The sequence below is a fragment of the Peromyscus leucopus genome, chromosome 3 (genome assembly GCF_004664715.2).
Source record: "Peromyscus leucopus breed LL Stock chromosome 3, UCI_PerLeu_2.1, whole genome shotgun sequence".
Taxonomy (NCBI): domain Eukaryota; kingdom Metazoa; phylum Chordata; class Mammalia; order Rodentia; family Cricetidae; genus Peromyscus; species Peromyscus leucopus.
The window spans coordinates 98,498,763-98,642,941 of NC_051065.1; the positions used below are offsets into that span (position 1 = coordinate 98,498,763).

A 144,179-nucleotide genomic window follows, 5' to 3' on the forward strand; every position below is an offset into this window, starting at 1 on the left:
AAACCTCCAAATCCTCTGAACAGATTATACAAGAAACAATACATAGAAGGGCTAGGAGTGTGGCTCGGTGATTAGCATGTTTGCCAGGCATGCAGGAAGCCCTGAGTTCCATCCCTAGCACAGCATTAAACAGATATGGTGGTGAAGCCTGTAATCCCAGCACGCAGGAGGGGTGGTGGCAGGAAAATCAGCAATTCAAGTATGTTTCTCAGCTACAAAGTGAGCTCAAGGCCTGTCTGGCTACATGAGACACTATCTTAAAAATAGATGATACAAAGATAGATGTATAGATAGATGGATGGATGGTTGGATAGATAGATGATAGGTAGGTAGGTAGATAGATAGATAGATAGATAGATAGATAGATAGATAGATAGATAGATAGATAGATAGAGATGCATACATACTCACATAGACAGACAGACAAGAAACAATCCACCAGAAATTGGACAACCTAGGTGTCCATAAATGGATGAATGGATAAAGAAAATGTGACACATTTACATAACAGAATATTACTCAGCCACTAAAAAAAAAAATGAAATTTGGCAGATCTCTGTGAGTTCAAGGCCAGCCTGGTCTGCAGAGTGAGTTCCAGGACAGCCAGGATTGTTTTACAGAGAAACACTGTCTAGAAAAAAAAAATGAAATTCACAGGTAAATGGACGGAGTTAGAAAAAAAAAAAAATAATCCTGAGTGAGGTAACCCAAAACCTTAAAGGCAAAAATGGTATGTATTCACTTATATGTGGATGTTAACTGTTAAGACATTGATAAGCAAGTTATAATTCATATAACCACAGAGGCTTAGACATTGAGTAAGGGACTAGGGATGAGGGATGGATCTCCCTAAGAAGAGAAAATAATATAGATAGTTATGAATGGGGGGGTACTGTAATAGAAGGATCAAATGCAGGGGGAGAGGGAAGAGGAGGGGAGGAAGAGAATACAAAGAGGGAGAGCTAAAACTAAGGGCCATTGAGAGGCTGTATGGAAACCTAATACAATAGACGTGTCCTAAAATATATACACATATGAAGTTGATCTAAATGAAATCACCAAATAATGGGAAAGACAGAGCACCAGCAGGACATCTCTCATCACCAAATGAAGTTTTCAGTACTGACAGTGGTTTATATTCTAATCAGGTGTTGGCCAAAGGGGTCCCATGGGGACCCCCAAACAACCCAGACTATTGCCAAGACTATAGGGTGATCTCCACAAACTGACGGCAAGGCCCTATTGCTGAAAACAACACCTACACAACTCATTGAACATGAAGAAGTCAGGCTGGTGCCTCCCTAGAGCCTGCACCCCTACACTGAATAGTGTTCAGGGTCCTGGAAGGTACTTTGCCTGCTACCAAAGGAGAAAGGTAAACATCAACCCAGGCACAAACTTTTAGATGTAGAGTGACCTGCCTACAAAACATGCTGATGCAGTAGTGGCACAGAGCTAATGGGAACAGCCAACCAAGATCTGATTTGATTTTTTAGGGGGGGCAGGTTTCTTTTTTGGTTTTTCAAGACAGGGTTTCTCTGTATAGCTTTGGAGCCTTTCCTGGAACTCTGTAGCCCAGGCTGGCCTCGAACTCAGAGATTCACCTGCCTCTGCCTCCTGAGTGCTGGGATTAAAGGCATGTGCTGCCACCCCCGCCGCCGCCACCCAACAGATCTGATCTGATTTGAGGCCCACTCCGTAAGATCGAACCCATACCTGACACCAACCTGAGGCTAGATAGGTCACAGATCTGGAGGAAAATCAAATACTACTGTTCTGCTAAAGGAATGTAGCAGTAAAATGACTCTTACAACATTCTGCTGTACTCATAGATCAGTGCCTTGCTCCGCCATCATCAGAAAAGCTTCCTCCTGCAGTAGATAGGAACAAATACAGAAACCCACAGCCAGACAATGTGCAGAGAGTAAGAGAACTTGGAACACTCAGCCCTAAATGGGATGTCTCCATTAACTTCTTCCCTCAGGGCTGTAGGGAAACCTGCAGAAGGGGAGACAGAAAGATTTTTGAGAGCCAGAGGGGATAGAGGGTATCAAGAAAGGCCTTCTACATACAGCAGGACCGACACATATGTGAACTAACAGAGATAGAAGCAGCATGCACGGGTCTGCATTGGATGGGGTCCTAAAGCTGAGAGAAGAAGTGGATACAAGCCTCACCCCTAATCCAGCAGGTAGCTCCAATTGATAACCATTTGCAAATAAAAACTTTGTTTTCACAGGTAATGCCTGGGGGGTGCTCACCAACCTAAGACAGAGCACCTGTGTAGCCTGGGCAGGCGTCTCCATGATGGGTAAGGTGACCTGCTGATGTCCCACGCAACCTAAGTCAGAAGCTCATTTTTTAGTAAAAGGGGGACCTGTAGGGCCCTGGCACCTGTTTTGGGTAACTGTTGCCTTGCTTGCTGACCTTGACCTTGATATCCTCCCTAGGCTAATTCCCTGCCAGGTTCCACCCTCCTGAATGCCTAAGGGAAGTGCCTTGTCTGTGTATCCTGCATAATGGGCGTTATCAGCTTAGATGCAAGATTGTAAAACATTGGTAGCGAACTTCTGCCCTCCTGGGTTCTCCCATTGTGCTGTAAGCCTGTATTTAAGACCTCTTCCCTCTTTCAATAAACAGCATTCAGCATTAAAAAAAAAAAAGACAAAAAGATCTGCTATGACAAATGTATGGAAGGTGTACCCAGCTGCAGATGGCCGATCAACATCTCTGAAGCAGCTGCTTTGAGTGACAATTAAAAACAATGCCCAGGTCCTTCCTGTTCATCACGTACTGGAAAACATGCAGCAGCATGAAGTGTTTTATTCAGTTTATAAACACCAGGGGCTGTAATAAAATATAAAATACAAAAAAAAAATTGTTTTCTCCAAAGGAGTCTCACTGGGGAAACAAACCATCTAAAGTGTAGACCCATGACCATCCGTAGATGCCAACACAAAAGGAACTCAATGGCATCCTTGGAGGTTCTTTGTTGCATAATGCTGTATCAGAGCATTCTTTCTTTTCAACCTAACAGGCCCTTTGTGTCTATATAATGGCTTCAGTTTTTCATGTTTTCACAGTATTCCTGTGTGTACAAACCTGTGTGTCTCTGCATCTATGCATTTCTCCTGCCTTTTCTTTGACTCCTTTCCTGTTTGTCTTGTCCTATTCCAACTTGTTTGTTTTTGTTTTTATCTTGTTTTATTCTATTTATTTTATTATTATTCCTTAGATGTCTGCTTGGTTTTGTTTATTGTTGTTGTTGTTGTTGTTTTGGTTTTTTTCTAACGAGAGACAGAAACAGTGTGGATCTGGATGGGAGGGGAAAAAACTGGGTGGGTTGGGAGAGGGGAAACTAGAATATATTGTATGGAAAAAAAAAACTATTTTCAATCAGATAAAAAAGCCAAGACTTAAGACATTCTTGGCCTAGTGGTGCTGAGCAAACCAAGCTGACGGGAGCAGTGTCTTGAGGGGACACTGGGGAGGGCTGTGCATCTCTCCTGTTTGCTAGGGAAGTTAGACATGAAGGCCAAAGGCTTCCCTTCTGTTATTGCAGCAGGTTTTCTTCTTATTTCAAATCTGAAAGCCGAGTAGCCACCACACTTCTCTCTGCAGTCCTCGATGGTCTCCAAAAGGTTTCTCAGTCTAATTTTATCAGAAGCATCTTCTTTGTCTTTTGGGTTTAAAGTTTTTATCAAGAGGAAATGATAGCCAGCATGAGATACATAAGAAGACAGACAGGTCAACAGAATAACACAGGTTATTGTGGTATTAGAATTAGTGCCCTGAGAGTGGATAGAATCAGAAAAAAATCATCCTGAGTGAGGCAACCCAGACCCAGAGAGACAAACATGTATGTACTCACTTATAAGCAGATAGTAGCTCTTGAGCAAATGATAACCATGCTACAATCCAGTCTGAGAAAGGCTAAGTAACAAGGAGGGCTCTCCTTAGGAAGGTGAAATAGAATAGATTTTGCAGATTGACTGAAGGCAGATGGGGATGGGAACAGGAGGGATCAGTGGGGGACAGGGATGGAGGGAGAGAGTACAGAGAGAGAGAACCAGAATTGGAGGGCATTTGAGCGGTGATGTGGAAACATAGTGCAGTAGAAACTCCCAGGAGGGCTGGAGAGATGGCTCAGAGGTTAAGAGCACTGACTATTCTTCCAGAGGTCCTGAGTTCAATTCCCAGCACCCACATGGTGGCTCACAACCATCTGTAATGAGATCTGGCACCCTTGTCTGTGTACGTAATAAATAAAAAAAAAAAAAAAAAAGAAAAAAGAAACTCCCAAGAATCTCCAAGGATGACCTAGTCATGGATTCCTAGTCATAGAGGATACAAGATCTGAACCGGCCATCTTCTGTAACCAGGCAAGGCTTCCAGTGTTGGGACCAGGACACCAACACAGCCACAAAACCTTCGACCTACAATCTACCCAGTCTGCAAGATGAGCTCCAGTAATGGAGGCTCAGAACTTGTAGGAGAGACCAACCAATGACTATCCTTACTAGAGGTCCAAGCCATGAGAGGGAGCCCCTGCCAGACCTGCCCAGATGAGCAGGAACCTGAGGCTGGGTAGCCCAGAGACCTACAATAGAGGGGGGAAAGATCAATAAAATGGTTCCTAATGATATTCTGCTGTATCGGTGCCTAGCCCAATCCTCATCAGAGAGGTCTATCCCAGCAGCCGATGAGAGCAGATGTAGAGAACCACAGGCAAACACTGGGGATCTCCAAAACTGGAGATCTCCATTGGTCACTTCCCTTGGAGTTTGGGAAAGCCTGTGGAAAAGAGGGCAGAAGAATTGTCACCAGAAAAACAAGACCCACAGAATCAGCTAAGCTGGGCTCATAGAGGTTCACAGAGACTGAAGCAGCAATCACAGAGCCCGCATGGGTCTGTGCTAGGTCCTCTACATTTATGTTATGGTTGTTAGCTTGCTGTTTTTTTTTCTTTTGTGGGACTCCTAACAGGTGAAATTGGGAGGGGAGCAGGGTGGGGGTGGGGGGGGTGGGCATGTCTCTGTCTCTGACTCTTTTGCCTACTCTTGGGACCCTTTTCCTCCTACTGGGTTGCCTTGTCTAGCCTTGACATGAGAGTTTATGCCTACTCTTACTGTATCTTGTTATGCCATGTTTGGCTGATATCCCTAGGAGAAAGATTCTAGGAAAAGAAATGGTAAAGATAGTTAGGCTTCCCATAGGAAATTGTCAGAAGCAGCCGTTGGGGAAGAGGGGATGGAAATGTTTGGCTAAGCTGTGTAAAACCGGCTGCATTCCTCTGTGAGGTTGGTTTCTTTTCCTCCCCAGTTGTGAGAATTGAATTTAGGGCTTCACACTAGACAAATGTTTTCCTACTAAGCTGTGTTCCCAACCCTCATCTATGATTTTTGACCTTAGTTCAAGTAAATATATCCTATTGCATGTTTCAAAACCAATTGGGAAAATAAATGAAAAACAAAAACAAATATTTTTATGTAATAAATGCTTATTCATCTATTTTTTAAAGAACGAAATAGTTTATAGGAATGAACTCTAAGGGGAAAGAGGGACCTGAAGGATAGGAAATTTACTTTCCATCTTATTACTTTTTACATATCTTTAATAATGTCATGTATTACTTTTATACCAAAACTAAATCTACTTAATACATTTTAAGATCTGAGGGAGATTTAAGCACATCAAGTTCAAAAGAATTCACTGACATAATAGTTAATTACAATGCCACAAAGTTACAAAGCATATTAGACGGAATGATTTCATTCACAAGAGCAACTAAAGGAATAAAATTCAAGACACAGGCGAAATCTACAAGAAGCAAACTTGAAAATTCTACTGAGGAACATAAAAGAATAATTGGATAAGTGGAAGAGCAGACCCCATTCTTGAGAAACTCAATAATTTTAAATTGTTGATTCTCCCTAAATTAAACTATAAATTTAAGGCTGTCTCAATAAAAATGACAACAGAGCAGAGGGATGTGACACACTGTTCCTAAAGCCCATACAAAAAAAGAATGAGAGCTAGAAAAGGCTTTGTGTAAATATGCATGGGCGTGTGTGCTTCTGTGGGTGTGCACACATGTGACAGAGGCTGGGAGTGACCTCAGGGGTCTTCCTCAATCACTTTTCCTCGTTTTTAAGATGGGGTCTTTAACTGAACCTGGAGCTCATCCATTCAGCTGGACTGGCTGGCCACCACACTCTAGGGAAATAGTTGCCTCGGCATCCCCTGGCTGGGGTTACAAATGTGTGCTGTTGCTCCTGGATCTTGATGTGGGTGCTGGGGATCCCAACTCAGGTCCTTGCTTGCACTTTACCCACTGAATCATGTCCCTAGCCCTAGGAAAACTTTTCACCCACTAGAGAGCAGCACTTTCATGCCACATGCCCTGGCTGGCCTCGAACTCACAGAGGTCTGCTTGCTTCTGCCTCCCCAGTGCTGCGATCAAATGCACGTGCCACCACATCTGGCTGACAGCTCACTCTATTTTATCTATTTGCTGAGGTACTTAGAGTCCCTGCAGTAGGCCGGGGCTGTAGGTCATCTGAGACGGCTCTCCTAACATACAAGAAGGCCTGGTTTCAATCCCCAGCACTGCCTAGAACCAGGTGTGGCGGCACACACACATAACTCCAGCATTCCAGAGTGAGAACAGGATCAGATGTCGAAGTCCATCCTCAGCTACATATCAATTTCAAGGCCAGCCTGGAAAAATAAAATAAAATAAAGCAAAGTTCCTACAGTAATCATGGACTCAAATGCTACTCATTTAAATGATTTTTTTTCTGTGTGTGTGTGTGTGTGTGTGTGTGTGTGTGTGTGTGTGTATGTGTGTGTGTGTTCCTAGAGTGCACAGAAGCCAGGGTATCACCTTGCTAGTTGTTCCTTTAGTTTTTAAGATTTATTTGCATTCTTTGTAATCATGTACATTCATATGTTTCTGTGTGTGGGTTTGCACCCATGAGTGCAGGTGCCTGTGGAGACCGGAAGTAGGTATTGGATCGACTGGAACTGGCGTTACAAGCAACTGGGCCATTCAACATAAAGGCTGAGAGTGGAACTTGGGTCCTTGGCTAGAGTAGTCTGTGCTCTTAACCACTGAGTCAGCTCTCAGCCCCACACCACCCCTTTCTGAGATAGTCTCTCATTGGCCTGGAGCTAGCCAAGCAGGCTAAGTAAGCCCCAGGAATCCTCCTGTCTCCAACTCCCCAGCTCTGGGATTGCAAGTGAGAGCCACCATGCCTAGCTTTTTCATGTGGGTTCTGGGGATCAAACTCAAGACCCCACTCTTTTAAAACAAGCACCTTACTTACTAAGCCTCAGTCCATTTATATATATATATATATATTGCAGTTTCTAAACTAACCCTCTACTTGTCTCACACCAGACCTTAAGGGGAACCCCAATGCTAGAATCACAAAACAGACAGACCCATTGCTACCCTCATGAAAACAGCTGTGTGAAGAGAGACACACATCGTTGCACAAAAAGATGTGAATCAGCGAGGGGAAGGGGAGCCCTATGATAAGGAGACACACAGACATGGGGGCCCACGATACAGCCACCCTGCTCAGACGGAAGGCAGAGAGCGGCTCTGTGTGTCAGACTTGGGCTTGAGCAGAAGCAAGGGGCAGGTGGGGGAGGGAAGGAACACACACCAGGCAGAGGAGGTGCCTTCTGGCTGGAGCAGGACACTCTCAAGGAAAGAGTGGCTGGAGCGAGACGGGGCCGGGGGGTGGATTAGCATGAACGGAGGACTAGATCTCCTCCAACACCTGGACAGTCTTACTGGGCAATTTCAGTACAAGCTGAGTCTGAGAGCAGCCACAGGACATCAAGCAAAGAGGGCTTTCAACTTGTCCTTTAGAATAATCAATCAGTCACCAGCGCGTTCTCCAGATTACATTCAGTCTTCTGCAACTGCCAAATCCTCTTTTTATCTTTTAGAACAGTTGGTAATGTGGTTCTGGGGATCGGTGAAGGAGGACCATCCTTCCATCTGTCCCCAGCTTTTGACGGCTGGCTCTCTCAATAGATGTATGCCCACTACCCTCACCCCCAAAGCAGAGTATCTGCTATTTTTCTAAATTGCTAATCAAAACTATGAGAATCAGCAAGGCATGGTGGTGCACACCTTACATGTCAGCAAAGAGGCAGAGACGGGCAGAGCTCTGTGAATCCAAGGTCAGCCTAGCCCACATGTTGAGTTCCAGGCTAGCCAGGGCTACACAGTGAGAACCTATCTCAAACAAACTAGAAGAATCAAATGCTAGAGAAGTGCAGTCCCTTCAAAAAGTGGGGCGCAGGAGTGGGCAAACAGCACCGTCAGTACAGTGTTCACCACACAAGTGTAAAAATCTGAGTTCAATCCCAAAAACCCACATGAAAAGCCAGCACGATGCCTCTAATCCCAGAGCTGGGAGGCAGAGACAGGAGGGTGGCTGTGGCTCCCTGGTCTCCAGTCCCAGGCCAATGAGAGATCTGGTCTCAAAAAGCAAGCTCTTGAGGAATGACACCTAAGGTTGTCCTTTGGCCTCCACATGTGTCTCACACATGCGCGCGCACACACACACACACACACACACACACACACACAAGCACACACAAAGCATGCATGCACATGTGTACACACACATATATACAAAGTTTTACTTAAGAGTATTGGTGAAATTATTAAGGCCACTCCACATAGTTAAAAGGGAGGTTTATTTCATGGGGTAACTTACAAGTGAAGGGATAGGCTACAGGGTCTGGGAAAGGAGTAGCACAGTCCAGCGGTGTTCTCTGGAGAACTCTGCTCGGTCTACCTCCAGCATAAAGGGTCCAGGAACCAAGAGAGCTGGCCTATCATATCTTGGGTCTTCAGCATCCTCTCTCAGCCCCGCCTTGTAGGCGTGACAGTTACCGAAGCCTCAATGGGGATTGGAACTTCCAGATCAAAGCTGGAATGGCTACCCACTACATCTCCCCCTTTTGTCTAAATAAGAAGGTTCTAACCTAATACAAGACTATATACAAAGAATGGTTATCAAATACTGTCCAGGAGTAATGAGGGATAATGACCTAGATAAGATGGAACTACAATCAATGTGAATAATATCAAGCAAGAAACACATACTAAAATCCAGAGAAGTCTAGAGCACAGGTAAATGGCATGTTACAAAGATCATTCCAGAAGGTGTCCTATTCTAAAGAACCTGAATCTAATACTTAATATGTTCTATCTAAGATATTATATATATATATATATATATATATATATATATATATATATATATATATATATAATAAGTTGTAACTATAACTGCTAGTCTTCAATCCCATCAAAGACCTGAGGAGGAATATAATGGTACCTGAGAAATGAGGTACCATTATATACATAAGAGCCCTTGTCAGATTCTACTAGGACTGGTCTATTGAGATATTCCAGGTTCTGCTGGGCCATGAGTGCATATGACCGTCAGAATCCACTGGGCCTTGCTGCACACAGGTACTGATTTTCTCTCACCTGCTGACATGATTGCTTTCTTGGTCCTGTCCCCAATGTCACCCCAGTGGAGGGCTGCTTCCTGCCTTGTGTCCAATTACCTCTATTTTTAAGACAGTCTCTTTCCCTCCCTCCCTCCCTCCCTCCCTCCCTCCCTCCTCCCTCCTCTCTCTCCTCTCTCCCTCCTCCCTGCCTCCTTCCCTCCCTCACCCCCTCTAGCACTCCCTCTTCCCTCAACTTTTTACTTTCACAGACCACTTGATGAAATCACTGTTTTACATCTCCAGTCATTAAGAGTGACCTTAAGGAAAAAGCTAATTTTGTATCTCTCTTTTGGCATGCAACCTTGTCCTAACAGTGCAAAAAGGAAGAATCCAGAAATAAGCCTTCCACACCTAGCCAGCATCCCCCTAGTATTTTATTATTCCAAAGCACCAAAGACAGAGTCTCTCAGAGCAGGTGAGAGGAGTCAGCAATGCTGTCAGCAGCCTATTGTTTGGAAATAATTTTTCAGAATAATTTTCACTTGTCTTGCAGTGATGTGCATTTCCTGAAAACACCTTGAGCATCTTTAGAGAATTCATTATAGTGACTTGGGCTGTCTGAAAGGCTGGATGTTGACCTCTGCTTTATGACATGTGGGTATGACAACCCTCAGATGAGGATGGCGAGCCCTGCAGCTCCCTGGTCAGTTTCTATTTATCTTCTCTAATGAGGTAGAGATGTGTTCATTACCAGCTCATTGGAAATATGCTATGAGCTGACCAACCACAGATGTCTTTTTAAAAACCAAGTCTTTCTCTGTGACACTCGACTCTATTAGGAACAGGAGTGTAAGGGACATGCTGTCTGTCTTAGGTAAAAGCTCTCCAGTTGTCTAAAAGAGGCCCTTCAGGGTGGCATTAATAATCTCTGCAAGTGTGTTTCAGGCTAAGAAACCGGAGGTTATTAGCACATCAAAATGAGCCTTTTCTCAGAAAGGAGCACTCATTAGCTGACTCGGTGTCTGATGTGCCAACAAGCCATCGTTTGTGAATCTCCCTCCCTTCTGAGAGTTAGAAATCACCCTCATTTCTTATGTAGAGCTTCTTTACCACAGGCAATCCACATTCACACCAGGAGAGTCCAAAATACTCAGTGAATTAAGAAAAGACCACGGTAACAAAAACCCCATGACAGTGCTGCATTTGCTTCTGTCCTAACAAATAAATAGTCATGATGTATTTCCTCTCTATTCCAAAATACACCATGCTATTCTACAGTCACTCCATTGCTTGGTTGGTTGATTGGTTGTTTGTTTGTTTGTTTGTTTGTTTGGTTGGTTGGTTGGTTGGTTGGTTCATCTACTTGCCTGAAACCCAGGCTAGCCCCCAGCTTGTTATGTAGCTGAGGGTAACTTTAAACTCCTGATCATGCAGCTTCCACCTACTCGGTACAAGGACTACAGGCTTGCCCCACCACGTCCGGTTTGATGCAGGGCCAGTAGTGAAGGCCAGGGCTCCACACATGCTAGGCAAGCACATGACCCAGTGAACTCCATCCCCAGCCCTCCACGACCTTTTGAAGTGTGTGGCCCTGCAATCTGTTAGACTCATTTCATTACTGAAGTAGAATATTTCATTAATTAGCATGAAGCTGCAGGGAGGGAATTACTCACTTTTTAAAATAGGCGTTAGAGAAAAGAGACCATGTTGCATATCGTACACTCCCCTCAACCAAACCCATTTCGTTTCCACAGATCAACATGCATTATTTAATTTATATGTTTGTTTTGAAACAGGGTCTCATGTAGTCCAGGTTGGTCTCAAACTCACTATGTAGCCTAGGCTGGCCTAGAATTCCTACTTCTCCAACCTCTACCTTCCAAGTACTGGGATGCCAGGTGTGTACCACCGGGAGGCAACGAGCTCTGTTTCTTGAAGAGCTGTATGAGCTTCAACACTTGGCTGGCCACTTGCATGAACAGATAACTCTGCTCTCAGAAGCCATAGGTCATTAAACAAAAATCCCAGTGCCAGGTGTGGGATACCTGCCCATGAGTGTTAGTCAGGGAGACCTCAGAGGCTTTCAAAACAATGGAAGTGGCAGGGCGTGATGACTCACGCTTTTAATCCCAGAACTCAGGAGGCAGAGGCAGGTGGATCTCTGTAAGCTAGACGCCAGCCTGGTCTATAGAGTGAGTTTCAGAACAAATAAGGTTACATAGCCAAAATAAAAAATAAATTTAAAAAACAAGTAAAAACGAAAGCTATTGCCATTGCTCTTGATCACCCACCAGAACTAAATAAAAAGACCCCCACTGCTAAAGACACCACGTACTCTGGAAACACACCGATAAATCAAATTGGAGCGGCAGCTTCCTCCCCTCTGGCTAGCATTCCTAGTGCTGGAAGGTGTTACGCAGACTGCTGTGGGAGAAAAGGCATTATTAACAGCCTTACCCAGATGTGGACCCTGGATACTAACAACACTGACAGGCCAGACAAGCTGTTCCCACGGGTGCAGTAGTGGTATGGTGTCTGGGGGACAGCCAACTCCATGAGGCCCTTTCCCTGGACATGAATATATACCCCGGACTATAAACTGTTTGAAAGTCCATGGCAGGAGGAGGCCATAGACCCTAAGGGAGAACTTACTATGTTAAGTGGACAGGCAGCCGCACTGCTTTCTACTTCTCGGCCAGAAAAGCTTCCTTCTGCGATGGAAGACAACTAATGCAGAGACTTGACTGCTCAAAGGACAGAATAGGGGACTACTGAGTGCTCAGTCCGATTTAGGACATTTGTTTGCATCACTCCTCCCAGGGCCCAGGAGACAACACAGAAGTGGTGATGGGGGGATTCTAAGGCCTGGAGAGTAGGAAAGAGTGCTGTGAAATACTGTCTCCCAAATAAAACATGGCCAGCGTAGTCACGGACACAGAGCAAATGTGGCTGACTGCACAAAAAAGAGCCAGGCAGTGGTGGCTCATGCCTTTAATCCAGTGGTTTCTCAACCTTCCTAATGCTGTGGCCCTTGAATACAGTTCTTCATGTTGTGGTAATCCCTTGTCTTAGTTAGGGTTTCTATTGCTGTGAAGAGATACCATGACCACAGTAAGTCTTAAAAAGGAAAACATTTGCTGGGCGGTGGTGGCACACACCTTTAATCCGAGCACTTGGGAGGCAGAGCCAGGTGGATCTCTGTGAGTTCGAGGCCAGCCTGGTATCCAAATCGAGTTCCAGGAAAGGCTCAAAGCTACACAGAGAAACCCTGTCTCAGAAAAAAAAAAAAGAAAAGAAAAGAAAAGAAAGAGAGAGAGAGAGAGAGAGAGAGAGAGAGAGAGAGAGAGAGAGAGAAAGAAAGAAAGAAAGAAAGAAAGAAAGAAAGAAAGAAAGAAAGAAAGAAAGAAAGAAAGAAAGAAAGAAAGAAAGAAAGAAAGAAAGAAAGAAAAGAAAACATTTACTCGGGACTGGTTTAGTTTCAGAGGTTTACTCCAATATTGTCATGGTGGGAAACATGGTGGTATGTGAGAGGATGGGCTGCTCCTAGACCCAGACAATTAAGAGCCACATAAAAAAATGAATTCCAGACATTTCCTGCCATAACCTAAAGGATATGATAGATTATATACCACAGCTCAGAGGGAGCAAGTTTCCTGCAGACAAGAAATGGGGTGTCTAATTGTCAGAGAAAATGGATCTGCCGGTGATATAAATGCATGACATAAACTGCTAGAGGATACGGCATTTTCCTTGCAGCTGCAACACTCCAATCAGCTCAAACCAAGCGTCTCCAACCTGGAGTAGGCACCAATCCTGAGCTTGTGACTCTACAGAGTTGGAATTCCCCTAGACCCCCACCCCTAACCACTATAAAAATCCTATCCTGTTCCTGCTTGGGGTCCCTCTCACTCCACTGCTGTGGTGATGGACAAGGGGCCCGGGTTTGAACTCATGAATTAAAAAGACTCTTTGCTTTTGCACTTGGATCAGTCTCGTGGTAGTCTTTGGGGACATCGGACTTTGGGTGCTACAGTATGCAGACAGACATGGTACTGGAAAAGAAGCTGAATGTTCTACATCTTGATCCTCATGCAGCATGAGAGGCTGTGTCCCACATTGGGCATAGTTTGAGCATATGAAACCTCAAAGCCCACCCCCACAGAGACATGCTTCCTCCAACAAAGCTACAGCTACTCCAACAAGGCCACACCTCCTAATAGTGCCATGTCTTACGAGCCCAGCATTCAAACACATGATTCTACAGGGGCCATACCTATTCAAACCACCACACCCCCAACCATAAAATTATTTTCGTTGCTACTTCATAACTGTAATTATGCTACTGTTGTGAAAAATAATGTAAACATCTGATATGCAGATGGTCTTAGATGACCCTCTGAGGGATCAAGACCCACAGGTTGAGAACCACTGCTTTAATCCCAGCAGAGGCAGGTGAGTTCAAGGCCAAGGCCAGCCTGGTCTACAGAGCAAGTTCCAGGGCCACACAGAGAAACCCTGGCTCAAAAAACAAAACAAATAAAAAAAATAAACAAGACATGGAAATGGGCGAGGGATTACTTGGGAAAAGGGGGAGCTTCAGGGGTGGGTGGAGAAGAGAGGATAATGGGTATGAGCATGTATATTGTATACATGAATGAAACTGTCCACAATTAAATTCTTTCAAAGTTTAAAACTTTAAAAATTGTAAAATGTTTAAATGACTAAGACTGACTAAACTTGCTTTGTAGTTGTGATCATCTTTACCACGTGAAAGGCCACAGAGATGCTAACAAATCTTGTCCTGGTTAACCTTGATTGGAACTTGGCACAATCTAGAGTCATCTGAGAAGAAAGCCTCTGTTGAGAAACTGCCAGGAGCAGATTGGAGATTACTTTGACGATTAACTGCTATGGGGGTTCAGCCCACTGTGGGCGGTGCCATCCTTAGGCAGGTAGCCCTGGGCAGGTTAAGAAAACTAGCTAAGCGTGAGCCCTAAGCAAGCCTGCAAGCACCTGACGTCCCTTTATGATTGACTGTGACCTGGAGACACAAGATGAAATAAACCCTTTCCTCCTCGAATTGCTTGTGGTCCGTGTTTTATCACAGCAACGGAAAGCAAACTGGAATTGACCTAGAGAAGTATTTGCCTCTTTAAAAAGATAGAATTCTCCTAATACCATTTCAAATTCAAAACAAAAGTATTACAACTAACAAAATTAAGAAAATGAAACAAAAAGACCTCCCCAAGAAAAACAAGTTTTATAAGAAAGGAGAGAAGAAATATAAAACCCAGGATGAGATAGAAAACATTCTGGCCGGGCGTTGGTGGCGCACGCCTTTAATCCCAGCACTCGGGAGGCAGAGCCAGGCGGATCTCTGTGAGTTCGAGGCCAGCCTGGGCTACCAAGTGAGCTCCAGGAAAGGCGCAAAACTACACAGAGAAACCCTGTCTCGAAAAAACAAAAAAAAAAAAAAAAAAAGAAAGGCCTTTTCTCCCATGTTTTGAATTTGACATCCTTTTATCCTTGGTCAGGAGAAAGCTCTACCTATATACATACATACATACATGATTTATTTATTTTATGTATGTAAGTGCACTATCTGCATGTATGACTTTATGCCAGAAGAGGGCATCAGATCCCACTACAGATGGTTGTGAGCCACCATGTGGTTGCTAGAATTTGAGCTCAGGACCTCTGGAAGAACAGCCAGCGCTCTTACCACTGAGCCATCTCTCCAGCACCCCCGAAAGCACTGCTTTTAAGGGAATATGTAATTATTGGAGCATGCTGAGGCAGCCCAGGATAACCAACTTTAATGTTAATTGACTAGTCAACCTAAATTCTATCTACATCTTGGTTTTTTGGTTTTTGATTGTTCTTTTGTTTTTTTGAGTTTTTGCTTGTAATATGACATCACAGTCATGTCACCGGGGGAAAAGAAGTCTAAAGAGCAGGAAGTTTGACACGTGGTAGTCTACACACATTTTACACCACAACCTAGCACCCAAAAGTAGAAACAAAAATCAAAATATCTAACTGTAACATGAATCTTAAAAGTCTTATTAATAAAATCAAACCTGAGGCCAGTTATTGGGGTGAACGCTGGAAGATCAAAGAAGCAGAACAAGCCACAGCCACCTCATCTCACCAGTTCCTCAGCTGATCCTGTTTCCTCAGACTGAGTCCTCATCCAAATGGATCTCAGCTGATCTGCTTCTCGAAAGCTTAACCAGCTCTAGTTCCTGGTTTTCATGCCTTGTATACCTTTCTGCTTTCTGCCATCACTTCCTGGGATTAAAGGCTCACTTCCTGGGATGAAAGGCGTGAGTCACCATGCCTGGCTGTTTCCAGTGTGGCTTTAAACTCACGGAGATCCAGACAGATCTTTGCCTCTGGATTGCTAGGATTAAAGGTGTGTGTGCCACCATTTTCTGGCCTCTATATCTAGTGGCTGTTCTGTCCTCTGACCCCAAATAAGTTTATTAGGGTGCACGATATATTGAGGAATACATTATCACCACAATCTAACTGAACTCAATACTAACTTTCTTTTCTTTTGGGACAGTGTCTCACTATGTAGACCAGGCTGGCCTCACACTCAAGAGATCCACCTGCCTCTGTCTCATGAATGCTGGGAATAAAGGGATGTGCCACCATGCCTGGCTCAATACTACTACCTTTTTAAATCATGTGCACTGCTTTTGTAACTTATTTTATGTGTATGAGTGCTTTGCCTGTTTGTGTGTATACACACACCATGAGAGTGCCTGGTACCTACAGAGGTCATAAGAGCATGTCAGATTCCCTAGAACTAAAGTTAAGGATGGTTGTGAGTCACTAATTGGGTACTGGGAAGTGGGAACCAACCCAGGTCCTCTGTTCAAGCAACAAGTGTTCTTAACCACTGAGCCAACTCTCTAGTCCAATATGAGATGGTTTCATCTACCTAATCTTTATCTATTTATTTTGAGACAGGGTTTCTATGTGTAGCCTGGGCTATCCTGGAACTGTAGAGCAGGCTGGCTTCGAACTCAAGAGATCCACCTGCCTCTGCCTCCTGAATGCTGGATCAAAGGCATGCATCTCTGTGCCCAGAAAATTTTCAAATGTATTAACTCATATTTTTCTAGTGACAGCATCTAATATCCTTTCTGTTTATATTTTTTAAAAGTACACCAACATTAAGGAATTTTTATATTTCAAGAATGTGGCCAAAGTAGATGGTTCAACAGGTAAAAGTATTTGCTACATCAACACAAGAAGCTGAGTTCAGATACCTGGCATCCATGTAAATGCTGGGTGAGCATAGCAACCCACCAATAATCCCAACACAGAGGCAATAAACCCACCATAGCAAGCTGGCTAGATTTACCAAACTAGCAAGCTGAGTTTAGAGACCCTGCCTCAATAAAGTAGGACAACTGAGGAAAACAACCAGCATCGAACTCTGGCTTACACACATATGTGAACATACATGCACGCCACACACACAAACTAAAATAAACACAAACATTAACCTTGTCATATAAAGAAATGCTGATAACATACACTGATTGATCTCTCCCTATTGGCCAAAGCCTGTAATTTTAACTTCCTCTTGAAAAAAAGTGTGTACATTCAAATATGTGTAATAACAGGCCTTATTGGTGGGTCTATGTAACACTCAAAATTATATTCAGTTACAGGTGTAACTAGTCACAGAAAAAATGCAAACCAGGGTGGGAAGAGGCTACAGGGTACTTGGCCAGCATTAGTCAAGGCTGCCAACATAATCAAAAACAGGGAAAGGGCCAGCAAGACGGCTCAACAAGAAACCACACCTGCTGCAGGAGCCATGGAGCTGGCCTGGCCCAGCTGCCTTGAGAGGCATTCGTCACAGGTTTTCAGGTTAGGGTCGATGGCTCCTGGGGCACCTGTGTGCCTTCCAGCTCCTGAGAGGCTGGCACACTCCCTCGGGCAGTGAAGCGTTCCCTCAGAAGTCAAGGAAATATGGAGGCTCGACAGGACAACTGGTCTCAGACATTAATGTGGTGTACCCTGTATAGCTTGCCAATTTCATTGTGTTCTGGCAATACAACTGTATTGATCCTGGCAACTGCCATTATATTCTGTTTCTGATAAAGGTATAAAAAGTCTGATTACTCTCAATAAAATTGTCACAGCCTCAGTTGTGCTGTGGTCCCTCCAAACAGGCTCATTAAATTTCTCAAAACCATATCAGGTGACCTTGGTAAATAAACACTGGCACTTACAATCTGCTCCTGTGCCATGGCGCCCATAGGCACAAGCATACACACTCACAATTAAAAAAGAGACAGACAGACAGACAAGGAAATAGAGCTGGCAAGATGGACCGGCAGGTAGTCACTCGCTACCCAACAATTAGGGCCTGATGACCCGAGTTTGATCCCCGAAACCCACATAAAAGCAGATCCCTGCATGTGCAACCACACACAAATGAAAAACAAAACTAAGAAACTTGAGGAAAGACTGGGGAGACACAGGAAACAAGAATAATTTAGTACTCTGGATTAACTCTCAAAACAAAGGATATTAATAGAAAAAAAACAGTGAAATTCAAATAAAAACTTGAACTCAACAAACAGCAACCCATTAATGTCAGTCAGTTCCTGTTAACACTGAAATGTTAGCCATGGGGGACCCATAAGTAGGATCCAAAAACACTTTTCTATAAATCTAGTGTTTTTCTGAAAGTTTATTTTGAACATGTTACAAGATTGAGTTTACTATTCTGAAAAAACATCCTGCAGACTTTATATCTTAAGAGATCTACACTGCAGAACACTATAAGAAGCCCTGGCCAAGGCTTTCTGTTGCCTTCCTGAACATTCTAAGTTCTCCAAACACACTGCCCACACCTTCTCACAAAAACACAAGAAAATGAATTTAGCCAGGCACTGGAGGAGTAAGGGAAAGGAAGTTACTGTCCCATGCTGTTGCAGGCTGAGAACATTACCCAAAGTTCTGGAGGTCAATGATGGTGATGGTTGTGCAACACTTTGAAAATATTCACTGCCACTGAGCAACACACTGAAAAGCGGTTAAAATGGGAAACTTTATATTATGTGTATTTCACAACTTAGGGGTACAAATACATATCACAGCACAGATAAAATTTAAATAACATTATTGAAATTTTGTCATACACAAAAGATTCATGTCAATCTGTTCGCAGGAAAATGTTCAAAATCTTGCTACACATACCTATGAATATCTCAAAAAAAAAATCCCACTGAATTTTACAGTTTAAATTGTTTATGACAAATGAACCATACTTCAATAAAACTGCTAGGACATCGCTTTGACTCCTAAGGAAAAGTGGAATCCCATAAATTATAGACCCACATTCCAATGACACGCTGAGAAAGAACAAAGTTAATAAAAAGGTGACTCAGGATGGTTGGTGGAAAGTCTGGGCCTGACCACCTGGTTCTCCAGTCACAGGGCAAGAGCAAAGGCAGGACTCGAAAACATGGAACGAAGCTGAGCAGAGACCTTCACTCTGGTCTTCCTGCTCAGTGAGCCACTGTGTAGAGTCCTTCCGTCCAGCAGCAGCTATATCCAGGCCTGAAGTGGAAGACAGACTCGAGTAATGGAAGACTTGGTTGGTGGAGAATGCTCTCAGAGAGCTCTGCTTCGTGCAGCTTGAGGAAGTAGAAGACGACGACTGTGTAACTGGCAGACTCCGAAGTTGAGGCTTGCACAGGAAAAGAGGAAGGTGCAGCAAAGGCTCACACAATCATCCAGCTCCGCAATCAATCCAAAGTGCCTAAAAACACAAAGGGCAATGTGTAAAGCAAGCAAGGTGTCTCAGTCTGGGGGCGTGTCCCAAACGGGGCAGTTAAAGCACATGGGGTGTTGCTGGTAACAGCAGTTCCAATCTGAGGAACATCTATCCAAAAGTCCCAGGGGGAGAATTTAAGCCTACCAATGCACAGAATTGGAACTAGAGCTGGAAAAGAGCTAAAGAATCGATACATTACTCAATGAACATTAAAAATAATAAAGGCTCCCTGAGCAAAGCATTTATAATTTTAAAAATGATTCCCTTCTAATTACATGTATCTTTGTATGTAAATGTGTATATACAATGCCCAGAGACGCCAGAAGACGGCATCAAGATCCCTTGGAGCTAGAGTTCCAGAGGTTGTGAGCCACCTAATGTGGGTGCTGAAACTGAACGGGGGTCCTCTGCTATCCTACAGTCTTAACTGCTGAGCCATCTCTCGGGCCCCTCGAATCTTTTCTCAGAGTCCCAGTTTATGGTGGCACCTGAGCACACAAGTTTGCATACTCCCCAAGATTCTAGTCAAAAGAGAAGAAGCTTTTAAAAAGACATAAATCCACAATACAGAACAAAGATCCACTAGCAGTTGGGCAATTCCAAGAACAGAAAAAGAATGAATCACCAACATCTCACTGAAGCATATTTATAAATAGAGCAAAAAAGACGGGAGCCTAATAGAGGGGATGCAAGAGAAGAGGTGCTATCCCCACCCCAGAACCAGCAGAAGTCATGACCCCTCAGCAAATCTCTATCTCCAAATATATTTAATTACCACTCATAACAGTACAAAGTTACAGTTATGAAGGGGTCAGCACCACATGAGGAACTGTATTAAAGGGTCGCAACATTAGGAAGGTTGAGAACCACTGCGCTAGACCTAGTTACCAGGACTGACAGGGCAGGAAGTGAGAGGAAAGGAGCTGATGCTCTACATGACACAGGCTCGCCTCCCCACATGCCTCAAACAACCCTCCCTATATGCAGAAGCCAGGGACTTAAACAAACATGGAGAAGAAGAAGAAAAAAAATCACAGGAGTTTCTTCAAAATAACCAAGTGATCTGGCTATCCAGGGAAACTAAAGCAGCCTCGGCAACCACACGCCCAGTTAGCATTCTGCATTCTGGCCTGTGGGGCCTCAGTGTGACATCTGCTCCCACACCTGTTTACCCCAAAGTGAAGGTACAAAGCACCAACCATACCACTTTACAGACACACGGCTTCCCAGCCTCATCATCTCTCATGTTTGCAAAGAACAGCACTGGACTGAAGGAGCCTACACAGTACAAGGAGAAGCCAAAGGCATTTTTTAATCCTGTAATAAGGCATAATTCAGGGGACTAGACATTAGAAAAATCAAACCAGAGAGACACTTGGAACTAAAAACTCGTAACTTTCTTTGGTGTTTTGTACTGTTGTTTAACTGTTGTTTAAGGAAGTATGTCACTGGTCAGGCTGGAATGGAGCTCCTTTTGTAGCAGAGGCTAACCGCAAACTTAAAATCCTCCTGCCTCAGTGCCCTAAGGACTGCGATTTACAGGCATGAGGCATCATGACTGCCAACTTGGGCAAATCTCTGTTGAGAACAAGGAATAAAGATAAGCTTATTATAAAAATAAAATTTCTCAATAACTGAAAATGAATCAAGAGGCAAATTTACAACCCAGAGAGGGCAAAGTCACAAATTAAGGCCAGCCTCCACAGCTATGGTGGCCCAAAGGCATCTGCCAGCCTTTGAGAGGGGCTGTTTGGCAGGCTGAGGGAAGCAATAGTCAAACCTCTGTCTATCCAAATGGGAGGGTGGAATAACCCCCTTTAAGCGGGAGTCTCAAAATCACAACCAGAAATAACAAGTCAATCTATCAATTAAATACTACAGGCTGTCACAAACAATATAATATTAAACTTTTACATACCTAACCATATGGTCTTACAGAATAAACAGAATCAGAATCATAAGTGAAAATAACCTGCAGCTATGATTGGAGAATTTAACAGGCAATTCTTACCTGGTAACTGATAAAAATGAGTAAAGAAAACGGGAAATCTGCACTGCGTTCCTTGACTTTGCACCAGCAACTAGAACACTCTCTCTTCAAGCACACACAGAACACTGCCAAGGGTGACCATACACTCGGCTATAAGCCAGGCGGAAAGACAAAGATCTACAACTTAAAGAGAATACCCAAAAACCTAGACTTGAAGCAGATATTAGGAAGGCATCTTTCAAAAATAACATATAAAGAGTGCCAGGACATAGGCTGACAGAGAGAGGCAGAACAGAGTAAAAAGAGTAAGCGAAGATTATATTAATATTATTATTATTTTCATTATTATATTATTTACTGGCACTTGGAAGATGATGCAGGAAGAAAAGGAATTCAAGGTCACTCTCAGCTACCTAATGAATTCAAGGTGCTTAGCTACATGAGACCCTGTCTTTAAAAGTTAGGAACCAAGGGTAGAGAGATCACTCGGTGATTAAGAGTGCTTGCTGCTCTTCCAGAGGACCTGAGTTCAGTTCACAGCACCCAGTTTAGTAGCTCACAACCACCTGTAACTCCAGCTCCAGGGGACTGGATGCCCTCTTCTAGCCCGTGGGTATCTGCACACATGTGGTATATCATATACTCACACAAAAACACATACACATAAATAAAAATTAATCTCTAAAAACATTTACAAATTGTTTCTAATTCCTAACATCATGATATCTGGGATGGAGATTTAAGTAAGAGTCAAACTGTAAACCCAACTAACTCTACCAGTGTTTTTTATACTCCCTCCTTCTCCTTTAAAGCTAGCAATTTCCCAGTAGAAACTCTAATTCCCAAGAACAGAAAATGTTTCTTTTTTTCATAAAGATAGGAACCAGGGAGAACTGTTCCCATGTGCACAGAGGAGAACCAGGCGTGTGTTTTTGTAAGGTTTGAACTCCTGTCACCTGCAGGGAAATGATTTATGCAGCCGGTGACCTCACCTTCTAGAAAAGCGAATTCATCCACAGCTTCTATAGCATTATCTGAAACACAAGGAAAAGGGGTACTTGATTAGTTCTTGTCATTTAGACGTCAGACCCAAAACTGCACGGTCCACATAGTACCAAGGCACGGGATTGTATGCAAATAACATCATTTATAAAATAAATATCCCTTAATATCGTAAGATCTATTTTTACACTATTAATTCTTACGTATTAACTGCCTTTCTATAAAAGTCCACGTAAACGCTGTTCAGTAAGACCTCCTACAGTCCTGTTTAGAATCTAAATTCACTTTTCTCTCAGCTCTAAGGTTACTAGAAAGGAGTCTGGCAGCACAGAAGGGGGTGACAGATACAGTCTGTAAAGGCTCACACATGTGCAAGCGTTACCAGCTGGATGAAGAAACCGCAAACCAAACCTGCCCTTGCCTCAGTGATGCCTTGAGAACCAGCTATAAGAAAGCCTGGGGGGTGGAGGGGGAAGCCTTTAATCCTTGCAGCACTGTGAGTTCCAGGCCAGCCTGATCCACAGATCGAGTTCTAGCTAGACGTTATTACACATCTCGAAAAACCAAAATGAAGGAAAGAAGGAAGGAAGGAAGGAAGGAAGAAAGGAACGAAAGAAAGAAAGAAAGAGAGAGAGAGAGAGAGAGAGAGAGAGAAAGAAAGAAAGAAAGAAAGAAAGAAAGAAAGAAAGAAAGAAAGAAAGAAAGAAAGAAAGAAAGAAAGAAAGCCAGCCTAGCCCACGGTTCCCTTGTCCACCCTGAGGTACCACAGTGACTCTACCCAAATCTCTCCTCTGGAGGGTTTTCCTTTTTCCTTGTTGAGCACAGCAGTAGGCATCTTTTGCAATAGTCTCCACGAACAGTTCCTGCAAAGCAAACAAGCACAGGAAAGATTAGCTGATTCTAGTCCACTGAGGTGGGGGCGATCCTGTGTATTAGTGGAGCAAGAAGGGTGAGGGGAACTCTATCACACAGGAAAGTTCTAGAAGCTAAGGTTGCCCTAAGCTTCATGAAGATACTTCTGCTATTCCTTTCCCCATAGGCTAGCTCATCATCCCCCTGCGGATACTTATAAATCCACCCCACTCATTCCCGAGGGACCCCTTCAAGTCCTGTGTGAGCCACCGGAGCTGCACACTAAAGTGGCGTGGGCCCTCGGGAAGGGGCGAGCGGCCAACAAACTCAAAGCGCCCCGCAGAAGCCTTCCCAGGCCTCTTGGTAAGTCAGGTCAGCACACCTGGGCCCGCCACGCCACGCCCCTCGCGCCCGACGCGCCACGCCCCCCTCGGATGCCACGCCCCCCCGACCCCGGCGCCCTTGCTTTCCCGTCGCACCGCGGCACGCGCCAGGATAAAGATGGCTTCCTGTCCCGCGAGCGTTACGTCAGGGTCCGCCTTCACCAAAGCCTTTACTCTCGCCAGAGGCAGCCGCGAGAGCCGAGCCCCGGGTGCACTCGTCGGGGCCTGGGCCTGAGGGGCTGCTGCCTCCCCTCCGGAAGCCTCCTCCTCTCTGGGCGTCCCGCTCCCAGCCGCCGCCGCCGCCGCCGCCGCCGCCATCCCCCCCTGACCGTGCTGCGCGCGATCGCCGGCTGAGCGCGCACACGCCGCGCCGGCCCCTTTCCCGCGCCGGCTGGAGGCCACGCCCTCCGGTGTGGGCGTGGCTACTCCCTCCCAAGGCGGGGCGGGCCGGAAACGCCCTCTCGGGCTCGAGTGTCTGGTGTTGCCTTCCGGGCGGCTTCCTCCTGGAAGCGGCCGGGTGTGGCCAAGCTGAGCCGGAAGTCCGGATGCATCACCCGAGACTCGGTCGGCGCTGAGAGTTTAACTCTAGGCTGGCCTAGGGGCACCACGGGACGCTGCACCCGGGCCAGCGTCGTTGGTGAACGTGTTTTAGGTGGAATGGGACGTTTGAGGGGAAGGAATGGAAGAAGTCAGGCCAGGGTGAGGTAACCACTACAAAAAGGCGTGCGGACTTGGAGAGCAAGTTGTGGTGTCTATGGTTGTTCAAACATGGATTGCATCAGAACACCAATGTCCTTACTCCTTAAAAAAAAAAAAAAAAAAAAAAAAATTGAGCCCGGTGGCGGTGGTGGCGCACGCCTTTAATCCCAGCACTCGGGAGGCAGAGCCAGGCGGATCTGTGAGTTTGAGGCCAGCCTGGGCTACAGAGCGAGATCCAGGACAGGCGCAAAGCTACACAGAGAAACCCTCTCGGAAAAAAAAAATGTGGCCGAATGAGCTTGTGTTTCTGTGGGATATATCAACATTAGTTGCATTGGGTTTATGTCTTAAAATACATGGCAAGTAACTTCAAAAATAAAAATTTGAGAAGAAAACTAATGTCTCTTTTAGAAAACAGTTGGATCGTCTAGCTGCTTCTGAACATTAGTACTATCCGGTTTTGCATAGTTATGGACAATCCCACCACACCTTGAGAGAAGAGAATAACCTCTGGGTATTAAGAAAATACTTTGGTGGGGTGCGGTGGTGCACACCTTAAATCCAGGCACTCAAGTAACAGAAGCAGAACAATCTCTGTGAGTTCAAGGCCAGCCTGCTCTACCGGGAGGAGTTCCAGCTAGGACTACATAGGAAGACCCTATTTTAAGACAGAAAATAGCTTTGACCTCAAGAAATAATCTCCAAGAAGCCCCTTCGTCCCCCTTCCCCATGGGTTCTCACACCACACTGAGGTCTGGGATGGAGGAGCAGTTAATACTTGCAATAGGCAGTAGAGTGCCTGCTATATACATCAAGGACTGAAGCTCAGAGCACAAGAACACAAGTAAAAGGCCAGGGTGACAGCTAACTCCTGTAACCTCTGCACCGCGGGAGTGGGGCTGCTGCAGCTGGCTAGCCTAACCAAACAGTAGGCTTCTGGTTCTGTGTCAGACGCTGTCTCGAAAAATAGCAAATACATCCAATGCGCACACACCACACACAGAATTTTTAATATATCATAATAATAAAAACTCACTTTTAAAACTCTGTGTGCCTAGTTGAATGCTATGTATACCATTAACGATTAGTCATAATACCTGTACTATTGAGGCAGGTAGGTAATTTTATTTACAACTAAGATTGAGCCACAGAGTGCTCAATAGTGCTCCTGTGGAAGAATGGGAAACCGCAGTCACACTGCATTGGGTAATAACCTGAAATCATTCGCTTCCAAATTTAAGTAATAAACTTTGGCCACATCTACACACAGGCCCCACTAGAGCAGAATGAATCTTGGCCGGAATTAAAAGCTCCAGGGAAGGAGAGATGAATCATGGTACCAGAGCTTTCCTTAGGACCTTTGTCTTGAATCCTCCCTAATTTGTACTTGAGAAAAGAGAAACAAACACACCAAGGAGCTTCATTCTCGTTGATTGATTGTTCATAGAAATTGCCTAGATTTCTGATCGTTTCACCCCAACTTAAGTGCTATGACTCCAGTGTAACCTACAATGATGTCTGCAGCTGGGCTCCTGCCAACCTCCCCTCCATTTTGTAACACCCTCTCTGCACCTGGACCATGCAGACTGTATCTCTAGTTCTTCTGTTCTGACCCAAAGCCTTTCCCAACTTCAAATCCCAGCCTCTCTTCCTTGTGGAAACTTCTTTCTTTCTGCCCCGTGGTTCCACAGTTGAAGTGAAATCACTCATACCACTAAACACCTGTCTTTCAGAGCACTGGGCCAAGTAGCATCCGGCCTCTCCCTGTTGGGTTCTTTTTTTTTTTTTTTTAATCAGTATTCAACCCTGCTGGCCCCACCTTCCCCAGATTGAAAACCCCTGAAGGAAGATATCCCTATCTGGTTTTGTTCATTGAGTCTCCAGACTGTGATAAAGTGCCTGACACTTAGTAGTCATTCAATAAGAATTTATGGAGGCAATGACTTGTTAATAATAGCTCATCTGAAATTGACATCTCCTTGGAAGGCGTGTTAGAATCTGAAGGCAAAAGTCATTATTTGAAAATGCCTGCTAAGGGTTTCTGGTCATTTCTTCAATCACTGTCTTGGGCTATCAACCCACTCCACCCACCCAGCCCCGCCCACCCGCCCGCCCACCAGGTGTTTTGAGACTGTAGCCCAGGCTGGCAACTGGTGACAATCCTCCTGCTTCAGCTTCCCAAGTGCTGGGGTGACCAGCCCAAGCCTTCACATTCAGCTTCAAGCAATCAACTTGACATTTGCTTATGTAATTTGTTTAACAAAAGGCAAATACAACTTTAAAAACCTGAGAATCAGTTAGAGAGTGTAACTCCTTTGAATCATACCCTCCCTCTGTCCAGCCTCTAAACAGCATCACACAGCAGCAGTGCTCAGAAGTCAGCATTCAGCTTGTCCCGCGCTCTCTTCTGTGGGATCTGGCTGCCCTTGGCATGGTTTATGAGCCTTTCTGAGCAGCAATCACGAAGGACCGACGGCTATCCTAACTCATTCCCAGCAGATTCCTTTTCAGTTCAGTGGTCTGGGATATTAGATTTTCTTATTCTCAAGAAATAATGTGAAGAATTGGAACTGTGTATAGTCTATAAGAAGAGAGGAGAGGAGAGCCTGAGGTTCGAGGCCTTGCCATAGATAACTCAGAGGTTCATTCACATAGTGATCATAAATTAAAGTGATACATAGAGCTGAGTTTGGTGGTGCACACCTCTACTCCCAGCACTCAGAAGGCACAGGCGAGCAGATGGCCACAGCTTTGAGTCTAGCTTGATCTACATGCACACTGAATTCCAAAGCAACCAGTGCTATATAGTGAGAAATGGCCTCAAACAAAATAAAACCTAATGTTCGGAATTATTTACCAAATAAGCATACAGTTAGGAATCACTTATGTTGGGCAGTGATGAGACACGCCTTTAATCCCAGCATTTGGGAGGCAGAGGCAGGAGGATCTCTGTGAGTTCCAGGCCAGCCTGGTCTCCAAAGCAAGTTCCAGGATAGATAGGGTTGCTACACAAAGAAACTCTCTCTCAAAAAAATCCAAAGGGGAAAAAAAGATCATTTATTAGTCTTTCACTACTTGTAATAAAAATATCTTCATTAATTCTTTGGAAATTCCATACAACATATTTTGCGTATATTCACCCAAATCCTCCCCTCAACTCTTCCCAGCTCAACCCCCCTTCCTTATGTCCCAATTTCCTGTCCTCTTTTATTTTTGAACCATTTTTAATTCTAGGTTTAATTCCTAGAGAATATGTAGGTTGTTATGGGTTTGGGTTTTTTGTTTTTGGGGTTTTTTTTTCCAGTGTTAATTTTGTGTGTGTGTGTGGGTGGGTGTGTGTGTGTGTGTGTGTGTGTGTACCTAAGAAGTCAGAGGATTGGATCCCCTTAGAACCATCCACCCAGTATGGATTCTGGGATTGAACCTGGGTCTTCTGGGGTAACCGCTGAGTCATCTCTCCAGTCCCCTATTTTTTTTGTTTTGTTTTTTTTTGTTTGTTTGTTTGTTTGTTTTTTGTTTTTCCGAGACAGGGTTTCTCTGTGTAGCTTTGCGCCTTTCCTGGAACTCACTCTGTAGCTCAGGTTGGCCTCCAACTCACAGAGATCCGCCTAGCTCTGCCTCCCAAGTGCTGGGATTAAAGGCGTGCACCACCACCGCCCGGCTCCAGTCCCCTCTTATGAGTATTTTTCATCAAGATTAGTTTTAACAGTGTTCTCTTTTATGTTGTTTTGTTTTCATTTTTGACACAGAGTTGGCCTAGAACTAGTGGCAGTCCTTCTGTCTCAACCTTCTAAATACTGAGATTATAATCCTATAACCCATGGGTGTTGTAATCCTATAACCCATGGGTGTTGTAATCCGATAACCTATAGGTATGCAGCATAACACCCAGCTGAGACTTCACGTTGTTTCACACATTTTGGACTTGCTGTCTAGGTTGAGACAGAATATGAAATTCAGGGTCCCATGAGCCATGACTGCCTTGGCCAGCATGGGAAGTCCCCAGACAGGCTGAGATGAAGCTGGTAGCAAGCATCATCAGTTTTCATAACTGTCATTCTGCTCACTTGGGGAAGAGCAATAAGAAGCTTTACCACTTTGAAGAAGCAGAATTTCCACCCAACTGTCAACATCACACAGATTTTGGTGAAGCAAAGAAGATCACTGCTGTTCAAATAGTGCTAGCAGCCATCACTGATGACAGCAAATTGCCAAACACTGCAGGGTGAAAAGACTCCGGAGGCAGCCAACCATCATGCAGGCCAAATACTCAGCAATAGACCTAAGAAGGAGATGAAGAATATGGAACAGCCAGTCTCTTGGGGACCAAATGGAGTAGGATTATTGAACACTGTGTTTGCAGAAAGAAAAGGTGGTAGAGACTTCTAGAAGAAAGGAGAGAAGGATGGAAAATATAAGCAGCAGCAAATCCACACCTGTTCTGAGTAAGCTTGACATTGCTTTACTTCAGAAGTTGGTTTGGTTGATCATGTTGAATTTTCTACAGTGTCAGGAAACCCAGTTCAAATCAGTCTTTCTCCTGATTCAGGCTAGTAAGAAGTCATTCTCATGCAGGAAAGCATAGTAAATAACTTAACCTGGGACTCCACTTGACTTGGACTATTCACATATACCTCTAACAATGCATCTAGCAACCTAGGATTCCAACCTGCATGTACACTCCACCTCAAAACATAGAATAAGTTACCCCTTTCTAACAGCTTGGTGATGACTTCCACTTTATTGCTGGTGTCTTAGTTATTTATTTTCTTTTTGTTTTTTGTTTTATTTTTCCCCTTGTCTTATTTTTTCTATTGCTGTGAAGTGAAATGATGACCAAGGAAACTTATAGAGGGAAAAGGTTTATTTGGGACTTGCTCACAATTTCAGACGGTCAGTCCATGACCAGCATGGTGGGGAGCGTGGCGGCAGCAGGCAGACTTGGTGCTAGAACAGTAGCTAAGAGCTTACATGTTGAGACAACAACCATGAGGAAGAAAGAGAGCCAACAGGAATGATGTGGACTTTTGAAACCTCAAAGCCCCAGTGCCGAGAATGGGTTTCATCTAATCAAGTTGCTGGACAAAGGGCCCCCGATGGAAACTCCCAAACAACCAAGGCTATCACCAAGGCTATTAGTTGCCTTCCACAAACAGATAGCAAGGCCCTGTTGCTGAAGACAACACCTACTTAACTCACTGCACATAGTGTCTACTTGGAACCTTCATTCCCACTTAGTATTATTCATGGTACTGGAGGGTACTCTGCACGCTACCGGAGGAAAAGGGTAACCGCCAATCCGGCTACAAACTATTCCATCTACATCAGTGACCTGCCAGCGAGACACACTGATGCAACAGTGGCATGAAAGTTGTGGGCGTAACCAACCACTGTCTGACTGGAATTAAGGCCTAATCCCTGAGATGGAGCCCATGCCCAACACTGCTCAGATAGGCCTCAGACCTGGAGAGAAAGCAAACACTCCTGTTCTGCTAAAGGAACAGAGCAATAAAATGACTACTATTAATATTCTTCTACACTCATAGATCATACACTCTTCCTCAGCCATCATCAGAGAAGCTTCCTCCTGCAGTAACTGGGAACTAACACAGAGACCCACCACTAAACACTGTGCAGAGAGTGAGAGACTTTGAAACACTCAGTCCTGAATGGGAGGTCTCCACCAAATCTCTTCCCTCTGGGCTCTGGGAACTCTAAGGAAGAGGGGTGGGAAGACTGTGAGAACCAACGAAGCAAGGCCCTTTAGACACAATGGGACGGATGCGTGTGTGAATTCACAAAGACAGTGGCAGTGTGTGCAGTGGCTGCACAGAACTAAGCCAGATGGGTCCCAGTGCTGAGAGAGGACGTGGACACAAGCCCCCATCCCCGACGCAGAAGCTATCTCCCATGGACAACTGCTCAAAAAGGAAAGTTAATTCTCTCCAAGAGAGTCACATTGTGTACACAGACCACACTTAAGGGCAGGCCCCACGGCAGCAGTAGATGGCCAACACAAAATGAACTCATTGTATTTTTGGAGGTTTTTTGTCTCATAATGTTTTATTTGGGTGTTTGTTTTTCCTTACAGGTCCTTTGCTTATATATTACGGTTTCTGGCTTTGTTTTTGTGTTTTCTGTGTATGTGAATATGTCTGCACTGTGTGTATTTCTAATGCTTTTTCTTTGGCTCTTGTTTTCTGTTTGTTTGTTTGTTTGCTTGTTTGTTTGTATCTTATCTTATCTTCATTTTTGTAGATACCTGTCTTAGTCAGTGGTTTATTGCCGTGAAGAGACACCATGGGCCGGGCAGTGGTGGCTCACACCTTTAATCCCAGCACTTGGGAGGCAGAGGCAGGTGGATCTCTGTGAGTTCAAGGCTAGCCTGGTCTACAAAGCAAGTTCCCAGGAAAGGTGCAAAGCTACACAGAGAAACCCTGTCTTGAAAAAATGGAAAAAAAAAAAGAGAGAGAGAGAGAGAAAGAGACACCATGATCACAGCAACTCTTATAAAAGGAAGTATTTAATTGGGGCTTGCTTACATTCGGAGGTGTAGTCCATTATTGTCGTGGCAGGAAGCAGCATGCTGACAGACATGGTGCTGGAGAAGGAGCTGAGAGTTCTACATCCAGATCAGCAGGCAGCAGGAAGAGAGAGACACTGAACCTGGCTTGAGCGTTTGAAACTCTAAAGCCCACCCTTAATGACACACTTCCTCTAGCAAAGCCACACCTACCCCACCAAGGCCACACCTCCTAATCTCTCCCAAGCAGCACTACTCCCCGAGAGCAAGCATTCAAACACTTGAGCCTGTGGGGGCTATTCCTATTCAAACCACCACAATGTCTATTTGTTCTCTAATGATGGAGGGAAAGGGGTGTGGATTTGGGTAGGTGGGGAGGATCTGGGAGGAGTGGGGGGAGGGGAACCATAATCAAAATATATTGTCTGAAAAAAAATCTGTTTTCAATAAAGAAAAGAAAGAAATCTCTACACCCACTCCAGTGGCACACCAGCAAAGCCATACATACCTCCTGATATTTCCCAAACAGTTCCACCAAGTATGCACTAAGCCTTAAAACTTATGAGCCTATAGGGGACATTCTCATCCAAACTGCCACAGTTGTTTTTTATTCAGACATTCAGTAACTAGAGGAAAGGAGGTAAGGAGCCTAAACCACTTTGGAGAGCATGGACAGTAAGATAAACTGTTCTCTGACCTTTTCAGGAAAAATCCCTATCTACTATCATATGTCTATGCAAAATTATGAATGCATAGGAGTAAAAGCAGATGCATCATAGAAAATGGCCTGCATAATGAAGAAAAGCTTACCTAACTTAAGCCTGTCAATCGTAGCAGAAAACCACACATACGCTGCCTCTGGCACCTAACTCCTCCTTTTGGATCCTATAAAAGGATTCCATAAAACCCAGACAGTAACATACTGCTCCTGTGCACTCCAGCTTGGGTAGCCTGCTGCTCCTTTGTAGTGTATCCTGTACTCTCTCTTTAAATGAAACCTCTTTCTTGACATCTACATGCACTTTGTCAGTTCTTTTAAAGTCATAGGAACAGGAAGCAAAAATTTTCCTAGTGAGTCACTAGGGGGGTGATAATGAGTGGAACTATTCCCTTTTCCACCCTTGATTCCTGGACCTGTGGATACTGGCTATGGAAGAAAACATACCATATATTGGATGCTGATGCAAAGCCTTCTGGAGAACCCTGACCCAGCCCTCCAGGCTGCTGCCACCTATTTGGCATTGTAACTGTGTCTTCAAAAGGCCAGCTGCTTCAGGATGGTAGGGAACATGGTAAGACCAGCGGATTCCATGATTGTGGGCCCGCTCTCACATTTCTCTGGCTGTGAAATGAGTTCCTTGGTCAAAATCAATACTATTTGGAATATAATGATAATGAATAAGGCATTCTGTAAGTCCTTGTATGGTAGACTTGCATGCAAAAAGACAAATCTATAACCAGAATAAGTATCTACTCCTGTAAGAACAAATCAATGTCCTTTCCACAAAGGAAGTGGGCCAATGTAGTCAGCCTGCTACCAGATCGCTAGCTGGTCACCCTGGGGAAGGATGCCCTATTTGGGACTGTGTCGGACTCAGCAGCAGCTGTAGCCAGGTCAGCCTTGGTGAGTGGAAGCCTGTGTTGTTGAGCCCATGCATAACCCCCATCTCTGGCACCACAGTCACTTTGTTCACGGACCCTTTGGGCAATGACAGGGATGGCGGAGGGAAGAAGCTTACTATCTACAGAACAGTGATCCTATCTACTTGATTATTGAACTCCTCCTCAGCGGAAGTCACCTTTTTATGAGCATTGACATGGGACACAAGGATCTTCACATCTTTTGCCCATTTGGAGAGATCTGTCCTCAAACTTCTTCCCCAGATATCTTTCTCACCAATTTTCCAATCATGCTCTTACCAAGTCCCGGACCATCCAGCCAATCCATTGGCTACAGCCCATGAATCAATGAACAATCACACATCTGACCATTTCTCCTTCCAAACAAAACATATGATCATGTGTAATGCCTGAAGTTCTACCCACTATGAAGATCTCCCTTCTCTGGTGTCCTTCAGGGTTGTCCCAGAAAGGGGTTGTAATGCTGCAGTTGTCAGTTGTCTACTTCTGGGTTGTTCCTGTGTAACACAGAGAACCATCAGTAAACCAGGCCCTATCTTCTCTTCCTCAGTCAACCAGTCAAAGGGTACGAGGCTATAGGTGCATCCTTGGCAGTAGACAGCATGGCAATGGGAGTAGAAACCACAGGCATTTAGGCAGCTTCTTCATATAACTTACTTGTGCCTTTGGGACCTGCTTAGGCCCAATCATGTGCATACTACTTCCATTGATAATGCATTGATGCTGTGCACTTTCTGCTTTATGACTTGGTGGGTCAGATCACACCCAGCTCCTGATGGGCAGCTCAGGTAGCATGGTAACCTGGTGGCCCATTGTCGAATGTTCAGTTTCCACTAGGGCCAAATAACAGTTCTAGAACTGACTCTCAGAAAGAGAATAGTTGTCTGCAGAAGATGGTAGAGCCTTGCTCCAAAATCCCAAAGATCTCTTCTGTGATTCACCTATTGGGGCCTGCCAAAGGCTCCTAACAGCACGTTTATACACATGTATGCAGACACACTCCTATGTATGTGCATGCAAAGGTCAGTGAAGAGTGTCTCCCTCAATCACTCTCCACCTTATTTTATTTATTTATTTTTTTATTTATTTAATGCTAAATGCAGTTTATTGAAGGAGGGAGGAGATCTTAAATAGAGGCTTACAGCACAATGGGAGAACCCAGGAGGGCAGAAGTTCACTACTGATGTTTTACAATCTTGCATCTAAGCTGTTAACGCCCATTATGCAGGATACACAGGCAAGGATCTTCCCTTAAGCATTCAGGAGGGTGGAACCTGGCAGGGAATTAGCCTAGGGAGGATATCAAGGTCAAGGTCAGCAAGCAAGGCAACAGTTACCCAAAACAGGGGCCAGGGCCCTACAGGTCCCCCTTTTACTAAAAAATGAGTTTCTGACTTAGGTTGCATGGGACATCAGCAGGTCACCTTACCCGTCATGGAGACGCCTGCCCAGGCCACACAGGCGCTCTGTCTTAGGTTGGGCTCCATCTTATTTTTTGAGATAGGGTCTCAGCAAAACTTTCTTTGAGCTGAACTAGCTTACCAACAAGCCTATGGGATTCCCCTGTCTGCACTTCTCGGCTCTGGGTACTCACTGTGATGTGTGGCTTTTATGTATGTGGGTTCTGGACATGTGAACTGAGGTCCTAATGCTTATACAGCAAGTACATCACCCACTGAGCCATCACCCCAATGGAGGGAAAGTGGTGGGGACTGAACTTATCTGAGGCCCCCAAGAGCATAGGGCACAGATGTTAATAGAAAGTTCTGGAATTTAGACATGAGATTGGGGCTACAGATGTACAAACCACCACCTGTGGCCAGGGGCTGAAGGCCTGAGTGTGGATGAGGGGTGATGAAAGTTAGAGAGGAACCCCATCACAGTAGTCTCTACTCTCAGGGACAGACAACTGTCCTACAAGAGCTGAGTCCACAGTCCCAGGTGGCAGGAAATTGCCTCCTGTAGTGACTTTCCTAGGTTCTGTGAGACACAGCATGATTTGGTTTCTTCAAATCTTCAACTGGTGAAATCGGGTTGTTTTAATTACTGGTTGCCTGTTACTCCAGGCAGCTTCTCGAGCAGCCATGCAGAACAACTATGCTAAATATTCAAATATGCAGAAGACACATTGCTAACATTAAAGATTCAGTTGAAAGCTTAAAAAAAAAAAAAGACAGTAAGGTTCAGTTCAAGCTTGAATAGGATTAGAAAGTCAAGGGTAGATGTACAAAGGCCCTGAAGGTGACACATGGAAATGTCGGGGATAGAGGGCTTGGAGTGTGGGTTGAAGGTTTGAAGGGCCGAGTGTGCTTACCCAGCATGTGTGAAATCCCAACGCACTGCCTGAGCCACATACAGTGGCTCATGCCTGCAATCCCAGCACTCAGAAGGTTGAGACAGGGGTGTGAGAAAATCAAGGTCATCCTTGACCGCATAGTGAATAATGAGCTAGCCTGAGCTACATAATACCCAAATTTTAGAAAAAAAGAAGGAAAAAAATGGTGACTGTGAGCTGACCTGTGGTTTCCATTTCTTCTTTCTGCACCCCAGATTCCTACACCATAAAATACTAATAGAGCTGAAGGGTTTTTTTTTTCCCTTCCCCGAAGCCTTGAGTAGAACCTTACAGTGCTTCCAACTCTGGGAAGGAAAGCCTGATGGTTACTGTTACTGTGAGGGACATGGTAACAATAAAAAATGGTTTTGTCAGGCTATCCTAGTTCAATGCCCTCAAGCATTTTCACATCCTGGATCCCTTCCTTTGGACCCCACATTCCCTAAGTGGCTCTCTCCCATTTGCCTTCCTTGCAGGTCTGTCCTTAGTGGAAGAATGTGAGAGCCCAGACAAGTATTCCAGACACACACAGTCCCAGTGCTCTTAGAAATCAATAGATTGGCATGCTGGTTTCATGAATCAGCTCTCATAGCTTAATTAATTAAAGATAAAGCTACAGATGGATCTGCACTCAGTGTGCTGACAGACTCAATTCCTAAACTCAGAGACCCAGACCCTGAGCAGAGGCAGTGTGACTCCGTGAGGTCTCTCAGAGGAGCCAAATACTCACTGTGTGATGCCTTTGGCAATAAGGCTCCTCTAAGTTTTCTATCTGAGAGTGTTATAATAATAGAGGTGGAATGATGTGGACAGGAAAATCCCTGATCCTGACTAGAGAGAAGGAAAAGCCATAAATCCGGGGAAGCAGCTCTCCACTGGCTAGATTGCCACCTCTTTGTTTAGTCTGTGCTGAGGATAGTATTTGGTCCTGGTCCACTTTCAATTATCTCTGATCCTGGAAATGCCATTTGTGTCCCAGGCTGATTAAGCACGTGTTCATAGCTGTCTGTCTTGCCCACTTCACAGTGAATGTAATAGTCCCTACTCTGCCGTTGACTTCCCAATCACTCTTTTTGTTAGCAGATAATGACTGGACACCTGCCACGTGAGAGCCACCAAGACAGGCACAGTGGTACCTGGGGACACAAAAATAAAGGGCTTGTGCCTTTCAATGGGGAAAACAAAATTTAAATCAATTGCACGAGTGTATTTTGCCACTTCGACAAAATGTCACCGATTGGGAAGTGTCAGCAATAGTTCTGGAGGCCAGCAAGTCTAGAGTCAAGAGGCGAGCTGGTTCGTTCAAAGTGAGGACCTCTTCCTGCGTCTTTTCTGACTTTACCTTCACAGGAGCCTTTCTTTATGCTTTCCCAGAGAGAATGAGAGCGACAGAGATAGAGAGGGCTCTTGTTCTCCCTTCATAGAAGGCCACTAATCCTGCAGGACTGAGGTCCTACCCACACAACGCCCCATCTAACCTGAATTACTGAAGTGTAGAACTTATCACCCAGTATGGTCACATTGGGGGTGGCAGTTCAACACCAGAACTGGAATGAGAGGGTGCACAGGCTGCAGGGGCGGCAGGTAATTCATTAACACCCTACAAGGTGCTCCGAGCTGCAAAGGAGACAAAGGACACTCTTTCGGGTTGGCTTCTGTGCGATTTCCTCCACGTTTTCTGCCCACTGTAGTTACTTGTGGGGTCCATTTTCAAAGTTCGGGCGTGGCGCAGAACAGTCTCCCACCAACTTGCTTAATTTGTTCTTCTGAACTTTCTATTCTTCCCCATGAACCTAATTCTCAGACACACCTGGGAAGCATAGCTCCCCGTTGGGATAAAAAAATTGATCCCAGCGGCTCCTGCAGTGTGAGCATCCGGTGGAGAAGCCCGTGAACTTCTCATTTGAGAACCCACGGGCCTCCGCTGTGTCCCAGCTGGCCCCTGAAAAGAGTTACCAGGGCAACCATGGTCACTGGAGCCTGCGCACCTGCCACTCTTGCTGCCGCCGGAAGCCAGCAAGGTACTGCTCTTTTGGTGACAACTCAGTTTGTTTGGTTGGTGTTTTGTTTTGTTTTTGATTGCCTTCCTTGTTTGGGGAACTCAGAATAAATCCACTCGAGTCCTGGACTGGAAAAAGTGCAGCTTCATTCTACTCAATGGGAGTTGTTTATCCATTCAGAAGACGTTTCCGTTGTGGGTGTTAGGGGCCTCTGTCCTCTCTCCTAGCTTCTCTGCAATAGTAATCCAAGGGATTGTGGACTGAATTGTGTCTCCCCTCCCCCAGAAAATATTCAGACTGAAGTTTATGTAGGAAGCATGTAATTTGCTTTTTTTTTTTTTTTTTTTTTTTTTTAATCTTACAGCGGGCTACAGTTAAGACATTGCCTGGCATCTCAGAAGAGACTTCAGGGCCATTTTCATTCAAACCACCATAGCAGTCCATCCTCCTTACTTTATCTCCAAGGCCAACATTCTTGTCTAAGCCATCACTGACTCTCTTTTGGAGCACTCCAATAGCGTCCTTATTGGGGTTCCTACCTCATCTAGAGTCAGTCTAAGTAGAGCAACTGGAACAGTCCTCTCAAGATATGAATAGAGGGCTGAGGAAAGGCTCGCCGATTAAGTGTTTGCCACGCAAGAATGAAGACCTACATTTGGACCCCCAGAACCTACTTGAATGCCAGGTGGGTGTGACAGCCCAGCTGCAATTCCAGCCTTGGAAGGCAGAGACAAGGGATCCTGGAGTAAGCTGGCTAATGAGACAAGCCATATCAGTGAGCTCTGGGTTTGATTGGAAGACCCTGCCTCAGTAAGTAAGGTGGACGAGCAAAGAGGACGATTCCAGACATTACCCTTGGGCCTTCACATTCGAATACGCCCACATGTGTTTCCTACTCGCACACATTTTTCCACACTCATGCAAAAAACAAACACCATGCACAATGAAAATACAAACAGTAAGATACAAATATAAACCTTTAATCTCTCAATGCGCCTCTCCCCAACACACACACACTTCACACAAAATAAAATCCAGGCTCCTGTAACTGCCTGATACAGTTTCCAACCACTTCTAACATCATCTCGGATGTTCCTCTTTGTTTGCCGTACCCCAGCCTCGCTGCCTTCTCCTTCCTTAGACTTGTCACTCATTGTCTACCCTCAGAGACCTTGTTTAGCAACCTCTTCCTGAAATGGTGTCCCACCATCCTCTTTTCAGGTCATAGGCAAAAGCAGCTTTAGAATATGTCCTCATATTCCTGGGATTTATCTTATCAAAAGGCATCGACTAGCTCCTCTCCCCTTGATGATAGCCTGTCTTGAGTAACTTCACAAATAAAATGCTGGGTGATTTCTAAGACTAAAAGGTGCTATGTGGTTTCTATCTGGCTCTCTCTTGGAAGACCCATGCCTACAACTCAGCCTCCATGCTGTGACACAGACACAAAGCTGCCTGCAGGTGTCTCAGCTGACACTCTCTACCTGAGACCCTGTCAACCGGCCACCACCAATGTCAGAGCCAGCCGACAGTCAGCTGGGCAGCTGGGTAGAGGCGTGCGGATTGAAGAGACAATGAAGAAGACAGAAAAGAGTCCAGAGGTCTGCCGGTCAATGTCGGGCAGCGCCGACATTTATTTCACAGCCAGCTTATGTACAGTCTTGAAGGACAGAGGTAGAACAATGCACAGTGCAGGCATTCAACCAATATCTATCCTGTCCTTCCTTTTGTCAAGGAGCAGGGAGTTTCATTTTCTAGCTCAATGTACCTCTAGCTGGATCAGCAGCCTGCATCTAGCTAGATAGTATGTTCCTTTCCATGTGCGAATCAGGACTTTCTCACAGCCCTGGAGCAAACAAGCTTGAACTCTATTGACTCAGAATAGACTTCAGATTCAAACTGGGAAACTGAGTCAGTTGTGGGCTCCCACACACCAGCTACTAAACGTACAAGGGGAAAGCCCTCAGATGTTCCCCGTTGCCCCTTCAGTTGACTCTGGAGTGACCAGAGACACTTTGTCTCCATTCTCCCTGCCTGAGTTGAAAATCCATGGAGGAAATAACCACCACGGTCAAATGAAGTCGTTAAGTTTGGGGGCGGTTTGCTACATCGCAATAAATACCTGGAACACAGCCAATGAGTCCCCACCTCAGAACTGCCCCCCACCCCGACACCATCCTATCTAATTACCCCCTGGCTTCAGCTACAACCTACTGTCTCTGTTAACCTCAGCACTCAGCCTGCTGCCTGGCAAACAGGAAGCACTCGATGAATATTTGTAGACTGGCTGCACAAATGAATGAATCCTCTTGTCACATTAGCATCATTAATAGGCTGGGGGTTTGTTTAATGATGCAGCAGTAGCAGGCACCAGTTCAAGCCAGATACGGAAGCGCCTGCCTGTAATCTAACACCTGGGAGGGAGAGGCAGGAGGGTCAGGAATCCAACAGCACCCCTGGTTACATGGCAAGTGTGATGCCAGCCAGGTGACATGAGACCCCGTCTCAAAGAAACAGAACAGAGGGGGCTAGAGAGATGGTTTGGCGCTTTAGAACACATGCTGCTCTTGCAAAGCACCCCACTTCAGTTCCTAGCACCCATGTCCAGTGGCTTACAACCCCCTGTAACTCCAGCCCCTGAGGATCCTCTTCTGGCCTCCTCAGAAACATACACACAGATACGCACATACATGTAAAATGAAAATAATGATAATACTATAAAAAAAAAAAAGAAACAAAACAGAGAGGAGAGAGAGAGAGAGGGAGGGAGAGAGAGAAGGTGGAGAGAGAGAGAGAGAGTACCAATTTTGAGAAAAAGAAGGGTAATGAGTAATTATGAAACAAGCTTCCTGGTTATTGATACCCAGGGATGTTGGGAAGACTCAGTGAGCTCTGGTTAGAGGCCAGATGACCAGAAGACGCTGGGGCCTGGGTTGGTATCCTCTAAGGATGCTAGTCCCAGGCCCACACAGCAGTCAGCCTGTCTTATTTGTTGGGAAGTAAGCAAGGACTCTTCCTGCTGTTGGTCATGCCTGCCAGAACATGTCTTTCCGAGGTGAGCAGATTTTCAGTGTGGGAAGCTGAAGACTGCAAGGGATTGGCCCAGAGAAGTTTCAGAGAATTGTTCCTTCTACACTTGGGCCCAGTTGCTAATGACAGACTTGTCAGGCAGCTGAGTTTCTAGCTGGTTCCTGGGGCCCCTTTTCACTGATGCGTGGTTTCCTTGGTGACCGGATAACTGCTGTACACACAGCAGCTTTTTTGGAGACACTTGACTGGTTCTGATGCTAACTAGCCCTGACAGCTGTGATTGGAATAAAAAGACAAAGGGTCTCTACTGACTTTCTCAAATTAAACATTCCTTCCATGCTCCTATACACTGTTTCAGACTGGGGAACTGTCCTGGGCGAGGATTTCCTTTACCTTGGAAACTGATGTGCTGGAGATTCCAGCAACATTTCTGAGACTGGGCTCCTTGAAACATCCCATGAGGGAAGCTGCACCCTGGCATGATTCTCAGGTCATGCCTTCAGGAGCATGTATCGGTCTTAGGTCTACTGGTTCATCAGGAGTAGCTAGGAAAACAAGAATGACCTAGCTTTCTTCAAGAAAAAGGATTTAATCTAGGCTATTGGTTGAGCAGGCACTGGAAAGGCAAAGGGGGAAATCAAGATAAACAAAGGCCTGGGTAGATGCTCATCTGGTAAAGCACTTTCCTTACAAGCATGAGAATCTAAGTTAGAAGCCCAGAACCCACAGGAAAAGGGGGGGCAGCACCCACAGAGGGCCTCTCCCACAACAGAGACTCCATCTGCCACACCACATGTTCTGGACGGCCATAACAGAGCAGGCACTCCAATCTTCCAGAAAGACTACAGACTGCAGGCAAGGCTGTGGGGGAAGCCAAGAGCTGAGGACAGCAGAGGTGACAGGTTCACGGAGGTGACAGGTTCACGGAGGTGACACAAAGGTCAGAAGGTCATCAGGCAGCCTTGGACACTGTGAGAAGACCATGTATGATCAGATACAAAGACTTCCTGGGTGTGTGACCTGTACCATCACACAGGCTCTCAGCACCAGGAAATCGTGTGTGTGTGTGTGTGTGTGTGTGTGTGTGTGTGTGTGTGTGTGTGTGTTATGTGTGTTCACGTGCACACATGTGCAAACACATGACTATGTGACTATGGATGCCAGAGATCAACCTCAGGTGTTCCCTGGTTACTTGCTGCCTTGGTTTTTGTTTGTTTGTTTGTTTTTTGTTGTTGTTTTTGTTTGTTTTATAATCTTTCTTTACATTTATTTCTTGTGTGCACATGTGCTCAGAGGTCAGAGGACAACTTGCAGGAGTCTGTTCTCTCCTTCGACCATGGGGGTTCTGGGAATAGAACTCAGGTTGTCAGGCTTGGTGGCAACACCTGCTGAACCATTCCCATGGCCTCACTTTGCTTTTTGAAACAGAGTCTCTCGCTGGCTTAGGGAACACCATTGGCTAGAAAGGCTAGCCTGGGAGAGCGCAAGATTTACCTGTCTCCACCTCCAGGGTGCTGGGATGACAAGCGTGTGTCACTGCAACAGGATGGGAATTCTGGAACTTTTTTTAAAAAATTCTTTTAGGGCTGGAGAGATGAGTCAGCAGTTAAGAGCACTTGCTGTTCTTCCAAGGACTTGGGTTCAATTCCCAGTGACCACATGGCAGATCACATCTCTAACTCTAGTTCCAGGCCCTCTTCTGGCCTCTGTGTGTACTACATGCACGTGGTTGGTACACAAATGTACATTCACACATACAAGCAAATCACTCATACACAAAAAATTTAAAAAAATCTTTTTAAAAGGTGTGTGTGTGTGTGTGTGTGTGTGTGTGTGTGTGTGTGTGTAGTTCCTGACAGAATTCAGAAGGTGTCAGGTCCCTGGAGTTGGAGTTACAGGTGGTTATAACCCAGGGTGGGTGCTGGAAAGTGAACTTAGGTCTTGTGCAAGAGACCTAAGTGCCCTTAACCACAGAGCCATCTCTCCAGCTCAAAAATTTTTAATGTTTCAATCAAGGTCCTTGAGCGTTAGTTTCACGCTGGTCTCTGTCCTGGCACCACCTGTCCACCATGAGTTCCTGAAGGTTTCCTGGACGTGCCAAGAGAGGGCAGAGCCAGTTGACCAAGAGATTGAGGGCTAGTAAGGAAGGGCATGTGTATTTTCCCACAGTTGTCCGCTGAGATTTAGCTACCTCTTAAAGGGGCCTACCTCTTAAAGGGGCCTACCTCTTAAAGGGGCCTGCGGGTGGCAGCACCGCCCCCCCTCCCCAATCCCTCTCCTGACAACATGTTTATCCAACACCCACAGACATGCCTGCACATACACACCCCGCACACACAAGCACACACAGAAATCAATGGATTTTTGAAATAGTGTGACCTTGTTCACAAGCACAAACACACACAGAAATCAGTGGATTTTTGTAATAGTGTGACCTTGTTCACAAGCATAGGGAACACTATTAGGGAATCTAGAGTAGAGACTTGAGACCTTGTAGTGCTGGGTACTTGATACCCACTTTATTTATTTTGAGACAGAGTCCCTCTATGTATCCCTGGCTGGCCTAGAACTCACTATTTAGACCAGGTGGAACTCAAACTCACAGAGACTCCCCTGTCTTTGCCTCCCAAGTGCTGGAATTAAAGGCTCACCACTCCCGACTATTTTTTCCTCCTCCTCCTCCTTCTTCTTCTTCTTCTTTTTTTTTTTTTTTTTTTTTTTGAAACAATGTCTTATGGAGTCGGGCTGTCCTTGAACTCAGTATATAGCCAGATAAGGTTACTTTGAATTCCCAATTCTCCTGCCTCCACTTTCCAAAGGCTGGAGTTGCAGACATGTACTCCACACCCTGCAGCATCCACTATTATTTTATTCCTCTAAGTGGGTCAAGGAGATAAGAAATTATCAGTTTTACCGAGAGACAGTACAGCCTAAGTCACGTACTTGCCACCTTCAGAGCAGGCAGGCATCAAGTTCCCACCAGATTCTAGATAGGTTAAAGCCAAATCAGCCAGGGGCTACGACAGTGCCCTCCTGCAGGACAGAGGGGGCCAACCAGCAGTTAGGCAAGCCCGACCAGAGGCAAGCCGCTGTTGATCAGAAGTGACCTGATGCAGAAGAGGCTAGAGTTGAGGGCAAGAATACAAAGCCAGACGGTGGTGGTACACTCCTTTAATCCCAGCACTCAGGACGACCTTAGGAACACATCCTCCGGTCATACAGCCTGGCCCTCTTCCAGCCCGATTTCTATTTCCTGTCTGCCACAAAATGAACGGAGCAGTCTCAGCGGCGGGTTCCTGTAACCATGGAGCCGCCTGCTGCCTATGCCTACCCCTCCATGATGAATCCTGCCCTAGTTAGCTTTAACTGTCAACTTGATGCAGCCTAGAGTCACTTGAGAAGGGGTCTGAATCGAGTGATCAAAAGGCCTAGAACAAATTGGCCTGTGGGCATGTCTGTGGGGTCATCTCAATGGTTAGTTGATATGGGGGGGGGCAGCCCACTGTGGACAGCACCATTCCCTGAGAGGTGGTGCTGGGCTGTACTAAAAAGCTAGCTGAGCCAGAGCCCATGAGTAAGCTGGCAAGCAGTTCCTGCCCTGACCCTCCTCCCTGAAGATGCTTCTCATCGGGGATTTGACCACACACAGCAAGAGCAACAAAAAAGTAACTAATGCCCTAGCTTACCTGGTATTTCCACCAGTGTGTTTGAAAGCTGCCTCGATTTGTGACTTTCTTTGCTCTGTGGCTATAAAAACTTAATGAAGCCTTTTCCACTTGGGAGGACATTATTTGGGAAAACCCGAATCCATGTTCTTAAGCCATGGTCATTCCTACTTGGCTCAAGAATAAACCATCGCTTATTCCCTGTGAGGTGAGAGCTGTATCTTTGCTCAACAAGCCTGTGGTAGGGTGGTGGTGGTAGGAGTCACTTTAGATCCACCATAGCGGGTTTGGGCTTCTGGAGTAGTTTGTGGCATTCCCGGGGGAGGTTGAGGGGAGGAGAGTTATGTGGGATGAGATCAGGGGAGAAAGCTCAGCATTCGCTGTGAGGTGGCTCAGTGCTTGCACGCAAGAAGCCCTGGGTTCAATCCACATAAACCAGACGTGGTTATACCTGTCTATAATCCTGGGACTCAAGAGGTAGCAGAAGGAGGATCAGGAGTTCAAGGTTAACCTCAGCTATACTGTAAGTTTAAGGCCAGAGTGGTCTACATGAGATACTATGTGGGGAAAAAATAGCTCAATCTGAGGATGCCTATGCTGTAAGAAAGAAGCCTCTGGGCTTCCTGCTCATGCTAAGCAGGGCAAGGCGCTGGCCCCAATGGTCTGAGGCCTGGGTTCAACTGTTTGGACTGGCCACTGCCCAAATATGGGTGCCTGCCAGGACAGTCAGGGGGCTGGAGAACTCTTTTTTGGCTTCAAAAGGTGGTTTTGATCTCTGACCTCATTCACCTGGAGAGACGGTACCAGGGGAGATATACCATCCCAGACTGTGGTGAGTGGTTGCTCCTTGTCTTCTGGCAAGCCTTTCTCATCCAGTTTACAGCCAGGAGTCAGCCCTGAACCATAGGCAAGAACACCTATTCCTGAGGACACGAGAAATGAGTCACATCAGAAAACAGCAGAGCTCAGAAGCCCCTGCCACTGGCAGGATGCCAGGCCCAGCCAGCAAAGCCCCTGAGCATCCCAGGAGAGGGCTGAGGTGCACAGGCACATCTTTCCTCCCAGCCTGACCTCTTCCCATGCAGGGCTCAGACAAGCAGTCAGTGACTGCTTCACAGTGAGCCTAAAGGACAGCATCTTTCCCTCCAGAGAGACAACTTACACTCGGGGACGGCTGGCCATCTTTTTAGACCTTGAGCTCCCTCTAGAGGTAGATTGGAACTTTGTCTGTGTGTGTTCACATGTGGACACATCGTGTTCGCGGCCAGAGACTGATATCAAGTATCCTCAATTGAGCTCCACCTGGTTTGTTTGTAGACAAAGTCTTCCATTGACCTGAAGCTCACTGGTTGATATGGACCCTCCTATCTCCACATCTCCAGTGCTAGGAATACAGGTTCGAATTACCTGGCTTTTTGTATGGGTGACCCGAACTCTGGTCCTCAAGCTTGTGCGACAGACACTTTACCCACTTTACCTAAGCTCAGCCATCTTCCTAGCCAGTAGATTTGGGGCTTTCTAGGGTCATCTATGGGGAAGTGTGAGAGATACAGGGAAGAGGCAGCAAGAAAGAGGCTGCGGTGGAAAATGGCGTTCCTTCATAGCAGCTGAACTCTTTAGCTGGGATACAACCTCCCTGAGCTCGTCCACCTTCCTGAAGCAACCGAGGAGAGGGAGTGACAGGAACAGGGAGGAGGGACTTGAGAAAGAAAAAGGGGGGATCCAAGGAGAGGAGAGTCCAGGGGCCCTGTGAAAGACCAGCCTGGAGTCCACTGGGTGATCTGCCTGCTCTCGAGACGCCAAGCTTCCCAACGGGGTGTTTCTGCTCTTCGCTTTTGGCCCCGTTAAATGCCTGCTTTCACCTTTCTGAGCCTTTGAGGGTTTTGTCACTGGGAGTTCAATTCTTTGTTTGACTTTGGGAACCACCCCGAGACCTGAACAGCAGGCACACAGCATGAGCAGTCCCGTTACATAACGTGACAGGAGAGCCCAACAGGTGGGGGTGGACTGGACACACCCACCAACACACTGCTTCCTGCCTCTCCCTCTAAAAAAAACGTTCTCAACCTGGGTGCCGAGACCCCACTGGGGTTCAACCACCCTTTCACAGGAGTCACCTAAGACCATGGGAAAACACAGATATTTACATTACGATTCATAATAGTAAAAAAAAAAAAAAAAAAAAAAAAAAAAAAAAAAAAAAAAAAGTTTTGAAGTAGCAACGAAAATAATTTTGTGGTTGGGAGACGGGGGTCACCACAACGTGAGGAACTGTATTAAAGGGTGGCAGCATAAAGCTTGAGAACCGCTGCTCTAAAAGGGCAAGTCAGCTCTCTTACAACTTGTATCTCTCCTCTCCTGCCTTGTCCGTGTCCCGACGTCCCCACCCCACTTCCATTCCTAGTTTCAGTTTTTCTTCCCTCCACTTCCCTCTTTTCCATCCCTCTTCCCTTCAAACATTGTCTAACCTTAGGAAACACGCATGGCTTTAAACCAGTCTATTTGTTTTAGGAATCTAAATGAAAAAACGATCTCGTAGTATACAAAACTAGGGCGGCCTCCTGCCTTCCAGTGACTCAGCAACAGGGGTTGCCAGGGACCAGGGACAATGATGCAGTGCCCACCAGACGCCACTGGAGGGAGCCTCTGAGACAGAGCTACTGAGGGTCACAGCGATGACACTGTGACGCCACTTGCCGCCTGCAGAGGCGCCATCTCTCCACATCTCTGGGCCAAGGGTTGCAGATGGGGTGGGTACTAACTCCTGATAAGATCCGAGAGGATGGGGCACTCAGGCTGGCAGGGCTTGGAAAGTGGTGGGGCCCCAATAGGCTCTGGACTGGAGCCCATATCTCAATTGCCTCCGGCCCATGTCATTCCCTGGGGGTTCCTGCTCCATCAGGAATAATGTGTGGGTAAGGGCTCAAAACTAGATTTAACCGGATCTCTTCACTGCCGCATTCCTTGCATCCGATTGCGCAGCAACCATATACTCACCTCCTGTGTAATATATACAAACTGAATAAAACATGCGCACTTTCTCAATATTTTCACTCTATGGCCCGTGAGCAAATGCCCTCCAGGCAGCATTGGGGCTTAGAAACGTGTAGACCACTGCCAAGAAAGGAGACAGCTGGTGCTGCCGGAAGTAGATTGCAGAGCTGGTCTCCTAGAACGACTCTGCAGCCTCAGGGTACAGCCATTTCGAGCACCACTCAGCAGTGGGGAAATACCTATTCAGAAGCCCCAAGTGCCCGCCGCCTTCCCAGTCCCCAGGGTTAGCAGGAAGTTGCAAATAGTTCTGGCATTCCCTAGTACTTATTAAGATGGAAAACATTTGATAAAACACAGTAGAGGTTTATCCCTCAGAGGACCCAAGGTCCAGGAGCCGCTGGGGAATCAAAATTTCTATTTATTTCAATGCGCTGATTGTGTTTCTTGCCCAATTGCCCTGGATAAGGGCGCTCAGCCTGGAAGACTGAGCTTGGAGTGAGAACTGTGGTTATTGCTGACCCGGGAGAGGCCAAGTCAGCTCCTGAGCACCCAACAGGGAAAGTCTCAATCCCTACTTGCTCAGGCTTGGGCAGCACCACACACTGCATCTGAAGCAGCCTTTGTCTCCCAGCAGCTGGACCACATCCCAGAATTCCCCAATCTTCAGGTAAATACTCACACAGCAGATGGGGCTTACAAATCGCAGAAGAGGAGCTCAAACACCCTTGTTTTTATAGCTCAGGACGGCAGACTTGGAAGATGCTTTGGAGATGGTTAATGGTCATGTGTTAGAAGCTTGGTCCCCAATGAAACGACACAGAAAAAATGGAGGAGTTTCAAGAGTGAGGGGGATTAGGTCATTAGGGAAGTACCCCAGAAAGGACTAGTACCCTCCGGGCTGGACTGGCAGAAAAGAAGATACTCAGCTCCTCCCTGCCTCTTACTCCCTCTTTCTCCATCTGATCTTTTGTACATGCTTCTACTGTATGATGGCATCGCCAAGCTGTGACCCAGCGGAGCCCTTTGGCAGGTGTGGTCACTCAATCTGTCTGCCAGAACTGTTTGCGAAATAAGCTTTTTCTCTATATGAGGTTTCCAGACTCTGGTATTCCATTACAACAGCAGCCACCAAGGTGATCTTCAATGGTGAATGTTAGCCCTGGTCCAAATCATCCCTCTTTCAAAATCTCGGAGATAGTTCTCAAAAATGTTTGCAAACGTAGATAAATGAAGTTCAGGGAGATGGCCCAGTGGGTAAAGTGTATGCTGTGTAAACATGAGAACCTGAGTTCAAATCTCCAAAGCCCTTATAAAAGCCAGGTACTGTAACCCCAGTGTTGGGGAGTGGAGCCAGGAGGATCCCTGGAGCTGGTCAGCCAGTTTAGCTGAACCAGTGAACTTCAGGTTCACAGAGAAACCCTATCTCAAAAAAAAAAAAAAAAGATACCCCAACATCAAGCCAGGGCCTCCACAGTGTCTGTTCAAACACCCTAGCACATGCATACACCATGTGCACACATGTGAACACACTCACAGACACACCACACACCAAAATGTGCAACAAAAACACTACTGCCATCAAAAAAAGAATATAGTAAGTTTTTAATCTTATTATATTTTATTTTGTTATATTTTATTAGTGCCTCTTAGAAGCCTATTCTTCCCTGATGACAGAAAGGGAGCCATTCCAGATGGGAGGAGAGGGAGAGAAGATTTGGGGGGACTAGAGGTGGGGAAATGGCAACCAGGATATATAATGTGAGAAAAGAATCTATTTTCAATAAATGGAAAAATGTAGCTTGAGTTTTTCTGCCTTGCCCACAGTCAGGACAAATCTCTGCCACCCGCCAGTCCCACAGCTGCTCAGACCCAACCAAGTAAACACAGAGACTTATATTGCTTACAAACTGTATGGCCGTGGCAGGCTTCTTGCTAACTGTGCTTATATCTTAAAGTAACGCATTTCTATAAATCTATATCTTAAAGTAATCCATTTCTACAAATCTATACCTCGCCACGTGGCTGGTGGCTTATCAGCGTCTTCACATGCTGCGGGCCATGGCGGCAGCTGCAGCGTCTCTGGTCATGGGTCTGAGCGGCTGTGGGACTGGCGGGTGACAGAGATTTGTCCTGACTGTGGGCAAGGCAGGAAAAACTCTAGCTACAAAAAAATATAATAAATTACCTGAAATTCCACCATTAAAAAAAACTCAGAACTAGTTTGCTAATACTCCAGAATATAGCCACAGTCACTCTGCCTCAGGGCTTGTCCCTTCCACTCTCTTTAACTCAGTGCCAGGATGGTCTATAAGTGCACACAGCAGGACTACAACAGACCCGGACATCGCTCAGCAGTTACAGAGAGCTCAGCAGTTACGGGCACTGGCTGCTCTTTCAGAGGACCCGACTCTGGGTCCCAGGACCACTGTGGGCAGGTCACAATTGTTCCTAACAGTTCCAGAGGATCAAATGGCCTCTTTTGGACTCTACAGGTCCAAAAAAGTCCACTCTATGCAGGTGTGGCACACATACAGACATGCACACAAACACATACATAAATAAAAAATCAATCTTTCAGGAGTGGATCGCAATGCATTCTATGTACCAAGCTACGAAGGAGCACCTGATCAGTTAGTTCCCAGAGGTCAATGTGGGTTGTTTCCTTGGAACAAATGCATAGCAAACAGCTAGTTAATAGAACATACTGTTGGAAATAAAACGAGAGAGTAGTAAATCTAAGAAAAATAGTAATGAAGACAAAGAAGGAGGATGAGACAACATGCCAGAAATCATGTTTAGACAACATAGCGGAAATCATGTTTAGAGCAGCCACAAAATGTGTATTTCATAAATAGGTGTGAATCAGAATTGCTAGACCTTAGAAAGCAGCAAGGATCCAGACATTTGTAATTTCAGAGATAGCACACACACACACACACACACAATTAATAATAAATATTAAAGAATCCTGCTTGGTGGGTGTAGGCAAGGAGAGGCTTTTAGCTAACTGTCTTGTACATTTTTCAAGCATCGCAAGGGGCCCAGGGCCTACAGTTTAGTGGTAGAGCAAATGCCTAGCGTTTGCAAGACCCTACCTTTCGTCCATATCATTAGAAAAAAGAAATAAAGAAAACCAGAGACTGCGCAACACAATGAGGCATCATCCAGACGCGAAAAAAATAAGGTGGCGTCAAGCAGCAAAGACTGGCAATTGGGAGGGAAGAACAAGAAAGGAGAGACTCAAAAGGGAGTAAGAAAACAGACAAGCGAGAAGGCTTTGTGCAAAGACTAGAAAATTCTCTGAGCAGGGGGAGTGCCTGTATTTCAGCCTTCTGCACCTGGGGCCCAGATAAAGAAAACAAAACAACAAAGAGAGACAGAAGGAGGCTGGGTAGGAGCAGTCAGAGGCTGGGAAAGCTACTTCCAAGCTGTGAGCTGCTCGAGCAGGGACCACCTGCTTGCTTGAAGGAGTCATTTTTCCTTGGGTGGTATGAAGGATGTGGGACTGGGCAGGGAGGCAGCCTGGGGAAGGGATGAGCATGTGCTAGCTGGGACATTGAGAGCCTCACAGCATGGAAATGTACTGTTAATTACACTAAAAAAATAAAAGCTCCCCACTCATCCGGTGTCAGGATCTGTGGGGAGCTGTCTGTGCCCACCCTGGAGCTTCCTCCAACCCCCATGGGAAGTAACAAGTGTAGCTTTTCCCTCATGCTGCCAGAGAGGCCACAGTGACCTGGGGAGAAAGGTGCCCACACTGTGAGGAGCAGTATGGCTGATTACAGACAGGACCAAGCCAGCTGCAACACCTAGAAGCCCAGAGTGGAGACTCTGCTCTGGAAAGCCAAACAAGCTCATGAGTTGGGATGGTGGCACGTGCACGGAATTGCTGCACTGGAGAAGCAGAGGCAGGGGATCAGTTCAAGGTCATCCTCAACTCCTGAAGTTTGGGGTGTACTTTACCAAACAAGGCTGGAAGGAAGGGAAAACAGGATCTATGCATCAACAACCTAACTCTGTGCTACCTAGATTTGGGACTCAGATTCAGTGTAGGATACAAATTCCCCCTCCACCTGTCTGTGTGTGTGTGTGTGTGTGTGTGTATGTGTGTGTGTGTGTTTGTGTGTGTGTGTGTGTGTGTAGATCAGAGGACAGTTTGTGAGAGTTAGTTCTCTTCTATAGTGGGCTCTATCTAGTCTTGCCTATCAAGCTCTAAGATTTATTTATGTGTGAGTAATCTGTCTGCTTATATGCCTGCCTGCACACCAGGAGAGGGCACCAGATCCCATTATGCAGGGTTGTTACCCACCATGTGGTTGGTGGGCTTGAACTCGGGACCTCTGGAAGAGCAGACATTTTAACCACTAGGCCATCTCTTCTTTCCACTGAACTATCTTGTCAACCTTACTACATTTTTAAGGCAATGTAAAGCTAGAAACACACACGTACACACACACACACACACACACACACACACACACACACACACACACAGGATCTTAGCTGTCTTTCCTCAGCTGTCCACCTTGTTTTCTGAGGCAGGGTCTCTCAGTGGCCTGGAACTTGCTGAGTAAGCTAAGCCTGCTGGCCAGTGGACTCCAGGGATCCATCCCTGTCTGCCTCCCCAGCCCTGGGATCACAAGTGCAGAGCACCTCATCAGTCTCCCCATTGCTCGGCTCCTCAGCTCTCCTGTCACCTGTCTAATCCGGGTGATTATAGTGGCTCACACCTGCGCTCCAAGTTCTTGGTAGGATAAGCAGGATTGCCACAGGTTCATTGTCAGCCTGGTCTACACAGCAGGGTGCAGGTCATCCTGGGGTACATAGTGAAAGCCTGTCTCAAAAAGAAAGGAGGTCTACACAGGCACCTATTCAGGAGGTTGAGGCTGCAAGATCCAAAGCCTGCTTGGGCTAGAGGGAATCAAGGCTACATTGACCAAGTCTCAAGCATAAAAAGACCGGGGCCAACTATGGTGGCACATATGTGTACTCCCAGCACTTGGGAGGCTAAAACAGGACCAGGAGTTCAGGGCCAGCCTGGGCTACATGAAATCCTATCCCAAAGAGGGGTTGGGAGAACAAGAGATGTAGCTAAGTGACAGGGTTGCTTGGGTGGCCCTGGGTTCAAGTGCTGGGGCACTTCAAATATGTATAAATTTGAAATATTCTAGAAAAAAATTAAATTTTCACCAAGCACGTATAGTATATAGTGTATAGTAGTCTCTGAACACCAGTGTAGGAACCACTTACCCAGCCCTTATAGCAGCGTGAGGTACCTGGAACCAAAGGATGTATGTAAATTACATGCTAATATGAATTATTTTGTTTTATGTAAGTGATTTGTGATGTTTTGAATGAAATGTGGCCCATAATCTCAGGCATTTCAATACTTGGTTTCCATCCAGTGGTACTATTTGGAGGGGTTTAGGAACTGTGTCCTTATTGGAGGAAGTGTGTCTGTCACTGGGGGCAGGCAGAAGGGGTTTAGGAACTGTGTCCTTATTGGAGGAAGTGTGTCTGTCACTGGGGGCAGGTTTCAAGAGTTTAAGGACTGACATCATATCTAGTCCTTACTTTCTGCTTCCAGCCTGAGGCTCAGCTTCTGCCCTCAGCATCGGGTTCCTGCTGCTTGTTCACGGTGTCTTATCACAGCAATAGAAAGTTAACACAGTATCCGACCACCTACAGGCTTTAGTACTCCAGAACCCATCTCCACCCATCCCGAAAGACAACACTACACTTCAAACGTATTGATCCCTTCAATGATCGATCAGACTGACCAGGAAGTGCTAACATGTCCCAAAGATGACCATACTTTTAAAATGCCCATTTTTAAAGATCCAATCACACACTGAATATTTTGAAAAAAAAAAAAAGTTAAAATTTATTAATCATATTTAACATCACATGGTTAATTCAACTAGTTCTCTACTGTACACGGTGACAACACATTCACTAGACTGAGTGTCCGGAGATCTGCGATGAGCCAAAGGTTCATTGAGTATCACACAAAGCAGCATTAGCAGAGGGCTGCTGTCTGGGGGCAGTCAGCCTCGTGTAGGAACACAGCATACTGCCTCACGCTCTGGATTCAAAGCCAGCACTTCCTTAAAAGCTAGTCACACACACACACACACACACACATACATCTCCACCTAAAAAGTGTCCTCTCATAGATGGTGTCTGATTTTAAAGTTTTAAGATTCAAAAATGTAGTCAAAATCCATCTGCACTCCGGGGCTACCCTCCCGTGGTTGAACACATCTATGGGGCTTTGACTTTCAGGTATGGGGATCAAGGGTGCTACACCACACAGGCAGGGCTAGCCTGGATCAAATCAAGATCCAGCCTTCCCTCTGGGCATCCCAGGAGGACCCGGGGCAGTTTTCATTTCTTCCTACCCCACCTGGTTCAGCTCTACCCAGGCTCTGCTCTGCCCAAACGAAAAATGTACAAAATTTGGGTGCGATGATGGTGAGTTTCTCTTGGTGCATCCTATTTATTAGTGTTACAAGGCTGTCCCCTCTTTTTTATGCCATAGCCAGGTTTAATGTTGACGGTCAATTTAATATTTTTAGGGCAGAAGCGAACTTTTGGATTCAGAGTGAACCGTATGCTCGGAGAGCAGAGGTCAGGGCTTCCGTGACCCCCCTGTTCCTCGAACAGTCTGAAATAAATAGCATGTATAAAAAAAAAAAAAAAAAGTGAGTCACAGCTCAATGCAGTTCAGTCCAGGGAAGCAGAGAGACAGACAGCGCCTCTTTAAAACACAAGACAAGCCCGGGGTGGAATCTACCAAGAGGGCAGAGGTTCGACGTCCCTGAGGTTTGGTTTGCTTGCTTCATTTGCTGCTTCATTTGGTTTGTTTTGAAAAATCGGAGACAGTTTCAAAAACAGTTTTTCGTGGCTTCCTTTAGCTTGCCGAACCGTTCTATAACACTGACTGACCTGCAAACAGTTTTCTAAGCAGTGAGCATTTGAACAAGTCCTTCAGTATCCTTTGGCTAGCATCCAAGGCGACATCACTCAGGAAAGCGGACAGAGCGGCCAGCTGCTGTGGTTTCCTCCATCCAGGGGGCCGGCCTGTCTCCATCCCTGTCCCCCCTGCCCCCACTCCTCAGACCGCGGAGGAAGGAGAAGCCTGGAGGCTGGTGCTCTGCCGTTCACCCAACACACCTCTCCTCTTCCTGTAGGTGAATGAGGTGTTTCTAGGAGCCAGTCAGTGTCTCCACCTCACATCCTGAACTATAGCAATCTACTAATGAGGCCGAGTCACGAGAGCCTGGCCAGCTATGTACAAAACAAGGGGACATATAAATACATTAATTACAATTAACCATTACACAATGAAGGAGAGGAGCTGCTTCACAAACTAAATAAATTTCAAAACATAAATTAAAAAACAAAACAAACAAACAAAAAAAGTGTTTCCACTTCTGCAGCGGGAGGAAAAAACATTAAAAAGCTACCAAAAGCCACCACCCCACCCGACCCCCGGCCAAGGTCTGTTGTTCATGGATGATGCCATGTGAGGTAAAGCCACAAACACCTGAAGGAGGTGTCAACTCTTGGCTTTGGTTTGGCTTCTCTATTCCAGGACAGCAAGTGTTAGAACTGGCAGGGAGATGTTTATGGTTGAGTTGAAGAAGGGGCAGACTTCCGGCCACCCGGGTGATGTCCCTGTCCTCCTCCTCCTTCTCCTCCTCCCCAATGTCAGAGGCAAACATCCTCTCAGGGAGATGTTCTCCACCTACAAATGTCACATTCAGACCCAAAACGAGGCAACCAGGACTCTCTCCATCCCATAGGATTGTACAGGAAGTAAAATGGAGGAGGGATGAACAGTTCCGTAATTCTGATTCTCGGGAAGGTCAAGGATTGGGCGTCAAACTCTACGGTGAACATAAAGAGACAAAAATCTCAGTCTCACAGGGTCCTCTGCTGAGGAAATGCCAAGGGTTCATCCTCGTCATTTAAACTAAAGCGGGGAAGTGGCCGTGAAGCAGAAGTCCTTGTCTGGTCTCCGGCTCTACCTCTGCCCGGCCTCACGGATGCGGCAGGCCACTGCAGTGATCAGAGCCGCGCCCTTCCCACTGCCGTCCTCAGATTCCAGGAAGGACACGTCACATTTGGGAGCCAGATCTTTCACTGTCTCGTGCATGACTTTGGCAAAGCTGGAAAGAGAGAGAGAAGAGGTGTGACTGGTTTGTGTCTTCAAGTGAAGCTGGAAACAAGGATGAAGATGAGAAGCGTGATACCTACAAGATAGCAAACGTTTACTATGTACTGGGTACCAGAAAACCGAGGTTTGAAGGGGCGGGGACCACACCCAAGTGCCCAATCAAGACAGTGGAAGGCTCAAGTTTGGCACAAGGCTGGTGAGCTTTCTTCAAAATAAATCAGTTGGTCCTGGGATATAGCACAATTGCTAGCGTTTACCTAGCAACACAAGTGAGGCCCTTGGGTTTCATCCCCAGTATCAATGAGCGTGGAGGCCCATGTCCATAATCCCAGCAAACAGGAAGCAGAGGCAAGAGCTCAAGGCTATCCTTGGCTACATACATAGAAAGTTGGAGGCAGGTCTGGAATACAAGAGACTAGCTTAAAAAAATAAAACCAAGGACAGGGTAGGTGGCTTAGCACTGAGGAGTGTACACAACTCTTGCAGAGGGCCAGGGTCAAAGTTCCACGTGGTGGAACTTTGTGGTGGTCTACAATGGCCTGTAACTCCGGCTCCAAAGGATTCAATGCCATCTTCTGACCTCTGTAGGCACTGTACCCATCTATACAATTTCCCCACACTTCCCACCTCCACCTCATACACAAGTTATTAAAATAATTCTCAAGGTAAATTATGGGTTAGAGAGACGGCTCTGTGGTTAGAGCATCTATTGCTCTTTCAAGAGACAAATTCAACTGCCAGCATTGTGTCGGGCTACTCATAACTGCCTGTAACTCCAGTTCCAGGGAATCAATCAGACTCCAAGGTCACCTCCACTCTTGTGTACATACCCCCCCCACACACATAGACACATTCACATACATGCTTCAGTGTTGTGGGTTATGTGTCCTCACATGACTGCTCTGCCATCTGGGCATGAATAAAGCCTGTCAGTACATAAACGTGGGCATGGATGTGCTCCCACAAAACCTTTATCAACACAAGACTGAGTGGCTCCTGTGTGGGTAATCCCTGGATAACAGGAAAAACCTTGCTTGAATTGTACAGTAAGCCTACCAGAATATTCCCAGCAGCACTGTTTATAACAGTCAAAATGATTAAACAACATAATGTAGAAATAGCGGAGATGTGATCACTGGAAAATACAATCTCCTCCCTAGCCAGGTGTGGTGGGGCATACCTGTCTCCCCACCTCCGGTGGTGGAAGACGAGGATTAGGAGATAGAGGCCAGCCTCAGCTACATAATGCGGTCAAGGCCAACCTGGATTACACAAGTCCCTGCCTCAAAAGACAAGAAAGTTGCTCTCCAGCTTTGAAAATTAGCAAGCTACAGCCACACAAAGACCCTCGAGCCAGTAAAAGGCCCTTGATCATTCATCTCCAAACTACGCGTTAAACACACTCTTCGGAGCCGCCAAGAGTAGAAATGCTCCAGAAGAAGGAAGACAGGGGAAGGCCTCCAGGGTCAGGTACTCACTGAGGATGGAGCTTGTAGAGAGTCCCGTCCACACCCACAGTCACTTTGAGGTTCTCCAGTCCTCGGTTTTCTCTTATCTTGTCCACCACGGCAGCCATGCCTGCACCACAGAGCTGGGCCGCACGCCGGGCGACCACGGTGCACACCTCCTTCACGATGATGCTGTCGTCACAGGTGCTCTCCAGCCCCAGGTGGCGCAGGATGGCCCGGACCTGCAGCAGGGCCAGGCAGTCACTGCATGGGAGGGAGACAATGACCGGTCAGGTGTGCACAGGAGGAGCCGGTGACCTCCCCACAGCCTACCTGGTTCCATCCAGGCAGGTTCTATCCAGGGCGGTGTGTGTGGGGGGTGTGTGTGTGTGTGTGTGTGTGTGTGTGTGTCTGGCTCTTGAGCAGTACACATTCGCCTGCTTGTCCCACAGGTGACAGAGCCATGAACAAAAATGGCCTCTCATTCTATTTGACACCCAAGGTAGGGCACAGTCGTGGTGAGTCATGCCTGTAATCCTAGCCTTCAGGAGGCTGAAGCAGGAGGATTGCCACAAGTTCAAGGGCAACCGTGGTTACATAGTGAGACCTGTCTCAAGACAACCAAAACTAAACTAAACCAATAACAAGGAAATTCACACCCGACAAGCATACTAGCCCTGATATTTGGTCTAAAACCCATGAAAACCATTTTTCATGGTCTTTTTCCATGTTTAGCATGGTTCTTTTGGGGAGTGTCAGTCAGGAATGGGTAACTCACTGAAGAAGACTTCAGTGAGCTACATCCTGACCTACGGAAACCTGTTCACTTGTCTACTCGTAAAGGGAAGAATGAGGACACGGTCCCACCTTCTTCCCAAGCCCCCATCCTTACCTCTCGATCTGAGACAGGAACTTTGTCTCAAAGATCCCCCTTGTCTTGAGGCGCTCAGAGATGCGGCCACGGAAGAGCAGCCCTCTCTTAGTGAAATCGATGAGGATGTTGCGCACAATCTCGCCCAAGTACATGCCGCTGATCATCTTCTCAAATCTGCAATGCGACAGAGTCCAGGGAGGTTAGAAGGGGAAGTGTCCAGGCAGAAAGGAAGCCAAGGGGTGACAAACGCCCCCTTCGGGAAAAGAAGGGCTCCTGAGTCACGTGGGTAAATCCAGAAATCTCAAACATTCACCACCTGATGACTAACAGTTCCTCAGGAAGAAACACACTCACAAACCCAATACCAATTCCAGGAGCAGGGGAGGATGGCTGAGCCTTCATCTTTAATTCCACTCACTGGGCAGCTGGGCAGCTTACATACTTCCTCTTGGACCTCAAGGAACTGGCGTCAACAACAGGACCCCCCCACCCAACACTCACTCACACTCACACACACATATACTTCTGGAACCAACCATGACTATGACATGGCTTGAGGGTCTTCAGACTATACACAATGCCTTTTTTGAAAAGCTAAGGGCCCAAGGATCATTGAAGACACTACCTGCATTTTGTAGCCTGCTTCCTTCATTAAGGTACCTGCTGCCTGGCTTGCAGAGGTATTTTAGTCTAAGACCTCTAATTTAGACTAATCATTTGCAAAGTGTGTTCTAAAGGACCAAGGTCTTGGACTAATTCAGTCTGGGGACACTGTAGCTGGCATCTTCCCACTGGGAAGAGTGGCAGCTCTTAGGTCTTAGCCTGGCTCTAAGCCTGCGCACTGCATGAGGCTCTGTAACAGTGAGGAGGCTCGTCCATTCTGACAATAGAGAAGCTGGATGCTGAGTGAGGAACCGGAGAGGCTTCCCCTCCTGTCAGGGCCACACCAACACTACCTCTCCACCCTGGGAGCTCTCAGTGTTTCCAGTTCCCACCTGGCTTCCCTCAGAGTCAGACCTAGCTTCTAATGCACTCACTCTCCCAGACCTTGTCGGTGTGTTTGAGAAGAACCTCTCTGAAGGAGAAACCCTCAAGACAGCAGGGGTCTGGGAAAACGCCATGGTGGAGAAAGCCCAGTCAACAGAGATCTCATTCAGGGATGTAAGCCCTAAACACAGGGGAGTGCTTACCTCTGTTTGCCAGGGTTGAGAGAGAGCTCATCCACAGCGACATCAAACTCTGTGCGGAAGTCATCCAGGCAGCCGTTGTCCCCGAAGGCCCCCCACTCCATGTTGACACACATCCGCCCCTCCTCTCCATCCACCAGCTCCACATTCCGCATCTCTTCCATGTAGCAGGCATTGCTCCCAGTACCTGCCAATCAGAGGGCACCAACCCTCACTCAGCACCAGTCTTCCTTCCACCCACCCGAGGCCATGCATCCCCATTTGGAAAGGATGATTGGTGTCCTTACCAACGATGAGGCCGACTTCACAGTGAGGGTCTTCATAGCCACAAGTCATCATAGTCCCAACTGTGTCATTCACCACAGCGACTACATCCAGGTCAAACTCCTGATGGCAGGGCAGAAGCAGACAGATGTCTAGTCCACAAGTTCCAATATCCTCTGTTTAGTAGACACTTCAGGACAGACAGACAGACAGACAGGCGCGCGCGCGCGCGCGCGCGCGCACACACACACACACACACACACACACACACACACACACACACACACACTTTTCCTCAAAGCCCTACAGCAGCACCTGCCACTGGATCATGGGCTTCTGTTTACAGAGTAAGACTGCTGTAGCCAGCCCTGAGTCCCCATGCACTGTAGCTAATCAACCACTGCTGAGTGATGAATTTCCCTCCAACAGAGCAATACCATGTGATATCACCCTGACTCTGAATTCAGTGACCACCTTGGGCACCGGGGGACCAGTGCACCAGGACCTGTACTATGTCTCTCCCACCTCTCGCCGGTGAATGGCCTCTTTCAGCAAGGTGACCACATCCTCGCCCTCACAGCCAGATGCCTTGAAGCCCTTTGTCCACTTGAGGAGGATGCTCTGGAAAAAAAATAAATAAACAAATGTCGTACAGGTACACAGTGGAGGGACATCACAGTGGATCCTGGCCATTCCTGGAGCCCCATTTTGCAAACAGATTACACACAGATGATCCTGAGCTTGCATCGAAGGCAGTGACTTCGCTGCAGCAGTGAATTCTCACCACTACTTGTGTGTGTGCCTTAATTTCCAGACTTCACTGGACAGTGAGCTGGGAACAACCTCCAGAGAGAAGTCATCAAGCTCCTCAAGAGTCTTCTATAGACGCTTAGACAGAGAGGAAGGGAGGGTGGAGGCAACGAAGTGTTTCTGTTCATGTCTGTGTGCATACAGTTGTGCAGGCCAGAGGCTGACATCAGATGTCTTCCCTGTTTGCTGTCCACCTTACGTTTAATGATGGATCTGTCATTAAAGTGGGTACTCACTAATTCAATTAGATTGGCTAGCCAGGGAGCCCCCAGATCTGTCTGGCTCTGCTTCGCCATTGCTGGGGTTCCAGGCACATTATTATACCCAGCTTTTTGTTTTGTTTTCTTGTTTTTGTTTTTGTTTTTCAAGACAGGGTTTCTCTGTGTAGCTTTGCGCCTTTCCTGGAACTTTGGAGACCAGGCTGGCCTCGAACTCAGAGATCTGCCTGCCTCTGCCTCCCAAGTGCTGGGATTAAAGGGGTGCATCACCACCACCCGGCTGTACCCAGCTTTTATATGGGCGCTGTAGAGCTGAACTCAGATCCTCGTTCTTACAAGGCTGACTTTACTGGTCAAGCCATCTCCCAGCTGCTTAGAGCGCCCTCTAGTGTGCCCTTCATTGATGCCCATGGCCTCTGCACGTGGGAGAAAGGTTTGCTCCCTTACTGCTCTTGATACTGTAGCAGCCAGCACAAACCAGCACCCTCAAACCCCTTTCCCAAAAGGCTAGAACCATGGCCACCCACATACCTAGTGTCTCCAAGCCTCCTGCTCATGAGATGTGCCCATCAGTTACCCATCTATAAAACCTGGATGTGTCATGCTGTGATCAGATCCCAAGAGATTCAGAACAAAACAGCCCTGTGGAGCCCTGGCTTATACATCCACACACAGACAAAGGCAGGCTTGTCTCCTCTACCCATCTCCCATCTCTCATCTCCATGTGAGCTTTGTGCCTCTGGCAAGTGTTGGTAACCTCATTTCAGATGGTCATTATAATAAGACAACACCAGGCTTCAACAGTGTCGAAGACTTTGCCCGAAGCCGGTGGGTGGTGAATGAATGTGGCCACAGACCTCTGGGCCTCCAGGTCCCCATAACATCTACTGAAGCTTCATCAAAAAGGTGATGTCATCAGAGCTAACAGCCACAGCAGGATCCTGCTCTGTGTACTCTTCTTTTCTACAGTTCCAGACTTAACACACCAGCGTCGCAGAACACAGACAGAAATATTCAGCAATTATCTAAGATCTTATAATCCTGATGGGAACCATTAACAGTGTCAGGTTTCCTGATAAATGTACAAAGATTGCACACGTGTTAGCATGAAAAGATAGTGTCTACTTAGGTGCACGAGGACCTGACATCCAGCATCCATGTAAAAACCTGGGGAGCCGGAGAATGGAAGATCCCTAGGGTTTGGTAGCCAGACAGCCTTGCATCATTAGTGAGCTGCAGGCTAATGAGAGATCTTGTCTCAAAAACAGGGTGGATACTCCTACTTGAACATACATATAGCACCTTAACACACACACACACACACACACACACACACACACACACACACACACACACACACGTAAATGAAATCTTAAAATATGCATTAACATTTTTGATTATCATTATCACCACACCGTTGCAACCAAGAGGACAGGCAACTGTTGTGGCCCCTGTCCCACTAAGGCCCCCACCCAAGGCCACTCACACTACGCTCGTTCTCTCTTCTAGGAGCAGCTTTCTCCCCTGTGAACTAGGGTCAGCTTAGAGTGGAGGCCCACGGAGGAGCCCTCCCAGAAGGCCGAGCTACCTGGTCCAGGCTGTTCTGCCGGCAGGGGAAGGAGAAGGTGAAACCCAGCGGCAGAGACACGCCCTTCATGCCCATGTACTCTAGGAAGTCCGCGATGCACTGGACGATGTGATCAAAGAGCTGTAGAAGAAAGGGCGCTGAGGAAGGGAGCCCGGCCAGAGCGGGGTGTCCCCAAACACTCCACCCAGGAGCAATGCAAGCTCAGGCATCACCTGAGGAGCAACTCTGCCAGGGCCCGAACCCCGAGCCCTCCCCAGGCCCGGAGTGAGCAGGGGAAGGGTGGTCTCTGAAGTTGGGAAGGCCCCTGGGTCCTCCCAGAAGCTCACCCAATCACGACCTCCCCTCCTCCCCGGTGTGTCGCCTCCTTCTCTCTCCCAGCCTCACCTCTTCTCCAGTGCCGTGCATGACGTCCTGCGGGATGGAGTAGATCTTATTATGCATCTCCACACCCTTCCGCTTCCCGTTGCGCACGCGCACCAGCAGGACCCGGAAATTTGTTCCTCCAAGATCCAAAGCCAGAAAGTCTCCTTTCTCTGGAAAATGAACCCGGGATGGTGATGAGTTGTGATGACAGAGAGCAAGAGTTTATTACACCTTCCCTTCGTGGGGGGAAGATGGAGCGTGAGCGCCACCTAGCAGTTAAGAACGGAAGATCCTCAGGACCTGATCCGAACGGGCCCACCTGAGCCCAGAAGTCAGCTCTTTAGAACATGGAGTACGCCAACACAGTATGCTTCAAAGTGTCTAAATGTAACATCTGAGCCCAGACAAATAAATGCTAGTAGGGTACATTCTGGAAGAGAGAAAGAACAGCCGAGGGACTCTTCTGAGAATACTGAAGTCAGGCAGTGTGAGCATCCCAGCATGGCTGCAATCCCAGCACTTGGGATGTGGAGGCAGGAGGATCAGGCATTCAAGGCCAGCCTCAGCTGTATGAACTTGAGCAAGATTCTTAACTTCTCTCAGTTTCAGTGTCCTGCCAAACAGCAAACTTTTAACAAAATTTGGTCCAAGTGTTGGCATACACCAATAATCCTAGGGCAGGTATTCAAGGTCATCCTGGATTAGCTACACAGAAGACCGATTTCAAAGATCAAAACAAAAGGGGCTGGAGAGATGAACAGTTTTACCAGTTAAGTTAAATAAGTTAAGATAACAGTATTTAACAGTTAAGAGCGGATATGCTGGTCTACAAAGCAAGTTCCAGAACTGTTACACAGAGAAACCCTGTCTGGGGGGGGGGGGGATATTTTTTTGCAGGTCATGAGTTCTTTTCCTAGCACCCACCTCAGAGATTTCACAATTGCCTGCAACTAAACTCCACCTCCGGGGGACTAGACACCCTCTGGTGGACTCAACCAGTTTATGCACGCATGCAGGCACGAAATTTTAAATAGCTCTTAAAACCCAGGTCCGTGCCTGATGTCGGCAGCAGGACGAACCCCCCGAGGCGAGCCGAGGGCACCCGTGTTCTGTACCTGTGCCATCGGGGGTGGCACACACGTAAGTGGGCAGCATCTTCACAGGGGCGTCAGCATGTGTCTCCTTGCTCAGCCCTTGCTCCATCTCCACCTTCATCCTCCGTTTGACCTCCAGCAGCTGCTCGTGGCTCAGCTTCAGGGACTCCAGGGTCTTCTGGCGGGCCCGGTGCTGGTCAGCCAGCCGGTAAGCCACGGCTGTCACCATAGCAGCCCCTTTGCCGCTGCCATCCTCAGACCGGAGGAAGCGAACGTCACAGTCGGGCACCAGCCTCCTCACGGCCTTGTGGAGACGCTTGGCAAAACTGCAGTGACAGAGTAAGAGAGACAGGTGTCCACGGTCACAGCGGCACACACAGGGTGAGGGACAGGTGTCCCCGGTCACAGCGGCACACACGGGGTAAGGGACAGGTGTCCATGGTCACAGCGGCACACACGGGGTAAGGGGACAGGTGTCCACGGTCACAGCGGCACACACGGGGTAAGGGACAGGTGTCCATGGTCACAGCGGCACACACGGGGTAAGGGGACAGGTGTCCACGGTCACAGCGGTACACACGGGGTAAGGGACAGGTGTCCCCGGTCACAGCGGTACAAACGCTACAGAGTGACTCCCACCTCAGCCCCCAGCCACCACCACCCCACTCCTCCCCCCCATCCCACCCCCCCACCCCCACCCCCGCAGAAGCAAATGGTGTCCACGTCTCCCCTCCCCCACCCTTCCCCATCTTAGGGCTACCGTATAAAAGCCCGGTATTCAGTGGTGACTGCCATAGCAGACTCTTCTAAAGCTACCGCCCCTGGGTGCAGCCACACGAGACTCACTCTTTCTCATGGAACAGGCCACAGCTCCTCTGCTTGGCAGATGGAGCCAGCCTCTGCTAGGGCAATCTATTTAGAATCAAGAGCTTCCGATGCCACCTGCTCCTGGAGGTCTGGCACGTTTCATCCAAAGCCCCCGGGAAAAACACCCAAGAACAACTAGAAAACTCTTTCTTCTAAACTTTGGCCTTTCTCTTTTGTTCCAGTTCCTGCCAATGGTCAACGGCATCTGAACAACTGGAATCAGAGATGCTGTTTAGCAAAAAGCCCTTGGGTGGTGGCCCCTGAAAGCTGTTCGCTCTAAGAGTCAGCCTCACCCTAGAACTTCTGAGCCAGAACGAGCCTTTTAACCACATTCCCAGGTTATTCGTGTTTCCCAGGGCTGGGAAAGCAGGGGATCTCAGGGCCGGAGCCTTCGGCAGCACCAACTCAGTTAAAGGTGCCCTGACTTGGCACTCACACCCAAGAAAATGATGGGGGAAAAAAGTGAGCGCAAAAAAGAGACATCTTCTGGGTCCCAGTATGAACATTTTGGAATATATACACCTGAAGGGACATGGATAGGGCAGGAACATTAATTCAACACCAAAATCGGTGGAGAGGCTGGTGTCCTCAGGGCTGAGGTGGCCACTAGCAGAGGACATGGCACCCACAGGAACCAACCAGAATAGCGCAAGTCATAACAGGGAATGAAACAGTAACTCATAAAAAAGATGGAGGCAGCTGGGGATGATGTCTGGTTGGTAATGGGCTTGCCTACAATGCATAAAGCATCCAATCCAACACTACATACACAGGCCTGGAGGCCGAGAACTTGGGAGGTAGAGACAAGAGGGTCAGAAATTGAAGCTCATCCATGGCCACAGATTGAGGCCAACCGGGAGCTCCATGACAGCCTGTCTCAAAACAACAACAGAAAACAGAGAGTGGAGGAGGAGGAGAAGAAGATGACACCAAGCCAGGACTCAGCCGCCAGGAGCTCTGAACAGAGGATGAACCACCAGCTGCCTTCAGAAATCAACTCCACCCACACCAACAGCGCCCACTGGGGAACCCTGATGCTCTATGGAAAGCAACACAGAGCTGGCTTGTGGAGTCTCCCAGCCCCAGGCTGCTCACTCACTGGGGATGTTTCTTGTAGACAGAGCCATCAACACCGATGGTGGAGCGAAGACGCTCCTCGCCCTTGTTCTCCTTGATTCGCCACAGCACGGCGGCCAGGGTGGCTGCGCACAGGCTGGCCGAGCGCGTGGACACAATCTGGCAGATTCGGTGTGTGGCCACACAGTCCTCCTGCAACGGACTCAGACCCAGACGCACCAGGACCTGGTAGGCCTTCTGTATTCCATCCTTCTCCCTGGGAAACAGATAGGGTGTGAGCAGTGTCGAACTCACTGTGACTAGTGGGTGGGGCTGTGGGCTGCCTAGGGAGTGCCCCCAGCTCCAGCAAACTCCCCCATCGAGGGAGGGCTGATTCCTTCAGCAGAAGGGAGTACAGCAATTCTGAGGCTCCTCTCCCAGACCCACCTCCTCCAAGACACACACACACCTCAAAGCCAACCCCCTCACTTCCCTCCCCAGTTCCCACCAGAATCATGGAGACTTGGTGAGCAGAGGGACAGGAGGCCCAGAAGCTTACTCTTCGATATCTGATACATCTTTGGTTTCAAAGGAGCCAGTGGTAAGGAGTTCTGGGCTGAGCTTCCCCTGAAATAACAGCTCTTCCTTAGCCATCTTCACCAGGATGAGCCTGACCAGCTCCCCCATGTACATCCCGCTGATCATCTTCTCAAACCTGCAGAGACAGACATCTTCTTAAACCTGCATGCATTCCAAGTCACTCAGACTTACAGAGCACAGCAGTACAACAACTTAGGAGACGTAAGATACAGGGTTGGCCAATCTTCCAGACAAATGAATGGGTTCGTTAAGCACCCCAGTGAAACAGGGAGTATGGAATATTCTGGAACAGAATCTGGGGTAACTCGTTACCAAGAGAGTGATTATTTAAAATTCAATTTGGAGCTAAGCATGGTGGTCCACCCGTAATGCCAGCACTTGGGGGGTGGGGATATAGAAAGGGTCCACAGAAACTGCCTTCCAAAATTGTAGATTCAAGAAAACGGGGTGATAATAACCTGGGCAGAGGTTGGAGTAAAGTTCCAGGGCAAGTGGAGAGCTCAAGAATCTGGGGGTGAACACAGAGCTTCTAGGGTATGGTGGACAAGAAAGTACCAATAGGAGAAATCAGCCCCGCCGCAGCCTAGGGAAGGCCAGCAATTTCATTTTCCACCACTAGGTGACACTGTTTCCTTTAGAGAGTGCTCTTTTTGCCTAGGGCCCTGGGATCACGTGGCAGAAGAAACCAAGCCTCGTGGATTATCTTTTTGGTAAAGACAGCCCCTTGGTGTCTCAGAAAGGAGTTTCACCTAACTGAGAGGAAGCACAATGTGTACCACCTCGGATGGGCCTCGCCACCCAGGGGGGCCCAGCAGGGGTGTGACACAGAACAGCACTCAGCAGAAGCTGAAAGCCAGGTTCTCCATCAGCAAGATGTGACTTGCTCAAACCGGATAAAGCTAAAGGAGAGCTGGCAGCGTGGCTTCAGACACCAGCAATGCCAGCATTTGGGAAGCCCAGGCAAGAGAATCAGGTTTCAGGCTAGCCTAGGCTACACTTGAGACTCTGTCTCAAAAAAAGAAGAATTAGAAAACGAGGGCCAGAGAAACAGAAACAGTTCCATGGTTAGGAACTGCTCTTGCGGAAGACCTTAGATTCCCAGCACCCATGACTGCATGTGATTCTAGTCTCGGGGAATCCAGCACCCTCTTCAGGCTTTCTCAGCACAGGCATGCATGCACACAGTGCATTAAACGCATGGGGGAAACAAAAATCACTCATGCACATAAAATAAAAACAAATCTTAAAAAAGAAGAAGTCATCCCAGAGACTCTCAAAACCAAAAACCCAAAGCTCCAACACAGGCCCTAGCCTGAGTAGCAGCCTGGCCTCAGTTCAACACGGTAAAATTCAGATGTCGTTGTCAAATGAAGTTGGCTCCATGGAAGCTGATAGGGGCACTCCTCCATCAACAGCTCTTCACAACTCCCAGCATGCCTTCAGGGCCACCCCAGCCAACAATTTGGAAGATGCCCTCCCAGTCTTTGTCAGCCATCTATGGATAAGCCAGCATTGTTGGTCACTTTATCTTTGGGCACATGGCTCCTCACAGTGATGCCGCCGGTGTGCCCCAATAAGGGAAGCAGGCACAGGGTAAATTGCTCTTCAGCTAGTAAGGCTCTCAGCAGACACAACCAGATATTCCTTAAAAAGTCTAAGTTGGGGCTAGAGAGATGGCTCAGAGGTTAACAGCACTGGCTGCTCTTCAGAAGGGCCTGAGTTCAATTCCCAGCTCCCACATGGTGGGCTCACAACCATCTGTAATGAGATCCGGTGCCCTCTCTGGCATGCAGGCAGAACACTGTGTACATAATAAATAAATCTTTTTAAAAAAAAAAAAAAAAAAAAGTCTAAGTGCACATCCTGACATTTCAACATAGAGAGAATCCTGTGACTTAAAGGCTATCTATCCACCTCTGCCCCAGTTTATAGAGCTGGGTTTTCTGGGCTTCCTTTCCAAACAGAGATCAGCACTAGAAGTCTTTCTAAAATGCAATACCAAGAAGACCACAGAAACGGTCCATTGCTCAAAACAGTTCTGCAATCGCCTTTCAGCTCTTGCAGCAGCCAACCCTGTTTCAAGATCTTCAGCCAAGAAGTTTAGCAAAGTCAAGAACCAGATAAGGTTGTGTAAGAGTCAAAAGTAGGGCTGGAGAGATGGCTGGGCAGTCAAGAGCACTGGCTGCTCTTGCAGAGGACCCGGGTTCAATTCCCAGCGCCCACGTGGTGGTAACTCCAGTTCCAGGGGATCCAACGCCCTCTTCTTTTGTGTGGTGTGGTGTGGTGTGGTGTGATGTGGTGTGGTGTGTGTGTGTGTATATGTGTATGTGTGTGTGTTTTGTTGTTGTTGTTTGGTTTTTCGAGACAGGGTTTCTCTGTGTAGCTTTGCACCTTTCCTGGAACTCACTCTGTAGCCCATGCTGGCCTCAAACGCACAGAGATCCGCCTGCCTCTGCCTCCCGAGTGCTGGGATTAAAGGAGTGCACCACCACCGCCCGGACCAATGCCCTCTTCTGATCACCAAGAATGAATGCGGCACACAGACACACATACATACACACACACACACACACACACACACACACACACACACACACACACACATATAAACATGCACACATAAAATAAAATGAATACATCTAATCTAAAAAGAAAAGAAAAATACAGTCTTAAAAACATGTCAAAAGTAATAAAAAGCTAGGACTGGAGCATGTAGGATTCCGGATGCTGAATCTCCACCTCCAATTTTCCCCAAGGCACAGCTGGAGCAGAGGCCTAGCATGAAGGAAGGCAGAAAGCCCTGGGACTCTGAGCAAGCAACAGTTTAAAAAAAGAATCAACACCAGGCAGCCAGCACACACCCTTAATCCCATGGCTTAAGAAGCAGAGGCAAGTGGGTCTGTGAGTTTGTAGCCGGCTTGGGTCCACATAGTCGGCTTCAGGCCAGCCAAGGACTAAACAATGAGAGACTATGTCTCAAACAAACGAATCAAGGCCAGGGATGCAGCTCAGCTGGTAGAATATTTGCCTGTGTTCAATTCCCATCATCAAATAAAGGCAGGTGCTGCAGCCCTGTCCCAGGGGCAGTGATGGGCCGGAAGCCACAAACAGTGCCTTTAAAGAACCTCCTCCGTATTCATTGTGCCTTTTCTCACACGGCTTACTGTCTATAAGCAAGTAGATGGTAAGGATAGTTGACCACACTTGGAATGTGACCTTCCAAAATGACCTTTCTGCGCAGCAACGCCTCAGATCCCAGCACATGGGGGGCTAAGGTAGGATTATTGCTCACCAAGAGTCTGTCTTGGAAAGAACCCAAGTGACCATCCTGAAAGACAATGTGTTTTTATCTGTCTCTCTTTTAGCCCTCTTGGTGACTTACGATCATGAACATTCCCGTAACTAGTGTGTGCCACCACAACCCTTTAGGGACAAAGTAAAAGCATGGGAATAACCCTTCACTGTGGCAGTCCCATCCCACCCCCGACAGCCCCACGCCCTACCTACCCACCCACAGGAAGGCCCCACTTACAGCTGTTTCCCAGGGTTCAGTGAGCCCATGTCGATTTCTCGGTCAAACTCCGTGCGGATGTCATTGAGGGTACCATCGTCCCCAAAGGCTCCCCACTCCATGTTGATGCACATCCGTCCCTCGTCACCCTCTACCATGTCAATGTGACGCATCTCCTCCATATAGCAGGCATTACTGCCAGTACCTGGTCAAAGGAGGGAATTGTTTGTTCAGAGCCTCCATGCACTATCCCACCCCACCCACCTCCCTCCTCACTGCTGTATAAGTCTGCCTAGCGGCTGAGATTCCTCACTGTAGCCTCCTGGGACAACACAACACATGGGCGGGGCCTCTAGTACACTACACTGCTTAACTCCACAGGTCCTGCCTCAGCCCAAAGTAGCTGCACCATTATCTTTACAAAGTAGAAGAAAACACCCAGGCTACGGATTCCTTCTTCCCTCTCAGCCCCCATTCCCACGCGCCGAACAGCGCTGGCTTTCACACCATCGGCTCAACTCACCCACAATCAGACCAATCTCACAGTTCTGATCATCATAACCACAGGTCATCATGGTCCCAACTGTGTCATTCACCACGGCCACAATGTCAATGTCAAAGTCCTGCAGAGGATCAAAGGAACTTCGTCATCAAAGTGGGGGCACAGACATGAAGATGGAGAAAGCAAGATGCACCATGCAAGTGTGTTACTAACTCAAACCACAGCCAAAGATGGTTAGAGGTAGAGATCTCCCCCACCTATTCTCCATCTTCAATAAGGACAATTTCCCAAACAGCAAAAAGGATTGAGTCCATCTTGTCTTCTCCCTCCTACACACAAGCAATAGACCTAGCCCATCACCTCTCTGCTCCATTCCTCCCCTCTTGTCAATCAGGCCAACTTTCCTACTTGACAATGAGCCCTCGGGTTAAGGATTAAAGGGTGTTCCTTGCACCAAGGCCAGAGTTACTGTCCATCAAGCAAATCTCAAAACCCAAAAGGCATCTGATCACATACAAAATTCAGTGGGTAACAGGGCAGCAGGGATGCTGAATACTTATCCTTGACTCTTACAAAACCCTCTCATGCTGAGTCCAGGGCAGACAGGGAAAGATTTCAGAGTGGACCTGACAGCCTGCAAACTGAGAAGTCCTTCACTACTCACCCCTCTGCGACGGATAGCCTTCCGGATCAGATCCACCACATCTCTGCCTTCCACACCACTGGACTTGAACCCCTTGGTCCATGAGACCAAGAAACTCTAGAAGAAAACCAAAGAATGATTATTTCCCACAACTGAAACAGTGAGTGACGCTCCAACAGTGCTCAGCCAGATCCCTCTACATCTCAGGGCTAAAGTCATGGTTAAATTTGAACACGGTCTCCTGACTAGCGCGGGAAAGAGGAGGCTCAGCTCCCCAAAAACACTAGGACAGGAGAGTGCATACATGAGTTTATCATGATTCCCTGCCCCTAAGAAGTGGAAAGAGATGTCAGGATACCTGGCCTCCTATTTCTGATCCTCCTGAGGACTGCTGCAGTATGCACTACCGTGGCCAGTTTATGCAATTCTGGAGAAGGTACTGTGTGTGCTGGGCAAGTACCCTACCAGATGAGCACATCCCCAGCCTCTCGGGTGTCTGTTTCATCCACGGGTCTTTCTCATAGCCCTTTAGATCAAAAGAGATCTTAATTCCTCATTCCTGCTAACCTGGACAGGATAAGGATACCACAAAGTATGTATGGGGGAGGGGCTGACAGAACACCTCTCTGCCTTTCGTATTTCATCACCCTCCTCTACACCTACACATAACACATACATACAGGTTCCCCGAAGGGCCCTAAGTCTCAATACTGAAAGCCCATATGCAAAACCCCTCAGCACCACTGCCACCTCAGCTGCAGATGACTCAGGAGCCTCCTCCTTCCTCACAACCCCAAGCCCAACGCCACTGAAAGCATCTCAGCCCGCCATACCTCATCTAGTTTCGTCTGGTGGCAGGGGAACGAGAAGGTGAAGCCCAGTGGGAGCTTCTTCGCTTTGATTTGCAGCTTGTCCATGAAGTTGGCCAGGCACTCGGCAATGTGGTCAAACAGCTAAGGGCACAAACAGGAAGTGAGCAGGAAGGCAGGATAACATAGAGGGAAAGACAGACTCGACCGTTTATATTGATTGCCAACGCGACAGAATCTGGCATGACCCAGAAGACAAACTCGAAGCACGTCTGTGAGTAAGTTTCTAGATTAGGTTCGTTGAATTGGGAAGAACCCAGATGTGGGTGGCGCCCTTCCACAGGCTGGGGTCCTGGATTGAATAAAAAGGAGTAATGGAGCTGTGCGCCACCAGCATCCACCTATCTCTCTGCTTCCTGACTAAGGACAGCATGTGACCAGCACCTCAGGCTCCTGTCATCCATTCATGCTCTTCCTACCATGATGGACTGTATCCTCCAACTGTGAGCCAAAATAAACCCTGCCTTTCTAATGTAACTTTTGTTACAGCAACAAGTAACTTATACAAAAATGAACTAATAATAGCCCTTAAGCCATAATCTGCTCTCCGGCCAAAAGGAAATGACGTCTGGACTCAAGTCACTCAGTATGCACAAAGGCATAATGCTAATCAGTGCTTGTTAGATGGAGTCTTCCGCTTAAGCCTTTTATTTGAATCTCGGTCAAAAGAGCCCATTAGTCAGGGGAGGTAGTAGTTAGAGAAAGTCCACATATGCCCTGAGCATCCTCTGCTGGCCATCATGGAAGTCCGGCTTATCTTCCTTCCCAGAATGGAATGCCCATCTCACTGCCAAGAAGTGCTTTGGCACCCCTGACTTTTGACGGAGGAGGCACAGGATACTTTCCGTTGGCTGTCTGTGAACCAACTCAACAAAAATAAGCACCCTTTATATTTTTCCTCTGTAATAGAAAGCTAATCCCCTGGAAGCAATTCAAAGAAGTTATTCTGGGGTTTTGTTTCTTATTCTAATTTACTTTTTATCTATCTGTGTATGTATGTGTGTTTGTCTGCCCAGGAAGGCCAGAAGAGTGTCCGATCCCTTAGAACCAGAGTTACAGGTGCTGTGAGTTGCCTGATGTGGATCCTGGGATCCAAACTCTCATCCTCTGATGAAGCAGCAATTGCTTTTAACCACTACGTCATTTCCACAGCCCCTATGTTTTGTTTTCTAGTTTCAAAATGGAAGACGGGGTGATGAGCACATTGAGCAGGCCCCACACGGCCACTGGGCCTTGTAGACTGTGCTCCTGACGAGGCCAGGCCAGAGCCCACCAACCAGGCAGTCCCCTCCTCACCTACTCAGCACCTCAAAGAGCAGCCGGTAGCTCTCCAAATGTTGAGAGACTGAGGCCAGGGGCCATGTGGTATAAAAAGTAAGCAGAGGCTGAACAGAGTCCAAGGGCCAAGAGGGCCAGATGGCCAAATCTAAAAGCCAAGGAAGCAGGGGTCGGAGAACCAAGACAGCAAGCAGGTCCCTTCCCAGAAAGAAGCAAAGGGGCTGGTGAGATGGCTCAGAGGTCAGGGCACTTGGTGCCAAGCATGTGACCTGAGTTCAATCCCTGGGACCCACATGATGGAGAGAAATCGAGACTACTCCATGTTGTCCTTCAGCCTTCCCTGTGGGGGCCCCAGTCATCTCTTAACAAGCCCGCTCTGGAATCCTGAAGCAGATTAAACAATCTGGGATGGGGGGGTTAACAGGCTCACTGGCTCCCTGAAGTCTGGGGTGAGGAGCAGGTGTGGAGGGAGGAAGGAAGCCAGCCTAATCTAGGAGGAGCCGGCCCGCACTGAACTCCCACATGGATCCTGTCCATCTGTCCCATCCTGCGCAAGGTTAACCACAGCTGATGCTGAACTTTGAGCCGCCGATCCAAGGCAAGCGCACAGGCAGGACAGGTCACCAGCAGAGGCAGGCCACCGTCCCTTGAGCTAGCTGGAATTCTAATAGACAAAGGGCTTCTAGAGAGAGCAGCAAGCTCTGCTCGGGCTGAAACAACTATGGAACATATTAGACAATTCATAGAACCCCATTCCCGATGATCATTAGCACACTTCTTTTTTCCAGTGCTGAAGACTGAACCTAAGACCTTGCTCATGCTGCTCGGCCACTGAGCTCTAGCCCCAGCCTTTAGGGTGAGCATCTTCATCCAAAGGCAAGTCATGCCAACATGACAAAATCATGGTGATTGGAGGGGCCTTTATCTGGGGTGGGGGGCAAGGTGTCTGACCGGTCCCCAGCCCTGACCACTGTTCCCTTCCTGCACTCAGGAGGCTGAGATAGGAGAGTGGAGATTTGGGGGCCAGCCCGGGCTACCTCTCGAGAGCCTGTCATCAAGTTCAACTAAATACAGCCAACGATCAGTCCCATTTTAAGTTTGCCATGCTTCAGGTGACTCACGGCTTTGCATGGGGCAAATCCATTGCAAAAAAGTTCTGATTCAATCAATGTTAAGATCAAAAACCTACAGGCTTCTTCTATAAGGAAAAGAAGAAAAACGATTTCTCCCTTGAACTGGAAGACTAACTTTCCCTTCCTGCTCTCTGAGGATCAGGATATGATGCTGGGAAAGTCAACACTTTCCTGCCATAAAAAGGCTCAAAGGGCAAAAGCCTGCTAGCCTGTGCTCCAAACGTGTCCTTTTCCGTATTGACAGAGAGGACGGCTCACTCCTCTTCCCATGAACACATCACAAACCCCAGCAGGGTGTGGCAGTGTTGGGATCAGGAGGTGAGGAAGAAGGGGATGTCAAGATAGCCCTGAGCCGGAAGTCAGTGGCCAGAAGACAGATTTCACCATGGACAGGTAGATTCACAGGTATTTGGGGACCTTTGCAAGTTTGAGGTTTGATGATTTAGCTTGTATCTAATTAAACTACATTTTGAAAAATCCATTGCTTTCTTTTCCTTTACCTAAAATACTTAAATTGGGCTGGTGAGATGACTCTTGCCACCAAGCCTGACGTTCGAATCCCAGAAGCTACTTGAAGAAAACTGATTCCTACAAATTGTCCTCTGATCTTTACTTCACACACAGACACACACACACACATACATACATACATACACACACACACACACACGTTATCAGATGTCATATTTGTCATTTTCATTTGGAAACATAGTCACACTATATATAGCCCAGGCTGGCTTTGAACTCTAAATCCTCCAGACTCAGCTTCTCGAATGCTAGGATTATAGATGTATGTATACCTGGCCCTGCCAGTCTGAGAGATTTCAAGGTAAATTTTAACTTCTTGAATCCTGAAACAGATTCCTTCTAGGTTGACAGACACACGGCATCTGTCAGCTGGAGGTTCAAGCCCCAGCCAGGCTCTTGGGAGAAAGGCGCCAGGACCATGGGGTACCTGGGCCCTTCATGAGGTTTAAAGAGTTAAGTAGCTGTCTATGGAGATGAGAGAATCGTCCAGCACATTGTTAGGACATTAGGACATCGAAACTTCTGATACGCTTTTTGACTTTGTCTTATTTGGTTCTCAAACATTTGTCCTCCGGGAGCAGGGCCCAGAATGAGAGACAGAGGCAACATGAAGAAAGGTCACCACATTCTTCATGAAGGGGAACAATGCCATTGCTGGCCAGAGACTGGGGACAGGGCAGGAAGAAAGTCTGAAGAAGAATGAGCAAAACTCCTGTGGAGAAACAGCGAACATCTGTGTGCCTGCCAGTCATGGCGCTAGCCCCACGCACGACCTATTACCCCACCAGCTCTCTCTACAGACGGCGGCACTGTGAGGGGTTACCATTCTTCCTGACACCACACAACAGCCATGAGACACCTTCAGCAGAACTAAAATGCCCACAACCCCAGGGATCCAGCTTCCAAAGGATGCCGGCTGACCCTCAGGGCCACGCCCAAAGACAAAGGTTCTGAAAATACCTTCCTCTCTCCCTCAGCTCACAGTCAGAACTCCTTTCCTTCCCAGGAAGTGACCTGGTTGGTGGAAGAAGCCCAATTAGACTGTTGAGGGTCCCACCCCCTCCCAGTCATCCGCTGTGGTTTCTTTTACCGCCAAGCGCCTTCTGGGCACAAAATATGGCAGGGATAGTCGGGGCTCTCCCCATGGGAAACCTTAAAGCTGGAATCGTATCCAGAATGTCCTAGGGACTGCCTTGCCGTGGGAGACGATGCAGAGTGTCCCGCGGGTGTTGGTAGCTCAGCTGGCACCCCAACAGGAAGACGGTACCTGGGTTCCACTGCCCCTCATGATGTCCTCGGGGATGGCATAGATCTGGTTCTCCATCTCCACCTTCTGGAGGCCATTGTCTGTCACCCGTACTCGAAGCACACGGAAGTTGGTTCCTCCGAGGTCCAAAGCCAGGAACTCTCCATGTTCTGTAGACAAAGGAGGGTCTACCGTCAATGCCGGGAAAGACAAGACCAAACTGCCTCCTGGGAACCGGCTAAGACTTCAAACCCAGAGTCCCTCCATGATGAGCATCAGTCACCCCTGGGTGAGAGCGGCCAGTTGGTTCTCTTTTTCTGGACACATTGGCTCTTTCTTTCTTTGAGACTGTCTCACCGTGTAACCCAGGCTTGCCTCCAGAGCCCTAGGATTACAGGCATGTCCCATCACACCCAGCTTCATGTTTGGCTTTCTTAATGATAAGATATTTTTATTACTTTGTAATTCACATGAGGCGATTTCATATTCCAGTTGTCCTGGTTGGCTTGTCGATGACTTAAAACTAGAGTTATTTGGGAAGAAGAGCCTCCATTGAGAAAACACCTCTGATCAGGTTGGCTGGGGGGGCTTTATCCCACCAGGAACTAACTAGCAGCTGGGATAGGAAGCCCCCGGATGCTGGTCAGTAACACAGGCAGCAGCTGGGAGGCATGGAATAGTGACCCAGAGTGAAAGTACTAAAGAGGCCTGAAGCCCACAGGGGGCCAGGATGGCAGGCTGCGGAGCCAGAAGAAAAAGCATCACGCCACTGTAGCCTCTCCCAACCCTCTGAAGGGATAGGGTTCATTTCTTGGTGAGGGACCGGGGACTCACGTGTGTGCTTGTCAACACTGAGCCTCTTGTCTGGTTGGGAGGGTCAAAGACATGTTCTGACCAAATAAACTAAAGGATTTAATCTGTGCTCACATCCCCGGGCTCCCTAAGCACCTTGCCCCCCTTTCCTAAATGGCCACACACACACCCCAAAAGACCACATCCTAGCAGCTCCCTGAATGCAGTCCATAGCCTCTAAAATGCAGAGCAGACACTTGGGGTAGGCATCGGCCACCTGAGGTTCCTCAGGACTTACACCCACAAGGTCCGGTGCAGGGCTGATGAAACCCACATTGCATGTGTGTGAAGCCATGCCTGGCTACCTTTTAGCCTAGAGCCTCTTTTACCCCAGGCACATGGAATTTGGTTTCTTGACCTCTGTTGTCCAAAACAGGAGCATCATACTTCCCAGGATTGTCGTGAGAGAATTAAGGGATGTTCCTGAATCATCCAGAACTACAGTAAGAACTTCAAAGACACAGGAGGCACCAGGCTCATTCATGGCAAACTCGGTCTCACATCTATTGAGACACGTCCTGGCAAGGGAGATGACGGACACCTCTCCAGGAAAAGCCACTGGAATCAGCGCTGGTGACTTCAGCACCCTCTCACAGGTACACATCTCCCTAACGGGCTCCGGAAGGCATCGCCACTACTCAATCCAGACGCCGGCTCACTAAAGCAAAACCTTGTCGGGGGGGAGACTCTGTCCACTCCCCCCCCCCCCCCCCCCCCCCCCCCCCCGCCTCGTGGCCTCAGATGACTTTTCTAGACACTCGAGTATTGAACCTCCACCAGCCATGGGGCCTCAGCCAGATTCTAGGAAAGGCTATGTGGTGGTTGTCAGGGGGATGAAAGAGAAAATCAGGGGTGAGTTGCCTCATCAGCACTTTGAGGCCGGGGATACACACGATCCGCTGAATCAGTGACCGTGGGGGACGGAGGTGACAGGCACTGCCTCTGGTTGGTTATGAAGACCAGCCCAGCTGGATTCAGCCCAGCGTGGCTCCATCAGGAATGTGATGTATTCGGCTGTATTTTCTGGTGGACTAAAGGGAACCGTAAATAACAGAGTGCCGGTAGGAACTGAGAGACGCTCACCGTTCTTTCAGACTACACCCCTCTTCTCTCCTCAGCACATCTTCCACACACTCTCATAACCAAGGACTGGACCCTCTCGGAGTTCAAAACATGAGGCAATGACTCCAGAAATCCTATGACCCCCTAAGGCAACGGAGGGACCGAATTCCCCATGACCATTCCCCACAGAGCAGGGATTAAGTGAGAAGCTTTACCCACAGTGGCCAGGACTCATGAGTTCTGGCTCAGCGGTGGCCTGTAGAACTCACAGCGTATAGTGCTGACTTCCCACAGCCCTCGTGAGGTTCTGGTGAACTACGCACTAGGTTATACATGAGTGTATGGACACACGGCCAGCCATGGGTAAAGTACCAGCGTCCTTTCATCCTTCATCATCATTCCTTGGTCTGAAAGTCATTTTTCTAACTCACCTCGGTCACTCTGATTCAACATATAACTACTAATTATAGCTCAAGCCCTACCTCCACTGGGATCCTTCCAAGATATTCCGGAATCCCAGAATAGCGTTCATGGAGCATGTGATGGATTGTGAATGTAAAGGGCAAATACACCTGTGGAACTATGGTAGGACAGGAGAAAGGTCCTGATGCAAGAAAACATCCTTAGCCCAGCACGGTGACAGAGTCCTGTAATCCCAATACTTAGGAGGTGGAGACAGGAGCTAGCCTCGGCTACATACTGAGTTTTAGTCCAATGAGGGAGGAGGTTTCTTAAGAAATCACACAGCCAGGGTTGAAAAGATAGCTTGAGGGTTAAGACAGAGCACTGATCTTCCAGAAAACCTGAGGTTGGTTCCCAGTACCCACACTGGGTTGCTCCCCACCATCTAAAGCTCCAGTCCTAAGCACCCTCTTCTAGTATCCATGGGCACTGCATTTACACGGTGCACATGCATGCAAGCGGGCATACATACATACAAATGAATAAAAATAAATTTTAAGCTGGGCATGGTAGCGCACAACTTTAATCCAGAGGCAGAGGCAGGACAGCTTGGTCTAAATAGTGAGTTCTGGGACAGCCAGGGTTACAGAGAGATCCTATCTCAAAATTTAAAAAAATAAAATAAATTTTAAAATAATACATAATAAAATACACTTTAAAAAAGATATCAAGCCGGGCGGTGGTGGCACACGCCTTTAATCCCAGCACTCGGGAGGCAGAGCCAGGTGGATCTCTGTGAGTTCGAGGCCAGCCTGGTCTACAGAGTGAGATCCAGGACAGACACCAGCGAAACTCTGTCTCGAAAGACCAAAAAAAGCTATCAAAAAACTACAGGCAAAGCACCCAATAGGATCTACAGAGAACACTAAGTAACTATAGTTTTTGAGGCACCTTACGGGAGGCACCACCTCCTACTGGATTTGTTCGCTAATGGTTCACTCATTAAATAAGATGTTTGGCTGGCAGCTGGGAGGGGTTTTTTATGAGATCAGGTCTGGTGACTTTCCATATTGTTAAGCATGCTGCTATCACTGGGTCATAACTTTCACTTTTTTAAAAACATAAAACATGAGAGCTGATGAGTTGGCTTACTGGGTAAAGGTGACTGCCACCAAGTCTGACAACCTGAGTTTGATTCCCGGAACCCACATGTCGGAAGGAGAAGAGTGCATTCCTGCAAGTTTTTCCCTCTGACCTCCATATTCACCGTGGCACTCAAACACAGACAGAAGCACACACACATGCATTCCAGCACACACAGGTGCACACACACAAAACAAACAAGTGTAAGAAAGATGGATGCTAGGAGTAGTCAGCGGCACACCTTTGATCACCACAAATATTCCAGAGCCGCCCAGCCAAAGGATTTTTCTACGATGAGTAACAAGGCTGCTTACTGGAAAGTTGTAAACCCTCAGACAGGGAATTCTTCACTTACGATGCCAAGAGTGTAAAACCTGGAGGTATAACAGCGCCCCCGAGCTGCGCGGGGTGTCAGGAAGTGATGCCTCTAAAGCTGAGTCATTTGGCTAAGGTCACAAAGGGGTGAAAGAGAGCTAGGATTTGATGCCAAGGCTTCCGACTCCAGAGCCCGTGCCCATTCCTCAGGACCACACCCTCCTCTTTCGTGACTCTCATTCCTGGAAGCCATACAGTAGTGAGAAAGAAAAGCAAAGGCACCATCGTCTCTAGCAGGAAACCCAGCTCAGCCCTGGGAGGCTAGATCTTCTGTACTGAGTGGAGGGATGAAGGAGTGAGACAGGGAAGAGTGGCGGGCCCTTCCCGACAGCAGAACCTGCTGGAGCTTGCCGATGTGGGCTGTGTGTCTATGCACAAATAAACCGGCACTCTCTAATATCATACCAAACCTCTGTACCCACCTCACAGGACACTTCAGGTCTCTCTAAGGAAGATACTCTTCATTTAAAAACACCCATACATACAAAAAAATTATACATAAAAAAATAAATCAGAAAATAGCCCTATCCGTAGCTCCGGTACTAGTGACAGAGGGGGGGCGGGTGTCACCCTCCATATCAAATTGCCCAACGGGAGAAGGGTGAAGGTGCTCCCTCGGGCCATTTGTTTGCGGACTCACTTCCCATCCAGCAGCCCACTTTCAGTTTGACTCTTATCAGATACATAAGGCCAGTGAGATAAAGGGTTCCAGCCTCTCCTGGGAACTCACCTGTCGCAGGGAAAGACGGGGCACTGAAATGGCAGTTGGCTAGCCATCTGAAATGGGTAGTCAATGTCACCTGAGGTAACGCGACATCGGTAATTGATTGGAGCAATTCATCACTCCTGGGTTGTTAGTTCAAAAACTTCCGCCAGGTGATCTGGTGGTACCCGATGACATCTGGGTTCTTGTTTTGTTTTGTTTTGAAGGTTGAGGGACAGGGGCCAGTTGAATGTTCCAACAGGGTCTATTTTCAACCATTAGGTACTTGCCACTAATTAAAATAGATCACCACCTGCTTCTCCCATCAGGCGCTCAGCACAGCAGGCCCAGCCAGAGTCTTTAAGAGCACCTTGCAATAAAAGGCGATTGGCCTTGTGTTTCGGAGCTGCAGTGTCCTGGGTCAGGGTTGGGGCTGGAGCATGGCTCCTAAGCCCCCAAAGCAGGTGATTAAGCAGGCCACTTAGAAATGATGGATTCTGGGAGCCCCTTCTAAACAAGGGGTATCCCACAGTTCCCATGGTTCTAGGCATGCTGGAAGGTGGCAAGACCTGTCTGTAGCAAGGGTTAGGGAGAGTAGCTCACCTCCTAAACCTCATCTCCAGTTTTATTTCTTCTCACTGTTTCTGCTTCTTCTGTGGGTTTTTGCACTATAAGATTTCATTCAATTAAATTTAAAAGAACTGAGGTGCATTCTCCAGAAATAGAGGTGGGGTCATTTCAAGAAATGATTGTTTTGGTTGTTTTACATTTATTTATGTTGTGTGGATGTGGCCTTTAGAGGACAGCTTGTGCGAGTCTGTCTTGTCTTCTCCTTCCACCATGCCGGCCCTGGGAATTGAACTCAGGTTGTTGAGCTTTGCTGCCTTCACCTACCGAGCCGTCTCACTGGCCTGTGATACGAGGCCTCGCTCTGTAGCCAGGATGGCCTCAAAGTCCTAACAGTCCTCCTGCTTGAGACCCTTCCCCTCAAGCCCCAGTGTGCTGCGATTACAATGTGAGCCATCATACTTTAAGATCACTACTTTAAGTCAAAAAAAGGTGGTGATCACTCAGGCCCCCAGTTTAGTATTGGACCCCCACCCACTTCAACAGTCTGTTTAAAGACTCTCCTCGGGGTTGGGGATTTAGCTCAGTGGTGGAGCGCTTGCCTAGCTAAGCGCAAGGCCCTGGGTTTGGTCCTCAGCTCCAGGGAAAAAAAAGACTCTCCTCTTCACTTTGTCACTAATATGAGGCAATGGACAGTCGTTTGATAAGATGGGAAGGCATCATCTTTACGTTTTCTACTTTTCACTTTATTAAACAGTAATTTGTATATAAAGTGTATGGTTAAAACTTATTTTGAGCCAGGCACTGGCAGTGTACGCCTTTAATCCCAGCACTCAGAGGCAAAGCCAGGTGGATCTCTGTGAGTTCAAGGCCAGCCTGGTCTATAGAGCGAGATCTAGAACAGGCACCAAAGCTACAGAGAAACCTTGTCTCAAAAACAAACAAAAAAACCTGGGGTTACGAGATGGCTCAGTGGTTAAGGGCATGTACTGCTCTTCCAAGGGACTTGAGTTTGGTTCCCAGCACCTGTACACGATTACTTTAACTTCAGCTCCAGGCAATTTGACGCCCTCTTGTGGCCTCCCAGAGCACTGCACTCATGTGCTCAAACACACTAAACACATATAATTAAAAATAAATAGAAGGGACCTTTAATCCCAGCACTCAAGAGGCAGAGACAGATCTCTGTGCATTCAAGACTAGCCTGATCTACATAGCATATTCTAGGCCAGCCAGGGCTACTTGCTCTTAAAAAATAAACACAAAAAATGAAATTAAAAGAGTGAGAGAGAGAATCAATCAGTGTCCCATGCTAGAGCAAACTGTGGCTCCTAACCATTGCCCAGCCCTTGTGCCTGTAGGCTGCTGACAGTGAAATGGGTCACACAGTGGAATAAGAAAAAAAAAAAAAAAAAAAAAAAAAGGAGTCAAAAAACCGAATCCATCATGAGTCTGTGATCAAATTTCCCTGCCATTAGTTGCTTCAACAGTGGGCATCGAAGACAGCACCTCAACGCTCCACAATTGCTCTGACTGCATGCAACCCAGCCTCTGACTGCAACCCAACCAGGAGAAATGATAATGGCATAAGACGGATCATTTCCGCTCACACAAGGATACCTTTCAGGCACAAGCAACCAGACTTAGTCTGAAGCTGCCAGATGGAGAAAATGGGGTCAGCACACGTAAAGTTCGTGGCATGGTTAGGTGTCAGCACGTCAGACGCAGGTCTGGCATAACTCTATATGCCAAAATATGCCATGTCCAAAGCAGCTACAGCGTACAGCTCATGCATTGGGGCTACTAGCATTGTGCAAATGTCATTGTCACAGACTCTTGTTCCCAAACAGGTCAGACTGTGTTTTCACAAGGCTTGAGTGTGAGTAGCACACTGCAGGGGGATAGACAAGGAAGACTAGAGTGCTGCACGACAGCCCAGCCAAGCAGCAGTGGGAGTCTGGGGTCTAGGGCCAGGTAAAGGGGGCAGGCTCCTGCACTGGGTTACCCAGTGTAGACAGGTCATGGGACTTTCAGCGGTGGAGCTGGATCACACTGGGATCCCACACAGGACCCTTCCTGGCCACCCATGTCAGAAGACATAGCCATGCACTTCCAAGGTCACTCACTCAGTACCCAAGTAGACTTCTACATTCAGTTTCTGAACTGGCCTTATAACAAATTCTACACCCCCAGAAAGGGACCCACCCCCTACCTATCCTACAGTAGTTAACACCAGTGGCCCCTGGAGACTGCGATATATGGGCTATGTGGCCCTATCTAAAACACAACAAAAGTCAGTACAGCAAATGACCAGGTGTTTGACCCAGTGCCCAACATATGTAAATGCCACTCATAATACAGAGGCCATCAGTACAATCTTTGCTTAGGTTGTTGGCACCCCATAAACCCACTTATTAACTTGCTATGAGCTCTCTGTTGAACCAGGCCCCCACTGCACAGATGTTGGTATAATACACAGCAACCAAGATAAGAGGCTTCAGCAGCTTCCACACAACCTATCACCAAGCCGGTCTCCCTTTATCGCACCTCCTGCTCACGTTATATGGCCCAGTATCACTCTTTAATTATTTCATCTGCGTCAGCTTTGTCTCTTCAAAGGCAGGACTCAGGGGCTTGGCACACCACTGCCTCACAGATGACTGAACCTTGGAGAGGACTTTGCAGATCAAACTGAACCAGAGCCTCCCCAAAGAAGAATGAAGACTTTGTGCTAGGCATGTGGGAGGTACACGGAGACTAAAGCATGCCATTGGTGGTGTGCTTCATTCGGGGCTGGGATTTGGCTGAGTGGAAATCCCAGTGCCACCACCTGCTTGCTATGGGACTATTCTCTGTAAATCAACTTTTCCTGTTCTGTAGAGTACCTACCATCAAGACCCTGAGGGTGCCTTATCACAGGACTATCTGCTATCTGGTACATGGTCCAGTTTCAGAATGGATGTGGCTGTACCTAGTGCAAGGATGCTTTGAGGGATTTGAGTTTTATTTGTATCCAACAACTAGGGGGTTATGTGTCTTCTGGCAACTCATCACGTTGTGAGATCTGTACTTAAGTATGCTCATTTATTTAAGGTGTTGGACAGTATTCCTTCAGGCAAAGATACATTTTCAACCTGGTGGCATTACAAACAGCACCGCAACCTCATTTCAAAAGCTTCGGAGTTGAGCACTTGCTGCACACACAGACCCAGGCACTCACATGCTCACACTCACACACCTGGTAACTCTGGCATGTTCATGTTTGACTCCTGTCTCAGTGGTGTGAACTTAGGCAAATGATTTGACTAACCCACACCTCACATTCTAAAAAGGAGGATAAAAATCTCGGGTAGGGGCTGGAGAGATGGCTCCAAAGGTCAAGAAAGGTACTTGTTGCCAAGGCTGACAACCTAAGTCCCATCCCCAGGACCCAGATGGTGGAAGGAGAGAGCCAACTTCATTCAGCAAGTTGTTCTCCGTATTCACTCAAGTGCCCACACACACACACACACACACACACACACACACACACACACACACGCAATAAATAAATAAACAGAAAAACAAATAAATGAATACAAACATAACCCTATAGAATTTTTAAGTAGATAAATTGGTGCTGGAGAGGTGGCTCAGCAATTAATTGCGAGCACTTCTGCTGTTAAGAGGACGCAGGTCCAATTCCCAGTGCCCGCATGCTGGCTCAGTCTGTAACTCCAGTTCCGGGGGGCCCAATGCCCTCCTCTGACCTCCCAGAGTACCTAGCATGCACATGGCATACAGGTATGCAAGCAAAAGATTCATACATACAAAAATAAGCAAATCTTTAGAAATATTAATTAACACATGTAGATGCTCAGGATTAGTCCCTAGCTCATAACATGGACTTCAACATTTTAGGTGCTTTCTTAGTGAAATCCAGGCTGTCCTTCATTTATCAGAATGATAAATTTATTTTATCAGCACATTTATCAGAATGTCACATGGAAACATAGATGTGGGCATGGTTTCTAGTCAGAATGTGACAGGAATGGTAAACATACCAATCTAGAGGGCACAGCAGAAGAACTCCCAACCTCCCCCGTTCCCCACTTCTAGGGGCTCTTTGAAGGCCTGGAAAACACCCACATTCAAACAATGACCCTGAACAAGAACACGTGCTTGGCGCTGGGGCCAGGCTGGGTCACAGGTTTCAAATAAACTTCTTTTAGGAGTTCCTCAAGGACACACAGTGATCCAAGGTCAGGTCCCAACACAGTCCAGCCTTCCACAGCCTGAACCCTGCATGTCCTGTGGAACTCAAAGTGGACTGGCCACTGACTGGCTTCTTAGAGTTGTTCCTCTGCTCTTGGGCTCTCTCCCCTGGTCCCTAGATAAAGAGTTCACACTAGCACTCCCAGCCTTCATGTACCTCAAAAGTGCTGGTCTGGAACATAGATGGTTCCCATGACAAATAAACAAGCTCCGCCACCTCTACCTCAGGGATGCTACCACCAAAAGCACTGTGGAGGTTCAACCTCCTGGCTTTCGCTTTGAATCTTCTCTCCCTTGTCCATCACAACCTCCCACCCCAACCACCCCACTCCCGGGGCCATGACTATGTCTCCTAGACACAGCACTACCTGTGCTGATGAACTAACTAACATGGGCATGTAGATTCTGTTCACACCCCTCAGACACTTCCATCGTCTCCACCACATCCACAGAAGGAAAACTCTATGCTTCAGGCCCACGTGCAAGGCCTTCTGGGATCCAGCCCTCACCCATCTGATGTATGGCTATTTCCTTTCATTGGGACGCCCTCTCCTGGAGGGAGGGTGGTAAGACTCTAGAAGCTGGTGGATAGAGAGGGCTCAGGAAGTTAACTCAGGAAGACCAGGAAGCCCCACATACCAAAGGCCCCTCCCCTAAGGCCATGGAAACAGTAGCAAACGCTGTGGGAAGGAGACTACAGAGCTGCCTCTAAGTTGAGCAGGGAGCTGTAGGGATACAGCTTTCCGAAGGGGTCACCGTGCTGGGTAGGCTGTGCTGGGGTGCAGCTGTCTCTGAGTCACCCATGTTCCTGTGAGTGACCCCAATACGCTCGTTTGCGCACCAGGCTGGATTTTGGTGAGAGGATTTGTTTGATCTGTGCTGGTGCCTGTCTGGGTGGATGGACGTTTGCTCGCTTCTCCCCAGAAAGTCAAATAACATTCTCTTTCCAAAGTCAATCTCCACCAGTATAATAAAAACCTCTCGCTTAGTGGCATCATAAGAGAGCTTATCCAAACAGGAGCGTAAACAAAGCTCAACAGCTTATTTCCGTCTTAGGGCCTGGAGAGGTGCCTCAGCCGTTAAGGGCACTGGCTGCTCTTCCAGGACCTGGATTCTAGTCCCAGCACCCACATGGCAGCTCCCAACCATCTGTAAATCCAGTTCCAGGGGCACTGATGCCCTCTTCTGGCCTCTGTGGGCAGACACACATGTAGTGTACAGATATCCATGCAGGCAAAACACTCATACACATAAAAATAAAACAAATATTTTTAAGGAATAATACTGGGATATATAAAATGGCTCTTCCCAATTCTTCCCCCTAGTTTACTTGAACTCATAGGACTCTTTCATGGAGCTCATAAAACAATCTAAACACTGTGAATGGCACCAGGTACATACAGGCTGGCCAAAGAGTGGCTTCTACAGCCTACAGCTGTGCCCATCAACCTATGGGTTGTCATGTTTAACCACTACCACTGTCCTCTAGGTGGGACTGGGGAAACCAAACTGAGCCAAGAAGCCTTGCTCGGCACATGCGCAGAAGACAAGTGGCTGCCAGCAGGACACTGGGAGGCTGACAAAGAGTTCTGACCCTGGCTGTCCAAGCAGTCCGACGGCCATCCCCTCCCACAGCCTTCCACTCACTCCAGTGTTTGCATCAGCCTGCGTTGACTTCTCAGGGTGAAAGCAAGAGCCTTCGATTGAGACCGGTTCTCTGTGTCCCTGAACAAAGCCAACCAAGTGGACTCTCAGTCCGGGGATCCGTGGAGCAGTCAGGCACACGCAGACACGAACACACATAGTACCTGTCCCATCCGGAGTCGACCTCACGAAGGTGGGCAGCATTTTCACAGCCGCAGTCGGGTGCGTGGTGGCTCCTAGTCCTTTCTCCATCTCCTTCCGGAACCGCCTAGAAATCTCCAGAAGGGTCTCATCTGAGAGACGCATGTGGTACAGATATTGGTCAACCTGAGGGGAGACGAGATAGATACCAATGGGTTAAATGAACTACAGTATAGACGCATGTCATGAACTATCACACAGCCTTTCCAAAGGAAAAAAAAAAAAAAAAAAACAACTTAGGCTTGTAACTCAAGCATTCAGGAGCCTGAGAGAGGAGGATTGCAGTTCCAAGGCAACCTGAGCAACACAGTGAAAACCTGTGTGTTTTTTTTCTTCTTGAGCTGGCGGTTGAGTTCCAGCTAAAGACCTGTGGTGGAACACTTCCTAGAATGTAAAAATGTAACAGGAATTGCTAAATGGTCTTATAATAAAAACCCCGGAGCCAGAATATGGGGTGAATGCTGAAGGATCAGAGAGACAAAGGAACACAGCCACCACTTCTTACCTCACCAACTCCTCAGCCTAGAAAGGCCTCTAGCTGAAAGGGACGCTTCTGCTGAAAAGCCTTTAGTTCCTGTCTCCTCACACCTTGTATACCTTTCTCCACCCAGTCACTTCCTGGGATTAAAGATATGTGTGCTTCCCAGTACTGGGATTAAAGGTGTGCGCCACCACTGCCTAGCTCTGTTTTCTCTCCTAGACTGAGCCAATCTCATGTAGTCCAGGGTGGCTTTGAACTCACAGAGATCCAGATGGAGCTCTGCCTCCTGAGTGCTAGGATTAAAGATGTGTGCCAACTGTCTGGCCTCTATGTTTAATCTTGTGGCTTGTTCTGTTTTCTGATCTTCAGGTAAATTTCATTAGGGTACACAATATACCATCACATAAGACTCTAGCTGAACCCCAACACTGCAAGAAACAAAGCAACCCAACAAAACCTACCAGGCCTGGTGCATTCCCAAATTCTAACCTTCAGAGGCAGAGGTAGTAGGATCAGTTCAAAGTCACCCTGACGTACAAAACCAACTTCTGCTACATGAGACTCATAAAAACAAACCAAAAAAATAATAAAACAGAACAAAAATAAAACAGCTCAATTTCTAGAGGATAGAGAACCAGGGGAAGGCATCTGGGGAAGAAAAGAGTTATTTTCAAGTAAATTAAATTAAAACAATAGCACCCTGTAGCAGCGGCTAGCGGTCTCCCTGCCCAAAGTGACCTCACACGTGGCCAGTCCCGTCCATCCGATCACCCCTCACCCCGGGGCTAGCAGCCATCACCTCCTCCCTGGTTTTACACAATCCCCAGTTCCATTTTTAATTCCCCCATCAGTTTCCCAACCCCCACCTGGACTCTGCTGTTCCTTATGTTTATTTAATGTTTAATAGCCGTTAGGGGTTTCCCACTGTGGTGGTTGTTGAGACAAGAATGGCCCCCATATGGTCATGTGTTGGAGTGCTTAGTCATGAGGAGTGGCATCCTTTCAAAGGATCAGAAGGATTATGAAGTACAGCATGGTTGGGGTGGGTGAGGTCTTGTTGGAGGAAGTCTGTCACTGGGGGTAAGCTGAGGCTTCAAGAGTCCACACCAGGTCCAGTGTCTCTCTTCTCTCTTGCCCTCTGCTCCGTACCCCTCTCATCAGAATGTAGCTCTCACTCAGATACTGCTCCAATGCCATGCCTATCTGATCGCCACCATAATGATAATGGACCAAACCTCTGAAACTATTGTAAACAAGCCCCCAGTTAAATGCTCCCTTTTGTAAGAGTTTCCTTGGTCATGTTGTCTCTTCACAGTAACAGAACCATGACTAAGACAGCCATCAAACGTCCTAAGCCCCCCATAAGTTAGCCTCTGCCCACTTCCTAATCATAGGGCATGTCTCTGTTCTTCGTACATTCTGTGGAGGAAGTCCAAGCTGCCCTCCATCCACTGCATTGAGGACCCTGAAACTACATGTGCATCCCATCATCTCTTGCCAGCCCTGAAGACCTCTCTCCAGAGCCTGCACTGGCCCTCCTGAAGATAACACTCAGGCCTCCAAGCAATTCTAAGGACTTGAGCTTTTTCTTGCCCCATACCTAACCCATAATTTGGAAATAATTCTCCTGGTCTTCCAATTGAGTTACACCCTGATACACCCAACCTAACTTACTGAACACCATAGCCAGGAGGCAGTATGCTGGAGCACACTAGCGATTTACTCTTGCGATGAGGGGTTGCCTAGAGGGAGAGAATACCAAGAGTACATAACCCAAGAAGAACCCTGCCACACAGGACAGTCAGTCCTTCTCTGGGCATTGTCACTGATGTGAAATTAGAATCCCTACTTCACTATTTCCAGAGAGAGGAGAGAGACTCAGAAATCTTCCAGACACTCCCTCTTCATTTGCCAAGGAGGTAGAAGAAATCCCACATGGTAGACAGCAGAACCTGCTCTGCCTTGGGATGGGTCCCCCTGCCGCTTCCTAAGTGTGAAGTTATGTCTACAAGAGAGCAAATTCCACAGCAATCTCTCTTGGCTTGTCTTCAAACTTCCTGAGTTTTTTATTTTGTGTGACTGTGATTGTGATTGTGACTGTGTGTGTAGTATGTGTGTATGTGTGTATGTGTGGTGGTGGTGGTGGTGGGGGCACCATGCATTTGGGGATAGAACTCAGGTCCTCCTGCTTGCCAAGTAAGTACTTGACCAACTGAGCTATCCCCAGCCCCATCTTCGAGGTTCTAATTGTTAATTGTTGTCATTCTTAGCTCCAAGAACAGAGTTGAAAGGCTGCCCTTTAGTCCAGGCCTGTTACCCTTTGCTCAGGAGATTATAATCACCTTCAGTAGCAGATAAAAATGATAACGGCTATGCGGCCACCAGCAGTGGGTAAACATTTTCAGGCTTGCTTACTAACCGAAGGCCCCACCTGACCTGATCACCATTGTCTTTGAAAGTACTTCTACAGGTCTATGTTACAGATTCGAATGCCACAGCTTCCTAAACATTCCACTGGTGCCCATTCATTCCTTGGTGGCTGCTGTGCTCTGAATGAATGGCAGCCAAGGGTAACGGGAGTGGGAAGCAGGTGTAGCCACCAAAAGAGAATGCAGTTTCCACAATCCTTCCATTTGTCCCCCAGAGGGTCAGGAACACATGCCTGGAGTCATGGAAGAGCCCCAGGGTGGGGGTGGGGAGTCTAGATCTTACTTTCACACACAGCAGTGGGACACCAACCAGGCAAAACAAGCCCTCTAAGAAAGGGGAACCCTAGGGTGACCAACACAAACATCTATGTTTGATCACTTCATTTCCCCCGAGTCCTCCGACTTCAGGCTGGGTGCTTTCCATCCTGGGGCTACTTCCCTCAGCTCTAGAGTTTAGAAGTCCTGTCTTCAATCACAGCTAAATCAGTCTCTGATAAATTCTGTGTGGTCTCCAGACGGCCACTTGTGATAAAAGTTCCCAAACTTGGCTGCAATCCAGGATCATGAGACACTTGCAGAAGCTTTTTCAGGGTTTGTGAAGCTGTTGTTTTAGTTTTTGTGTGTCTATTTTGTCTTATTGGCTTTGTGTTGGTTTTGATTTTGTTTTGGGGATAGCGAGAGAACAAGTTGGGTAGGTAGGGAGTTGGGGAGGATCTGGGAGTTGTTGAGGAAGGCAAAAAGACATGACAAAATGTATTATCTGAAAAAATTAATAATAATAATAGTAAGCAGCCCTAAGTGCAGGCCTGTGATCCCAGCACTTGGGAGGTGTAGGCAGGAGGAGGGAACAAGAGTTCCAGGTCATCCTTGGCAACACTAAAAGTTAGAGGCTGGCCTAGGTTCTAAGTATCCATTCCAGGCTGACCAAACAGACGCTTCTAGGATTGAGGCATCTGATAGCCTCACCCACTCTGGAGCAGGTTTCCAAGGTGTCAATAACACGATCAGAGTTGGCCAGGTTCTTGCAGTCAGTGTGGCTTTAGGCCAGTCATTTTCACTTGGGAGGGTAAAACGGGAAGATCACAGCAAGCTGGAAGCTAGCCCCAGCTACAGAGAAAGTTCTAGGCCAGCCTGCACTATAGAGTGGGAATTTGCCTTTAAAAAGAGCAGGTGTGTGTGAAATCACTCAGCTAGTGACGTTGCCTTGCAAACATGAGGACCTGAATTCCACCCCAAAAATCCATATTAAAAAAGTCAGGGGGCTAGAGAGATGGTTAAGAGTACTGTTTGCTCTTCCAGAGGACCGGGATTCAATTTCCAGCACCCACACGGTAATTCACAATGGCCTGCAACTCCAGTCCCAGAGGATCGAGTGCCCTCTTCTGGGCTCCCGGGCACCAGGCATGCACAAGGTGCACAGACGTTCACAGACAGAATCCAGCCCAGCCTAACTGGCGAGTCCCAAACCAGTGAGAGACTGGCTGTCTCAAAGAAAAACATTTAAAAATGGATCGCAGTGAAAAAGCAACACCCAAGACCATCCTACGACCTCCACACACATGCATACAGACATACATACATGTGCAGAGATGCACACAAGACAAGGAGAAAAGCAGAAGCTGGGACATTGCGCCAGGGGTGAAATCATCCAGTGTTGATTGACCCAGGCTTCTGGGATGTGGAGAGACAAAGCCTGCACTTTCTGGGAAGAGATTTAAGTAGTTGGGACCAGCAAAGTGGAACCATTCAGGCCAATTTTCACTGAACCGAGGGCCCGGCACAAGAAAAATCAGTATGTAAATCCTAGCTGCATCGCACACACAGGCTGGCATGCTGGAGAAGTGTGACAGCGTCTTCACTATAAAATGTGATGAAGAGTCCCCCAGTCAAGACAGAATTGAGGTACCAAGCGTAAAGCTCTCCCGCTTACCCCTCTCTTCCTTCCCCTTCCTCTTCTAGAATTCTCTCTACCAACGGGCACCCACAAGGGCCAAGGACAATCCTCAACCCCACTTAACCACACTCAAGGTTTAACAAAGCAGGACTCATTTCCCAGACAGTTCTCTTCTCTTCCTGTTCTGGTAGTTCCTGGCCTGTGGGAGTGTGTTTTTGGGGAAGGGAGGGGGTCCTTCCCTTTAGGTCTCTCTCTGAATGGGAGGCAGAAAACAGGCTGGGGAGTCCCAGGCAGAGCTGGCTGGGCTCGGGGAAGAGGCTGCCAGGCTACCCAAGGCAAGGGCATGAGAGATAGCACTTCTAGCTGATAGTCGCAGCGATGCTGAAGATTAGAACTTCCTCATTGGGCAATCTGGGTCAGTTTCATTTCTCCCACAGCGCCAGTCTGAAGTGACTCTTCCTCCAGAGTCGGAGGTGGAAACAGGGCAAGCGCTAAAGAAAAGCAAACCCTGCCAGGCCGTGGTGGCCCACACCTTTGATCCCAGCAATGGGATCGCTTGTGAATGCTGAGGGTGTATTCGGGTCACCACCTCGTTGATGGCAGAACGGCCCTTCTTCTCGCCACCCTTTGCAGGGAGCCATTCTGCCGGGCCCAAGTTGGACGGGACGGGCGCAAGGGATTGTGGGAAGGAAAAAGGAAACCGCATCGCAAGTATGAGCTTCAACTTTCTTAACACTTAGGTTCTTGTCCTGAAGAAACAACTGTGTCAGCTGTCTCCGGCCTCCACTCAGCCTGGCCTCCCACAGGACAGTTAGAAAGCGCCCTGCCTTCTGCAGGTGACTTGGTCTTTCTTGTTTGAAATCAACCACAAAGGAACGTGGGGCAATGTCACACAGCATGAGAACATGCCACTGGCCACCATCTACAGGGACACAGATGTACCTCATGATCACATGTACTAGATGATCAGTAGTGGAAAGAAGCAGGCACAGTAGGGAACAACCCACCCAAGGAGTCCATTCACAGGAACCCAAAAGCAGGTAGGTCTATGTTGATACAAGTCATGGCAGTTACAGGTTCAAGGATGCATGCCTGTAATTCCCTCAGTAATAGGTGGAGGCCTGAGGATCAGGAGAGTTCAAAGCCATCCCTGGCTTAGGCAAGCCTGGGCTACATTGAGAAGCTTGCCTTAAAAAAAAAAAAAAAAAATTGTTTAAAGTCACGACAATGATAGCCCTTCAGGGTGAGAAATGGGAAAGTGATGCCAGAAGATGAGGGTGTCTCTGGTGATACAGGATGGGTGGTGGTGTTATCTTGTAGATATTTAGTTTCTTATGTGTATCCTAGTTCAATTTAGAAAGTTAGGAAGCCTGGACCTGATGGCACAGGCCAGTAATTAACACGAGTTTTGATCCCTGTAGTACAAAAATAATTTAAAATACACCAGGCCTGTAAGATAGCTTAGTGGGTAAGGGAGCTTGTGCCAAGCCTAATGACCAGGGTATGATCCCAGGAACTTAGACGGCACAAGTTGTCCTCTGACTTCCACACATCCACCACAGCACACAAACACACACACACACACACACACACACACACACACACACACACACTAGATAAATAACTACAATTTCAAATATGTACTTGCTATATACATTATATCATTGATACTGTTTTATATGGCCTGCATCTATAATCCAGCACTGGAAAGACTTAGGGAGAGTTCAAGTACTAGGCTAGCCTGGGCTACATAGAAAGACCCTATATAAGGAAGTAGGAAAAAGAAAAGGCAGACATCAAGAACTTGACCTTAGCCTACCTACTACGCACAGTCAAAGCACCTAGGAGATCAGAGAGATCAAAAGAGCATGTGAAAGGACACCCTACTTTAAACCTAGCCACACATTGCCTTCCAATGACCATATGCTGACACAGGCTTGCAGCACAATTTCAAAAGTATATATTTGTATTATTCCTTTGCCAATGTTTTACCACCAGCCTTTGACAAGGAAACCAAGGCTTGGAGAAGCTTCCCCAGACCACAAGCCTAATCCCTGGCAAGGGCCCATAACATCAGGTGGTCGGTTCACTGGGCACCCCAACCTGGGGCACAGGTGTGTCCAGCCTGGGAAAGCTGGCAAATGCTGTCCGTGCCCTCATTAATTATAATGCTCTCAGACTCCTCCCGGCAAGGCCAAGCTGAGCAGAGAGCAGCAAATTTATGCTGCAAAGCTGTCAAGGGAAGACCAGGTGTCCCCTAAAGGAGGAAAGGGAGATGAGGCAGGGAAGAAGAAGACACAGGGGGTAAGCTGCGACCCTCTGCTTTCTGGACCCAATTGATGGAAAATAACAGATCTGCTGAGTGCTTTCTTCAAATGGGAGAGGAGGCTCTTTGCTGGGGCGGCCCTGCCATCTTGGGGAGACTCCAGCTCTGACGCAAGGCATGTTCATAAGCCCGAGGCAGTGTGGTGAACGTGGAAGAGTAGGAAACATGGAGGCCACTCCTCCGAGATCCTGCTGCACGGTGGTGAATCACCAGCCTTCCTGTTCGGCCAGTTCTCACTCTCAGCCACATGGAATGAGACACCCCAGGAGGCAGCTCTTGCCAGCGGCCAGGAGATGGGCACTGGGGATACCCAGTCTGGGCCTTCCAGCTCCCAGTTTAGTTCTTCCATCCCGGAGGGAGGCAAGTAACAGGTCCCAGGTATATGTGACACTGGTGTGGTCCATTTGCCCATGAACTGACTGAGCACCAAATTGAGTGTGCCGGGGCTGGGCACAGAAGACACCAGGGTAAAGGAGACAGCACTCTGCCAGCAAGAGGCTCAGTCCACAGCAAGAGGCGGATATGCCAAGAAATACTGACAAACCGAAGGTGAGGACAGACAACAGCAGTTTCCCTTGCTATTATAAAATACAGGCTTATAACCACTTTCTGTTCTTAGTTTGCATTGCTTACGTTTTTTGAGAGGCTAGCCCAGGTAACCCCAGTGCCATGGTCACCAAGTGCTAGAATTTCAGGTGGGTGAACCACATTTAGCTTCTCTTTTCTTTTTTTTAAAGAATTTGATTTTGTTTTTGGCTGAGCAGTGGTGATCAAGTCCAAGAGAGTCTGTTAAAGGGTATCAAGGATTTATTAAGATATAAAATGGAAGCCGGGCGGTGGTGGCACACGCCTTTAATCTCAGCACTCGGGAGGCAGAGGCAGGCAGATCTCTGTGAATCTGAAGCCAGCCTGGTCTACAGAGCGAGATCCAGAACAGGCACCAAAACTACACAGAGAAACTCTGTCTCAAAAAAACAAAAACTCACGGATACAGAACAAAGCAAACAGCCGCCGCTGTCCTCCATTCTGGCCAGGGATGAATGGAACCAGCCATCTGGTCTCCAACCACCTCAAGAGAGACCTAGCATGTACCCAAAGAAAACCACACCTCTATCAGGCAAGATACCCCAAGGTCATTGAGGGAGTGAATTCCCACAACAGTGGTACTCACCTTTAATCCCAGCACTTGGGAGGCAGAAAAAGGCAGATCTGAGTTTGAGGTCAGCCTGGTCTACAGAGAGTTCCAGGACAGCCAGGACTGTTACACAGAGAAACCCTGTCTCAAAAAACAAAACAAACAAAATTTTAAATCAGTGTATATTCAATCGTTTTAAAAAAATGATAGGCTAGAGGGAAATCTTAAGAGGCCTCAACTCTACAACTACAGAAACTAAGGGATGCTTCAAGTGGGAAATACCATCTTCCCTGGGAAGAGCACACCAAATGGTTATCCAGTACCAAGTGGTCACACACACATATACATTTATACACACTATATATACACATACATATACAAATATATGCAACAAGGAAAAAGCCATGAATTTGAAAGAAAGCAAGGGGAGATACAAAAGGGGTTGGAAGGGGGAAATGATATACTATATTATAATCTAAAAATATATACATAAAAGAAATGATAGAGACGTCTCCATACAGAAACAAGTCCTTTGTTTATATTCAACCCCCATCTCCTCTCTTGCCACCCCACTTCCTGCTGGTCCCCTTCCTGTTCATGAATACTTATGAACTTTATACTTATACTTTTTTGTTGTTGTTTTATTTTAGTTTGGTGTGGTTTTGAGACAGGGTTCGTCTGTGTATCCTTGGCTGTCTGTAGACCAGGCTGGCCTTGAACTCAGAGATCTGCCTGCCTCTGCCCCCCTAGTGCTGAGATTAAAGGCATGCACCACCACCCAGCTTCATTTTTTTTTCTTTTAATCTAAATTCTGCTTATGAGAGAATGTGACATTTATCTTTCTGAGTTTGGTGTATTTCAAGTCACAGGATCTCCAGTTCCTTTCATTTTCCTGCAGGCATATTTCATTTCTTTTAGTTGCAGAATAAGATTTCATGTGTATATACCACATTTTCTTTAGCCATTCATCTGTTGATGGACATCTAGGACAACAATAAATTGGCTAATATGAGTAGTTGTTGCAATAAACATGAATGTGCAGATATCTCAGTTGCAGGCTGACTAGACATCTTCTGTCCCTCCCATTCTCACTCGACCCAGAAGACCACAAGCACCAACTAAGTCTTGGGCATATTTGTGATGCCATCAGTACTCGAGATGAGTTGGCACTTGGCTATGGTTACCAACACAGGGCTATGACAACAGGAATACAGAGAGCTAGCTACTCCAGACTGGCAGGTGCTCATGCCTGACCCTGCTCTTCAGGCCACTACTCTCACTATGGGATGCTGGCACCTTTTCCTCCATGCTCATCTGCCTGTCCTGCCTATTGTGCTCCACTCCCTAGGTCCCTTAGCCCTCTCTAGGCAGACCCGGGCCAGGGGACCACAACCTGCCTTGCAGCCTCCTGACCCACAGTAGCATCTACTCGTTCTTTCTATAGCCACTGTCCACCTGCTGAATCAAATCTCTCTGGGTCTGTCTCTATGCTCCATAGTACAGAACTCCCACCCAACCCAAGACCAGGCCCATCACAGGCAAGACACCCTAACATGTCCATATGCCCAAGGCCACCTCGGCTGACACCTGTGGAAATGGCAAGACCTACCCACAGTGCCTACTTTTACTTTCAAAGTTGGCCCAGTTGGGGCAATAAGTTATAAAGTCCCACAGACAGCCCACAAAGTAAATCAGACTTTGTTCTAAAGGAACCCACACCCAAGGATGACATTTAAGGAAACTAGATAGTGATCCGGAAACTTAATTCCAGATTGGGGCTTCTGGGAGAGCTTGGACCCGTCTTCTAGTACACCGCAGCTGGTTTCTTTACCGTAAAAGGGCTTGGATGACATCATTCCTAAGGTCCCTTTCCAACTGACACCTGACTCATAACCCAATAAAACAGTCTACCATCTCCAGTTGTCCCGGGCTGTTCTGTGCGGAGGGTTAAGTGCATGGGCTCTGAAGTGAGGCTACCTGCCTGGGTTTGAATTCTGCCTTGCCCTTGGGTAAAGCACTGACCTGGAGTCCTTACCTAAGTGACCTAACAGTACCTCCTCCTCCGCCACACAGCTAGAGGGTGGTCTGAGATACCAGCTCCTACTAAGTACAAGAGAGGTTTACCTTTAAGATCTTCATAGGAAAGCCAGCACAGATGGCTCACACATACAGCATCCCAGGTATCCAGAGGAAGGATGGGGCAGGAGGATTGCTGCAAGTTTGATGCCAGCCTGAATTACATACTGCGTTTCAGGCCAACCTGGGCTACGGTGTGAGACCTTGTCTCAATTTTTCAGGGGGAAAGAAGAGATGCGTCCCGAAGGCTTCATGAGAAGCACTAAGACAGGAAAAACATGAGTAAATAGGAAGAGCTCCTCAACTGGGGGAACTAGGCAGCCTCAAATGCCCTCGCTGAACCCCAGTCTTCATACCTTCCTTTATCAGGCATTAGAGAGGCCAAGAGGAAGGGTCCAGTACAAGGGCTTTTAACAATGTGGACTGCCCCCGTATCTCCAGGGACAGCAATCGGACACCCAGGCAAAGACTATGAGGGAAGGTTGTTGGATGAATTGGTACCCTTACTCCGAGGACTTCTGAGATAGGTTCTGAGGAAAAGCTTCACAAAATCCCTCTAGAGAAGGAATGTCCAAAGATCTACAGACAGAAGCACTAAACATTTATGATCACCCATAAAATGAGATTCTCTACTCTCCCGACCAAGACTCCCAAGTCCTAATTAAAGAAGACAAAACTTATTCAAGATATCCAAGGGGTAGAGTGAGGTGGGTCACATCCACTCTAAGGTCTGAAAACTCCTTGTCTTGAGTTTGGGTCTAACCTGGGCTATTATATAGTGAGTTTCCGTCCAGCCCGGACTACAGTATGAGATCCTGATGTCCTTCCGCTGCCCCATCACAAAGAAAGCAGGGGACAGGATATGGTTCAGTGACTGGGAACTTGCCCAGGATCCTAAGTTTAATCCTCCTCAAAACGTAATAAAAAGACTCTGGGTTCCCTACAGAGACTATTACACTCTGAAGAACTTGGGACTCCCCAGGGTCAGTAAGAGGAAAAACACTCAACAGCAGCCCAGGGTCTGAATGTGGAGGGGAAAATGCCCTGCTGTGTTTCAAGAAGATCCCATCTAGTGAACCAAAAGAATGGGGGCGTGGCTGTCACCTTTGGTCCCTAAGGGTCGAAGCTCCATGAATCCAGGGCAGCCACACCTCCCATGGCCAGGTGCTATGACTTCAATACAAGTCACCTCCAAGGTTTTCCCCAGTGGGAAGCCAGAGTCTGGAGCAAAAGATAGGACACCTAAGCCAGTTCCCAGAGGTGCAGGCTCACCACCTGCCCAGAGCACCCTCTGCCCTTTTCGCTCCTGGGGAAAGAAGTTACTGGAAGTCAATTACTGCAAGGCAGACACAGGGTTCCCCCAAAGAGAAGATGCTTCAACCTGGGGTGTGCCAACAGACACCCAAGACCTCTGAGTAGGGTGCCACTTCCGCCAGGGAAGCAGAAAGAATGCAAGTTAGAAAGTTTCCTAACTGGCCCAAACTACCAATGCTTGTTTCATGGGTACCTGGGATTCAGTCCCACAAGCCGACTCCATCTTGTAACCAAGAGCGGCTGCCTCTGTCCTGTGCAGAAGTCACCAACCTTTTTCTCCATCTCAAATGTCTACCTGGTGTGGAAGGCTGACAAGAAACTCCCACAGTGCCAGCAGATTTTTTTTTTTGTTTTTTTGGTTTTTTGAGACAGGGTTTCTCTGTGTAGCTTTGTGCCTTTCCTAGAACTCGATTTGGAGACCAGGCTGGCCTGGTCACAGAGATCTGCCTGCCTCTGCCTCTCAAGTGCTGGGATTAAAGGCGTGCACCACCACCGCCCGGCAGGCCAGCAGATTCTTGAGGAGGGCACGAATCTTCCCCCAGTGCATTCCTAGGAGGGCACGGCCCACAGCTTTCTAGTTGGTCCTGCCCTGTGAGCCTGCCCTTCAGTGAGGGGTGGGGGCTTCTGCTGAAGGCCGTGGTCTCACAACTTCCTCACGTTCCCATGTGACAAACTGTTGAAAGCTGGGGGCTAGCAGGGCATGCATGGTAGCTCATGCCGGCAATCTCAGCACTTGGGAGGCTGAGACAGGAAGGTCACTAAGATTTCTAGGTCAGCCTGGGCTACAGTGAGACTGTGAAAGAAGGGAGGGAGGGAGGGAGGGAGGGAGGGAGGGAGGAAGCTGGGTATGATGGTGCACACCTTTAACTCTAGCGCCCGGGAGGCAGAGATAGGTGAATTTTTGAGTTCCAGACCAGCCTGGTCTACATAGCAGTTTTAGGAAAGATAAATATATACAGTAAGACCTTGTCTCAATAATAAAAAATAAAGGGGGGGGGTGTAGCTCAGTCTGCAGAGTGCTTTCCTATGAAGCCCTGAGTTTGATTCCAACACCACATAAAAGAAAGACAGTGGCACATGGGTAGAGGCAGGAGGATCAGAATTAAGGTCATCCTCTGTGTAGAGAGTTGGAGGCCAGCCTGAGTATGTCTCAAAAAGGAAAAAGTAAATAAAACTAAGTGATAGAATGGGATAGCCCCTCATCCAGACAATTTCCTAGCCCCAAATGTCGAAGGCACCACAGCTGGGAAGTGTCTAACACAGCACCACCTCCAAACCAACCGTGCAAGCCCTGCTCGAGACCTGTACTGTGGGGACCCACACAGCCAATCAAATCTGGGTTGACTTGCCATGCCCCATTCCCTATGCTTTGAAATGGCAGTGACCACTACAGAGTGTCCAAAAACAAACCAAACTTATTGACTTCAAAACTCCAGGATAAAGGGACAGACCCTCTTATCAGGAAGTGGTCTTCAGAAGCTCTGGGGTGCTTGGCTTCAGTATTTTGTTTAGGGTATTAGATCTTACTCTAGCGACCACCTTTTTAGACTCTGTGGTCTGTGTTGCTCTCTCTGCTCCTCAGAAAACAGCTGAATTGGTTGTCAACTCCTCAAGAAGCCAGGAAAGTTCAGTTCTGAAAATCTATGTGTTATCTGTTCATTCCTGCCCTTGGGAGATAGGGGCAGGGAGCTCAGGAATTCCAGGTGATCCTCCCTTACATGGCTAGCCTGGGCTACATAAGACCCTTGCTTCCATGGGGGATGGAGGTAAACTCTTCCTACTTCCTCAGGTCCAGAGCTGAAGTCCACCTTTCCTCTAAGGGTTCACCCCTCACTCTGATTCTTCACCAGTTCCCTCCTTCATTCTCACTCACTCTAAGCACCCCATCCAGGATCGGAAACTGTGGTGACCAACTGGAACAGCCAGGATTCTCCCTGCCTGAGGAAGGATCCCAACTGAAACCCATCAGCCTCTCTGGAGGGCGTAACTAAACCAACGCCACCAACGCTCAGTGCAGCGATGTAGACGTGGAGCGGGCGGGAGACAGAAAGCATAGAAGAGGAGGCATGCAGATGGAGAGGTACACAGAGAAAAGCCAGACTTCATGATCAGGGCCCTGAAGAGTGAGCACAAGGGTGGAAAGACCTTGTGTGAGAGCCGACCTAGCGTCTACACTAGAATTTGGAAAACTTACAGTGTCTAGAAGGGACCCACAGACCAAATGCCAGGGTTGTAGCTGACAGCAGACGGTAAAAGGGAATCCAGGGCTCCTAGGGAAGATCCTGTAGGCACCCACGCCATTGCTCAAACCGAGCCGGGAGGCTGCTACATGTCTGCCCCGCTGGTTATATGTAAGTGCTCCCAGCACAAGTGAACACACATGTTCCCAGAGCTGGCAGGTGTGTGCTCAAAAGCAAGATGTCCTTACCAAAAAAGAGCAAAAACCATCCTGATGTTCTTCCAAAAGAAAACTCAAGTGATCCTGAACGTAATCTTGACCTCAGTTCCTTGCCCACACAATAAGGAACACTCAAACTAATCATGCCTATCTCTGGAAGTTATTTGAATATTCATGAGCTAACCTGTGCCAGGAGCTTGGAACAGAGCGCTGTTCACAGCGGATGTTCTGCGTTGAATTCCAGGTTCAATTAGCAACAGTGAGCGGAGACACTGCGCCTTGTCCCGAGGACACTAAGAGGGTCTAGCTGTAGCCGCTGAGTCCCTTCGCCTCCCAAACCCTGAGGCTAGAATGAGATCATCTCAGAGGGGTTCCAGAAAAGTCTAAATCAAAAAAGCCAGGCTTGGTGGCCCACATCTTTAATCCAGAGGCAGAGGTAGGTGAATCTCTGTAAGAGGCTAATCTGGTCTACAGGTGAGTGCCAGACCTGCCGGAAGGAAGTCTATTCAAGGCCCAGAGTGGTGGTGGTACTCACCTTTAATCCCAACATTTGGAAGGCAGAGGCAGACAGATCAAAGTCAGTTTGGGCTACACAGTATAGCCAGGACTCTGTAGAGACCCTGTCTCAAGCCCAAAAGACTAAAAATCTAAATCAAGCACTTCTCATAGACTCCAAAATTAAACAAACTGGAGTTTCATCTTTCCTAATTCTTCCTCAGCTCAGAGACACTCCCAAGATACTTCGTGTCTCTTCCCCAAACTGCAGGGGGATCAAACAGCTTTGCACACCTAAGCCAGATCAGAGTCTAAACTGGGAGGCTAAATCCCGTGGACACCTGGTATAAGTTACAGGCCTGAATTGATTCTGCCTCTATTGGTAACTTAGAGAAAATACATCCAAATGTCCTGGGGTTAAGCGCATAAAGAAAAGCCTAAAGGAACAAAATTTTCATACTGTGGTGCCCAGCCAAGGCACCATAACGCGGGACAGCAGTCACCTGCAGCTTGTGCTCCCAAGAGGCTCAGGGTCCTGTGGTGAGTAAACCACAGGACAGGAGTTAGAACTCACTTCCAGACACCCTAGTCAATTATTTCCACAGATGACTCTAGGGCAGGCCCCTCAGGGTGTCTCTTGTACTGCCACAGTCTCATCGCCAAGATAAAGTTCGTATTTAGAATTCGGATGTCCAGGAGGGAAATTCACTCCCCCTAGGATTAAGGAGGCTCCCTTCACTTTGTTTTAGGAATTGCCGAGAGATTGTCGTATCATGAACTGAAAAGACCACCGGAAGCAACAAAATCGTGCCAACTCCAAGACAATTTCTAAATAACCCGAATTAAAGCGCAGAGATTAGCGAACCAACCCACAGATAAAACCTCAACTAAAGCAGGTGCCTCTCTCCAGTCTGAGGTTCATCTGCCAGGGCCCTGGAAACATCAAGAGCAATCTATCATCCTCTCCTACGCACTCAGGACCAAGAGAATGGGGGTGGGAGGTGCGTCCTAGGACGTGGCCAAGGCATTTCCCTAAAATCTGTTCCCACGAGACACTGAAATTTCAAGTGTGTAACTGAGCAACGGCTCACAGCTCTAACACAACCCTCTGGACAGCACACACACACACACACACACACACACACACACACACACACACACACATACCCCCTATACTAGACCCTTCCCTCCCTCGAATCTTGGACTGAGGCCCGGGACAGGAACCAATCCCGTAATCCTGGGCATTTTAGAAACTCAATTCTCCCGGGAGTTAGAGCACTCGGAGCCTGGCTCTGGTCCACCCCCACCTCCCTACCCCGAGGCTGAGGGAGTGAGGCTCCAGGCAGGGCCCGAGGCTTTCTTATGTAAATGACCCGCCGCCCGACAGAGAGATCGGGTTCGCTCCGACTGCAGAGTGAGGTGGGCACAGGAGGGTCTGAGTGATGAAAGGTTCGCTTTCAGAGGGAAAAAAAAAAAAAACCAACAACAAAAGAACTCAGGAAATCCTGGGGTGGGAAGGTGAATCCACTCCGTGTAACTTTTAGTAGCAAACCAGAAAGTGCTATCCAAAATCCGCCCCCAACTCAGAGGCCGGACGCGGGAACGAGAGGCGGGGCGGTCCCCAGGAAGATCTGCTGTGAGGGGGCGCCCCTTTCGAGCCTCAGTTCCGGGCAGTTCAGTTCCGGGGAGGGGGCGCAGCGGGCCAGCCTTTGCGCCTTTTCCCGCTCCTTCCTGGGTGGCTTCTTTTATTTTTTTTTTTCTCCCAATCCACCTCCAAGGGGCGCCACGAGGAACCGATGGCCTCTCCAACGCGTCCTTAAGTGCCTGAGGGCCGGGCCCCGGCTGCCACACACTGCCACAGCGCCTCCTCCCCTACACTGGATTCTTCCCCACGTGCTCTTGCCGGAACTCGGGCTGCAGAAGGGGGCTCCTCCCACGTGGGCGCAGCAGTCTCTGACTACGTGCGGGGCAACCCGCCCCTCAAGAAACTAGGGGATCTAAGTGTGAGGAGGGCGCGCGCGGGTTGCGGGGAGGTGGGTATTGCGCGCCCCGGCCCCAAGGGTGCTTAGCAGACGTGGCTTCTCGTGCCCAGGACTTTCCCAGCTACCCAGACTGGTTCCACGTCCCCAGCCCCGAAGGAGGAGGAAGCAGATCCCCTACGCGCTCCAGATTCCCGGAGAGCACGCAACTTGGTCCAAAGCGAGCCAGCCTCCCCGGCCCGTGTTGACTTACCTTCTGCACTTGGTTTTGGTTGAGCTCGGTGAATAAGCAGGCGATCATATGCGAGGCGATCATCCTGCTGCGACGAGACGGGACCCGGGTAGAGAAACCGAGGCTCGAGCGCTAGCCAAGGAGCGCAATGCTGTACGACCGCTTTGTACCCAGGCCCGGGTGTCCAGCTGGGATCGAGGACTCTAGGAGTCACACAAAGAAGGTTAACCACGATGGCTCACCAGCTGGGGGCCTCGAGTCTCCAGAAACAGATATCCTTTTTTAAGTCACAACTACTAGAAAGTGCCTAAGTCTCACACCTGGAGATGGGTATAGTTGCCCAGAGTCCAGTCACTAACTTCAGCCGCAGGGTCACTAAGGCTCAACTTGGTAAGAATGACAGTGCTGCTCCACTCCGACGATCGCGCTTCTCAGGGTCACTGGCGTGATGCTCCCGCCCTTGGATCTCCCAAGCTGGGTAACGCCGCGTAGCCTGTGCGGTCCTGGGACTCCTGCTCTGGAGTTTGGTGCAACAATGTGGCTTATTGAGGGGCTGCCGGCTCTTTGGGCCGCCCCGGACAGTGACGTGCACGCGCTCATTGGCTGCGGGAAGAGGGTGTGTGAGCTCTCCGGCGGCCCGCCCGCGATCCACAGCCAATCAGCGCCCAAAGCCCGCGGGCGCGGCCGCTCAGCCACCGGAGCAGGCTGTCGGAGAGGCGCGCCCGAGGCTAGGGGCGGAGCCCTGCGCCAGGGATGGGACGTGTGTTCCGTGGCAAGGGCCTGGGACTCCAGGGCGCATGAGCCACCGCCGCGTCAGGCTCGGCTTCGGGTGGGGGGCGCGTGATCGCGGACCCAAGAGATGTTGGGCGACTGGAAAGACAAGTGATTAACACCAACACACGCCCTGGGCGGACAGGGACACAGTCTGGTATATGCGGATCATGTGAGGGGCTGCCACTGCCCTGTCACAAGTCTGAAGCGTCTTGATTCTCATCTTGACTGTGGCTCACTCAGCGGATCCCTGCGTCCCTGAAGCGAAGTGAGCCAGCCCTTACAAAAGTCAGCCCCTCTTAACCGGCATACCAATAGCAGAAGGGTTTTTCCTAACCCCGTTTACAGCTTAGGGAACCCGGCGTCGTGCTGTTAATGAGATTTGCCCAAGGTCACGCCGCTAACAAGTGGTAGATGAAGAAGACAGAAACACGCCCCACTCTGAAACGGAATTCTCTTCCCTAGACCTTCTAGAAACCAGGAAAGTAAAAGGCTGGAGGAAACCTTGTCAGCAGCTGGGACAGAAAGGTGGGAGGAGAAAGTGTGTAACTGCTTGATCCTAGACTCGAGTGTTGTGGAATGGTTTATAGACGCGGAGAAAAGCCCGAGCCTCCACCTCAGCTCATGCCTGACACCAGACTCCAAGTTTACCCATATGAGTAGCAGCCGGCAATATTAAAATAGCACCTCAGATGACATGAGTTTGGCGCTGCTGGAGAACGACAAGCCTGGAGTTGGAAAGAGCACACGGAGGAATGAACGGGAAACTCTGCTGCCCGGTCCAGCTACCCTCGCTCCACGCTCACTCTCTCCACCTCGAGGGGCGTGGGCCACTGCTGGGGGCTAAACCTGAGGCTTTACACATGCTGGAAGAGCACTCTGCCAACTGAAGTAGACCCCAGCCCTTTTCCTCGGCTGAGCTGCCTACCACGTTCTGGGGGGCGGGGAGGGGGGGGGTCATTGATCTCCATCCTCTACGGGAGATCCCTCCCAGCACTGTCATGAGCAGTGACGCCATCTACACACAGGTAACTCACAACCCAAACAATCCACAAGCAAGGACTTTCCCCGGGGCTTCTGGCTTTCTTAGCCAGCTGTCACTTGTCACCCCTGCTGAGGTGACTAGTATCTCACACTCAACATGTATAAGACTACACTTAACTTTTCTTCCCAGTTTTCTTCCCTTTACCAGCTGTCTCCGAAAAATGGCATCATCATCCATGATTCCTTCCTGCCACTCACTCTCACATTTATTCACACCATCCGTGAGCAAAAGGTCTCACTTACCAAAGAGGCCAGACCCTCACGGCCAAGCTACCCGTGACTCCACCAGGGCCCCTTTTATATCCCTTAGCTTCCATTTTTAACTACCTCTGGCTTACCCAGTATGACCTCTCCTTCACTCAGGAGCTAAAGAGACTTGTTTTAAAATACAAACCAATGCTGGGTGTGGTGGCATACACCTGTAGTCCCAGCACCGGGGAGGCAGAGGCAGAAGAGTCAGGAATTCATGGCCAAATTGGATTATTTGAGATCCTGTACAGATAGATAGATAGATAGGTAGGTAGATGATAAATAGATAGATAGATAGATAGATAGATAGATAGATAGATAGATAAGATTAGATTGAGATATATATCAGACTTTTTTCTGGCTTAAAACCATTCATGGTTTTCAGTCTTCAAATAAAATTCAATGGGGGGGGGGCGGCAGCACATGCCTTTATTCCCAGCACTTGGGAGGCAGAGCCAGGCAGATCTCTGTGAGTTCCAGGCTAGCCTGGTCTACAGAGCAAGATTCAGGACAGGCACCAAAACTACACAGAGAAACCCTGTCTCAAAAAACAAAACAAAACAAAACAAAAAGAAAATTCAAACTCCTAAGAATGACTATTACAAACAATTTTTACAGCCAAGTGTGGTGGCTCACATTTAATCCAGCACTAGGGAGGCAGCGGCAGGCAGATTTCTGAGCTCAAGGTCAGCCTGGTCTACAAAGCAAATTTCAGGACAGCCAAGGCTACACAGAGAAACCCTGTCTCGAAAACAAAACACAAATTTTCCTTCTTCTTCAGCCCCTACACCCAAGTGCTGAGATAAAAGATATGTGCCACCACACCCAGCTTATTCTCTAAGTGTTAAATTCATTCTGTCCTCCCTGGCCCGAACAAGAGCCTGTGTCTCTAATGTCCCCTTACATTTACAGTGCCTAGAATGGAGAAGGCTCTGTCACATGGTAAGCACGCCATGGGTATTGCTGTGTAAATTAGCAGATAATTTATAGTGATGACTGTTATGTCATATACAACTATAAGACACGGAAGACAGCCAGGCGGTGGTGGCTCATGCCTTTAATCCCAGCACTCAGGAGGCAGAGCCAGGCAGATCTTTGTGAGTTCGAGGCCAGCCTGGTCTACAGAGCGAGATCCAGGAAAGGCGCAAAGCTACACACAGAAACCCTGTCTTGAAAAACAAAAAAAACAAAAAACAAAACAAAAAAAAAGACACGAAAGACACTTTCTTTCTCTATATTAGTTCTCAGATCCTCCCCACCGATCGGCCCGTCACAATTCACCAGCATCTTTCACCCGACACAACAGCCCCATAATCCAGCTTCCCTCTTTAGACACAGATAAACCGGAGGTGTCTAACACAGACTTGGATACCCAAGAGAGAAATACTTAAAGCAGACGCGGTCCATCAGATTTGGTTTTGTAGGACAATAGCTGCCTTCCACGTGAACGGGAGGCAGGGATCAGAGAGAAGCCAGAGCGAGAAGAGACAGGAACTCTCAGATAAGATAAAGGCCGGGCCAAGACCAGGGTGAGGCGGGGAGTCTGATAAACACAGCTTTAGGTGTTCAGAAGTCTGAGGCAGAATTGATGGCATAAGTTAAAGTTAGACAGGCAAGAGAGAAAAAAAAAATATCCACTTCCTAGAAACACTCAGGGGCCGGTAAGATGGTTCAGTGGATAAATGTGCTTATTGCCACACCTTGACTACCTGAGTTTGATCCCTAGGATCCATGTGGTAAAAGGAGAGCATCAAAATTGCCCTCTGACCTTCACAGGCATGCCGTGGGCATGTATGCACCGACACACATACACACAAAAAATAAATTAATTAATGTAATAAAAAGTTTTAGAGACGCTTAAAAACCAATCGTTAGCTCAATATATGAAATCCATTTTTTCCTCCAAAAGCTAAGATCAAAATCAGTGGGGTCAGATCAACTATGAACTCCTCTCTCTACGGTCTAATTCTGTTTCTTTATTTATTTTGAGACAGGGTTGCATGTAGCCCAAGATGGCCTCTAACTAAATATGCAGCCAAGAGTGATCTTGAACTTCCCATACTCCTGCCTCCCACCCCCAGTGCTGAGGTTCCAGGCATTGACCAACACAACTAGTTTATTCAGTTCTGGAGATCAGAGTCAAACTCAAGGATTCATGTGGGCTAGGCAAGAATTCTATCAAGTGACCTGTATCTCACACACATGCTCGCCACACACACACACACACACACACACACACACACACACACACACACACTGCAGTACTCTCTCCATTCTCTTTTCTGGTCCCATTTTATGAGGACTAAATCATGTTCACAGGTGCTTTATGTGAACTCTTACAGAGTTCCCAACAACCCTGGGAAGGCTGTCTGTCTGAAGTTGTATGCATGAAGTTGTGGACCTGGAAAGACATTTGAAGTGGTTAAAATAGTGGATGTAGTGTTTATACGCCTATCACTCCAGCACCTAGAGAGGTGGAGACAGGAACCTGAGTTCAAAGTCATCCTCTGCTACTTACAGAGTTTGAGGCTTACCTGTGATATGAGACCTTGCCTCAAAAAAATAAAATGAGCCGGGCGGTGGTGGCACATGCCTTTAATCCCAGCACTCGGGAGGCAGAGGCAGGCGGATCTCTGTGAGTTCAAGGCCAGCCTGGGCTACCAAGTGAGTCCCAGGAAAGGTGCAAAGCTACACAGAGAAACCCTGTCTCAAAAAAAAAACAAAAAAAACAAAACAAAAAAAAAAAAACTAAAATGAACAGAAAGAGAGGACACAATAGTTAAAATATAAAAATGAACGCCATACCCATCTTATGATAGAGTTGCAAACAAAAGCCATTTAGATAGTTTAGTCAGAAAAAGAGTTTATCAAAGAGTACAAAGTCCCTTATTGTGTCTTCAAGAAGGCCAGAGACTCCTGCTTGGAGACTAGCCAGCTGAGAGCCCAGGTTATGTCATTTAGCTCTGCCAGTGGAAATGCCACTGCTGTGGCCCTGGTCTTAGCATCTCTGCCCATAATCTTGGTGATGTACATGGGATTCAACAGCTAGGACATGCCATGGCCAACCTTGACAGCTGGATGATCGCCTCTTGGCATCTCTGATAAGCTTTCAGGACAGCACCCCCTTTTGGTATTTACATCCAAGCTGACCTCTTTCAGCTGGTTATCAGAGTATGAGTCACATGCCCATACCTTAGCTGCAAGGGAAGCTGGAAAAGCAGGCCAGGTAGTCAGGAGCCACAGTGTAGAGATATCTCAAAACCTATGGCAGATATTCAAAGGGCTGTGGGAGTCCCCATACTGACAAATGTCCCCTACACCTGAGTCACTGACTGCACTGCACTGTGACGTTGGAAGTGCCCTTAGGACAAACTGGCTTCCTAAAATCCAAGATCTATCAAAGGAATTGACAAATAGGACATCTGTGCTCAATGACAGCTAAATTAGGGAGACCACAGTCAGCCGGCAAATTGTCATCAGGGAACCTGACTATAAATGAGTTGCCCTCTCCACACAAGCTGCCACACAGCACCTGTCCACAGACACACACAGTGTCATGGCAGACATGGGAAATGCCTGAGTTCGAGGGTTAATGTCTGACTGTCCTCTCATCCTGATGGGCACAGGGTCTGAAAAAAGAATTTGCCGGGGAAGGCTAGCATGGGACAGGGTGTGGTCCTGAGCCTTTCTGGGGCTCCAATTTCCTCCTCTGCAAAGTGAAGATCTTGTGGTGTGTGTGTGTGTGTGTGTGTGTGTGTGTGTGTGTGTGTGTGTGTGTGTATAAGTCAGAGGACAACTTGCAAGAAGGAGTTATCTTCCCCCATGTGGGTCCTGGGGCTCAAACATAGGTGGTCAGGCTTGTTAGGCAAGTGCATCAACCCACTAAATATCTCATCAGCCCTTAATTTGTTTTGTAAAGAAAGAGTGATGAAGCCCTGTTTGAAACAGACTTTTAAAAAATGCCATAAAAGAAAAGACCCATAGAAGAATCCCTGTTACACCTAATTGAAAAGCAACCTATACAGAAATACAAACTGGAGGGGCTGGAGAGATGGTTAAGCAGTTACGAATATGTACTACTCCTCTTGCTGAAGACCTGAGTTCGGCTTCCAGCACCCCCGCCAGATGGCTCACAACTGCCTGTTAACACCACTTCCAAAGGAGCAAACACCCTCTTGGCCTCCTAGGGCACTCCACTCACATGGGCACGCACACACACACACACAATTAAAACGAATTTTTATGCCAGGTGGTAGTGTCACACCTTTAATCCCAGCACTTGGAAAGCAGAGGCGGGCGGATCTCTGTGAGTCCACTCTACAGAGTGAGTTCCAGGACAGCCAGGACTATTTCACAGAAAAATCCTGTCTCGAAAAACTAAAAAAATTTAAAATAAAATGAATATTTTTAAAAAATTCACATTAAATAAAGAGTCTCATTTTCAATACAAAGAGTTTCTTTAAGTCATTAAGGATTACCCAGCCCTCCAGGAAAGGACATAGAGACTTCACAGGAGAACAGCAAATGAGCAATTTGACATCTGAGGAGAAGACTGACATGACCCACAATATTGAAAAAGCAAGGTTAGGGGCTGGAGAGATAGCTCAGAGTTAAGAGCACTTATTGCTCTTGCAGAGAATCTGGCTTCTGTTCCCCAAAATGACACAATGTCTCACAATCTAGTTCCAGAGGACCTAATGCCTCTTTTGATCTCCAAGGGGTCCTGCATATATGTGGTACATGTGCATACACTCAGGCACCCACAAACACACAAAATAAATATTTTACAAAAGAAAGTGCAAAATCAGAGCCAGGTATGATGGCTCCCACCTATCATCCTAGCTTTTAGGAGGCTGGGGCAAGAAGATGGTCATGAGTTCAAAGCCAGTCTGGGCTAGAATGAGATTCTGTCTCCAAAAAAAAAGGAGGAGGAGAAGGGAGGCGCACGCACGCACATACACATACACACACACACACACACACACACACACACACACACACACACACACACGGGGGGGGGGGGGGAGGGAGGAAGGAAGGAAGGGAGGGATCAGCCTGTGGGATTCCTTGGTCACCGTATGAAAAATGCAAGGCATTCTCTAAGCATTTGTATGGAATGATCTGCGACATGTCAAGTCAGAAAGCAAGCCGGGAACAATGTGCATAGAAAGGTATTGTTGGTAAGCTGGGGATAATGGTACGTGCCTGCCGCCTGAGCACTCAGGAGGCTGGCCATGAATCCAAGGGAAGCCTGGGCTACATAGGACAGCTAGGGGAACTTAGGAAGAGGAGGGGAAGGATTCTCCCGACTGCATCTCCCGCGTGCTGAGGTTACAGGAGTGTGCCACAGCCGGCTTGTATGCTCTTTACCAGGTGCAAGTATATCTGCTCACCCAAACTGAGCTGGGGAAAGAACTTCCTGGTGTGAAGGCCCACAATCAAGTAGAAAGGATCTGAGTCGGGAGTAATGGCATAAGTTTAATATGTTTTCTGCATTTAAAAAAAGTGCCCGGCGGTGGTGATGCACGCCTTTAATCCCAGCTCTTGGGAGGCAGAGGCAGGCGGATCTCTGTGAGTTCGAGGTCGGCCTGGTCTACAAAGCAAGTTCCAGGACAGCTAGGACTGTTACCCAGAGAAACCCTGTCTCAAAAAACAAACAACAACAACAACAAAAAAAAAACTACCCCAAACACCTGAGTCCCGTTTCATCAGAATCTGTGGGACAGGATTCCAGGGGATTCCCAATTGCCTGCCAAAGAGGAGAACCGTGGATCCAACGAGACTCCGGGTATGTGGACCCCTGTGCCTGGCAGTTCAGGCAAATTTGCTGGTCTTAGCACCTACATGCAACTCCTGGACTTGGGGGTTCACGCAAGTTGGTTGAGTTCTTGCCTAGCAAGAGTAAAGCCCCGACTTGGATCCCCAGCACTGCGTAAACTTGGTTTGAGCACACCTGTAATCCAAGCACTCAGGAGATAAAGTTCAAGGTCATCACTCAAGGTCATCTTTGGATACACAAAAAATTCAAGGCTAGCCTGAAATACATGACACCCTGTCTCAAAAAAAAAAAAAAAAAAAAAAAACAATAACATTAAATAATTAGCTACATAAAGAAGTAAATTTGGCTCCGGTGGCCCCCTCAGCGCCAGTTTGACTCCTTTGCCAGGCTGACCTCTGTATCTTTTGCTGGCCCCAAAGCACAGCTGGTCCTTGCTTCCACAGCTGCCCCATTCCTACCCTCTGACAGCGGGAGCTCAGGAGACTTCTTAGGAAGTTGCAAAGACACCACATAGCCTCCTGGCTCACCTCCTGTCACTTCAGTGATGGGAAAGGTGCTGCCTACAATGAGGAAGGCGCTTGGCCCAGCAGGCATGAGCTGGGCCCTGTTCTTGGCAGCTCCTGCAGACCAATGGTGTCTCTCTGTGTGCCACACTCTCCCGGTGACTTCACTCGGGATGGTTTCAGATACAAGTAACAAAATACCCTTCCTCCAACAATAAGGAGATTTGTTGTTTGAATTCAAAGGCTCCCCAGTGGTGGGCCGGGTGCCAGGCCCCTGCGTCAGGGCTGGGCCTGACTTCTCTGAGAATCTCTCGGCTCTGCTTGACCCCTGAGTCGGCTTCATCTTAAAAGGTGTGCTAAGACGAGTGCACGGCATCTGGGTTCTGCCCACACGTGAGATTCAGGGGTAAAGAAAAGAAAAATCTCTCGCTTTAGGGGTAGGGGAGTACGCACTTGCTTCCTAGGTCTGTGTGTCCACGGAGGCCAGAGTTCAGCTTTCTCGGGTGTGTCTCCACCCTCCCTCAACTTTCTTTTTTTAGACAGGGTCTCCTTATGTAAGCTTGGCTGTCCTAGAACACCAGGCTGGCCTGGAACTCACAGAAATCCACCTGCCTCTGCCTCCTGAAAGCTAAAGGCACAGTCCAACATGCTCAGCAGGGGTCCTTGTTTGTTTGGTTTTGTTGTTTTGTTGACAGTGTTGCTCACTGTCAGACCCCTGGAACTGGAGTGAAGGATGGCTGTGAGCCACCATGGCGGCACTGGAAACCAAATCCAGGCCCTCTGCAAGAGCAGTAAGTGCTCTTAGCTGCTGAATCATCTCTCTGGCCCCACCCGGTCTTGTTTGGTTTGGTTTGGTTGTTTGTTTTTGAAGCAGGGTGCCCACATAAAGCCCAGACTCTCCTCAAACTTTCTTTTTTTAATCTCCCATCTACTGGGATAAGACAACAGGGTCCTGGGTCTTGTTCTTCTGACCTCAAAAGGAAAAGGTATTTCCTGAAACCCCTCAGTATCTTTCTTTCTTCTTAATCTCATTGGCAGTGAGATTGCACACCCATTCTTAAACAAGTTCTCTAGACTTAGAAATGGGATTCCCACGATCGCTTCACCTAAGCTGGGATGGAGTTGCCTCCCAAGAGACATTTGACAGTATCTTGAGACACTTGGGGGTTTTACTACTAGAGCTTGGGATGTTATTGGCAGGGATACTATACTACTCTACAGCCTGAAACACAGACACCAGGCCCCATAAAAGGAACTATCCAGCTCATGTTCTAGTTTGTTTTTCTGTTGCTGTGATAAACTATACTGACCCAACGCAACTTGGTGGGGTGTTATTTCCTCTTACAGGTTACAGTCCATCTCAAGGGAAGCCAAAGGAGGAAGCCGGAAACAGGAGCCTGGAGGCAGGAACCTGGAAGAAAACTGCTTATCAGCTTGCTTCTAGGCTTATGTGGAAGCTCCATTTCTTACACAACCCAAGCCCACCAGTCTAGGGAACGTACCACCTATAGTGGGCTTGATCCTTCTACATCAATTATCAATCTACATCAATTATCAAGAAAATGCCTCACAGACAGACATATCCACAGGCCGGTCTGCTGGAAGCATTTCTTCAGTTGAGATCCCTCTTCCCAGGTCTGTCAAGTTGACAACCCAGATTTGTAGGCAGAGTTTTTCTGTCCCACCAGTCAGCTCTGTCCTGCTAGCTAGCTCCCCAAATAACCACACAGAGACTTATTATTAGTTATAAATGCTCAGTTGATAGTTTAGGCCTGTTACTAGCTAGCTCTTGCATTTTAAATTAACCTATTCCTTTACTTGCTTCCACATGGTTCATAGCTTGTTATCTCATTTTATACATGCCCTGCTTCCTCTGCCCCTGGCTGGCAACTCCTGAGACTCCACCCTTCTTCTTCCCAGTGTCCTCCTAATCTGGCTTTCCTGTCCATTCTCTTCCTGCCCAGCTATAGGCTAGTTAGCTCTTTATTAGTCAATGAGAGTAATACATATTTACAGTGTACAAAGACTGTTCCACAGCACAGATGTCTCAATAGTGTTGAGTCTGAGACACTTTGTCTTAAAACTAATCAGAGCTCTCCTCTAGAGCTGATGATGGGGATCTCTCCTCAGTTGTTAGATGGATGCCAAACACTATCAGGTTTTGGGGGGGAGGAAGAATGTGGTAGGCTGTCACCATACCCACTATGTTACTGCTTCACACATGATGGGGGCAAGCACCTCCCTTTTGCAGTTAGATAGGCAATTCAGTAATTGTTGATCTAGCTGAATATGATAGGTCATGCTTTGGGAGGCATGAGACAGGAGGATTGCTGTGAATTCAAAGTCAGTCTGGGCTACAAAGTGAGATTCTATCTCAAAGAAAGAAAGAAAATAAATCACTGATATAATCACAATGGGCTGTATGAACGAACATGTTCCGGAGGCCTATAAAGCTAATAGTCTTTATTTAAAATTCCTCAGGACTAGCAAGCTGTCACTCAAAGGGACTACAAGAAACGTACTGGTTGGCCCATCTGAAAATCTGACTCTTCCTTGGGTTCCTTTAGAGAGGAACACATGGCAACACACTGGTTGAGCTGAGTCGGGTGGGAGAAGGTGGACTTGGCTTCTCCCCATTTGCAAGATTGCTTGGTGTCTCAGGACACGGAGGACTTCACACTGAGTCAAGATTAAAGTGTTGGCTGAAAAATCTGAAAGAACAAAGTGTCTCTGTTATTTGTTTTACTGAGACAGATATTGATGCCATATCTCTTAGGAACAGGGTGGGGGTGGGGAGGACGAAAAAGCATTAGTTAAGAGAGGCCAGATTTTTAGGGCAAAGGTCAGGGTTGACATTCCATTCTAGGAACTGAGACATGATGATGACAAAGACTTTGAAGAAGACTTAGGGGTTCAATTAGACCTAGGATGCAGGTGTAGTTGGCTGGTATCATCAGGATGACAACCCCCCGGGGACAGCAGCCATTTATGAGCCAATGTAGCTCTGTCTACAAGTTCTGCTCTATTGATTGATTGATTGATTGATTGATTGATTGATTGATACAAGGTCTCACGTAGTCCAGACTGGCTTCAAACTTGCTATGTAGCTGAGGATAACCTTGAACTTCTGATCCTCCTGTCTCTACTCCTCTGCCCGGAACCTCATGGTTGGGATACTGGCAGGCACCATGGTGCCCAGCTTTGGGCAGGGCTGGGCACGGAACCTAAGGCTGCATGCGTGTTAGGCAAGCAGGCTGCCGACTGAGCTGCACCCCTGACCTGTCAGCTGTGCTGTGACAACCTGACACAAACTAGTGTCATCTGGAAAGGGAAACCCCAGGTGAGAAAATGCCCCCATCAGATTGGCCTGTAGGTAAGTCTACGGGGCATTTTCCTGATTAATGAATCATGTGGAAGGCCCAGTTGGCTGTGTTAGTGCCACACCTGGGCAGGTGGCTCTGGGGAGTAAAACGGTGGCCAAACATGAGCCTGAGGAGCCACCAGTAGTGGGATGCATTCCTCCCGGGCCTCCGCTTCAGTTCCCAGCTCTGGATTCCTGCCTTAAGTTCCTGCCCTTCCTTCCTTCCTTCCTTCCTTGATGGAATGTGACCTGAGAGTTGTAAAATGTGATGAACCCTTTCCTCCCCAAGTTGCTTTTTGGCCCTGGTGTTTGTTCCAGCAATGGAAAACAACTAGGAAAGTCCCCGACTCCTATTCTAACATTCAAAGGTGGGTCCACTCACCCTGTGGCTCACATCCCTATAGATCAGCTGTTGTCAACCTTCCCAACGCTGTGACCCTTTAATGCAGTTCTTTATGTAGTGGAGACCCCCACCCCAACCGTAAAATTACTTCAATGCTACTTCATAACTGTAATTTTGCTACTGTATAAATTGTAATGTACATATCTGGTATGCAGGATATCTGATAGGTGACCCCAAAGGGGTCAAGACTCACAGGTTGAAAACTGCTCCTATAGATACTGCTGAGCATTAACTCAGTTTACCAAAGATCTCCTCTCCTTTGCATTTCATAAGGAAATGATATACCAGGTCCTTTTAATATTACATATTGTGATATGACTTCCACTGGCCAATGAAAATTGTATCAGGTGACACTAAAACGATGTGCTTTTTAGACACTTCAAAGAGGGTAACCCATTCCGGCACTGGACTTGTATTTGTTACATTGTGATGTCTGGTAGGGTCACTGTTGCTCTGTTCTAAGGTATTCTATTTAAACTCTCTGTCTCTCTGTCTCTCTGTCTCTCTCTGTCTCTCTCTGTGTGTGTGTGTGTGTGTGTGTGTGTGTGTGTGTGTGTGTGTGTGTGTGTGTGTATGGGTGTAGGATGCTTCTACATTAGTAAATTTCCATATGACTTTTTTGAAAGTTCTTTAGTGTTATTTATCTCTTCCTGTATTCCTTCCTCTACCCACCCTCCCACTCTCCACCCCATTTAACCCTTCCTGTTTCATTGCCCTTTAACCCTTTAGACCACCCCATTCTATCCCCTCTTCCTTGAAACTCTTCCTGATTTCCTCACCTCTATGGGTATTCAGAGGATTCAAGGCTAGCATCCATAAATGAGAGAAGACATGTCGCCAGTTGTCTTTCTGGGTATTGGCTGCCTCACTCAGAATGATTCTTTTCTTTTCTTTTCTTTTTTTGGTTTTTCCAAGACAGGGTTACTCTGTGTAGCTTTGTGCCTTTCCTGGAACTCACTTGGTAGCCCAGGCTGGCCTCGAACTCACAGAGATCCGCCTGGCTCTGCCTCCCGAGTGCTGGGATTAAAGGCGTGTGCCACCACCGCCCGGCCAGAATGATTATTTTCATCTTCACTCATTTACTACAAATTTCATAGTTTTATTTTTCCTCTGTCTCTTTCTTTTTTCTTTCTTCCTTTACTTCTTCCTTCCTTCCTTTATTTTTTTTTTTCAATGCAGGGTTTCTCCATGTAGCCCTGGCTGTCCTGGAACTTGTTCTGTAGACCAGGTTGGAGGCCTAGAACTCAGAGATCGGCCCACTTCTGCCTCCTGAGTGATAGGACTTAAAGGCATGCACCACTATGCCTGACAGTTTTGTTTTTCTTTACAGCTGAATAATATTCCATTGTACACATGTAACACATTTTCATTTATCCATGTGGCAACTGATGGAAATCTAAGTTCTTTCCATTTTCTGATTACCTCTAGAATTGTTGCAGGGAGGACCCATGAACTCTCCAACATCAAAAGCTCTTATCAATGCTCTTGACTGACTTCCAGAACTTGACAATAAGACCCAATTACTGATTGGGTGTGGTGGCACATGCCTTTGATCCCAGCACTTGGGAGGCAGAAGCAGGAGGATCTCTGTAGGTTCCATGCCAACCTGGTCTACAGAGTGAGTTCCAGGACAGCCAGAGCTGCATAGTGAGACCCTGTCTCAAAACAACAAAACAACAAACAAAGAGACCCTGTTGCTGAAAACAACACATACTGGAGTCACAGAGCGTGTAGAAATTAAGCTGGTATCGACATGAAAGCTTCATCCCTAGTGGCTAGCTTTCACAGTGCTGGAAGCTTCTATGCATGTTACTGGAGGAGAAAAGTATTCATCAATCTTACCCAGCCATGAACCTAGCAAGTTACACTGCTACCTGGCCTAACAAAACATGTCCACGGGTGCAACAGCGGTAAGAGTGTCAAAGGAACAACAAACCACTTTCTGGTTGGATTTGGGACCACTTCACAAGTTGAAACCTACACCTGACACCATCATGAAGACCAGGAACCTGGGGCTAGATAAGTCATAGGCCCCAGGGGAGAACATACTTCTATTACTTTGCCAAATGAACATAGTGTAAGTTGAGTCTTAATGACTTATCATTGTACCCGTAGACCAGTGCAGCTCTCAACCCTCACCAAAGAAGCGTGTTTGCCTTCAGTAGATTAACAGAAATCGCAACCTATCACGGTGCAGAGAATAAGAGACTATGGAATGCTCAGCCCTACGTAGGGCATCTATAGCCCATCCTCTCCTCCCAAGACTCCCAAGCTTTGTCAGAAGAAAAGGTGGAGAGACTGGAAGAGCAGCGGAGACAGAGACGGAGAACTACGAGGAAACCGTGTTTAGGGAGCGTAACAGAGCTGTTGCATATATGAACTCAGAGCAGTTATGGCAGTGAGCACAAGACCTGTGCGAGCTCAAGGCAGACAAAATCCCAGTACAGAGGAGAGTGGTGGGCGTGAAGCCTCCCCCGGAGCTAAGAAACTATCCATAACTGATAGCTTCTGAGAGAAGGAAAGTCTGTTTTCTTTAAGGGTGTAGCCTCCCATAGGCCAACCATACTCCAGTGGAAGGCCATATATCCAAGAGTATATGGATTTATTAGATTAAAAAAAAAAAAAGATATGCCGGGCGGTGGTGGTGCACACCTTTAACTCCAGCACTCAGGAGGCAGAGCCAGGCAGATCTCATGAGTTCGAGGCCAGCCTGGTCTACAGAGCAAGATCCAGGACAGGCACCAAAACAATACAGAGAAACCCTGTCTCGAACCCCCGCCCACCAAAAAAAGATACAGAGCTGGGAAGGTAGAGAAGCAGAGGTGGATCTGAGAAGAATTGAGGGAAAGGGTGAATATAGTCAAAATATTTTGTATGAAATTATGCATAATAAAAATGAGAGAAAAATATTAAGATGAACTTTAACAGTCACACAATCACAGAGACAAAGACTCTATTAGTTTGGATCTTTAAGAAAGGACAACAAGGGGCTGGAGAGATGGCTCAGAGGTTAAGAGCACTGGCTGTTCTTCCAGAGGTCCTGAGTTCAATTCCCAGCAACCACACGGTGGCTCACAACCATCTACAATGAGATATGGTGCCCTCTTCTGTCCTGCAGGCTGAACATTCATTGTATAAATAAATAAATTAATTAATTAATTAAATAAATAAATAAATAAAAAGAAAGGACAACAAGCTGAGTGTGGTGGCGCATGCCTTTAATCCCAGCACCTGGGAGGCAGAGGCAGGTTTATCTCTGTGAGTTCTGAGGCCAGCCTGGTCTATAGAGTGAGATCCAGGGTAGCCAGAGTGGTTACAGAGAACCCTGTCTCAAAAAGAAAGAGCCAGATGGTAGTGGTGGTGGTGGTGGTGGTGCATACCTTTAATCCCAGCACTTGGGAGGCAGAGCCAGGCGAATCTCTGAGTTCAAGGCCAGCCTGGCCTACAGAGCAAGTTCCAGGACAGCCAGGGCAGTTACAGAGAACCTTGTCTCAAAAAAAAAAAAAGAAAAGAAAGAGAAAGAAAGAAAGAGAGAGAGAGAGAGAGAGAGAGAGAGAGAGAGAGAGAGAAAGAAAGAAAGAAAGAAAGAAAGAAAGAAAGAAAGAAAGAAAGAAAGAAAGAAAGAAAGAGAAGCAGAGTCCCCATCAGTCTGTGGTGGATAAGGCATATATGGCCTCTAGTGTTAAGCACTGAACTGAGGGGTTCATCTGTCACCAGCTCTCCTCTGGTCGTCTGCTTTCTCTGTGTCCCTCCTGTGTAGTTCCAGGCTTGCTTTTCTCCACTCAACTTCCTCCTTGACGCTTCTCAAGTCCTACATTCTGATGTTAGGGACTGTTTTCTTTTCGTGCGGCAGGGTGTCCGTTAGCCCAGGCTTACTTGGAACTTGATGTGTAGCAGCTGAGGGTGGCCTTGAACTTCTGATGGTTCCTGCTCAGCCTCCTTAGAGCTGAGATTACAAGTCTGCACCACCACACCCAGTCTTCTGTGGTTCTGGGGATGGAACCTCGGGCTTCATGAATGCCAGACAAGCACTCTACCAAGTGAGCTACATGCCCAGCCCTTGATTTATGAACATACTGTGAGTGTGTGTGTGTGTGTGTGTGTGTGTGTGTGTGTGTGTGTGTCTGTGTGTGATGTGTGTGTGTGTGATGTGTGTGTGAGTACCGGCGTGTGTGCAGAAGTCAGAGGACAGCTTTCGGGAGGTGAGTCACTTCTCTCCTGCCACTGTGGGCTCCAGAGATCCAACTCCAGTCATCAGTCTTGACCAGCAAGCGCTTTCACTGGCTGGAGCATCTTGCTGATCTGCCAGGCCCTGGTGTTTAATTTTTAAAACACCTCAATGGAAATGAATCACCATTGTTACATAAATTCTCTCTTAGCCATCAACGTAAGACCCCTCTGTTTGTAGTTTGTTTGCTTGTTTGTTTCTTTTTCTTGAGACGGGGTCTCACATAGCCCAGGCTTGCCTCAGACTCATTATGTAGCTGAGGATGGCTCTGATGTCTCTGCCTCCCAAGTACGGGGATGTCACCATGTCACCATGGCCAGCTTGTCTTTGATTTCACTTTTCTCTTCTCACACTCTGCCCCTATTCCCTGTACCATCTCTCCTCTCCAGCACTGGTCACAGGCTAGCATTCTAATATTCTCTAGAGGTCCTGAAACCCCCATGCATGCAAGCTTGTAAAAGGTGTTTTATAGGCTTATGTTTTTTAATTACAGAGATGATGGGCAACAAACAAAAGCATACCTCAGAAACCTTCCTGTGAGGTCTGGCTGCAGGCCCTCCTGAAGCAGCGGCTCAGATTCACATCTGCAAATATAAACACACTCACAATACCCCTTATTATTTGACCCAGCCCCAGTGAATCTCAGCTTCTTGGAACCAGCAGAACCCAAAGAAGGCACGACCTCACAGGGAGTTTGTGAGGCTTCAGTGAAGACGGCCTGTGGTTTCCAGACACCCCTAGCCCAGCACTCCTGAAAAGTGTCAGAACCTGTTCTGAAGTAGTGGGCCCTGGGATGAACAAAGATTTATTTAGGCCGGAGTGAAAGAGTCTGTCTCTGTAGGGTCTAGTTAGCTTTGCCAGATGTGGGCACTGTCATTCTACTGACCTAAAGTATGATTGTAAGCTCTTTGAAAAAACAAACATGTGAAAAAGCTCCTAGCATGAAGCCGAAATGGCTCCTCAGAGAGACCAGTGGGCAGAGCAGCCAGGCTAGACACCGGCCCAGAGGCTTCTGGAGGTTGAGTGCATTGATCACAGTTCGGGGTACAGGGGAGATAGCTAACCAAGAATCGCTGTTAGAACGTGCAAGAGGAGCATCTAGGAATAAAGAGTAATGTGGTCAGTAAAATATTTGCCTGTCGAACAGAGGACCCGAGTTCAGTCCCCAGAACCAATATATCAAAAGTCAAATGTGATGGTGTGCTTAAAATCTCAGTGCTGGGGAAAGAGACATGGGGCTGCTTGGAGAGCTTAGGGACTGAGAAATGATGCTGAAAGTTGTCCTTTGGCCTACACACACACACACACACACACACACACACACACACACACACACACACACTCACCTGTACACACATGCACACATGTTCCTATACATGAAAAGAATAGCTCATGTTTTCCTTTTGGCTTGTGTTTTTTTAAGGATTTTATTTTTATTTCACATGTATGAGTATTTGCCTACAAGGATGTCTGTGCACCACATGTGTGCCTGGTGCCCACAGAGACGGAAAGAGGGCATTAGATCTCCTGGAACTGAAGTTATAGACGGTTATGAGCCATCGTGTGGGTTCTGGGAATGGAACTCTGAAAGAGCAGCCAGTGCTCTTAGCCACTGAACCAATCTCTCCAGTTCCCCAATTTTTTGAGACAGAGCTTCACTATGTAGCTCAGGCTAGCCTCAAACTTGTAGCAATCCTCCTGCCTCAGCTTCCCAAGTTCTGAGATTGAAGGCATGGAAAAAAAAAAATTGAGCTTCGGGTTTTTGGTTTTTGTTTGTTTGTTTGTTTGGTTGGTTGGTTGGTTGGTTGGTTGTTTGGTCGGTCGGTTGGTTGGTTGGTTTTTCGAGACAGGGTTTCTCTGTGTAGCCCTGGCTGTCCTAGAACTTGCTCTGTAGATCAAACTGGCCTCAAACTCACAGAGATCTACCTGCCTCTGCCTCCCAAGTGCTGGGATTAAAGGCGTGTGCCACTATGCCTGGTTTAGCTTTGGGTTCTTATCTTATGGTTTACAGCAAAATAAATCACAGATGGAGCACAGATTCAAATGATTAGGAAAAGATCACGAGAGAACTTTTGCCATTAGGGATTTCCATATCACAAAACACAGATGCCTCCAAGAAAGCAAGCTTAGCTACATCAAAAACTTCTTAATTCCTCGGGATAAGCCTCCCATATCTCTTCCTTAATATATGAATGACTTTTACATACCAATAAGAAAACTACTGTTGTTACATTTGAAAAAATGGGCAAAACCTTGAAAAGTTCATAGAAAATGAAACATGAATTCTCTGAACATACAAATACATGCTTAAACTGGGCACACCTTGGCCGGGCGGTGGCGCATGCCTTTAATCCCAGCACTCGGGAGGCAGAGGCAGGTGGATCTTTGTGAGTTCAAGGCCAGCCTGGTCTACAGAGAAATCCAGGAAAGGCACAAAGCTACACAGAGAAACCCTGTCTCGAAAAAAAAACCAAACCAAACCCCCCCCAAAAAAAAAAAAAAAAAAAAAAAACTGGGCACACCTTTAATTCCAGCACTTGGGAGGCAGAGATAAGCCAGTCTCTTTGAGTTCAAAGCCAGCCTGGTCTGCATAGGGAGTTCCAAGCCAGCCAAAGCTAGTGAGATCTCAGTTCATGTGAAAAAATTGTGAACTATATCGAAATAGATTGTAGTCTTATATATTCCTATAGAGGGAAATTTAACAAGCTGTTAAATTAAAAATAGACCAGCAAGGTGGTTCAGAGAGGGGAACATGCCTGAAGACCTGAGTTCGGTGCCTGAGAACCTCACGGAGGAGAACCGACTCCCACAAACTGTCTTCTGACCTCCACAGGCATCCACTGACATATTTGTGTCCTCCCAGCTACCACCTCAAACACAAATAAATAGATAAATTAGTTTTAATTAAAAAACAATCATACCCTCTGATTGCTAAGAATTTATTTATAAAACTGCTTGAATCTGTATAAAGTTACATATTCTGTTTTCTCTCCAAACAAGATGACATACACCTGTCATCCTAGCAATCAGGAGGTAGAAATAGGAAGATGGCCCATGAGGCTGAGGCTAGCCTGATCTACATAGTGAGTTCTATGCTGGCCAGGGCTACTTGGAGAAACTTTGTTTCAAAAAAAAAAAAAAAAATGACAAAGACATTTGAGGGGTGTCTAGGGAGAGTGAGAGGCAGAAAATGGAGATAGACAAGATCAAGATATATTGTTTACATGTTTACAATTATCAATGAGTAAATAAAAGGTATTCTATTAAATATATGTTACTCCAGTGAGAGGCAGACAGGTATCCACGAGTTCCAGGTAAGCCTGGTCTACATAGTGAGTTCTAGGCTAGCCAGTGCTATGTAGTGAGTTCTAGGCCAGCCCATACTGCACACTGAGACCCTGTCTCAACAATGAAAGCTTGGTGTAAATTACAATTTGCCCAAATGCTAGAATATTAGAGAGCTGTAAAGTCAGATTCCAGCTTAATGATGCAGAACGTGTTCGGAGGGCAGAATGAGACAGAGACTCGCCAGAGTGGAGGAAGAGGGTGTCTGGACGCCTGTGTTTAGAAAGGTACAGATAGTCTTTGAAAGTTGTGCAAGAAGCAGAAGGAAGTGTGGAAAGAGTGATTAACACTCCCTGTTTACCTTTTTATACCCATTGAAACTTATCATACCCACAGACAAGAGTGAACAGAATTTTAGGATAACAATAACTAATATGTACACGTACATGAGTATCAGCCGCCACTCCGCTGTGTATTAAGTCACAGTTTTAATTGGTGCTGACTACAGATACAAACCAAAGTGGGCATTTGTTAAAGGGAAGTTTAATGAGGAAGGAGAAGGGGCCCATGGAGAAAAGAGGCTTTCTCTTGTGAAGAATGTTTTTCTAAGCACTTGGTGATAAAGTAATGCCTGACTCCTCAGACCACAGAGACATGAGAAATGAAAAAGCCATCTACCTTGAGAGAGAGCTGCATGAAGCCTGAGGAACTAGGCATCTGGCCAAGAGGAGACAGGCTGAGCCACGGAAGCTGTGCTGGGCAGTGGTCAGGAGAGCCACCCCTGGGGGCTTTCCAGTCCACGTGACCAGAAAGATAGGAGCCTGGAGCCTGGGTGACCCCAGTCAAGGGCCAGGGTGCCAAGACCCTTCTGGAGTACAGAGTCTAAAAAGAAAACGTGTCCTTCTGGCCATGGAGAAGAGATAACTAATGAGAGACAGACAGACAGACAGAGACAGACTGAGATAGAGAGAGAAAGAGAAATAGAGATAGAGACATAAAACACACACAGTGAAGACAGAACCAAGGGAAGAAGGGAGAGGGAGAGGGAGAGGGAGACGGAGAGGGAGAGGGAGAGGGAGAGGGAGAGGAAGAGAGGGAGAGGGAGAGGGGGGAGACTGAAGACAGACACTCCGGAATTTGAGAGAACAAAGAGAATCAGAGGACAGAGTCAGAGGACAGAGTCAGAGTGTTCAAGAAGGGGACCGGCCAAGAATACTGATCTCTTTCACATTTCTAGTGATTATATCAACAGATAAGGCTTTCTGCATAGAGTTCACCTTCAGGGCAACTGGGCTGTGTTAATGTTTATCCCACTTGTAGAGGGATGGACACAGTTCTGGGGGCTCTGAGAGTTGGGCCTCTCAGAGACACATTCGCTGACCTCAGAGACATCTCTAGCTGACCCCGTGAGGGCCCCTTCCCCTGGCTGGTCCTCTGGCATTCATTCACCCGTCCACTTGTACATCAAGAATACAGGGAATGTACAGCACTGCATCCGGCTGTGAGATGCAGAGGTTAGCAGGCCAAGTACAGTCCTTACCTTCTGGGAGTTCGTAATCAAAGGGGGAGACGCCGAGACACCCACACAAAACAACAAAAACCAACCAAACAAAACCCCTCAAATACGTATACACTACCAATGAGAATGTGTGCTCCAAGTGGGAGAACAGGGCAGGTATGCTCAGGGTGGGAAGTTCGCAGTGTGTCTTAGGTTAAATGGTCAGGAAGGAGGGCTGCCCTGACGCGCACCTCTAGGGAACACTGCTCACAGAAAATACATGTATGAGACCCAGATGATGGCAAGGCAGGAGTGGGGAGCTGGGAGGCTTAGCTCAGTTGGGCAAGTGTTTACCCTGCAAGCATAAGGACCTGGCTTTAATCCTTAGAACCCAGGGGTAACCCCAGTACTGGGGCTCAGTGGCCAGCGAACCTGACCCACTTGGTAATTTCCAGGTCACTGAGAGACCCTGTCTCAAAAAAAACGAGGGGGCCAGGTGTGGTAACACACACGTTTGATCTCAGCACTCAGGAGGCAGCAGCAGGCAGATCTCTGTGAGTTGCCGGCCAGCCTGGTCTACATAATGAGTGCCAGGCCAGCCAGAGCTACATAGTAATGGCCTGTTAAAACAAAACAGGTAGCTAGCACTAGAGGAATGATTCCCGAGGTCGTTTGTTGCCCTCCCATGCACAGGTACACATGTACATGCACACCCACACACACTTGAACACATATGGTCACACATGGTGCAGGGCTGCTTAGGGGAAGGGGGCATGAGATGAGGCTAAGATTCGAGGGGAACTAAAGGATAAGGCGGGAAAGAGGGATCTTTATTCCTGTCAGTGGGTTGACTCCCTAGCCCAAAGCAGGTGATAGCATGGTCCAGAAAGGGAATGTGCGTGTGTTGTTGCTGTTTTGAGGAGTTTCGTTTTGAGACAAGGACTTACTACTTAGTTCTGGTTGGACTGAACTCCTTGTGTAGGCTGGAAGTCATAGACCTCTGCCTCCAGAGTACTGGAATGAAAGGAGCACACTTCCATGTGCACGTGTGTGCGAGCATATGAGCGTGTGTGTGTGTGTGTGTGTGTGTGTGTGTGTATGTGTGTGTGTGTGTGTGTGTGTGTGTGTGTGTGTATGCGTATGTGTTTAAGTACTCTGGTTACTGTCTGGGCCCCAGATTGGAAGTGAGCAGAAAGGCAGACAGCCAATCTGTTTAGAAGCTCGTAAGGAGAGAAAAAAGATGATAAAAGCTTGGCAGAGGATGATGCCTGTAGACAGGAAAGGAGGTAGAACCAAGATTGATGTTTATATGTGAGGGACATCACTTGCTGGTTGGCTGGAGGTGAAAGGCTGAGAACACTCCAGAGTTCTAGTTCAGCAAATGGGTGGCGGTGTTTGTTAAGGTGGGAAAATGCCAGGGAAGATGGATTTAGTGGCTAGATCCACGTGGGACATGTGAACATCTTTGTGGATCTGATGTTTACCCTCCTCTCAGTTTTGGTAGTGCGTATGTGTCCTGGCCGATGCAGGTTCCCTGTACCGAGCTGACTCTTCACATGCTCCTTCACAGTTATCTTTGCTGTGATGATGATTCCCGGCCAGCTATTGTAATGAAACTGTTGTTGGTTTCACTCAGCATACATGCTGGACCACCGCTGTTAGACATCTAGCCTTGGATGGAGCCAAGGGTGAGTCTTCTATTAGGGCTTGGCTTGAAAAAGATACAGTTCCAAGGAAAGGATGACCAGGATACAATCCACAACCCCAGAGAAGCTAGGTAAAGAGGAGGACCCTAAGAGGGACATGCATGGATTGTCCCAGGAAGGGGAAAGGGTTAAGATCCCCCGGGTAAACTGTGGCAGGGGGGTGTAGAGGGGAGGAGATGGGATGGGAACATGAGGGATCAAGATGGCCAAGTTTGGGGATGGACAGAGAGAACAATGAAAGAGATATCTTGACAGAGTGAGCCAGTAGGGGGTCAGTGAGAAACCTGGTGCTAGGGAAATCCCCAGGAACCCACAAGGATGTCCCCAGTTAAGACTCCTAGCAATGGTAGAGAGGGTGCCTGAACTAGCCCTCCCTTATACTCAGATTGGTGTCTACCCTAACTGGCATCATAGAACCTCCATCCAGTGACTGAAGGAAACAGGTGCAGAGACCCACAGCCAAGCACTTGGCGGAGCTCCTGGAGTTCAGTTGAAGAGAGGAGGACTATAGGAGCAAAGGGGTTCAGAATCATGATGGGAAAAACCACAGAGACAGCTGACCCAAGCCAGTGGGAGCTCCCAGACTCTGGACTGACAGCTGGGGAGCCGGCATGGGACCGAACTAGGCCCTCTCTGAATGTGGGTGACAGTTGTGTGGCTTGATGTGTTTGTGGGGCCCCTGGCAATGGGACCAGGACCTATCCCAAGTACATGAACTGACTTTTTAGAGTCCATTCCCTATGGTGCGATGCCTTACTCAGCCTTGATGCAGCAGGGAGGAGCTTAGTCCTTAGTCCTGCTCCAACTTGGTATACCAGCTGGTGTTGACTACCCAAGGGAGGCCTTACCCCCATGAGGAGTGAATGAGGGGTGGGAGGGGGAAGATGGGGGCGATGGGAGAAGAGGGAAGAGGGGGAACAGTGGTTGGTATGTAAAATGAAAAAAAAATTTTAAAAAAAAGAAAAAATACAGTTCCTAGAACTATTTTCAAGGCTGTTGTGACAACTGAGTCATTTGAAGATTCCGGAGTATCAGTCTTTACTGCCTTGAAATTATAGATCAATGAGGCCCAGGACCTAGAGGAATCCTCAAGATTCCGAAGTTTAGGCACTGGAGAGATGGCTCACTGGTTAAAATCACTTGCTGCTCTTGAGAGGACCCAGGTTGGGTTCCGGCACCCACATGGTGGCTCCCAACTGTATGTAACTGCAGTTCTAGGGGATCTGATGTCCTCTTCTGACCTGAGGCCACCAGGCACACATGTGATGCAAATACATTCATGCAGGCAAACATTCACAGGAAAAAAGGTAAACAAATCTGTTTTTAAAAGGCTGGCATGGGAGTCGGGAGAGAGTGCTTGCTGCTCTTACAGAGACTCTGAGTCCCAACACTGTGTAAGCTGAGCTGTGAGCCGCCTGAAGTGGGTGCTGGGAACTAAACTTGGGTTTCCTGAAAGAACAGCAAGAGGTGGTGGTGGTGTTTATAGGTAAGGGTGTTTTGCCTGCATGCATGCCTGGTGCCCATGGAGGTCAGAAGAGATTGTGGGATCTCCTAGAATGGGACTTACAGACAGTAGTGAGCTTCTATGTGGATGCTGGGAATCAAACCCAGGTCATCTGGAAGAGCAGCCAGTGTTCTTAACTGCTGAGGCACCTTACTAACACCTGGAAAGTTCTAAACGCATATTTATTTGTTTGTTTGTTTGTTTGTTTGTTTCAAATGAGAAAATCTTCAGGACAATTTCCACACCTTTCCTTATACATCCCTTTATTCTGCGCGCTCATCTGGGTCCAAGTACGTAGAATTAATGCACTTTTCAGTGTCCATTTAGTTGTCTTAAAATTATTTTTACAGTTATTTATTGTCTCTTTTTCGTTTGAATCATCGTGTGGTGTTGTTGTAGATAGGCCCTCACTGTGTAGCCCCGACTGTCCTGGAACTTGCTATATAGTCCAGGCTGGCCTCAAACTCACAGTGATCTATCTGCCTGCCTCTGTCCCCAAGTGCTGGGATGAAAGGAGCTTGATACCATGTTTGGCCATCCTTGAACTGTAACCCCCTTGCCTCTGCCTCCAGAAACCTGGGATTATAGACCCACACCAGCACGCTTGGCTCTGGTTCAGCTTTACAACACTTCAACCTAGTAAGGCACCCAAGGGCTCTGAAGCAGGAAGAATCAAAACAGCATGAAGAGCCCACACAGTGAAGGAGCCTTGAGCCAGATTTGTACAGACAAATAGAACTTCCCCTTAGAGCAGAACGTCAGGTCCCAGCAGTCACATCTGTAAGACGCTGCCAAAAATGCCTGTGTGATGGAGGACTTGACCTTTCTGAACAATTGGGAAAGTCACAAGTGAATAATGGGTCGCACAAAGGAAACTGATCATCCTTTTAATCTTGTGTTAGGAAATGATATTTCACAGACACCACACACACACACACACACACACACACACACACACACCCCTACACAACATACACACCTCTTTCTCCCCTTTGGCTCAGAGCACCACCAAGGACCTCTGTGTAGGAAACTGTTGTGGAAAATGGAGGCGGCATCTTCCTTCCTTTAGAACAGAATGCAGGGTAGTTTGCTGCCTGGTATAATGGCAGTGTCTCCAGGGCAAACCTGAGTGTCTTAGTTACCTTTACATTGGGGAGAAGAGACACCATGGCCAAAGCAACTCATGAAAGGAAGTGTTTAATTTTAATTTGGGCTCACAATTCTAAAGGATAGTAGAGTCCATTACCATCATGGTGGAAAGCATAGCAACAGATAGGCAGGCGTAGCACTGGAGCAGTAGCTGAGAGCTTACATATAGTGTGTGTGTGTGTGTGTGTGTGTGTGTGTGTGTGTGAGAGAGAGAGAGAGAGAGGGAGAGAGAGAGAGAGAGAGAGAGAGAGAGAGAGAGAGAGAGAGAGAGAGAGAGAGGTGGGAATGGCATGGGCTTTTGAAATCTCAAGACCCACCCCTCAGTGACACACCTCCCAATCCTTCCCAAACAGTTCTGCCAACTGTGGACCAACCATTCAAATATGTGAGCCTACAGGGCCATCTTCATTCAAACTATCACACTGAGATAGCCTTACTGAACTTTATAAAAGCTTGGGGTTCCTTAAACTTTGGGTACACCTCTTGTCATGTAACCCAATACATGTGTAATTATTATATGGCCCTTTATGTCCTCTGGTGATAACTGGGATTTGAGGAATGAACACAAAACTATTGATGCCCTGGCTACTGGTATAAGAGTGTCTTAGTTACCTCTTGTTGCTGTGATGCATTACAGTGTAAGGGCAGATAAGATGGCTCAGTAGGTAAGAGCAATGCCATGCCAGCCTCATGACCTGAATCCCAGAGTCCTTGATGGTAAGGAAGAAATGACCCTCAAAGTTGTCCTCTGAGGGTCTGTGAGATGGCTCAGTGGGTAAAGGCACCTACCACTAAGCCTGACGACCTGAGTTCATTCTCCAGGATCCACACGGCAGGAGAAGAGAACCAGCTCCGGCAAGCTGTCTTCCGACCGCCACACTGATGCCATGGCAGCATGCTGCCCCACAGAATAAATACACATAAGGAAACACAGCACAAAATCTGGGGCGGAGGTACCCACCTGCTGCCCCAGCACTTATGAGGTGGAGCAAGAGGGATCACAAGTTCAAGGTCATTCAACACAGTGAGTTCAAAGTCAGCACGGGCTACAGGAGGTCTTGTCTTAAAATTTAAAAACTAAAATTAAGAAAGAAGAAAAAGGAAAAAGACTAGCCTAGAAGATACTGTCACACCCTCTGGTTATTATCCAGGGCCCCCATGTTCCTGCCACTCTCCTCATGTTCTTTCCCCCTCAGCCCCATCCTACACAGGTCAAACATTTACCACACTCCCGCTTTGATCGAGCCTCACCACCCACAGGTCAAGTCCAGGCTCCCCACATCAGCATTCCTGCCCTCGCCTCCTTCCCAGTGCGGCTCTTTCTGCATCCAGTCTGGGCTCTTCCCAGCGGATGGAAAAGTGGGGTTCTCTAAGCCTTCTTAGAACCTTCACCTACAAGTGCTGCAGTGAAGCCTTTCTCATATACATGTCTGTGTGTACACACACACACGCACACACACACACACACACACACATATGTATATTCTTATATCACACACACACATATATATTCTCATATCACACACACATATATTCTCATATCAAACACACACACATTTTTATTCTCATATCACACACACATGCATATATATGTATATACATATATATTCTCATATCACACGCATGCATGCACGCACGCTCATGCTCCTCCCCTGCCTTCCATCCCAAACACAAGCCATGTACAATCGCAGTGGACGAAAACACCTCTAATCACTCCAGGCCATGGAGAATACTTTTGTTGCTGCTGCTGTTTGTTTTTCAGTTTTGGACAAGTGCACAGTGTTCCAACGCTTTTATTTTTGTCTCTAAGCTGAGTGAGGCAAGACTGAAAGTCGGGGAGCTGTGCATTGCACAGACGTTCTCTTTCCTTCCGCTTCCTGGGCTTCAGCACAAGGGACAGGATGAAGTGGTAGAAAGGATCTGAAGGTGCTTGCTGGTTGTTTCTTGATTCTCAAAATACTTTCTTTTGGGCTGGGGGGATGGTTTAGACAATAAAGTGCTTCCCTTGCAGCCATGAGACTCTGAGTTCAGTGCTCAGAACTCAGACATTTAAAAAAACAAAAGGCGCACATAGGGATCCACACTTGTGATCTCAGCTCTGGGGAGGGGGATAGGCAGATCCCTGGATCTTGCTGGCCAGCCAGCCCAGCCCAGCCCAGCTGGTAAGTTCTAGGCCACTGGGAGATACTATTGCAAAAAAGATAAAAGGTGGATTCCACTTGAGACACAACACCGGAAGTTGTGTGCCCATGGCCTCCACATGCATACACACACACACACACACACACACACACACACACACACACACACGAACACATGCATGCACAAACTCTTTCTACATTTGAAGAAATTTCTATTTGGGATATAAAGTGGCCTCTGGACATGTCACACTCCTCACTGAGTTGTATATATAACATGCTTACTTTACTTTCAAATATTCTTTCCCCCCTCCCCACCTCTTCTTTTTGTCTCGTATAGCTAGCCTCTGACCCAGTATGTGCTGCATGGCCTTGGACTCCTGGTCCTCAGCCTCCAGCTCCTTGGTGCTGGGATGACAGGCTTACTCCACTGTGCCTGGCTTCAAATGTTCTTGTGTTACTCACTGGACTCCTGATTGTCAGGAGTTTGCCAAAGTTTGCATTCATGGGGCATCACAGATGCTCTTGGCAAATGGCACATCCAGAAATGGCAAGCATACGTGTTGTACGCATGCCTCTGTTGTCACTTACATTCCACCATCATACTAAAAGTAGAATTGCTACCTGGGTATGGTGGCCCGTGCCTGTCATTCCAGAATTGCGGATGCTGAGGCAGGAGGATTGGGAGTACAAAAGCAGCTGTCACTTGAGTTTGAATCAAGTCTGATAATAAGAACTTATCTTTTAAAAAATCATAAGGAAATATAAATTTTAAGAATCATAAGATGGCGCTGTCCTTTCTTGGAAATTTTCCCACACTTGGGGTCTTTCTCACTTTTCCTTAGTAAATCTACATTCACTCTACTAGAAGAAAAAGGAGGAGGAAGATGGGGTCTGGGAAGACGGCTCAGTCAGTAAAGTGTTTGCCTTGCAAGCGTGAGGACCTGCGTTTGATCCCCAGACTGAGTAAAAGTGCTGGGTGTGACAACACGCACCTGTGATCCAGCACTGGAGAGAAGAAGCAGATACCTGGGGCTGGTCTCAGCCAACCAAGCCTGTGAAGACAGTTCCTAAGGAAGGACACCTTATCAACCAAGGTTGACCTCTAGCCTTCACACACACACACACACACACACACACACACACACACACACACACACAGACGGGGTGGGCAGAGAGAGAAAGAGAATTGTAAGATGCCATCAGCAGGGTATAAAAATCAAGCTCAAGGTCCCCTGGAGTGTAGACTGTGTGACTCCCAGGTCACATGCCTATGAAGCTGGTCCTCTCTGGGAGGCCATCCATGTCCCTATGAGACGAGGTGATATAGTCAGGTGGTTCAAGCTTCTCCCTTTTGCCAGCCCTTCCCTCAGATGAGTTCTTAGGCCCTTCTTCCAGAGCCAGGAATTCATTACCCCCCTCCCCAGCCCACGACAGCTGACACCGTCCTCCAGGGGGATGGCAAACCATCTCTCCAAATGACTTCTAGTCCCAGCCAGGGCCAAGATACTTGAGCAGGGATAGTCAGAGTTGGCATGCTCCCTGCAGGATAAAGTAACAGCCACCCCTGCCTTGGGCAGCTAGTGCCCTGTGACGATCACTCAGCCGGGGCCTCTTGCCAGGCTCCCCAGTTAGGTCCCCACTCAGCTGGAGAACATCTCTTGGGAGTCGCTTGTCAGACATGGGGAAGGTAACTGAGTCTGTGGAAAGGGAGAACAGATTTTCAGGACACCCTGTCATAGTCATCTGTCTCACAGTTGTGACAAGATACTGCCGAAGGGAGGAGGGGCGTATGTTGGTCCCCAGTTTGAGGGCCACCGGCCATTGTGGCAGGGACGTCATGAGAACAGCTGGCCGGGTCATGCAGTGTCCTCAGTCAGGAGGGTGGGGGAAGCAGGGTTCAGCCCCAGGCTTCCTTCTTTGAATTCAGCCCGGATTCCGGGCAGTGAAAGATTGCCATCCACGCGTGGTGTGGGTCTTTCTTCCTCAGTTCAACCTTCTAGGAAACACCTTCCTAGACATTCCCAGCTGTGTGCTTCCAGAGTATTCTAAATCCACTCAAGTCGACCACGAAGATGAACCCTCACACCACTCTCCCCGTCATGGGACCCACACACTGTGTCGATAGCCCTAATGTCCCCTCTCCTCCATTTAATACAAGACAGTAACAGCAACAGCAGGGGATACCAGGTATATGACCAGAGGCTAAACACTTCCTAATGTCAGAAGGGTAAGAATCACAGGCCCAGGCCGGGCGGTGGTGATGCACGCCTTTAATCCCAGCATCCCAGCACTCGGGAGGCAGAGCCATCTCTGTGAGTTCGAGGCCAGCTACACAGAGAAACCCTGTCTCGAAAAACCAAAAAGAAAGAGAGAGAGAGAGAGAGAGAGAGAGAAAGAAAGAGAGAGAGAAAGAAAGAAAGAAAGAAAGAAAAAAAGAATCACAGGCCTGGCTGTAACTCAGAGAGTTTGGGAACAGAGACACTTCAGCTGAAGCGGAGACCTAGGGTGAGGGCTCCGAAGCCAAAGGAAGGAGAGCAGGGCCCAATGGCCCAGCAACTCAGGCACTCAGGGCCTCTTTGTTCTTCCTGTGGAGGAGGCAGGGTGGGAGGCTCTGTCCTTGAGTAATGGGAACGAGCTGGAAGAGCCTCGCAGCGGGGAGAAGCAGTTGAGAACACTTTGTAACACCCTGCACTGGATGACCCTGTACCTTCTAAATAACCTCATTTATAATTCTGCACCTTTTTAACCCAAAGAGAGAAGGAGCTGGGCTTTGAGAAAGTAGGAAATCTTGTCTCCCTCTGAGGTTCTCTGCCCACACATATCCAAGCCAAATCCTTCCTGCACTGCCCTTGTCTGGGAAAAACTGAAAAGCACTCCAAGGCCTCACAGAGAAGCATGGGCTGTTAGACCCTTAATGTGGCTAACTTTTTTGCTAGCTCATTGGGTGGAGAAGACTTGTCCCAAGTCTGGAATACTTTAAACCGGTGGTCTTAATGTTTTGAGGTTTCAGTGTGCATAAAAATCATCTGGTGGGGCCAGGCCTGCTGGTGCTTGCATGCAATCCAGGATGCTGAGGCAGTAGATGGCCACTATTTAGAGGCTGAATACATAGAGATGCCTCCATAAAAAGTGGGGAGATCAGGGGTCCCATTCCAAGCACTAAAGAAGCCTGTGTGGTGGCGTACACCTATAATCCCATCACTCAGAAGATGGAGGCAGGAGGCTAGTGGCAGGCTCAAGGCAACCTGGGAAACCTGAGTTCCAGGTCAGTCTGGGCTACAGAGTGAGACTGTAGCCCAGGAACAAAATCAAACAAACAAACAATGAATGAGAAAAAGAATGGCTCATGTATTTGAATGCCTGGTCCTTATTTGGTGGAACTGTTTGAGAAGGATTAGGAGGTGTGGCCTTATTGGAGGAGGTGTGTTATTGGGTGTATGGCTTTGAGGTTTTAAAGCCCACATCATTCCCAGATCTCTCTCTCTCTCTCTCTCTCCCTCTCTCCCTCTCTCTCTCTCCTTTCCTCCCTGCCTTCCCCTATTCTTCTGTCTCCCTCCCTCCTTCCCTCCTTCCCTCCCTTCTCCTCTCCCTCCCTCCTTGCCCTTCTCTCTTCTTCTGTCTCCCTCCCTCCCTCTGCCTCCTGGTTGTGGATCAGATGTAAACTCCCAGCTACTGCTCTAGTGCCTGCCTGCTGCCATGTTCCTGCCATGATGGTCATGAACTGTGCTACCCTCTGGAACTCAAATTAAAATCTTTCTTGTGGAGGCCCACAAAGGTTTCCTAGTGAGATCTGAGCTTGCTTTACCCAGCAGAGCTGTATTAGAGAATTGCTTGACCATGTGCATGGTTTCTAGGTGATTAGAATGGTCTACACTTGGCTGGGCTAGGAGGAGGTCTTTTGCTCCACTCCTTGGCATTCCTATAAATAGCCCTTTAGAAGAGATAGAAGGGGCCGGTGGATAAGGATCCCTCCCGAGGCTCTCTTGTGTTTCTATCTGTCTCTCTCCCCTCTATCCTTCTATCTAAATCTGTTATCCCTCACTCCTCAAGAGTACCCTGGGGTAAAATGGGGGAGCCAGTCTCCCCGCTGGGCTCCCACACTTTCTTTCATAAATTGCCTTGGTCATAGCATCTCTTCACAGCAACAGAAAAGAAACTAAGACAAAACTTAATACCAAGTGTGCTAACTAATGATTTAAGATTGATTTATTTTTATTTTATGTGTGTAGGTGTATTGCCTGCATGTATGACTTTGCACCATGTGTGTGCAGGGCTCTCAGAGGCCAGACGAGGGTGTCAGACCCTCTGGAACTGTACTTACAGATTGTGAGCTACTATGTGGGTGCTGGGAACCAAACCCAGGTTCCTCTGGAAGAACAGCAAGTGCTCTTAACCACTGAGCCATCTCTCCAGCCCAAATTAATTTTTTTTTCCTGAAACAAGGTTTTCACTGTGTAGTTATGGAGCCTATCCTGGCTAAATTAAATTTTTTTTTAAATAAAGAAATTAAGCTGGTGGCACATGCCTTTAATCCCAGCACTCAGGAGGCAGAGAGCAAGTGGCTCTGAGTTCAAGGCTAGCCTGGTCTACAAAGCAAGTTCCAGAACAGCCAGGGTTGTTATACAGAGAAACCCTGTCTCAAAAAAACAAAAACAAACAAACAAAAAAGTGTGAAAAGAGAGAAGGTGGGAAGGAGAGAAGAGAGGGATAGCTTGTCGGGGTGCAGAGAAGCCTCTTCAGAGCAGCAGACTTCACCGCCAGACCAAATCCCTGAACAGTTTCCCAGGGGAGTCTTGAACCATCGCTCAGAACAAGGGGAAGATCTGACTTTTATGGGCATTGGTAGGAAGTTTGATGTTTTGTGATTTAGTTCGTCTTAGTGTACATGAGAAGGAACAGAAAGGAGGCAGGTATCATAGATTGAGAGCTGTTACAACTCAGCATAGAGCTTCTTAGCTCTGTCCCAGAGAGGAAGCTGCAGGGAAGTGTGGTGTGACCCAGGCCGTGGGATCAGGCTGAAAGGGGCAGGCCTGAGTTCTAACCGGCGTTTTCAATTAGTTAATTTGTTTGCTTGTTTGTTTGTTTGACATGGGGCTTACATAGCTCAAAGCAGCCTCAGATTTCATATGTAGCTGAGAATGACCTGAACTTCTGATTCTCCTGCCTCCACCTCCTGAGTGCGAGGATCACTGGGGTCTGACTCAAGTTTCTTTGATGCTAGGCAATTACTCTAACAACTGAGCCATATCGCCAGCCTTGTTTTGTTTTAATTTCTTTCTTTCATTTTGTTTTGTTTTTCTACACAGGGTGATCTGTCTGACAGAGATCTGCCTGACTCTTCCTCCAGAGTGCTGGGATCAAAGGCGTGTGCCACCCCTGCCCGGCTCTTTTTCAATCTTTAAAAAAAAATTTTGGCCCAGTGGTGGCGGCAACGGCGGTGGCCCGGCAGTGGCCGTGCACACTTTTTTTTGTTTTTGTTTTTGTTTTTCGAGACAGGGTTTCTCTGTGTAGCTTTGGAGCCTGTCCTGGAACTCACTCTGTAGACCAGGCTGGCCTTGAACTCACAGAGGTCTGCCGGCCTCTGCCTCCCCAGGGCTGGGATTAAAGGCAACAGTGCACAATTTTAATCCCAGCACTTGGGAGAAAGAGGAAAGTGTATCTCTAGGTTTGAGACTAGCTTGGTCTACATAGTGAATTCCAGGACAGCCCAGACTACACAGAGAAACCAACCCTGCCTCAAAAATAACATAACAACATTTTTTTTAATTTATGTTATTTTATGTGTATGAGTATTTGGCCTACATGTCTATTTGTGTATCATATGCTCACCTGGTGTCAATGGAGGTCAGGAAAGGTCAACAGATCCCCTAGAACTGGAGTTGCAAATGGTTGTGAGCCACCGTGTGGATGCTAGGAATGGAATCCTGGTCCTTTACAAAAACATCAAGTGCTTTTAAGCACTGAGCCATCTCTCTGGCCCCTCACACTCACTCTTATTGAAGCCCCTCTCCAGGTTTTATTTATTTGGGGGTGGAGATTGAGACAGGGTCTCACTATGTAACCTTAGCTGACCTTGAGCCCTCTCAGTGGGCCAGGCTAGAATTGAACTCACAGAGCTCCACCTATTTTTGTCTTCCTAGCTCTAAAAAGTATGCGCTATCAAGCCCAGGTGTCCTCTCCATGCTCTAGAGGGAAGTTTCTCCTTCCCTTTGAGGTCCTATGTGTCAGATCTCCATACACTGTATCGTTTCCATCAAATGCTTTCTCTCCACCTTGACGGCCCATCATGCCTTCAAGTCTTTTCACAATATTATATGTTTATTATAAACAGTATTCCTGGAACTTTCCTTCAAAAAGTGACCACCATGGCCTTTCAATAATCTTTTTAAAAAACATTCTTAATCCTTCATTTTAAAAATTACTTTTTTTTTTTTTTTTTTTTTTTTTTGAGATAGGGTTTCTCTGTGTAACAGCCCTGGCTGTCCTAGAACTTGTTCTGAAGACCAGGCTGGCCTCCAACTCAGAGATCCTCCTGCCTCTGCCTCCTGAGTGCTGGGATTAAAAGCATGCACCATCACTCCCAGATTCTTTTTTTCTTTTTTGAAATAGGGTCTTACCTTGTAGCTCTGGCAGTCCTGGAACTCACTATGCAGACCAGGCTGACCGGCTTTCAAGAATAGGGCACAACCAAGTGCATGAGGGTGAGCTTAAAGGGGAGTCATCCTAAGTGTCGTAATTGTGGCCGTATATAGAATTTTCGCAACTTTTTCGTATTTCATGATTAACAGGCATTCTCATGAACACCCACCCCATCTCTTTGTTTCCTCCTCCTCCCCCTCTTCTTCCTCTTCTTCTTCCTCTTCCACTTCCTCTTCCATTTCTCCTCCTCCTCCTCCTTTTGTTTGTTTGGTTTTGGTCTTCCTTTTTTGAGACAGGGTCTCATGTAGCCCAGACTGAACTCAAATCACTAAGTAGACAAAGATAGCCTTGAATTTCTGCTCCTTCTGCCTGGAATTATAAGGATTACAAGTACGTGTGCCATGCTAGCTTTATGTGGTTTGTGAGATCAAACCCAGGACTTCATGCCTGTTAGACAAGCACTCTACCAACTGAGTCACACCCCCAGCTCCATGTTTTCCTTTTCCTTAAGTGAGGCTGTGGAGTAGCTCGAGGGTAGCTTGGATAGGTTTGTAATCTGATAAGATAAAATCTTGGGTTTTAAAGATTGCACAGGGGTTTAAGACATATCTTCTACTCTAAATGAGGTGTCTGGTGAGATTCCTAGAAAATCTCAGGTTTGGGGCCAGGAAAAGAGAAAGATCCATACATTGAGACATTCATCTGAATCAGTTATTCGCCTTCTTATTTGGAACATCTTTCTTTAAAAGGAATGTTGCCAAACAAACAAACAAACAAACATATTTTACTAAAGTAAAAAAAGGGGGAACTAGGGACTCATCATTCCTCTCCACATTCTATTCTTTCCCTTGTTTTGTATATTTTAAATTTTTTATCGGTGGATTCTGTTGGAGTATCCACTGCAGATAAGCACTGGAGGGCTCCTGTTGCAAATCACCCTCTGGAGCGATGGAAGGATCTTTCTACTAGCACGTGGAAGAGACCCGATCTAGTGTTGGTTTGGGCCCAGGGTTCTGTTTATGTCTTTCCTCAGAACAATGAGGTTCCTCCTTGGATTCCTGAGCACTGAACGTGCCCTGTGGCTGCTGCTGAAGCCCAACATGACAGAGACCTATTGGTAGCTCGGTGCTGTGGGATGGTCTGTATGTCAAATTGCTCTGATTGGTCAATAAATAAAACACTGATTGACCAGTGGCTAGGCAGGAAGTATAGGCGGGACTAACAGAGAGGAGAAAAGAAAGAACAGGAAGGCAGAGGGAGACAAGAAGCATGTGAAGACACCGGTAAGCCCTGAGCCACGTGGCAAGGTATAGATTTATAGAAATGGATTAATTTAAGATATAAGAACAGTTAGCAAGAAACCTGCCACAGTCATACAGTTTGTAAGCAATATAAGTCTCTGTTTACTTGGTTGGGTCTGAGTGTCTGTGGGACTGGCGGGTGATAGAGATTTGTCCTGACTGTGGGCCAGGCAGGAAAACTCTAGCTACAGCTCGGTTGTAGAGTACTTGCCTTGCATGTGTGAGGCTCTGCATTCAATTCCCAGCACTACAAATAAATAAATAACTATAAGTAAAACACAAACACATATTTAAAACACAGAAGACGCCTCAGCTATAATCTGTCCTCCAGGTATAAAACACCACTGGCCTCTCAGTGTGGCCGGGAAGAGAACTGAGTGAAAGAAGCCACCAGACAATTATCAGCAAGTCATCAGTCCCCATAAAGGCATGCTAGCAAAGTGCTTCCTCTGGATGCTTAGTACACCTGTCTGGAGCCCTAGCCTGAGGATGGTGGTAGAAACATGTATCTCCTGTCCCAGAGACAGCCCTTCTAATGGTGGTGCTGGCTTCAGTGATAATCCTTGTACCCACGTAGCATGTTACAAAGCATGCTGGGAAGGTGTGTGTGAGAAAAGGTTCTGACGGATTCAAAGTCTACCACCTCACATCAGGACTGACTGAGTTCAAGTCTTCTGGGCCCTGACCGAGCTCTTCCTACCTAGCAAGAGTCTCCTCCCAGCTTGGGACCACAGTGGGATAGAGGCATCCTGAAGTGGTTTCTTGGCAATAATAATCATTCCAGCACTTGGGAGACTGAGACAGAAAGACTATTGTGAGTTCAAGGCCAACCTGAGCTGCACAGTGAATTCCAGGTCTGCCTGAAACAAAACTGTCACACCCAGTCCGTTATGCACCATGAGGAAGGAGAGACAACACTTACAGGTTCCAAAGGCTTTAATAATTCACCACCTAAGCGAGTCACTGATGGATCGAGACCGCAGGACAGGGACTCGGGAGCCTTGTTTCTCCTGATGGCCCCAAGCAGGGACACAGGTGGGGTTTGTAAGCACAAGAATCACAAACATTTGTTGCCAAGTTACAGTTATATTTTCACCAATCAGGATTTAGAGATTAGGGGCTCCCTTGAATGTTTGGTCATTGTCAGCTGATTAGACAATGCAAGCCTTTCAGTCCAACCAATCAGATTCTGTTGTTGGAAACAACCATAATGTTTCTAGAGAACTACAGATGTGTAACAACTATTCTATGGTTTAGGGAGGAGGTTGTTCAGCCATTGGAAAGTTCTCAGCTCCCCTAGGGAGCTTGGGAACCTGAACCTTATTTCACCCTACAGGTAAAATGAAGTCAGGCATCAAAATGGCAGTACTCGGGCCAAGGTGCTTTTACCTGCTCCCTTCAAAACCTGCAACTATAGTCTCCCACAAAGAAAAAGGATAATAACCAACATGCTGTTTCCTCCTTCTTCTACAGAGAAACCCTGTCTCAGAAAAAAGAAGAAGAAGAAGAAGGAGAAGAAGAAGAAGAAGAAGAAGAAGAAGAAGAAGAAGAAGAAGAAGAAGAAGAAGAAAAGAAAAGAAAAGAAAAGAAGAAAGAAAGAAGGAAAGAAGGAAAGAAAGAAAGGAAAATCTCCAGAAGTAGAGAGGCTTCAAAATGCCTAGGAGAGACCAAAGAGACAGCTCAGCAGTCAAGAGCACTTGATGTGGGTCCAGAGAATCTGGGTCAGTTCTCAGCACTCACAAGGCAGCTCACAACCATCTATAATCCAGTTCCTTGGTCTCTGGTGTTGTCTTCTGGCCTAGTCAGCCGTGAGGCAAACACGGTGCACAGACATGCACACAGGCAAAACACCTATAAAAAAATTCTTTTTAATTGTTTTGGGAAAAAATCACATTATTTATGATTTCATAAAGGCTTCCCCAAGAGCAATCACTCCAGAACATTGTCATCTGTGACTTCAGTCCTTGTTGGTGGCTCATCTCAATTGCCAACTTGATGAAATTCAGGGTCAACTAGGAGATCATCATGACTAGGTTAGTTGATGTAGGAAGGCCCACCTTTTTTAAAGTTTGGGGTTTTTTTGTTTGTCTTGTTTTGTTGTTTTGAGACAGGGTCCCTCTGATTGGCCTAAAACTCATTATGTAGACTAGGCTGGCCTAGAACCCATAGAGATCTGCCTGTGCCTGCCTCCAGAGGTGTGCATCACCACACCCAGCAGAGGACCCGCACTGGGCTACATAAAGTGGAGATCATGAGCTGAGAGAGGGACCAGCTCTTGCTCTGGTGCTTCGCTGTGGATATGACGTGGCCAGCTGCTTGAAGATCTCGTCATGGTGACTTCTCCACGGCAATGAATATGACCTCAAACTAAGCCAGAATAAACTCTCTGTCCCTAAAGCTGCTTCTGTCAGGATATTCAATCACAGCAATGGAGAAGTAACTGGGATAGCTCTGTAGTATTTAGTCCTGATGGCAGTCATTGACTTTACCCAATCACCTCTATGATTCAGTTACTCAGTGGTTCTCAACTTGGGGCAATTTTGTCCTCCAGTAGTACTGTGCAACAACTGGAGACATCTTTGCTTGTCTCCAGTAGAAGGCCAGAAGACACTGCTGTCATCTGTGTTTTAAGTCCAAGAAAGCTACTAACACCCTGTAATGTACCAGGTCCCCCTCTACAACCCAGACTTACTCAGCTGACATTGTGAAGAGAGCCAACTCTCTGAGTTACCTGGAAATATGTTACAAGATGACTGCTTTGGACAGTTCAACAGAAGGTCTCATTCCTATGTTTGAAGTTATAACATATAAAAGTTCCCTGGATTTTTTTTTATCAGGGATTATTCATAGCCATATTGAACAAATGGTCACAACTCTTAGAAGCTTTTCCAGACAAACTATGATACAGTTATGCTTTGGGCTGATGCTGTCACCACTGACGTGTTGGAGCTTGAATCTAGACACATCCAATACAAGGTGGCATTCCGAATGAAATCCTGGCCTTTTATGTATTGCAAGTCATATCTTTCCTCCATTAACTTTGGTTTGTAGACTCACCCTTAATTAGTAGCAGCATCTATACATCATCTTCTCTCTAAAGATTGTCACCGCAGCCCAACCCAGATTTCAGTTGCCTTCCACAAGAAGCTGAGCAGCTAGGTGACATCTTTCTCGGCATGTTTCCCAGCTGCCCCCTTGCATCTAAATGTTGTTTTGAAGCTGGAAGATGTGATGGTCAATTTTCATTGTCAACTTGGTGGCATATAAAATAGCAACAGCCATGGTCGGGGCTGAAGAGATGGCTCGGTCGGTAAGAGCACACGGTACTCTTGCAGAAGGTTCAGTTCCCAGCCCCCACGTGGTAGCTTACAACCGTCTATCTGTAATCCCAGCTCCAACATGCCTGACACCCTCTTCTGGCTTCTTCAGGCACCAGACACCAGCATATATGTAGTATGGACAAAACACTTGTGCACATAAAACAAGATAAATATTTTTTAAAACTTTTTAAGTCCTGGTGATAGAAACACCTCTGGGTGTGTCAATGAACATTTTTCCAGAGAGATTTAACTGAGGCAGGGGGAATCCCAGGATGAATAAAAGAGAAAAGTGGGCTGAGACTCAGCATTCATCTCCCTGTTTCCTGACTACAGATACAGCATACAATATAAAGACATATCCCACTTCCCACCCTTCATGCCTTTCTACCACAAGAGACTGTACTTTCTTTCCTTTTGTTTCGTTTCTTTTTGGTTTTTTTTGTTTTGTTTTGTTTTTTTGTTTTTGTTTTTTGTTTTTTTTAGACAGATTTTCTCTGTATAGCCCTCACTGTCCTGAAACTAGCCCTGTAGACCAGGCTGGCCCCGAACTCAGAGATACACTTGCTTCTGTCTCCAGAGTGCTGGGATTAAAGGCGTGTCCCACCACTGCCCAGCTGAGACTGTACTTTCAAACTATGACCCCAAATAAACCCAGTAAACCCCCTTCCCTCAGGTTGCCTTTGCCAGGGTATTTTGCCACAGCGTGAGAACAGTAACTAGCTCACCTGGGAAGTGGGTCACTATAGTCTTGTGTTCTCCGACTAAGACTGGAGACACGAGATGGCAGAGCCAGGGGCTCCTTTCAGAGGAGAGCCATTTGCCCACAACCTCTACCAATAAGTAGAAATACACTGGTGATAAATCATGAAAATTTTGAGTTTAGTCCATTATAGTGGCTTGTGTTACTCAAATTAATCTCAGACTCTTTTTTTCGAGACAGGGTTTCTCTGTGTAGGTTTGAGCCTTTCCTGGATCTCGCTCTGTAGACCAGGCTGGCCTCGAACTCACAAAGATCTGCCTGCCTCTGCCTCCCAAGTGCTGGGATTAAAGGTGTGTGCCCCCCACCCAGCTGAGGACCGAACCCAGGACCTAGCACTTGCTAGGCAAGCGCTCTGCCACTGAGCTAAATCCCCAACCTCTCAGACTCTTTTGTTAATGGTCTACTTATCTGTGCCCCCTTGCTCCCAAATTTGTATGAAATTCTGACTCTCAAGACAACAGTATTAGGAAGTGCAGCCTCTGAAAAGTGATTAGGCCATAAGAGAGCAAATCTCAGTGTTTTTTTTTTTTTTTTCCAACATAGTATTTTTATTAATTATTTGGGAGTTTCACATCATGCACCCCATCATACTCACTTCCCAGTCTTCCTAGGTACCCCCCCACCACACTCTTGTGACCTTGACCCCAAAAAAATAAGAAGAAAAGAAAAGAGAACCCACAAGTCCAATTCATGCTGTCAAACTCCCAGTGGCCAGCTCCTTAAAGCAAACCGAGTCCTTCCCCACCAGTATCCCTGCCAGACGCCATCAGCTGTATCCATATCACAATTTTCAAGGTTTCTCTTTGATGGTTTCCTGTCTTGGCTGTTGCTTTTTTGGAAGGGTTGTGGGGTGATGGTAGGGTTGTCACAGAAGCCTTCTTTGTCCCTCTTCCTCAACTGTGAGTCTTCAGTCATCGATGCCACTACAAAAGTAGCTTCCCTGCCCTTTATAGTCAGCAGGGGCATGGACTTCCACACGGTCTCTGGCATCAGCACCTACCAGGGACCCTAGCATGGTCTCCAATGGCAGTACAGATCATCGACATTAACACAACCCTCTGCCACAGCACGGGCCACAGTCACCATCACAGCCCTCGGCAGCAACACTGACCAAGGATACCCATGTAGTTCCCAGTGGCAGCCTGGCCCACAGGCATCAACATGGCCTCAGTGCAGACCACCCACATCAACATGGCCCCCAGCAGCAGCACAGCCCACAGACATCTGCGTGGTCTTCAGTGGTAACATGGGCCACAGACATCAACATGGCTCCTGGCTGCAGTGGGACCACGGACGGACCCAGACACGGCCATCAGTGGCAGCATAGGCCACTCATATTAACATGACCTCGGGAGGCCCAGACCATGGACACCGATATGGAATCCTGTAGTAGCATGGACTATGGAAGTCCACCTGGTCTCTGGTGGTAGCAAGAACCTCAGACATCCACATGGCCTCCAGTGGCAGCCCAGACCATGGACATTCACGTGAACCTTAGGTTTAACACGGCCTGGGCCAACAAACCATGGCAAATTTCAGTTATTTAGTAGACTTACTCTGGGTCAATTTTACCCGCACCCCCTCGAGGTGAGGAGAGCTCTTGGCATCATCTGGACTTTTTTTTCCTCTAGGGTTCTGACTTTATGGGTGAGATTACTGACTTTATAAAACAAACAAAAAAACTCATGAAAAAAAGAAGCCTTACAGAAGCCTATTGTTTTGTAAGCTAATAACACACACACAAATGCTAGTGTAAACACGTACATGTATATACATGCATGTATATTTCAAAGACTTTGGAGGCTGGAGAGATGGCTCAGTGGTTAACAGCATTTGCTGCTGTAGGTTTGGTTCCCAGCACCAATACGGCAAGTCATCACTGTCTGTAATTCCATTTCCAGGGGACT

General features: G+C 47.4%; 2 protein-coding genes and 1 non-coding gene across 4 annotated transcripts; 1 reads left to right on the forward strand and 2 right to left on the reverse strand.

The window, feature by feature from the left end:
* Window positions 1-18,192: 18,192 nt before the first annotated feature.
* Pole4 (DNA polymerase epsilon 4, accessory subunit) lies at window positions 18,193-24,037 on the reverse strand. Its single transcript, XM_028871373.2, has 4 exons — window positions 23,618-24,037; window positions 23,065-23,149; window positions 22,277-22,318; window positions 18,193-19,279 (listed from the first exon to the last, which is right to left on the reverse strand). Exons 1-4 carry the CDS (start codon window positions 23,837-23,839, stop codon window positions 19,266-19,268), a joined length of 363 nt encoding a protein of 120 aa, XP_028727206.1. The 5' UTR covers window positions 23,840-24,037; the 3' UTR covers window positions 18,193-19,265.
* A 28,846-nt stretch (window positions 24,038-52,883) lies between these two features.
* Hk2 (hexokinase 2) lies at window positions 52,884-103,177 on the reverse strand. Of its 2 annotated transcripts, XM_028871372.2 has the most exons (19): window positions 102,952-103,177; window positions 102,653-102,834; window positions 85,836-85,998; window positions 74,691-74,839; window positions 70,449-70,568; window positions 69,637-69,732; window positions 68,994-69,093; window positions 68,492-68,675; window positions 64,919-65,074; window positions 64,403-64,636; window positions 62,458-62,762; window positions 61,364-61,512; window positions 60,980-61,099; window positions 58,889-58,984; window positions 58,387-58,486; window positions 58,103-58,286; window positions 56,931-57,086; window positions 56,069-56,302; window positions 54,438-54,582 (listed from the first exon to the last, which is right to left on the reverse strand). In XM_028871372.2, exons 2-19 carry the CDS (start codon window positions 102,713-102,715, stop codon window positions 54,438-54,440), a joined length of 2,754 nt encoding a protein of 917 aa, XP_028727205.1. In that variant the 5' UTR covers window positions 102,716-102,834; window positions 102,952-103,177. The 2 variants fall into 2 exon arrangements, with proteins under 2 accessions (XP_028727204.1, XP_028727205.1); XM_028871371.2 differs by having other exon boundaries at window positions 52,884-54,582; window positions 102,653-103,177.
* Window positions 81,056-81,164, forward strand: LOC114694473. Its single transcript, XR_003734710.1, has one exon. It is a non-coding gene; the product is annotated as a small nucleolar RNA SNORA42/SNORA80 family (small nucleolar RNA).
* Window positions 103,178-144,179: the final 41,002 nt, after the last annotated feature.

Coding starts and splice junctions, on each gene's coding strand:
- Pole4 (XM_028871373.2), bottom strand. CDS start 23,839: ATGGCGGCGGCGGCGGCGGCGGCGGCGGCTGGGAGCGGGACGCCCAGA. Junction 23,150..23,617: donor TTATCCTGGCGCGTGCCGCG/GTGCGACGGGAA, acceptor TTTGCTTTGCAG/GAACTGTTCGTGGAGACTAT. Junction 22,319..23,064: donor CCTCCAGAGGAGAGATTTGG/GTAGAGTCACTG, acceptor CTTGTGTTTCAG/ATAATGCTATAGAAGCTGTG.
- Hk2 (XM_028871371.2), bottom strand. CDS start 102,715: ATGATCGCCTCGCATATGATCGCCTGCTTATTCACCGAGCTCAACCAA. Junction 65,075..68,491: donor CTGAACCCTGGGAAACAGCT/GTAAGTGGGGCC, acceptor CTGTCTCTGCAG/GTTTGAGAAGATGATCAGCG. Junction 58,487..58,888: donor AGGCCATTCACCGGCGAGAG/GTGGGAGAGACA, acceptor CCCTGCCATCAG/GAGTTTGACCTGGATGTAGT.